General features: G+C 43.9%; 1 protein-coding gene across 3 annotated transcripts; it reads right to left on the bottom strand.

The window, feature by feature from the left end:
* Positions 1-80,061: 80,061 nt before the first annotated feature.
* Positions 80,062-131,597, bottom strand: rmnd5b (required for meiotic nuclear division 5 homolog B). 3 transcript variants are annotated; one of them, XM_070545776.1, is made up of 10 exons: positions 131,577-131,597; positions 122,019-122,165; positions 121,784-121,926; positions 107,125-107,262; positions 100,835-100,935; positions 100,575-100,741; positions 100,065-100,230; positions 99,869-99,971; positions 99,640-99,794; positions 80,062-80,557 (listed from the first exon to the last, which is right to left on the bottom strand). In XM_070545776.1, exons 2-10 carry the CDS (start codon positions 122,155-122,157, stop codon positions 80,494-80,496), a joined length of 1,176 nt encoding a protein of 391 aa, XP_070401877.1. In that variant the 5' UTR covers positions 122,158-122,165; positions 131,577-131,597; the 3' UTR covers positions 80,062-80,493. The 3 variants fall into 3 exon arrangements, with proteins under 3 accessions (XP_070401877.1, XP_070401876.1, XP_070401879.1); XM_070545775.1 differs by lacking the exon at positions 131,577-131,597 and adding an exon at positions 131,452-131,542; XM_070545778.1 differs by lacking the exons at positions 107,125-107,262; positions 131,577-131,597 and adding an exon at positions 131,452-131,542.
* Positions 131,598-144,179: the final 12,582 nt, after the last annotated feature.

Raw genomic sequence — 144,179 nt, 5'->3', positions numbered from 1 at the left:
AAATTAAAGGTGGGACAGCAAATTGGAATAGAATTTTAACAGCTGATAAGGTTCTGAGTAATCCAGCCTGCTGACTCGGTAGAGCAGAGACGGGGATTTAAGATAACAGTTGAAGAAAAAGCGCTGAAGTTGTGACAAGAGATAAGCTTTGCCTGTAGTTCGGTTATTCCCCGGGGATTGGTAAATTTCATGAGAGTTGTTGGCAAAGGCATGTGAGGCCTGATGATGACGTCATAGTTTGCAGCAAAGAGGATGTGAAAACAAAGCTCCGGAGCTCGGGAGCTGTGTGTTGCTGGAGAAGTTTTGTGTTGCTGTAGAAGTTGTGTGTTGCTGTGTGTGCGCTGAGACCAGCGTGTGTGTGTGTATGAGGCGCCGATGGTAGAAGGAGGAGGAAGTTGGAAAAAAACTAGGAAAAGCCTTAAACGGTGTAAAACAGATCAACAATATTCACTGCAGTGCTAAATTTGATGTTTAAGGTTATACAAATTTCAAAGTCTGTGATCCTGTTCTGATTAGTCTTTAAACAGAAAATCAGAAGTTAAAAAATAATAATAATAATAAGTTTTTAAAGTGACATATATATAAATAAAAATATATACTGAAGTGCACACCCAGAGGAAAATTTTACTGCTCAGTGTTATCTTTTCTTAAGCTCAGGAGACAAAGATTTGACTCTCACTCTAGTCTCATTTCAGTTTTGTTATTTTCTCATCTATTTCTCCTAAAATTCACTAGGAGAAATAGAGTGAGACATAAAGTAAGGTATAGGAGTCATATTTGAGACTTTATAGAGACATCTTAGAGAACTTCTTTTGAACCTTGTTATGTCTCCTTAATTACATCCCCTGAGGCCAAGGAGCAAAAATAGAGCTTCAGAGGAGATCTACATATACGTCTCCTTTGAGACCCCATCCATCCATCCATCCATCCATTTGTTTGAAAAGCAAAGAATAAAACAAAATTCCAAACTACAAACTTATTTATTAGAAATGCCAGATGCTTAACTGCAGTTTTCAAAAAACATCCCAGAGGTGAGCTCTCAAAAAGCAAAATACTGCAAAGGCAGCCTAACAAAACTGACAGTCAAATTATATTTTTCAAATAATTGTTGTGTTACATAACATTTCTATAAGCTCTAAAAATGGCTTGAATATATTCCTGTGCGTAGAACATTTACAGAACCTGAACATGCCTGGTGTAAGTGCAACTTTAACAACAATCATTGAACAGCTCTCGGCACAGCTGCATGAGAATGAAAAACAGAACAACTCACAGATTTTCAGCCCTCATGAGTTCAATTTCCTATTTTGCCATGTCTAGGTATTTTTGGCTCTCGTGCGACATTTGTTTATCAGTGCCTTTTTAACCTTAGTTTTCTCAACCGGTGTCCATCCAGCCAGAGTCCCACATCGCATGACGTAAGCTACAAGAAAAAAGTAAAGCATAAATAATAAATCCACTTACCACACATACAATTAAAGATTTGTGTTTATTATTTGAAATTAGTTGCCCTGAGTATATGAGAATAAGCATAGTTTTTTGAATGACACATTTTAACTACCTAAAATATCATATTTTAATGACTATTGATTCCATTCATTTGTTCTTATCATTACACATCTGAGTATGGGAATTTGATAACAAAACGCCACAAATCTAAACTTTAGAAAGTTCAATCAGTACTCACTTAGAATCCCATTGACTCTGGACTTGTCCAGGACCCTCTTCCCTTTCGGCACTTTTCCATGTTTTCCAAATGCCACTGCATTTTGGCAATCTTCTGGACTGAAGAACTCATCAAAAAGAAGATGGAACAAGTGGAGGCAGTCCTTCCTTGCCTCAGAGTGGATTGCAACCAGACGTGTTGAAGAAAGAAAAAGGCCACTTTCTGGATACAATTCTTGCTTCCCAAATGCCTTCTTTGTAGTTCCAGATCCACCATGTGGCAGCACCTGCTCCGCTCTATCCAGAAAGCTCCTCAATGACTCCATCTGTTCGCCACCTATAACACAAAAAAATAAAATATTACTTATTTGAAAAGCCTCTTCTTCATCCATCTATCATCTATACTCGCTTTGTTTAATGGGGGCTGATGCCTAGCTCCTGCAGCCAGGGTAAAGTTGGACAGGTCACTAGTCCATTGCAGGGCAACATAGACACACAGGACAAACAACCATGCACACACACTCACATCTAAGAATAATTTAGAGACATCAAATAACTTGACCGTAATATTTTGACTGTGGAAGGAAGCTGGAATACCTAGAAGGAACCCATAAATGGGGAAAACATGCAAGTTTCGTGCAGAAAAAACCCAGATTTGGGATTTGGACCTTCTTGCATCAAGGCAACATTGCAGCAGCAGCTTATCCATAGAAGCTTGGGCTCCACCATCCATGATATGAAGAGGAAAAGATGTCAAAAATATATATACATAATGTAAATCCATATATTTACTATTAGTGTGAGTGCTTAAATTCAATCTAAATTATTTACATATAATTTCCACCAGCTGTCACATTAAACAGTGAATTTCCCCCAACAGACTCACTAATTTCACTCCTCAGACACTGAAAAATGCACTCCTGAACTGCAGCTAAACAGCCAATCATGTTTTATTGCTAGGTAAAACTGGAACAATTCTGGCCAATAAACATCACCGAATTTATTGTCTCTGAGGCATAGCGCCCCAGCTACATGAAATTGTATGCTGAATAGTGTTGGGCATCGAGCATGGATTGGAACCGGTTCCAATTGTTCATTTTTCCCGGAATCGCTCAACGTTTTTATTTCAATTCCTAGTTTCCATTCCTAGTATGCTGACGGAAGAGGAATCCGCGGCCGATCTCCATGAAAAATAAACGTCATCTGCAAATTGTGAACAACGCTTTTCAGAGCGGATCACACCAGCTGTCTGTGTGCAGCACCAAGTCTCCCCCTCCCCTCACCCGGATATAAACAAATGTGTCTGGTTGTGCTGCAAGTCTTTTTCTTTTTTCTCCAAAACATGTTTTTGTCTAAATCAGGGGTGTCAAACATGCGGCCCGCAAGCGGGTTAAATCCGGCCCGCGAGATGGTTGTGAAAACTTTATTTTCATACTTTACAATGTAGAGTGAAAATAAACTTATCTTTGTGAGCAAGTTTTCTCTGTAACCAGTATTAATAAAACAAAGCTGCGCTCAAGGCTCATACAAGAACTTGAATCCCATCCTGAAGTTGGCTGCCACTCAGGATGTGACTTCTGATATTGATGTGCTGGTGAAAGCTAAAAGATGTAAAGTAAAATGAGTCAAATATACTTTAAGTGCTGCATGGAACTGATCTTGCCATGTGATCTGTAAGCTCTTTGAATCACTAAGGAATTTTTTATTATGTATTGATTTTTTATTTTTTTCAAATGTTCAAGTACACTTCAGGTGTACACTGTCCTCAGGCTCCAGCCTTGTTTTATATTGATTGTATTAAAACAAAGAAAACAATCTGAAGTTTTTTTTTTTTTTTTTTTTTTTTTTTTTTTATTTACCGGTCCGGCCCACTTGGGACTAGATTTCCTTCAATGTGGCCCCTGAGCTAAAATGAGTTTGACACCCCTGGTCTAAATGAAGGTGATGTTGTTGTTCATATAATTAAAATTCATGCTGAAGTAAAAATTATTTCATCAAGTAGGACCTGTGGTTAGCTGGCTCATGTAAAACATGTCATGTCTTCAAAGAATCGGAATCGGTAGGAACCAGAATCGAAACGAGGAATTGGAATCGGAATTGTTCAAAATCAAACAATGCCCAACCGTAATGCTGAAAGGCACTGGATTGGATAGCTTTTCCCCTCTCTTTCTCTCTCACTCTCTCTCTCTCTCTCTCACACACACACACACACACACACACACACACACACACACACACACACACACACACACACACACACACACACACAGACACACACACACAAAATAATCTGGGCTGCACTTAAATGTGTGGAACACAGAAAAATGTTTTTGAATAGTTATTTCTGATTCTAACGGGTCACTCTGAGTTCTTCATGCAGGCTGAACATGAAAATAGTCTCCTACACCTTTCACCCGCAGTAGCTTCTGATAGAAAACAGACAGTGAAACTCTAGGATTAGAAAATCCTGACATATCTACGTCACACTGTCACTAACATTCATGGACTCACCCATCTGGACTCATGAGTAGGGATGAGTACCGAATTCGGTACTTTTTAAGGTACCGACCGAATTCCATAGTACCGACCGAACACCGATTCACGTCATTTCAAACGGTGCCTCGTTTCGGTACTGCCAAGACAGTTGCGCATGCGCAAGAGCGTTATGTCGCCGGTCCCTGCGAGCCCGTTGTAAACAGAGCAAGCATGGTAGAAAGAACGCACGCTAAAGCTTGGGTCCACTTCACTAAATGTGATGGGTAACTGGGTGATGAAACTAGCGACAGACAACGATCTAAGTGAGACATCCTCATCTTAATCTGCTCCAGTAGGTAAATAAAATGTTTAAGATAACGTTACCTTGATTTGTTAGCTTCCGTTTCGCTAATGGTGCGTTCGCTTTCTCCTCGGAACTCCGAATTTCTGACTAGAAGAACATGAACGCGCTCTAAAGTTTGGCTTTACTTTACTAAATGTGACAGGTGACTGGGTGAAGGTAAAACCAGTGACAACGATCTAAGTTTGAGGCATCATCGTTTTAATCTGCTCCAGCAGCTAAATAAACCGTTAAAGATAACGTTAGCTTGATATGTTAGCTTCCATTGCCACCGTTGTTATCAGCTAATGGTGCGTTCGCTTTCTCCTCGGAAATTCTAACTTCCCAGTAGGAAAAATCAAATGAAAAAGGACGGCAAAAGGAATGAAGATACACAGTAAATTTAGTTCACAGTAAAGATGTTTGCTTCAGTTTAATTATCAGCTTATAAAACTACAAGGACGATGTTAAAATACAAACTTGTATGTTATTTATTGTGATATTTACCAAATATTGTTATATATTGAGAAAAAATATATATTTAATTATAAAAGAGAATTAAAATAATAAACACTCAAAAGTATCGAAAATTGGTACCGTTAAGTACCGGTATCGACTCGTAGGTACCGGGAATTAGTACCGGATCGATTCAAATGTCAAAGGTACCCATCCCTACTCATGAGGAAGGTTGTTGTTTTTTAGCGTCCAGGCTAGTAGAAGCTAACTGTTTGCATTAGCAACAACACCACAGAGCAGAACTCCTGCAGGCTTGAGTTATTTGTGGAGATAAAATATTAATGTTGCAGAACAAACGGAGGCAGTGGTAAAATCACAATATTTGTAGCCAATCAGAAGTGAGATGTCCAAATATCGGGAAATAAGACTCCAAATCTTGTCATCTGAAGCTACTTTCCCGCCAGCTTACTTGTACTTCCTGAAACATGCACATCTGAAAATTTTCCCCTCAGAGTATGACATACAATAGGGCTGGACGACAAATCAATAGGGCTGTGCAGTGGTTAGAGCTGTTGCCTTGCAGCAAGAAGGTCCTCGCTTCCCGGTCTGGGATCTTTCTGCATGGAGTTTGCATGTTCTCCCTGTGCATGTGTGGGTTCTATCCAGGTACTCCGGCTTCCTCCCACTGTCCAAAACATGACTGTTAGGTTGATTGGTCTGTCTAAATTGTCCTTGGGTGTGAGTGTGTGTGTGCACGGTTGTTTGTCCTGTGTGTCTCTGTGTTGCCCTGCGATGGACTGGCTCTCTGTCCTGGGTGTACCCCGCCTGATTGCCCATTGACCGCTGGAGATAGGCAACAGCCGCCCCGCGACCCTACATGGACAAGCGGGTTCAGACGATGGATGGATAATTCATTATTTTTTTTGTTTTATCATGTGTATTGTAATAAAACAAATTTGCCATTTTTCTTACCTAAATTTAAAAAAGTGTTTCTTTCACCTGAGACGCCTTGCAAAAATCAAGCATATGCTGTCGAGAGCCCACCTGGAGCGGGTACTGCATGCCTTTGTTATTTCTAGGCTTGATTACTGCAACTCTCTATATGCAGGGTTGTGTCAGTCATCACTGCGTCACCTACAGGTTGTGCAGAACAGCGCAGCCAGGTTCCTGACTGGGACCAGGAAACGGGACCACATCAGTCCGGTTCTGGCCTCCCTGCACTGGCTTCCAGTTTGCTATCGTGCACAATTCAAAATCCTCATCTTTGTTTATCATTTCTTCCGATGATGGTGTGTGGTGAGGCAATTGCATTCCCACTAATGTTGTACAGCCTGTTGATGTCATCTGCTACCTCCTTAATAAACTACTTGGACTACATCACTGTGGAGTGCCAATCCTTCTGACCGAGGACAACTCAGTTGAAGCGTGATCGGCAATCAGTGCAAACATTCAGTACAGTTGGTGTTGGTTAAGAATCTGGCAGCAGCATTTTGAACCTTCTTAAAATGAAAATAAAGAAGCTATTTTGGAAATGAAGAGAGATGCACTGACACATAATGCCCTTTTTTTCCGAAGGGTGGGGAGGTGGGGGTGAGGGCACCACAAAGCATTTGTGCTTAGGTCACTCAAATGGCTAGGACCAGCCCTGCATTTAATAATCGATCATCAGGGTTGCTGTACAGTTGAAACTCCAGTCCACATCCAGACAGAATCATCTTCTCTTTTGTCTCATGATTTCTGCCTACAACGTTTTCCTTTTGTTTCTAACAACATTCTCACTTTCAAGTGAAGCACATTCCTCTTCTTGTTTTGACATTTTGTTTCTTGTACTCTTGATCTACATTTCTGGTTGGATGCAATCTCTCCTCCTCAGCCATGGACCTGTTGGCACATTTAACCACTGGTTGGTCAGGTGCTGCATGCTGGTATCTTTTTTTTCTCTCGCCTGCTGATGGTAACGCTTTGTGTGTGGCACATCACAGCAGTGGAGTGTGTCTGTGGCGTATTTGTACAAAAAGAAACTTTTCTTGGAATGCGTCTTCTGCTGTTAGGAAAGGCGGCGTTCGAGGGGACTATGGATGACTGGTGTTTACTAGAAGACGGACATATAATTCTTTTCAGAAATCTCGGGATTTCAACTAATACATGAGCAAAAAAATGGTACTCTCCATACCCTAGAAAATAAGTCCCAGTTTGCTAAGAGAAAAAAAATTTGAAGAGGCGGTACTGCGTATCAGTGAGTACCGGCCCACTTATAGCCTTACACATTAGCATTGGAACGGCCTCTTCTGGTACAGAGCAGCACCGGAATTTGGTTTCACACACAGGTCAGATTAGCATTTTCGGTTATGAGGAGATTTTTTTTACAGACCACCTTCCCAGCAGTCAGACTGGGACTAAATAGACACTATAGACTGGTTGGCCAGCCGAAGTTACACGCGTATCTCTTAGCAAAGCTTGTGATTGGCCTGGCGGCAGCAATGAAGTGATAGCACCCAAAACAATAAGCTTTTGCGTTCTTTGCCCTTCATGAAGCACGCAAGATGTCTAATCTCAAATCAGATCAGCCATGGAGTAACAGAAATTATAATTATAATTCTCTTTCTTTGCTTGCTGAAGATAGGATCCAGCTAGAAATAGATGGAGCAGTGAGGAACGAGAAAGTGTTTCAGGAGCTTTCACAAGCCATTGCTGCACAAGGATTCAGCCAAACTTCAAAACAAAACAAATAAAATAAAATAAAATTAAATGCAAGTACAGGACAATCAAGGACCACAATGATCAGAGTGGATCAGACAGGTGACAGTGGAAATGGTTTCAAGAAATGGACGCCATTTATGGACAAAGACCCACGAGCAATGCTCTTATCTTTTTAGGTATCGATAGGATGTAATGCATAAAAGGCCTGCACTAGTCTCCATCATGTGTGGTTGTGCCTGTCCAGACAAAAGTCTAGCTCCTAGCTAGGACCTAGCAGCTAGCTTGGACATAGCTTAGTAGCTAGCCATAATACATGTCACAGATTGTGTGTGAGTGCCACAGAAAATATGGGGATTAATATAATCTTTTTTCATGAAAGGAGATATTGCTATGGATTTGTTCTGGATTGAGACAGAGGAGAAGTCCTCCGACACCGAGGGCACGGCAGCTGTAGCCGAGCCTAGCTGCAGCCGCGGCCCGTCTCAGTCTCTGGCAGGGCAAGGTGAGTGTAATCATGTTATGTGAATAGAAAACTAATTTTCCGTATACTAAAAGTGGTTTCTTCATCGACTTTTATTCAGCTAAAAGGAGGAGGACAATGTCTGTTCACATACATAGGTAGATACAAAGAGGACTAGAATACTCTGAGCATGACTCCTCAGGTGTGGAAAGTTATCTTCTTTTAGAGAGGAATAAAAATCCAGCAGGGACACAGACCTGAAGAACTCTGCGTGTCAGGCTGCAGATCCATGAGTTCCATCTGAACATCACCTGGAGCATTATCCACACTGCAGTTGAAGGGAGAAGAAACTATGTCCATTTGTTTTTCAAGAGCTTTAAAATCTTAAAATCACTTTGAACACTCTGCAGGCAGTGCATCTAACATGGCTGAGTACTTGCGGAGGTGATTGACTGATCGCGTGGCCTCCTTTAGTGGGTCAGATGATTGTCCTTCACTTGGTTTGAGATAAGCTGCAACTTCCTCAAGAAAGCCTTTACCGCACTGTACCTCTCATGCACAAAAAGTCCCCTGCACTGCAGTTTGATATGTACTTGGTTCATTAGTGCAGTCACATCCACTGCAGATCCCAGGTCTGCCACCCAGTCTTCAACTGAAAACTCTGGGACATCATGTCCTGTCTTCGCACAGAAAACCTGAATCTGATCTCTCAGATCCCAGACGCTTTTCAGTACCTAAGCCACCTGACAGACCAGTGGTAGCTGATGTCACCATGTTCCATCCCATTTTCCTCCAAAAGAGCAACAAATTGTCTGTGATTTAATGCTCTTGCTCTGATGAAGTTAACTGTTTTAGTGTCATACGGGCAAAGTGTGTGTTTATTGTGGTTTTCCTTCCAGTGTGGTGTGTTTTTAGTGTGTATTTTTTTTTTTTACTTAGTTTAGTGCATGGGATGCTTTTATTTTGGGAACCCAGGAAACTGGGAGGGTGTGTGATTTTATTTTGACAAGCTTGGACAGATGACATCCGGACCGGAGCAATTATCTGCACCGGTGGCAGATTAGGAGCGCCTTTTCTTTTGGTGGAGACGGTGGCAGGAAGTGGAGAGTCGCCGGGTGAAAGGACATCGATTGTCTGTGACGAGGCTTCATGGAGATGTGGGCAGGGCATTCCTCTGCCCTGGTGTGTGAGTAGCGGCCTGTGACAAGGTGTGACCCGCGGTGTGCGATCGAGCAGTGACTGCCGTTAAATTGCACTGACAGGTGGACACGCGATGGAGGAGGACGAAGGCGTGGCGCGGTGACGCGAACGAGCCAGTGACTGATCTGCAGAAGGAAGCGGCCGATCGAGGGAAACGGCGGTGCGGCAGACACGCGTCTTGAAGGAGGAGGCAAGCTATCGAGGGAAGAGGAAACCGGCTGCGTGGCGGGCAAGCGTCCCGAAGGAGGAGGAATCTGCCCCGCAGCGTCCAGATAAGGCTGCAGACTCACCGGGCCCAGTTCCGGCAACCGTTTATAGTGGCCTAAGGCTTTTTTTTAATGATGTTTTAATTAGTATTTTCAATAAACCCCGGTGCGGTGGTTAACGGCTGATTCCTTTCATCTCTGGCAGTCGCTCTCAACTTACCTGGTGTAACCCTTGGGTGGGATTTTGTATCTTGTAGATATATAGTATAGCCCACCCACCCGGTAGGAAGGTGCCACATTAGTAACAACATCAACAAAGTGCTCCATCTTTAAAACTGTCTTACACAACACTTCCTGATGTATATAATACAATGCAAAAATGACTATTTCTGCACAGGATTCATTTCTGTCACTTTGCCCTACATTCTCTTTAGAAGCCCTACATGTTTCCCTGTCAGATTTGGACAACCACCTGTTCTTACACCTGCCAGATTGTCCGATTTCAGTCCGAATTTGTCCAAACATGCAGTTACCTCTGTGAATAAGTCACTAACAGTGGTTGTCCCTTTCATTGACTGCATGGCTGCCAGCTCCTCCGTCACTTGAAAGCCTGCAGTCATTCCACCTAAGAAGATGAGAAGCTGGGCAGTATCACGCACATCGCAACTCTCATCCAAAGTCAGGGAAAATTTGTCAAAGTTTGCTGATCTGTTCTTCAACTGAAGCTCCAAGTTCCCAGCGATGTCCTCAACCCGCCTCGTCACAGTACGTCGGGAGAGTGGGACGTTCTCAAAAGCGTTCTTTTTCTCCGAGCATATCAGTGCAACTGTCTCCAATAAGCACTCCTTAATAAACTCTCCGTCAGAAAATGCTTTAATTATCCTGGTGATTTGGTGAGAAATGACATGACTTGTCCGAACGGCTGCTTCTCTGGTGGTGTGAAGTTTAGTAAAAAGTCCTTGTTGGATTTGCAGTTATGACAGCAACGCATCAGACATCCTTGCACACTCATTTTCTGACAGGTTTCTGTATTTAGCCTCATGTTTGGTCGCAGAGTGGCGATTCAAATTGTAATATTTTAACACAGCGACCTGTGTTCCACAGATCACCCTTACCAAAAAGAAGTACACTGAAGTATACTTGAAGTATACTAAAAATGAATACAGTATACTTCCAAGTTTACTTTCAATGTACTTATTAGAAGTATAGTTATCCGAGTACATTTTTTAAATACTACTAAGTATACTTTAATACATACTTACATTAAAGTTTACTTACATTTAGACTATACTTGTACTTGACTCTATCAGAAGTATATTTCACCAAGTAATGTATAAGTATACTTAATATATATATATAATATATATATATATACTTATATATATAAATATACTTATATATATATACTTATATATATATATACTTATATATATATATATATATATATATATATATATATATATATATATATATATATATATACAGTGTGGGCAATGTCTGTTATTCTTAAAGAAAAGAGTCGGAGAGAGTTTTTTCAGTCGAGACAGCGTGGTCTTTTATTTGTCTTCTCACATCTCAGGACAGCCGAAAGACCCCGACAAAAGAGTGGTTCCCCTTTTTATAGCTCACAGCCTTTGAACATTCATTAGTCAACCGGCGAGAACCAGACCATATTTGGTAAACTGTGGGTGGAGACTTCTGTCTGGGACACAGCAACACATCAAGTATTTTTAGCAAGTCAGATAAGCTTTAAGCAATTTTACTGGAAGCAAGCAGAGACCAAAACAGGAAATTCCTTCGGAGCTGATGTTGGAACAGCACACGAACTCTAGCCAGAAAACACTTTCAACCTAAGAACTCAGCTTTAACTCAATACATTTTGTAGATGACCTCTTGACCTTTTTGGGCGCCAACAGTCCTCCCTTTGGTGGACTTGTCCACCACACATTACTATAATAAACAAATTAGCAAATTAGCAATGAATGCTTAACTAAGTAACAGAACAAATGAGCAACAAATAATGATAATGTAACAATATGACCGAGGATAGAGACAAAAGGGCATAACATATGACCTTGAATCAAAAAATGCATAAAGGAGAACCCATGCCAAAACACGAGATGATGTTCCAGACTAACACAGCAACGTTAACACGTATATGTAATGAACAATGATTAAGACACTGAAAAACAACCGATGGGTTCACAGCTGAGACAATGAAAAACTATGAAACAATACATGAAACATGACTTTAGCATTAACTGAACCCATTACTTCACGAATGTATTGCATGCGCGCTCCATATGGAGGCGAAAAACCCTGTCCGCTGTACTTTAACAGGGAAAATTCCTCCATGTCCTCCCCGACCCCAGGGACGAACACCTGAAGCACAGAGCATGCATGCGAGGACACTGGTGACACATATCCTCGTCAGTGATCAAAAGAAAAAAACACACACAAATCAACAAAAGCACATGAAGATAAACAGGTGACAAATATGATGAATAATGAACAATTAGCTTTAGCGAAGACATAATGAAACAGTAATAAGTCCGGTTGAAAACTTCATTCAAAAGAATAAAACGGAAAATACAAGTTCAGCATCCATGTCGGCGTTGGAGGCCTTCTGCTGCAGGAGGGCTTCATGTGGACAAGTGTCCTTTATTTGTCAGGAAAGCAAAGGCATAAGTCCTTGGCTCAGTCCTCCCTTTGTCCATCTTCGTGCAGCGTGGTGGTGCCGACTCCATCCTCCCCACAGCGAGCAAAACACAACATGTCAACAAGAAAAACTTGAATTAGCACGCCAATTGCCCATAAACCTATTACCACAAAAACTTCCTAAATATTAGACCCTAAGACAAAGCATCCATCCCCACATTCACTCCCCCTTTCTATACTACTCACTATCCTAAATTAAAGAGCTAGTTTGCCAGCACGGCATGCAATGATTCACTCAACCAGCACCCACCAGAAGATCTGTCGCACCTGAAATGGAGTACCAACAGTCATGGTTATGTTATCACATTAAGTTAAAGAACTCAGACACAAACGGGAACAAAAATGATGTGAAACCTAAGAATATATGGTAAACTCATATGTTGGGTCGCCTATCATCAGTAGTTCTGAATCCCCAGCATACGAGGAATTAATCCGCAGCATTATGATCTATAACATTGGCATTAATGTGCTCTAAGCACTTATCCAGAAACATGTCAGTTCTGGGCTCATTATTGGTAGTTTACCAGGAATACACACATGCTATATTCTGTTAGGATTTATCTCTTTATTACCTCAGATCTGCCTGGCCCCTCCGGCCCATGCAAAAGCTTTACGTACATCTTAAACCTATAACCTCCCCTCGGACAAATAAAACAATCAAAGTTGTAAAACTGGAACAAAAGTAATTAGACATCAGCTAAGTTACGCCGTCATTGTATGGTTAGTGAGACTAGTCAAGTGCTTGCATCCACAGATGTGATTATAATGACGTGAATGCAGGTATGGAAACCAGTCTAGGGTGTAGAGTAGTTGCATTTTACTCATCTGTCATTGTGAACAATTCGTCTATTGGTGTCGCGGTCGTCGGATGGCCTATAAAACGATGATACATTGTGGTGATGTCTTTGTCCTCTTGTTATGCTTGTCCACTGGTTATCCTCTTCACCTCCTCCAGCAGAAACCCCATTGTAATTAATCAGGGATGGGTCCTTTAGCCTTCATCTCAGGTATCGACGTGAGTCCATGAGAGTCCAATCTTCATCTTTTTCCATCCTCACCCTTGGTCACCGTGCAACACCAGGAAGCCTTGCACTCCGTACGGACCAGACGTCCCCCGAGCCGATCGCCTAGGGATTAATGGTTATGCACAAAAATGTCCTATCTCTTACTGACCCTAGCCTCTGATACCTACAACATCAGACACATACAGCTACAAACAGCAAGCGCAATTAAAGGTACAGTAACATCATAACATGGACACACACGGACACACAAACACATACACATGCACATACACACACACAGAGAGAGATAGAGAGAGAGCAAGAATGTGTGTGTGGAAGAAAAATAAGTGGGATCCACTTTGCCACCAGCATCTCCACCTGTGTCACAGAGAAAAAATTGCAAAGAAATTAAAACATAAAGCAAACAATAATTCAATGAGTATAAATGATTCAACTAAAATATACAACCATGCATGTTTTTTATTTATTTTTTTTAAACAGTTCCAGTAGCACTGACGATGCCTTGTGCAATGGATTGTTAAGATGGTCTTCATCAATTAGAGATTATAACCGAATTGTTTCAGGTTCCTGAATTTGAATTTGAATTGGTTAATTTACTCAGAATAGTCCAATGGCTTTGTTGATGTTTCTCAAGGCTCGGCCACGCCCATATAAATAAAGGAACAAACAAACAAAACAAGCACAGTCAAGCACACGGTCCATACACGTCTCTGTACCCTCACACACCAAGCAAATGTCAGACTGAAGCGAAAGTGTGAAATTCCTCAGTTAAGTAGGCATGCATGTTAGCAGTTTCATCCAGAGCTTCCTTCCACTTCTTAAACATCTGGATTATTTCTGGAAAAATTTCAGTTTAGCCAATTTCGGCTGTAGCCAAATCCAAATGTTCTCGCAACGCCATTCCCGCAAAAGGCCAATTAAAAATGTTATGTTAAAGATTACACAAGATGAGAAAATGTGAACATAATTATTATCGAATGAGAGGTACAATTATTCACTATTTTGTAACATTATTTTCTACGTTAGAACTTACAGCTGATAGAAAAATATAGGATCAGGTTTCTAATCCTATTTTTTAAGGATAACTTCCTCAGTTAACTATGTTCTGCAGTAGTTTAGTAAATTTTTCCCAATTCTGACATTTCACCAAGCCAGCTGATTGTTGCCCAATAAGCTTTTTCCATTACCTAACTGCAGCAAGCACTCCTTCACTGGGTGTAACCATAGGAGACGGTCTCTTTTGAGCCTCTCTTTGTAAGTCCAGGATGACCACCGTTATTGATTAAAGTTCACATGTTAGCACACATGCTCCTCCCCTTTGTCCTTTATTTCATATGCAGCAGGGCAAGCAAGCGTCCGCCTCATTGTGTCCATTTTACGGCGCCTCCCCCATCTCGACGCAGACACACAGCTTGTGGTGGGGACTTCCTGCTCCATTTGTGTAGAGCCAGATCCGGGAAACTGTCATTTGCAGTCGGTTTCCGTCTCTGTGACAGGCCAACCCAGTAAAGTTCATGCCGCCACAGTTCACAGCAAACGTCTTCCTTAAATATGTTGATTGGGTTGAAATGACAGAACTTTCTCTTTTAAAAATCAACGATGGCTTCTAATGATTAGTCGACTTTACTGACTCAAAGGTAAATCTAGACTACTTCCTGGGCACAATTGTTCCTTAATCATCAAATCAGTTCTACACAGGTTTTAATCATTAGGTGCAATCTAACCCAAAATGCAAGATCCCTCTTTTCATTTTTTATTTTTATCCATCTTATTTTGGGAGAATAACTACCAGTTTTTTAATCCGAAGCAGCCTGGTACAGTTTCTAGCCAGGTTACAGGAAATAATAGTTAGTTTATCAGTTTTTTTTTTCCATTATTCAGCGTCTCAAAATCCAGCCACTAATGTTAATGGTTCTTAAAGTTGAGGCAAGACAATTATTGGGTTTTGTTTTACAGCAAGATTTACAGCAATAGTTTTACAAAACCTATACTAAATATTTATAAATGGGTGTAACTGAACGTTCTGGAGCAAATACTTTATTTCCTGACTGATTGTTAATTTTAAGATTGGATCCTATGATTCTAAGAGGTATGAGAGCTGCAGAATGCAGCACCCTGTGCTATTTATAGACTACGGGATTCTTGTGTGTAAATGTGGGTGGAGTCAGGCCCTCAGGCAGAACTTTCAGTCTCATTCTTCCCTGACCGTTTAGGAGAAAATATCTCACGGAGGCCACCCATGGACTAAGAATTAAGACTGGACTAAGAAGGTACGCCCAAAACACCAAAAATATCTTTTCTAAAGTCACAAATTGCTTAAAACTGCATGTTACAGAAAGCAAGCAAGCCTTGTTTCCACCATGTGTGTGTGTGAGCAGACAGTAGAAAAAGAGGAAGAGAGAGACTCCAGTTACAACACGGCCCAAAAGCTGATAAAATACTTCCTTTGTATAAACACGACCATGCAACTTTTATATTTTAAACGATTTCCTTGTCATCGCACTAACTACCAGTTCTTTTTCTATTGTTTTTCAGTCGGGCAAAGCTGGACTACGCCCTGTTTGATCCAGCAGCTCTCTCTATTAAACACTGCGTCATTCAACAGAGGATCCAGCCAGAAGCAGCATTCACTTCTCATGCAAGAAACACTCACATCCAGTCACACAACGGCACAGACAACATTTTTCCTCTTTGTCACAGTCTTTTAAACAAAAGTAAGTCAGTCCGTCACTTATTTATTCCCTGTATATATATATGTACATACACACACACACATACATACATACATATATATATATATATATATATATATATATATATATATATATATATATATATATATATATATATATACACATATACACACACATACACATACAAACATTTGTTTTACCTTATCTTTTCTTAATCTCTTTGTTCCAGTTGGACTATTATTATTGTGTTTCTCCTAATTTAAATTTAACTGACCCAAATTGGCACTTACTTTTCCTACTTTACACCAAATTGACAGGACTTCCTTTAACGGCTGGTAATTTTCAGAACTTAATGCCTGCTTTTAAGCAAGTCTTATTCAACCATTAGAGCAAGTCAAATTGCAATTTTTGAGAGCGCTCTGAGAAACAGTCCACATATTTATTTTCTACAGATCTGTTTCAATCTTACTGTTTAGCAGCTGCCTGACCTTCAATAAATGTATATCTAAATATTCTAAAATAAAGCTGTCATTTACAACTTTCCTTGTGTTCCTTGATTTTTTTCCCTTTTAATCTCCAGGCCACTACATATATATATATATATATATATATATATATATATATATATATATATATATATATATATGTTACTTTAAAACCTTTTATTTATTAACTTATGGTACTCTGTTCAGACTGATCAGAACAGGATTGCAGAATTTGAATTTTGCGTAACTTCAAACATTAAATTTAGCACTGCAGTGAACTTTACATATGCGAGTTGCAACTTTTAGAGCTCTTATTTATCTTATTTATTTTCCTGGTACCGCATCAGGCCCTCACACTGTGGTTCTTTCTATTCAACCCCCACCTCCCCCCGATTCCGAGAAATGATGGGGCGCTACTTCCACCTCCTAATATGGTCAAAAGTAGTTGAGACTTACATAAGCTGGAGAGATCAACATGTTTTGGATCACGTAATCAGCAGCTGGGCTGCCTGATAAGCAAGGAGTTGCACCGCACGTGTGCGGCTGGAATTGATAAGCAACATGTCAACATGCACGTACCACCCACACACGGAGCTCCCAAACCTCGGCTCTGCTTTTTGCACTCTCCAAGTGCTCAAACTGAGAGCCATACGCAGCCTCTCGCTGCAAACTCAAGACGTCTTCTCACAGGCCTCACTACTGCTTTGCAAACACTCTTAAATTTGTTACTCCTCGTGGACGAACCGAACTCAGCAAAGACTTCAACTTCTTATACAGGCCTCTTTTTCTCTTTTTACTTTGCCACAAACTCTTATTAAATTTACCAAACCCCAGGGGAAAGACCGAATTACAGGCAAAGCTCATCTCTCACAACTTCAGCGCTTTTTCTTCAGGATCCCCATCTGCTCTTACCGAGTCAGGAGACTGGATTTCTCAAAACCTTGTCAGCTTTTCAGATTCTATTCCAATCTGCTGTCCCACCTTTCAATTTGACACTTAAAATTTGTCCGTCATCAAAATGACACAGCTGACTTCACACGGTGTGAATATTTTACCACTGTCAGACATGAATCCTCTCTCCAACTGATATTTATAGTATTATCAGAACAGGAGAACACCCCTGCCCAGTGACAGAGGCCACAAAAATGAACAAAAACATGCTCACCTGGGCCCTTAGTTCGGACCTCAGCCACTGGACAGGAGCCAAGGGACGCCACGGAAAGTCCTCGCTGTTCACCCATCTGAGGTGCCAAAATGTGGGCAATTTCTGTTATTCTTAAAGAAAAGAGTCGGAGAGAGTTTTTTCAGTCGAGACAGCGTGGTCTTTTATTTGTCTTCTCACATCTCAGGACAGCCGAAAGACCCCGACAAAAGAGTGGTTCCCCTTTTTATAGCTCACAGCCTTTGAACATTCATTAGTCAACCGGCGAGAACCAGACCATATTTGGTAAACTGTGGGTGGAGACTTCTGTCTGGGACACAGCAACACATCAAGTATTTTTAGCAAGTCAGATAAGCTTTAAGCAATTTTACTGGAAGCAAGCAGAGACCAAAACAGGAAATTCCTTCGGAGCTGATGTTGGAACAGCACACGAACTCTAGCCAGAAAACACTTTCAACCTAAGAACTCAGCTTTAACTCAATACATTTTGTAGATGACCTCTTGACCTTTTTTGGTGCCAACAACAGTATACTTATATATTATATATAAGTATATATATATATATATATTTGGAACTTTTTATTTTTGAATTAGAACAACAACATTTACATGGAGATGCATTTGAGTTTCTTCTTCCCTTCTCCAGGGCAGTGTTTCCCTGAACAAAGTTCGAATTTCCTTGTGTTCATAAGATCTATCCAACTTAACCAAATCACCAATCAGTACATATAGTTCTGACAAGCTTTCTCTGTATTCATCTTATCTGCTCTCTACTACATTCTACATTTTACTTTGATCTAGCTAAATAACTCACCCAAAAGACAAAAATACATTAAAAAAATAAATAAAAATTAATAATAATAATTTTCACATGAGAGTACTATCTTTCTAACATTTGTTTTATTGGTTCCCAAATTTTTTCAAATGTCCCTAGTCCCAGTCATAGTCTTGCATTAATTTGTTCCATTTTGTAGACCTGTCTAACTCTGTCTCTCCACTGTGCCACCCTTGGGGGTTCTGTGTCCAGCCATAAAACTGTAATACACTTCTTGGCAGTCATAAGCAGAATTCTGATTACGTATGTCTCCATTATGTGTGTATGATTTTTGGTACAGCATTTCCAGTACAAACCATTTTAACTTAAATTGTAATTTCACCTTCAAGGTTCTTTCAATTTCTCCCTAACACCTTCCCAGAATGGTATGAATTTAGGGCAGTCCAAAAGTATATGTGAAAAGTCTCCCACTAGCCCGCATTTTCTCCAACATAAATTTGAAACATTACTATTTAGATATGATAAGTGGAGTTTTAAAGCATGCATCTTCACCTTCCATTCAAATTCCCTCCAAGATGGACTATTAGTTAGGTTATGGCCTGCTTCAAGTGTTTCCTCCCATTCCTCATCTGTTATCATTATGTTCACTTCCAGTTCCCATTTTTCTTTAATATCTATATTCTTAACAATCAAATCCTGTTGTAAAGCTTTATATATTTTGAAATCAGTCCTTTTTGACATGTCCTTTCTGTTTAACATAATCACTTCCTCCATATTAAGTTTATCCTTGCTTGAAACTTTGCCTTATTTTGAAATAACTACTCTGTCTGTCTGTCCTAAATAACATATTAAGCATGAAATTACGAATTATTGTGAAATTACACTAACAGGAAGTGCTTTTATTTTGTAGCATTTGCTCAGTCAGCTCTCGAAGCTTCTCAGCAGACGGAGAAGAGCAAGGGTTGGAGGTCACCTCCAGGAGGTGCATTAACCGTTGGCGGTCGCGCTTTAGTTCTGCATCTGCACTTGACAGTCACTGGTTCTGCACCACTGAGCTAAATGTAAGTAGCCACCATAAAAGTTGCTTAAATGTTTTAAATGTTTTTAAGACGGACATGGTGAGTAATGTTGGCCACGTAGCAAGCTAATATGCTAAGTCATTGCATGAGTTAGCTGTGTTATTAACGTTGTGTGCGACTAAAGTCTGTTTATTAAATGAAATGAGCAGCGCTATCTCATTATTAAAGGTTAGCATTACTTTAGATACTTTTTTATTAGACTTCTAGAGACTTATTCCCTCCATTTGTGTCCCCTCCATCGTAATTTTTTAAACGTGACGTTCTGAGAAAAAAATAAAAGCGGGAGCTCAGCGCCACCAAGTCAAACTTAAACGTCCACTTATTAAAAGTAAATGAGCAGTGGTCTCTTGTACAGCGATGAAAAAATCAGTCTGTGTTGTAAACTATTTCCCCGGAGCACCAGTGCAATAGGTTTGCAAGCAGCCTGCTTTTTTTAACCGTAGAAGAGGATTGTGACCGCAAGAGATGAAGCGATGCTATGTTCCCTCCTTCCCTCCATTTTTGTCCCCTCCATAGTTTTTTTTAAATAGTGCTCGGTTGCACATATCTTGAACCGCAGAACGCTGTTTCTATTAATTTCACAGTATTTTAGTGTTGTAATTTTGTCCTTACTGTACACTGTTACTCCAGATTCTTAAATGTTATGTTTTTAGCTTTGTGTGGATAAGTCAAATTACACTTGAATCTCCTCACACACACACACACACACACACACACACACACACACACACACACACACACACACACACACACACACACACACACACACACACATAATTTAGATGATTAATGATTTAGCTTCATATATAGTGGAGGACTGCCTAAATTTTGCAGACTAACACAGATCTACCTTGTGATTCACAATGTTTTCTCTACTGATTATGCTTCCTGGTGTAGATGTGTAAATGTAGAGCATCTGCGTTCCTATGAGCTGTCAGCCACACCGGGAAGCCTGTCTATGAATCTAAAGTCAGACTTCAATGATCCAACCCCACTCTCTGCACACAAGATTGATGGCATGCTGCTGTTGACCCCCAAGAGGTTCATACAAGTGAGACCACTGGTGAGTAATTCTCACAATCTGCATTTTTGATGGCACATCCTAAATAACATGACTATATATGTATGTATGTATGTATATATGTATACAGATTTGTCTTTTAAAACTGGTGAATATACAATTTACAGGTAATGCCTTTATGCTATGAGTATTAGAGCCACTGATGGAAAAAAAATATAGAATTCTGAGAAAATAAGTCATAAATCTGAGTTTAATCTCAGAGTTCTGACTGGTACCTAAAACAAAAAAAAAGGGAAATTGGGGAAGATTATGAGGGGGGATCAGAATTCTGACTTAAATCTTAAAATTCAGGCTTTTTTGTTTGTTTGTTTGTTTTGATTTTTTTTAACAAAAAAAATTCCTAAATAGTTTTTTGTTTGTTTGGTTTTAGGTTCATGAAAAAAGTCAGAATTCTGACTTAAATCCCAGAATTTTGAAATTATCAGATTTTTTTTTCTCAATTCTTTTCTTTTTCTTCAGTGACTCTAATACGCTTAGGCAATAAGGCAGTATTAGGGCCACTGAAGGAAACAATTGAATACTGAGATAAATGTCAGAATTCTGACTTTATTTGATTTATTTTCAGAATTTTTTCTTCTTCAGTGGCCCTAATACCCCTCCGTATTATGTAATGTTAAACACCTCAAATTAACTTTTGAATTCACCAGTTTATCATTGGATTTAGATGCAGATATCACTGTCTTGGAAAATTGGTCAGAGCAATTTGGCATTAAGTTTGATTAGTAAACTTGACAGTATTTACACTCTTAATAATCTTCTTAGGAATTACATGATGTCCACACAAGGCGTACCACTGTTCTCCATGCCCTTCCTGTCTATCTACGTGAGGAAACCTCTGGGTTTTTGAGGACATGTGTGGTAAGTCCCAGTATTGTAAATTTGAACAAATCATTCTATTTATTTATGCATAAGACAACACAAGGACAACGCACATGAACATTTTGGAAAATGTGCCATTGTTTCAACTACAAACTTTTGGCAAGATGTTTAAGCCTGCCACACAGGAGAGCAATCAGCTGAGCAAACGGCCTCAAATGACTGTTTGCTCAGCAGATTGCTCGCCATGTGCGCCTGATTTTCACTGAGTTTTCCACCTCATGAGACGCTGAGGTGAATATCTGACCAGTTAGATATTTTGCGCCTCACAGGGGTAAAAACTCGCTGTGTGTGCACTACTGAGCTGCTGGCTGAGCTGAAATATTCTAGTGGCCAATCAAAGCACTTTCTCCGCTCACATGACCCCAAGATGTATTCAGATGCAGCCCCTTGCCTTGTCTGCGTGTCTGAAAAATAAACAAAATGGTACCTTGCGAATCGATGGGCCCACTGTTTCCATTACCCTTTCGGAAGGATTCTGGGTCTTCCAGGTGCATCTCTTGGAGTAAATTGGCATAAACTCCTTGCCTGGTCCATCTTTCCAGCTACTGTACCCATGTTTTCCTAAACTTGAAATGCCGGTGGCGGCGACGTTTCATCAACAAAAAAGGATAGGCATTTCCTCCGTTTCCAGCTCTGTCTCTGTGTTGTTTCTTTTCTGACATGCAGACAGGGGGCTGCCATCTTGGGGTCATGTGAGCGGAGAACGTGCTTTGGTTGGCCACTAGAATATTTCAGCTCAACCAGCAGCTCGGTAATGCGCACACGGCGAGTTTTTACCCCTGTGAGGCGGAAAATATCTTAACTGGTCAGATATTCACCTCAGCGTCTCGTGAGGCGGAAAACTCTTGTGAAAATCAGGCGCACATGGCGAGGTATCTGCTGAGCAAGCGGTCATTCGAGGCCGTTTACTCAGCAGATGACCCTCATGTGTGGCAGGCTTTAAGGCACTGAGAAAAATCAACAATCACTGCAAAGAATTCAAGTAGCTTTCATTAGCATAACGCTGGCACACACTGAAGCCATCTCACTTTATTCATAAATGAGAGCACAAAGCAACAGAATGAACAGGAGTAGGGCTGGGTGATATGGCCTAAAATCAATATCACCATATATTGAAGATCTCACCTCGATAACGATAAGTAGACGATAACTAAAGGAATGCGCAGCAACAATATTTGTCCACTAGATGGGGCTGTCTCATGTATTACATTGACTAAAAGTTTACATGACTCAAGGTGCTACAGCTTCTTAAAGGGACATAAATGTGGCCAACTTACACATCTTTTCATTTTTTTATTATCAAATTTATTGACATGGGAAAAATGATCTGGATGAGAGACAAGAACTTGGATAACGATAAATCTTTGACATGTTGCCCAGCCCTAAACAGGAGTCTACCAGACTGCATTTATTGTTATTTACATGACAATCTACTGAAATAAAAATGGCCACAGTCAGAGTTTCAGTTCAAATGTGATTAGTGTATGATCTCCCTTTCATTTTTGTAAGGATGATACCAATGAGCCGGACCTCAGGGATGCAGCAGTTGTCCTCCTGACAACCATCACCGATGATGCCGAGAGTCCAGTTACGTATGACCCAGTGAGAATCTCTGTTATCCCAGAGGGTGATGTGATTGTCAACCTCTCCAGCCTTCCTGATGCCTTCCTGGTAATGTTCGGCCTCATCTATGCCTTACATCTAGATTATCCGAAGGGACTGACCAACACATTTGAGTTCACACAGAAAATCTTACTTGGTCTTGATGAGTCTAAACTGTCACCCAAGCTGCAGAGTCAAAAATGACCTGATGTTACATGTGTAACTCAAAATCTGAAAGAGTGGTGGATTCAGATGGCTCACTCTGTTAGAGCATTGTCCACATCCACAATGTAATTTACTATTTGTCTGCTCTTTAATTGTTGATGTTAAAGTAACACACCACCATTTGGGCAAATATGTTCATTTTCCACTTCTCCTTGAGTTAACCCTCCCACTGTCCTAATGGGTAGGACCCCGCGAGGAAAGTTGACCATTGAGCAGGGTTGATGGTTCATCCCTTGGGTCCATGTGACAGGGGTGAGGAGTGAGCACCACCTCACCCCTGCCACATGGACCTCAAGAGATACTCAATGGTCAACTTTCCTCGCGGGGTCACCCATAAAGACAGTGGGAGGAACAGTTGAGTTTTACCTTTTCTCTGTTTGTCCAGCCGTTCTGAGTCTGGCAACTCCATTCGTGGCTTTAGTTTAGCATGAATAATTGAATCGGATTAGCCCATTAGCATCTAATGCTAATAGGCTAATCCGATTCAATACTCAACTGGTTTTATGCCAAATGGCAAAAAGTACTCACTGACTTACTTGATAGTGGTTAATGTAATTCATATTTTGTTAATGTTGAATTGATGTGCATCCTGATGTTGCTTTAAACCACCTACTCAAAGAAAGACTACACACTGCTGTTGTCCAGTTTTGAAAAGTGTGCGTTTGTAATTGTTTCTTTCAAATTTTGTTTTATTTTCTGTTTGAGTTGGCTTAATCGGTAACTTTAATTTGATCATAATTTGAAAATATATTTAACATAAACTCCAAATATTTAAGTTTATTTATGTTCTGATATACTCAAATATCTGAGTTTATAAACTCAGAAAATATGAGGCAACTGACTGCCTTACATTTTTTGAGTTCTGCCTACTTATTCGGGTTTACAGTGTACGAACTGTAAAGATTTTGTGGTGTCAGAGTTCACCTAACAGTTCAAGTGTTCATTTTTTTGCTTTGTGTGTTCACAGGGCATGCTCAGTTGAAGTTTCCATCTCTGCGCGTTCAAGATGTAAGAAAAATAACACGAAAGAAATGCAACAATGAAAACTTCAAAAAGGCATCAACAACCAAGCAAGTGGATCCATAAAATGGACTGATTTTTGTAAAGGCATTTTTAAAAAGTCTTTCAAAATGGACAGAACTAACGCGTCATGTTCAGAACAGTTTGTGTTCTCATCTTTGATTAATCCTGGTAAACAGGTCTGTTTTTGTTCTGTTCTAATTCTCTCTGTTTAATAAATTTAAACAAAATGACTTAGCTATTTTATTTAATTTTTTTTTCTCTGCATAAAGACGAAGTATCAGTAAATAGTGGAAAGTAAATGTATTGGTAGTAAGCATATAGCAGATGTTAAATGTTACTTGCAGTATGTGTTTATAGAAAAAATAGAGATACTTAAATGTACTAAAAGAATATTACGTCAAGTTTACTGTAAAGTGTACTTTCAAAACTGTAAGTATACTCAATTATATAAGAAGTACACTACAAGTAAACATATATTATTACTTTAAGTATAATTTTAAGTATACATTCAAAGAGAAAAGTATACTCTATTATTTCAGAAGTACACTACAAGTAAACCTATAATGTTAATTAAAGTTTATTTTTAAGTATACTTTCAAAGGCAAAAGTTTACTCAATTTTATTAGAAGTAAACTTATACTGTTACTTTTAAGTATACTTTCAATGAGAAAAGTATACTCAACTATATCAGGAGTACACTACAAGTAAACTTATATTGTTACTTTTAAGTATACTTCCAAGGAGAAAAGTATACTCAATTATATCAGATGTACACTACAAGTAAACTTATAAGTATACTTTCAAGGAGAAAAGTATACTCAATTATATCTGAAGTACTCTATAAGTAAACTTATATTGTTACTTAAAGTATATTTTAAGTATACATTCAAGAAGAAAAGTATACTCAATTGTATGAAAAGTAAACTTATATTGTTACTTTAAGTATACTTTCAAGGACAAAAGTATACTTAATTATATCAGAAGTACACTCCAAGTACACTTGTGATGTTACTTTAAGTATACTTTCAAAGAGAAAAGTATACTCAATTATATCTGAAGTACACTACAAATAAACTTAAATTATTACTTTGAAGTATACTTGTAGTATACTTCAAGTATACTTTTAGCAGCCCAATTTAGTCCCAAGGAGTATACTTCTAAGTAAACTTCAAGAACAAGTATGCAAATAAACTTCTGTATACTTAAGTATACTTGAAATTAGATACTTAAAGTATACTTCTTTTTCGTAAGGGCAAGCACACTGCTTTACCTTTTATTTCTGTGAAGCAATACTTGGCGGTCCACGTCTTGTTAAAAACACGACATTCGTTATCAACTTTCCTTTTCTTAGAGTGTGCTGGCATCTTGAGGGTAAAGTCAATTTCTTCTTCTCCGTCAGTGTTGTTATGAAGGCACGCAGCGTCGGCGCAAGGGCTCTCTCTGACACGCTTGCGGAGTCTGACGGAGACATGCCCCCTCCCCCTAAATGTCCGTCGAGAATGTGGGAGAGCGCATGCCTGTAATTGATCGGCACACTGTTTCCTTTCACGTACGCCACATTTGTTGCTATTCACCGACCCCTTCACTCAATGCTCACACGCGGGCCAGAAGGAGATGCACCAAGGGCATCACTTGGTGCAGTTCCACTAAAAGAGTATTTACCTGCAAAACAGCCTGTTAGCTCAGCTTTCTGCTGCTTCCTCTGTAGCAAGTTAGCAGTACACAGGTTAGCTGCAAAGTCTCTGATGTTCCACAGGTTCCTGAAAAATTAGCAAACTTATTAACATAAACTGCAATAATTTATTCCATGAAACCAGTAATGAATATGTTAAGATGAGTTTTTAATACGTCTCTCTGGAACAGTAGACCATTGTCCTGAGGCTAGCACTATGGCTTGCTTAGCAGCTAGCTAGTGAACTAACGTCTGGTTAAAACCAACTTAAAAAGTGGTTTAACTTACAGATTAACTAAGAAAAGATAAAATATATTATCAATACTCACTTTAGATCCTCAGTAGACACCACAGACAGCAGAAATAACGTGTTTGGGGCTCAAAATTCATGTTGTTGACCAGGTGGAAAAAAAAAGTTTTGGAGGCTACATCACTTCCAGGTCACTGAACTGTCACTCAAGAGAAACCACTGTCCTATGGGAGAGGACTTCTCAGAAGTCCCGCCCACCCGAAAGGGTTGTGTCAGAATTGCAACCAAAAACTCAGGGATTGCAAAGGAGAAAGCCAGACAGTGTAAGTGCAAATCTGGTAGTGAGAGCAAAGCTCTGAGCAGCGAGAACAAAACTAAGGAAATTGATAACAAAAATACATAGAGGCAAACAGTAAAAGGAAACATACTTTGTTACTCATTTTAAGAAGTTGATTCAGATAGTAAGTTTTACTTTTGAAACATGTTTTTTTCCTTTAGTCAATATTTTTGTTCTGTCAATTTTTTAATGTTTGTTTGACCGTCAAAGTGTTTTTCTTGATCATTTTAAGAATCTGATTCAGATTGTAAGTTTTTCTTTTGAAACCAATGTTTTTTTCTCTCAATGTCTTAAAATTTGTTTGCTCCCCAAAGTGTTTTTCTTGATCCTATTGGCACAAATCTAATCCCATATATGTGTTTCAAATAGAATTAGAAAAAAGGGTTGTCTTTGTGCGTCTGAATAGATTTTGCTCGTTTCGGAGGATATTGACTCTGAAGACGGTCTGTGTGTGTGCTGCGTGCAGAGCATGTGCCTGTGAGTTGGCTCTGTGTGTAAGGTGTCTATTTTGACTTCAACTTTACTGAGGTTTTGTTGTGTCTGAATGTGAATGTAAGCATGAATGTCGATATGATGTAATAATGATGATGCCGGTGTCCGATCCCTGCATCGGGACAGGGGTGTAAACCATTGAAAGTCAAATAGGGTCATTTAGAAAAGAGATAGAGGGGAAAAAGAGATTCTCTCCAGGGGCTGTCAGGCTCCATTTAAAGCTGTTATAGCAAATCCACATTTGAACAGCTTCATTTGGCCTGAAATTAATGTCTTGTGCTATTTAAATTTTCTAAAGAAGTACATGCTATGGATAAGCATTAATATGGTAAGGACAGTAAAGAAAATGGCCAGTAACCGTAAAAAATGACTGTGAAATTTACATAAAAATGGTGTCAATACACAACAGAAATGTACTGTAAACTACATAACACACATTTTCTGTTGCAATCACAGTAAATGTTTGGAAAAAATAAATAAATCAAATACATATAAAACAATATATTTATGTATATCTACATTAACATCATGTGGAAAATAACCCATTTATTTATTTAATCAACAAACAGTGGTAATCAATACAGAAAAACACTGTAATACTTATAACTAGGGATGAGCAAGTACACTACTATCTGTATCTGTATCTGTTTAACCAACTAAATTATCTGTATCTGTATCTGTACTCGGAATGGGCGTGACATAACCCGGAAGTGGGCGTGGTATAACCGGAAGTGGGTGTGGTTTACATCAATATATTATTTTAAGTCTGAAATTGATATGGATTGATCAGAAGTTGCTATGTGTATTATTTATTTGAAAACTATTTACAGAGCAGCCTCAGAATTGAGATTAAATATTTTTGATCACAATAGTAAAGGAACTATTACAGAACAAGTTTTTCAATAAAATCAGAACATTAATATTTAAGTGCAAGGATTAATACTAGGGATGAGCCGGATACTCGTTTCAGACGAGTATCCGGTACGGATAAAGCATTTTTGACGAATACGAGCATGAAACGAGTAAAACGAGTCAATATCTGTAATCGTGCTGAAGGAAAATCCTCATTGGGCAACTGACTGTCTTCACGCTCTGTGATTGGCCAGTCACATAGAGTGCCCGCCCCCTCCCTACACACAAAACTGCAGCCGGCCGGGAGCGCAGTCCGTCCGTCCGGCTCATCCACGCACACACACAGACAGTAACGGATCTCGCTGTGATTGCTTCACTGTTTCTCACGTTTCTTCAGTTTTCTCTAGGTTTTCTTCAGCTCGCCTCTTTTTCAGTTGAATTTTTAAAGTTACTTTTTTCGTAACTGACATGGTGCATTTGACCACAGTGTGTGTGTGTAGATGAGCCGGACGGACTGCGCTCCCAGCCGGCTAGAGAGTTTTGTGTGTAGGGAGGGGCGGGCGCTCTATGTGACTGGCCAATCACAGAGCGTGAAGACAGTGAGTTACCCAATGAGGATTTTCCTTCAGCACGATTACAGATATTTACGCGGTTTACTCGTTTCATGCTCGTATTCGTCAAAAATGCTTTATCCGTACCGGATACTCGTCTGAAACGAGTATCTGGCTCATCCCTACTTATAACAGAACAAATTTTGACAAGATTACATCAAAATATTGTAAAAACTACATTTTATGCCAGTTCTTTTGAGAATACAGAGATCTGTAAGTCACTTTACAGGTTTAAGCTGTACGTTTAACACTATTGATTAAATTATGCCAATTTTGATTACAGAAATATTTTCAGTTAAAAAATATTATTTATAATTGCATCATGAAACTGAGAAGTTATGTGCTGCTGGGATCATGAGGGAGTCAAGACAAATATCAAATGGCTACTCAACAAGTGACTAATGGATAGCTCAACTGGTAAAGCACCTGACCCAAGTTTAAATCCAAGCTTGGACAAATCCCAACAACCAATCTTAGTCATTAGTAAGACCCTTGCTGCTACTTACTACCTCATACCATCATACTACTGGCTGCAATATCACCTAACTAAATAAGTTTTGATTCAAGAAAGGGTTTATTTATAAACAACATTGCTATGAAAAATTAAGTATGGCTATAAATCATGACTTAAGGATAGTTTGATAGCTGATTAAAAGACTTATAAATTAATAAATAGATAAATTACATTATTTAAAACAGCGAGGACTATGGTAATACGTTTTAATGGGGTTAAAAATTAATGCAAAGACATTAAAAGTGTTGTAAAAACGGCAGATTCTAATAAAAACCGATGAATAAAGATGCCTGAGAAATTAACTGAAGCTGAGATTGAGCTCAATTGTCAAAGTAGCTGAATTATTGGCAGAAATTTCCACTATTACACAAAGAGCTTAAAATAGATGCAATGTGTCTCCATATCACCATGAGAGTGGAAACGGAGCTGGCCCAAGATACAGTAATGTTTTTTCATGCTGGTCTGGTTCCTCTTTCCACTGAATGGTTTTGCACTGATAAAAAAATCATTTGTGTCATGCGGCGTTGTTTTACCCACCACCAGCATAACAATGTTCCAGGCACAAGCCACTCCTCACATCTCCTTGTCTAAACCTACAGATATCACGTGGCAGGAAGTTGGTGTGCAGACTAAAATAGCCCACCAAGCCACAGACTACACCCAAGTTGATAAAACATGGTTTTATAGTCAAAGCAGCCTTTCAACTTTTGGGACGCTTTGTGCTGCATGACATCGACTGGCCTAGAAAAACACATATTATCTGATAAGGACCTAAAAGATCTAGAAAACATACCTGAAACATTATGGTCAAAGGGTCTCACTGATGTTGGTCTGATAACATCCATACCACCAGAGCAGATAAAACCTAAATCTGACTGGAGGCCATGAGTTTCTCGATATCCTCTAAAACCAGAAGCTGTGAAAGGGATTCGGCCTCTAATAGATAATTTGTAAAAATGTGTTAAAAATATGAAGTAAAATTAAAGTTAAATAGTCAAACATTTATGAAAAGCTGAGTTGAAATGCCCAGAATAATTAAATCAGTATTAATCAGTTAACCTCCAACTGTGTAAGTTCTCCCACTTAAAACATGGAGAGAGAGAAACAAAAAGAAGCTCCGAAGAACAGAAGTTAACTCGTTGATAAACAAAGGTGCACAGCTCAGTCCTGAAACACAATCATATGACATCATTACAAGCCCATCCTACCAAAATCACTTTTTAACACTGCTGCAATTTTGACACATGGCCTACTAATGTGTCAACAGGGGGGATGGAAAAGCTAATAAACAAGCATTTTCAAACATACCATTTAACAACCTTCTTACATTTTTTTGTGTGAAATTATCAGTAATTTTGTTTCAGAAAACTTGAGGGAAAACAATTTAGCAATATCAGAGTCACAATCCTCATCAGCCTCCAATTTAGACCAGAATCACTAACATTTCAACTCAAATTCAATGTGCAACGCATTCATCTTAAAGACTATTCCACAAATCCTTCTGGTTGATGGGGCTTGAAGCTTGATCTCCTTCTGAAGTGGAAAACACTGCAGAAACGTAATAGGGAAGAATAGCTTAAACGTTTACATATAAGCAGATATTATCCTATTTAATCCAGAGAACAAAACAGGCTCTTGAGTGTCACAAGACATCAGCCATCATCAAACCACTCCCAAGTACGGTGATTAACTTTTTGTTATTGATCACATATTTATTTATCACCATAATTTGCTATCAGATCCTTAAAGAGTACACAGAGCGACCACTTGGATTATCTATTCCTAACTTTATCATATTTTAAAATGAAAATTACCAGCTTCAAAATTTAGATGGGCTTAACAAATAAGCCTTTCCGTTTTAACCATAAGGTCGAAGGTCCATGGTTTCTATCGTTCAAGATGATTATTTTAGCTCTCATTCATTTTAAGAACTCTATATTTGAACTTGTGTTTAGTTCTTTTGCTATTTTTAATTGTCTTATTTAATGTTGAATCATTTACCTAATTCATCCTTCTTAAAAAATATGCAAAACCATTATTCCTAATCATGGAATCCCAGAAACCACCCACAGTGACAATGGCAGCCATTTTGTAAATGATGTAATAAGTAAAAAGTGTTTAGACTTAGTGAAAATGTGCATGGGAATCACGCCTACTCTGACAGGCCTGACCCCATATGAAATCATTTCAGATTGCCAGTTTTCTCACCAGACTTAGAGAAGAAGAGCAAACATTAGCAGACTACATGAGGAAACTACTAAAAACAAATGAAATGCACCAACAACTTTCACTGCCTGCAGATTCTTTGTCTCCACAGGAACAAGAACCAGTGAAACCTGGGGACTGGGTGTTCATTAAAGTCATCAAAAGAAAAACATGGTCCAGTCCAAAGTGGGAGGGACCATTTAAGTACTCCTGACCACCCCCGCCACAGTGAAGATAGCTGAGAGATCAACATGGATCCACCTCAGTCACAGTAAGCTGCAGAGTGTCCTGGGAAACTAACACATAGGTGAGGGGTGAAGAATCCGGAGGCATCTGTAAAGAATGAGTAGTTTACATCTTACTTTATGAACCATAAAATGTGAGATTCCATAGAAATATGAAATATCAATCTGACGGACCTTTGACTATTTTAACCAGAAGATTGGATCTTTTTATTGCAGGGATTAAGCAACACTTCGTATTAACTCCAAGGAGAGAGAGTCAGGTTTAAAATAGTTAAGAAATTTATTTCTACACAATTTAAACAAGACTAACTTTAACACTCTGTGTACTGATGGACTAAGGTGGAGTGAGACATGATGAATGATGGTGTGTGTGTGGAATGTTATTATCAGAACCAGCAGATCTGGAGAAGCAGTTAGTTGTGAGTGGGAGTGAATGTTTCGCTCTAAACTTTAGTCGGAGATTTATAACACACGAGACACCATCTGTTGGTCTACGTACCCAGGGGAAGCCTCCGTTAGATCCAGAATGTCGAGGTCCTCTTGGACCCTCCTTGGTACCGAAGCCGGTAGAAAAGCAGCGAGGCCGACCAAACTAGTCTTGGAATGCTTCCAGGTCACGACAGGTTATCACTGGCGTCTCCGAGACCCTGAAGGGGTCGTGAGGTTCAGCTTTTATTCTGAAGGAGCCGTTGCTGTCAGGTGTAACTTGCAACAGATTTTATCCAGCTTGTCGAGGTTCTATATGGCTGAAGAGGAAGTCCGGATGGCCGGTCCGAGACTTCTCTAGAACGCTTTGAACTAAAGAAAAGGTGGCGTGGGATAGTTTTTATAATTGTCATATTTTGGTTTACTGGCGAATCAGAATTTGACGTGCAAAAGAGGGTTTATACAAACACCACAGATAACCACGCCTAGCCAGAAACGAAGGTTCTGATTGGATCAGACAAAAGGAAATGTGTCGTGTGACTTTAGCATTATGTGTCATTAGTGTCTAGTGCAAATGTCCAAGATTATAATTACTTGTAAAATACTACTGATCACATGATTATAACATCAAGTAATAACATTGTCATTTCACAGATTGATTGAACATTGGGCTCACATTATTATTGGTAATAACAAAGTTGTTGATTATGTATTTATCGAGAGAGTTCTTCGTCTTTGTCTTGAGCTGTAACAGAGGTGAAGCAGTTCAGATGAGCAGAGTGCATGAAAGACCTTGGCCACAATCTCATGTAGATTAAGCTGTCAGAGACTTTATGTCTCTGCTCGAGCAGACGCAGCAGATCATGACCTTTAGGTCATAAACAGGACATTCATGACGCTACACCTCTCACCTAACTTAAGGTTAGTGTCCCTAGGAGCTCTGTCAGCCTAGCCGCAAGGATGGAGCCATACCAGAAGTGTTGGCTCGCTAGCGGCATGGTGATGCTGGTAGGAATAATGATAATGAAACTTTGTTGCTTGTCTACAAGAAAGAGGTTAATGGTGTTCATAACCTCACATGACCTCTCCTGCAGAACACGATGGGTCCCCCACGAGTTTCCCACCAACTCCTAGTGGAAGTTCATGAACTTCACCACTCACGACAACAATAGGACCAACTGTTATGCCTGCTCACACATGCCTAAGTCCTTTCAGAACTACGGGCTGTGGCCCTACAACCTCACAGGGTTAAAAAGCCATATGGCTGTTTGGACTGTCAATACAGCCAGGGGGACAGACCTGGAGTAGAGCCAATTTCTCCATCCTCCTCAACATCACCTCCCTGGGAAGCCCTCTGAGTGATTCCCCCTGCGAGGGACAGCGGATGGGCCCAACTTCCAAGATCACTCCCAAGCCTGGTAATGACCAGCCACCTCCCAGACAAATTTTTCCCTGTCTGTGGTAGCCAACGGATCTAGATGGGTGGGAAAACTCCCCCTGCACCTCTGCAACCTCCTTTTTCAGGACTGCTCACAAAATGTGACTCTTAGGAACCAAAGCTGCACCTACGAGGCCCACCACCGGCTGGTCCTGAACAAAAGCACCACCAACTGCTCTCAACTAACCCCGCCTCCCCAGGGCACCAGAGTTTTGAGCGACTTCTACTGGCTTTGTGACAACAAAGCCTGGATCTCCCTACCGCACAACTAGTGTCAGAGTCTTTACAGCAATCCTCATTCTAAACAAGCATATAGCGACAGTGGAGAGGAAAACTCCCTTTTAACAGGAAGAAACCTCCAGAGAATCCTGGCTCAGTATAAGCAGCCATCCTCCACGACTCACTGGGGAACGAGAAGACAGAGCAGGCACACACACACACACACACACACACACACACACACACACACACACACACACACACACACACACACACACACACACATATACCAAGTAATATTTCTATGGTTACATTATGATTTCTTAGTAAATATTCTATTTGGTGAGAGATAAACTTTATTGTATTTATCCTAGTGGATCTATAATTAAACGGGTAAACTAGTAGTAGCACATTCAACGTCAAAGAGAGTAAAAAGTTATTATCAGGAGAGGGAGAAAGTTTAAATGGTTAGCAGCAGTGTGCTAGATCAGGGATTCCCAAAGTGTGGGGTGCGTGAGCTGCCGCTAGGGGGTGCGCGAGGTGAAAAGTGTAATGGCTGCGGAGCTCAGAGAAGTCTGTCAGATGTCACCATTAGCGTAGAAACTCATTTGTGGGTGGGCCAAAGAAAAAGTAAGTGGACACAATAAATGTAATTGAAAACAAGTATATTTTTGCGTGCGCGTGTGTGTCCTCCACATGTGTTCTAGCTTCATAATAACAATGCGCCGAGCTTCAGCACTCTGGCCTGCGCACGCCGATATGTTCCGTATTTGATCATTTTTAACGGTTTTGGAGAAATCTGAAGGTGGCGAGTCATTCTGGCAGATTGTAATTAACACCTTGTCTCATGCAGGTGTTCTGACATTGTAAACCTCACACACAGAACATTGTGGATGTAAATAAATAACAAGAAATGATTCCCATTCAGGCTATTAACAGCGTGCCGGAGATCTGAAGTTCAGAGTGCGTCTGTCAGAGGTCAGACGCGTGCCAGCGGAACCACGGCTCACGGGTGCACAAGTGAGCACGTCTGGGCTGGGCAGAAGTCATTTTACAACATTGGTTTAAATAGCGCTAATAACGAGATGCGGTGACTGGAGCGGCTCATGGAGCTGTGCCGTGCGCGCGCGCACACACACACACACACACACACACACACACACACAGATTCAATAAGAGCGCACGCTGCGCAAACTCCGGCGCCCCAGAAATGAGTGCTGCGTCCTCTGTGATAAAAACTTTAAAGAGGTTTTGTAACATTTTTCATTCCAGGTCAAATTAAGATATTAGCTTCTATTTTGGGATGACGTATTAAAGTCGGGTCTGCTCCAGCAGTGACTGACTACAACCCCTGTTGCAGCATTTGTTGTTCCAGTCCGCGTGGCAGCGGATTGCAGATTCAGCCACCATAAAACAGCAATTAGTCGGTCTGAGGCAAAAGTGAACCTCATGGCTTTTCCATCTTTTCCCCTATAGACATTTGATTACGCACAAGTAGGTGACCAGTTCAGGTTTACGCAGAACAGAAGGAAGGAGAGCGCTCTGGCCGCACAGGTTAAACGTTCCTACTTTAAGAAAACCATTAAATTGCATTGTTTATGTTCTACCTGGGCACTCTAAATATTTATTTAAAATTAAATCAAAGGAAATTGTAATGGTATCGAATGTTTATTAATTACTATTTAAAAAATGAAAGCTATGGGGAACAAGGTCGATCATATTTTTTTAACCGTGTCTGTTTAGCTTGACGTCTGATATATATATATATATATATATATATATATATATATATATATATATATATATATATACACACACACACCGTAAATCCTCCAATACAGGCCGGTATTCAATTAAAGGCCGGGTCTCCAATTCTGGCCGGTGTCTGAGTCAGTGGAGGTAAATAATGGCTGGTCTCTTATTGTGGCCGGATGGAATGTGGTAACAAGCAAGTACGAGCGTCCCAGCGGCAAGGTTATAGTCCCCAAATCAACCAGCAGGAGGTAGTAGAAGTTCACGCAGACCTTTTTTAGGCCTTTTCTTCAACGCTTTGTAACGCTACAGACACGACCCTCTATCACGCTCCTACCACACAGAGTCACGGTGTCAGTTAACCATGCTAATTCAACCCGCTCCACAGAACACACATCACCTTCCCTGTGGCTTACATAACACTCACACAACACGCAAATCAGCACATAGGAACTAGCAGAACGATAGGAAACACATATAACACAATACCCAGAATGCACCTGGCTTACAACCCCAGCCAGGTCATTACACTATCAAGTTCAAAGAGAACGTGCTGATTATGCTGCAGAACACTCTGGAGAGCAGCAGTAGCCAGTAGGGGGTGTATGAACTACAGCAATCCCTCCGCGGTAGATGCGTTCCAGACCTGGCCGCTATAGGTGAAAATCCGCAAAGTAGGGACTCCCAGCATGCCCCTCGCGGGGATTCCCTTCACGTCGCACCTACGTCACAAACCGCGGCTATAAACGGAAGTCGCCTTTCCAGCTCACCACTCAGTCATCGTTTCTTCAGTTTCACGATCAGAGTTTCCAACCTACCGATCAATCCAACGAACTATCAGCTCATAGTAAGTTATCTTACTTACTTCTGGAAAGCCCGGCATTTCCGTGTCACTTCGTTGACGCTCGAACGCTCGGGGGTTTCCTAGAGCACCGACGCTATCACTTCCGCGTCTGTGAAACCACGCTCCCTATTGAATTATCGTATGATCACATTCTCTTTTTGGGGGTAAAACTCAAGTGCCAGACCGTAGGTACTGACACGTGATCGTTCATGTCGGTTCATTTCCTTTAATGTTTTCTGTCTTTTATTTGCGCCAGATGTGTATCGCTGCTGTGGAGCGGGGCGCATCAACTTGTCCTCCGACTCACAGATCACAGCAGGGAGCGCTCAGCTGTTTTCGCGGTCGGTAGATCTGCCTCCTGAGCACGGCCACAGTAACAATCAGGTGTCGCCACCTCAAAAACTAATTTAACACGCGATCGTTCATGTCAGTTCATTTCCTTTAATGTTTTCTGTCTTTTATTTGCACCTGATGTGTTTCGCTGCATGCTGTGGAGCGGGACGCTGCGCGCATCACCTTGTCCTCGGACGTACTGATCACTGATACAGCCGCCAAACAGCAAGCGCTCCGCTGTTTTTGCGGTCAGTAGATCTTTTAGAACTGCAGTTCAAAGGTAACTCATGAGGAGAATATGAACCCAGGTAGCAGTTTTTCTTTAGGATTGAGAGGAGATGCAGGAAGATAATAAACAGACAGGACAGAAAAATAGTCAAATAAAAACAAGTTAGTTTTTGTACCTGCTGTTGCAACAAACAGACACCATTGAAGGTAATCAGAAGTGAGGAACAGAAAATGAAATAATTATTTTAATGTTTAGAGCAGCAGGAACTCCAAGAGGCTGCAGGCGCATCAGTGAGTTTGCGGCCGCTGCGCAGGGGGAGGGGGGAGAGGGCTGAAGCAGGAACTACCGTTGTTAAAAGAAATGTGTTTAACTTTGAAAATGTGGGCGCAATTTTAATTGTCAAAAACTCCAGCGAACCATCAGTTCATTTTGCTCAAATAGAAATAGAGGCCTGCCTCTAATACTGGCCCTCCTTCCAATAAAGGCCTGGAGCTTGATGAGCTTGAGTCAAATACAGGCCCGGGCCTGTATTAGAGGATTTACGGTATATATATACATATATATATATATATATATATAGCCATGCCCTGATGTGGGGGCTGGGGGGTGCGTCGACATGGTCGGGACATAGAAGGGGGTGCGCGGCTAAATAAGTTTGGGAACCACTGTGCTAGATGATGGCCCCCTCCATGAGGCCACCACGGCTCAGCAGAACATCATTGTAGCTTCTTCTGGGGAGAAAAACACTTAGAGAGAAAATAAAGTTAACAGCTGAAATAGCAGAAAATAATACAGTTAAAGAGCAGATTGTAGAAGAAAGCAGTAGAGTGTGGAAAGTGGTCAGTGTATCCTCCAGCAGTCTAAGCCTATAGCAGCATAACTACAGAGATAACTCTGGATAACCTAGCCTTTTAGATGGAGGCATGTTGGAGGCAGGGCAAGGGAGAGCCATCTTTACCGACTGTACACTCCACCTCCCTCTACTTGTCCAGATTTAGGCCAGTGGCGGCGCCAGGGGGGCGCTATAGCTACCCCTGGATTAGTCATAGCACCCCCAAGTAAATATTAAATTTTTTTTTTACAATTTTAATTTAACGTGTGGATGTGATAATATTTAACATACAAAACAAAAATGATCAGTAAATTATCATATAGATAGTAAAAACTTAAACCAAAACAGGAAATTGATGTTAACCTTTGACCTCATTTTCCACCTAGAGTCAGAGGTAAGATGGATCGGTTTTTGTTGCCCACATTTCCACAGGTTCAGTCAGAAACGAATGAATCTTTGGAAGTGATCTCAGACCCACAAAAACCTACGGATCTGGATGAAGAGAGTCAACCCTAAACTGCCCCAGCAGTCAAGGGTTTTGCCGCTGGAAATGCTAACGCTAACGTTAGCTAAACTTGCAACACTATAGGTGTGTCCGAATTCATGGGAAGGATGCTTGTAAGAGTGCATTTTGAGGTTGATGATGTCACAGCGCAGCGACGAGTACTGTCCAAATTCCAAGAATACTCATTCTCGCGTCCTCAAATGCGTCCTCGCTCCTCCCACATTTCGAGGACGGGTCTGTTGTCTCCTCACAGAACAAGGCTATCCCAGCATGCTTTGCGTGCCGGCTGTGGATTTTCAGCAGGAAGAGAAAATGGGGAGAGCTACGAAGTTTTAAACGTAAGTTTGTTAAAAACTAGCCGTAGAAACCTAAAAAGCTTAAAGCGGTTCAGTTTATGGACATTTTTCATTTGTATATTTGTTTTTTAAATTACATTTTAAGCAGAAATCAGCCAGAACGAGTTTATTTAGCGGGTCCCAGTTATTCCCGTGTGTGTGTGTGTAGCGAATTAAACTTGTCATTTGTTTTAAGGACAACAGAGCAAAGAAGCATTTTTATTAAGCTTAGAGGTGAAGAGTGAAGCTGTTTACACACAACCACAGAAGTTCTGCTGCTCGCCGGGTCGAGTGCTTCAAACAAATACTAACTGATAACTCTTTCTGGTCATTGATTTTATCACCAGTTTTATTATTACAGATGTTTTTGAACATGTGGGCGACGGTGGCACAGGAGTTAAGTGCTCGCCCTGTAATCGGCAGGTTGCAGGTTCGAGCCCTGCTCAGTCTGTCGCTGTCGTTGTGTCCTTGGGAAAGACACTTAACCCACGTTGTCTGCTGGTGGTGGTCGGAGGGACCGGTGGCACTAGTGCTCGGCAGCCTCCCCTCTGTCAGTGCGCCCCAGGGCAGCTGTGGCTACATCGTAGCTCATCACCATCAGTGTGTGAATGTGTGTGACTGGGTGAATGACTGGTTGTGTTGTAAAGCGCCTTGGGGGGTTCCAGGACTCTAGAAGGCACTATATCAAATACAGGCCATTTACCATTTACCATGTTACATGAACAGAAAATGAAAAGATGGAGTAGGAGAAGGAGTAGGGCTGCACGATATTAGGAAAACCTGCGATATTCGATAACGGTGCTTAATATTGCAATATCAATATTACTCACGATAAATGAACAAATACTAAAGTATGCAGTGTTGATGTCGTCTGGCGTGTGACGTCTGCTCTGGGTTCAAAGTAAACAAAAACTAATGCATGAATTCCATTACAACATAACATTTTTATTGCAAAAATATGCAGGTGCACCTGCTACTCTATTAGCAGCTGCACCTGCTACTGTATTAGCAGCTGCACCTGCTACTGTATTAGCAGCTGCACCTGCTACTGTATTAGCAGCAAAACAACAAACTGCATGCATGCAGTTTCTCAGTGACTTTAAAACATCACCTCCACCATAAAACTTTTACTGATGCTCCAAATACAGAAAAACATCCCTTATCAGGGTTTTTAGATAAATAAAAAATATCAGAAAATAAGTTTAAATATTAAATAATAGTTAACATCACTTACATGCAACAGCAAATTCTTTCATTGCTACTGAGCATTTTCTCCACTTATGTGGTTATGATATAAGGCTGTTGCTGTAATTGGGAAGTGAACTGTGCTGGGCCAAACTAGGATAATATTAAGATTTTCTGAGGGAAAGAGAAAAACAATTGTCTACCTTTCAGAAGAGGAACTGGCAAAAAACTACATGGAAAATATATGAAAACGTTTGTTTTTAACACCAAATTGAACAAGTTTACCTAGATCTTAAAAAGCAACTCAGATGATGAAACTGCAACTATGATTCTGATAACAAGCTAACAAATTGAACTAGCTCCTCTAAGATAACCGGCTATCAGAGCTTCTGACTGACAGTTTATGTGCAGCAGCAAATCAACTATCCTGATTAACAAGGTTATAAAAGCTCATAAATGAAAAATCACTTTGATGTGTGGGGGAACTTTTCCAGGCCCTCTTTAGCAGGGTGGGACTGGGAGGAGAGTGCTGTAGCCTTTTAGCTGGAAGCTAACCGGAGCCACCACCCGGTTGAACACTAGCGACATGAAGGTGGGTTGGTTCACCGGCACGTGTCGGAGTCAGCCCGGTTATTATCAGCTGCTTAACGACACAGAGCGAACTCACGTTCACGTTTGAAAGCAGCGCGAATTCCAGAAACATCAGCACAAAGTACGTTTGTTGCTCTGAGCTAGCATGGCGAACAAGGGAACAGCGCCGCTAACTCAGTTCGGGTGTTGCTTTCCATCCTAAGGTTCTATTTCATCTAGTCTTAGCCCTTAAGCGAGCTGCTATTGGAAGGATGATCTCCGCATCAGCCAATCATGAAGAGCTTCAATGTACGCCCACTAATAGTGGGCCCCCTTGTGGGTATATAAGTGGAACGACTCCACTGTTCGCCTCCTTTTTCTCTTCATGCCAAGCCTGAGAGCTTTTCTAAAGAGCAATTATCGAGAAGATTCGACTCACCAGCATGTCCAGCAACACCAGAACCTGCCCGGCCTGCCAGACGGGCTCCATGTCCAGCGGGGACCTGCACGCCAAATGCGAGGTCTGTCTCAGGGCTCATCACGCTGGCCTGGCCTTGACCCCCCAGGCCTCGTGCCCGTTCTGTGCCGCTCTGCCTGTGGCTGAGAAGACCCGCCGGGTCGAGTGCTTCACTCCCGCCGCCGCCGAGGAATTCCCGGTGGCTGAGGCGTATTCGCTGGACAAGGCTTTGGACTTCTTCAACGCCGGTCAGGAGCCGGCTGGCTTCAACCAGCTGGATGACATCACCGAGAGCGAGGACTACGACGGGGCTAGCCGCCTTAGCCATTCCTCCCTTCTAGACAACACGGAGGTCGACGAGCCTGGCTCAGCGGGTCTTCCTGCCCTAGTGGCTTCTCGCTCCTCCCTACCAGCAGTAAGAGCACTGCTCCAGGAGCTGCCCGCCATCATCTCCGCGGCTGCGGTCCGAGAGGGGCTAGCCGTTCCAGAACCGCCCCCGCCCAAAGCGGATGACTTGGCGGGAATTTTCGGGACAACTCAGACGCGCTGTCCAGACCCTATCTGGCTGCTTCCCCGCTGCTATGGGTTGCTGGTCCGCCACCTTCACCGAGCCTGCAAAGCTCAAGGCGCCAGTTTCCACCTACACGCCCATCACCAAGGTCGTGGGCTTCTCCGACCAGGGCTGGCCGTCCGTTCCTCCACTCGAGCCGGACTTGGCCTCGCTGTTTGGCACCAAGAACCACCTCACTGGCCCACAAGCAGTTCCCGCTTCGAAACATGACCAGCTGCTGACACGGCTCACCGACCGCGCACACCAGTGTGCCTTTCAGACCGGCGCTGCAGGGAATAACATCGCCCTTCTCACCTTCTGCGTTTCGAAGATGATGGAGGAGCTGGACGCTCCCGACGAGTCGAAGACCGCCATCATTAAAACTACTGATGCTATCCTCAATCTATGCGCTGCTGTGCTCACCGGTTCTGCTCGCATTGCTGCCTGGCAGACCCTCATCCAGCGGGCCCTGTGGCTCAAGGCCATGCCCTCCATTCCTGATCACCTGCACAGAGAGATGCTGGAAGGCCCCATCACCTTGTGGTTCTTTTGCCTTATCAAAACACAAGAGACAGACAGCTTGTCCAAAACGCAGCGTGGGGCATTTATTTACACAGCTCATCCATACATTACCAACAGCTTTATGGGACAGCCTGCAGCCTGGTGCTTAATGCCTCGGCTGGAACCTTCTGCAAAAAAACCCCTCTCCCTCAACACGCAGCCTTGGTTATACTCGTGTTTGCTGGCGCTCACTCCCACATTCCTTTGATTCTGGGAAATGATGGGATGCTATTTTCATTTCCTAATATGGTCAAAGAAGTTAAGACTTACTGAAAGTTACATAAGTTGGGCTGAACAACAGGATGTCAGATTGCACGTACGCAACAGCTGGGCTGATAAACAGGATGTCAGTTTGCACGTACACACAGAACACTGATTTTAGCTCCTACAGATCCCCCCCATGGGGGTGTCCACCCCCATAAACAAGCTGGCTACATAACATATAACATAACACATAAATGAATGTTAACATAAACCAGTAAATGGGTGTTAAATGACAAAATGACAAATACACTACAAACGTCAACCAAACTATATAGGTATATACAGGTGCTGGCCAGTAAATTAGAATATCATCAAAAGGTTGAAAATATTTCAGTAATTCCATTCAAAACGTGAAACTTGTACATTATATTCATGCAATGCACACAGACCAATGTATTTCCGATGTCTATTACGTTTAATTTTGATATTTATAGGTGACAACCAATGAAAACATCAAATCTGGTATCTCAGAAAATTAGAATATTCTAAAGGCCAATGAAAAAATGTTTGTTTCTCTAATGTTGGCCAACTGAAAAGAATGAACATGAAAAGAATGTGCATGTATAGCACTCAATACTTAGTCGGGGCTCCTTTTGCCTCAATAACTGCAGTAATGCGGCATGGCATGGACTCGATCAGTCTGTGGCACTGCTCAGGTGTTATGAGAGCCCAGGTTGCTCTGATAGTCGTCTTCAGCTCCTCTGCATTGTTGGGTCTAGCGTATTGCATCCTCCGCTTCACAATACCCCATAGATTTTCTATGGGGTTAAGGTCAGGTGAGTTTGCTGGCCAATCAAGGACAGGGATACCATGGTCCTTGAACCAGGTGCTGGTGGTTTTGGCACTGTGTGCAGGTGCCAAGTCCTGTTGAAAGGTGAAGTCTGCATCCCCATAAAGTTGGTCAGCAGCAGGAAGCATGAAGTGCTCTAAAACTTCCTGGTAGACGGCTGCATTGACCCTGGACCTCAGGAAACAGAGTGGGCCAACACCGGCAGATGACATGGCACCCCACACCATCACTGACGGTGGAAACTTTACACTGGACCTCATGCAACGTGGATTCTGTGCTTCTCCGCTCTTCCTCCAGACTCTGGGTCCTTGATTTCCAAAGGAAATGCAGAACTTGCTTTCATCAGAAAACATAACTTTGGACCACTCAGCATCAGTCCAGTCCTTTTTGTCCTTGGCCCAGGCGAGACGCTTCTTGCGCTGTTTCTTGTTCAAGAGTGGCTTGACACACGGAATGCGACACCTGAATCCCATGTCTTTCATGAGTCTCCTCGTGGTGGTTCTTGAAGCGCTGACTCCAGCTGCAGTCCACTCTTTGTGGATCTCCCCCACATTTTTGAATGGGTTTGTCGTCACAATTCTCTGCAGGGTGCGGTTATCCCTAGAGCTTGTACACTTTTTTCTACCACATTTTTTCCATCCCTTCGCCTGTCTGTTAATGTGCTTGGACACAGAGCTCTGCGAACAGCCAGCTTCTTTAGCAATCACCTTTTGTGTCTTGCCCTCCTTGTGCAAGGTGTCAATGATTGTCTTTTGGACAGCTGTTAAGTCAGAAGTCTTCCCCATGATTGTGGTGCCTTCAAAACAAGACTGAGGGACCTTTTAAAGGCCTTTGCAGGTGTTTTGAGTAAATCAGCTGATTAGAGTGGCAGCAGATGTCTTCTATATTCAGCCTTTTCAGAATATTCTAATTTTTTGAGATACCAAATTTGGAGTTTTCATTAGTTGTCACTTATGAATATCAAATTTAAATGTAATGAACATTGGAAATACATTGGTCTGTGTGCATTGCATGAATATAATGTACAAGTTTCACGTTTTGAATGGAATTACTGAAATATTTTCAACCTTTTGATGATATTCTAATTTACTGGCCAGCACCTGTATGTAACGACGAAGTAACTGCAAACCAACCCTTGGATGAGTACATAGACACGAAGTAAGTATCAGCTGCAAAACACAACATGGAATGTGACGTCTTTAACCAACTCAGTAACACATCAAAACGCATGCACACCCTGTAAGAGGGCGAAAACCTGTCCGCTGTTCTTAACAGGAAAAATTCCCCCTTGACCTCCTGGCCCAAACAGGACGATCACAAAAAGCACAGAGTGAGCATACAAGTCTAGCCTAAGTATATGGCAGACATTAGGTTACATTGAATTAACAAAAGAACACACATAAGAGAAAATGAACTGATGAAACCTTTCAACAGAGAACAAAAATCATAAGTATGATCGAGCATTAATTACCCTTAGCAATATTGCTCCTCCTTGAACCGTCACCTTATCGTGGTGGAGGAGTTTGAGTGCCCTAATGATCCTAGGAGCTATGTTGTCTGGGGCACTTAGTTACCCTGGTAGGGCCTCCCATGACAAATTGGTCTTAGGTGAAGGGTGAGACAAAGAACGGTTCGAAGGTTCGAAGGATCTTTCATGGCGGTTAAAACGAAGAGTCGGAGTACCCGGCCCGGAGGGTTACCGGGGTCCCACCCTGGAGCCAGGCCTGGGGTTGGGGCCCGTGAGCGAGCGCCTGGTGGCCGGGCTTTCGCCCATGGGGCCCGGCCGGGCCCAGCCCGAACCGGATACATGGGCTCGTCCAACTGTGGACCCACCACCCGCAGGAGGAACATGAAGGGTCCGGTGCAATGTGAATCGGGTGGCAGACCAAGGCGGGAGCCTTGGCGGTCCAATCCCCGGACAAGAAAACTAGTTTTTGGGACATGGAACGTCACCTCGCTGGCGGGGAAGGAGCCGGAGCTTGTGGCAGAGGTTGAGCGGTACCGGCTAGATATAGTCGGACTCACCTCGACACATTGCATTGGCTCTGGAACCCGAGACCTGGAGAGGGGTTGGACACTCTACTTTGCTGGAGTTGCTCCGGGTGAGAGGCGGAGGGCTGGGGTTGGCTTTTTGTTAGCCCCGAGACTCTCTGCCTGTGTGTTGGGGTTTACCCCGGGGGACAAGAGGGTAGCTTCCTTGCGCCTTCGGGTCGGGGAACGGGTCCTGACTGTTGTTTGTGCTTATGGGCCAAATATCAGTTCAGAGTACCCACCCTTTTTGGAGTCCCTGGGACGAGTGCTAGATAGTGCTCCATCAGGGGACTCCATTGTCCTGCTGGGGGACTTCAATGCTCACGTGGGAAATGACAGCTTGACCTGGAGGGGTGTGATTGGGAGGAACGGCCCACCTAATCTGAACTCGAGCGGTGTTTTGTTATTGGACTTCTGTGCAAGCCGCAGTTTGGCCATAACGAACACCATGTTCGAACATAAGGATGCCCACCGGTACACTTGGTACCAGGGCAGCCTAGGTCACAGGTCGATGATAGATTTTGTAGTCGTATCATCTGACCTGCGACCGTATGTTTTGGACACCCGAGTGAAGAGAGGGGCGGAGCTGTCAACTGATCACCACCTGGTGGTGAGTTGGATCAGATGGCAAGGGAACATGCCGCGTAGACCTGGCAGACCCAAACGCATAGTGAGGGTCTGCTGGGAACGCCTGGCAGAAGAACCTGTCAAGACGGTCTTCAACTCCCACCTCCGGCAGAGCTTTGACCACGTTCCGAGAGCAGTGGGGGACATTGAGTCCGAGTGGGCCTTGTTCCACTCTGCGATTGTCGAGGCGGCTGTTGCTAGCTGTGGTCGTAAGGTGGCCGGTGCCAGTCGTGGTGGCAACCCCCGTACCCGCTGGTGGACACCAGAGGTTCGGGGAGCCGTCAGGCTGAAGAAGGAGGCCTACAGGGCGTGGCTGGTCTGTGGGTCTCCGGAGGCAGCAGACAGGTACCGGATAGCCAAGCGGGGTGCAGCAGTGGCAGTTGCCGAGGCAAAATCTCGGGCGTGGGAGGAGTTTGGTGAGGCCATGGAGAAAGACTATCGATCGGCTCCAAAGAGGTTCTGGCAAACTGTCCGGCGCCTCAGGAGAGGAAGGCAGCAACTCGCTCACACTGTTTACAGTGGGGATGGGGAGCTGCTGACGTCAACTGAGGCTATAGTCGGACGGTGGAAGGAATACTTTGAGGAGCTCCTCAATCCCACCAATGCGCATTCCGAGGAGGAACCAGAGCTGGGAGGCCTGGGGATGGACTGTCCGATCTCGGTGGCAGAAGTTGCTGAGGTAGTCAAACAACTACACAGCGGCGGAGCCCCGGGGGCGGATGAGGTTCGTCCTGGGTATCTCAAGGCTATGGATGTTGTAGGGCTGTCATGGTTGACACGTCTCTACAACATTGCGTGGTCATCGGGGGCAGTTCCTAGGGAGTGGCAGACCGGGGTGGTGGTCCCCATCTTTAAGAAGGGTGACCTGAGGGTGTGTTCCAACTATAGGGGGATCACACTCCTCAGCCTCCCTGGAAAGGTCTACGCCAAGGTACTGGAGAGGAGGGTCCGATCGATAGTTGAATCTCAGATTGAGGAGGAGCAATGTGGTTTTTGTCCTGGCCGTGGAACTGTGGACCAGCTCTATACCCTTGCAAGGGTGATGGAGGGGGCATGGGAGTTTGCCCAACCAATCCACATGTGCTTTGTGGATTTGGAGAAGGCTTATGACCGTGTCCCCAGGGGCACCCTGTGGGGGACGCTCCAGGAGTATGGGGTGGGTGGCTTTCTGTTAAGGGCCATTCAGTCCCTTTACCAGAGGAGCGTGAGTTTGGTCCGCATAGCCGGTAGTAAGTCGGACCTGTTCCCAGTGAGGGTTGGACTCCGCCAGGGCTGCCCTTTGTCACTGGTTCTGTTCATCACTTTTATGGACAGAATTTCTAGACGCAGCCGTGGTGTGGAGTGTGTCGATTTTGGTGGCAGGAGAATCTCGTCTCTGCTTTTTGCGGATGATGTGGTCCTCCTAGCTTCATCCAGCTCTGACCTTCAGCTCTTGCTGGGTAGGTTCGCGGCCGAATGTGAAGCGGCTGGGATGAGGATCAGCACCTCCAAATCTGAGACCATGGTTCTCGACCGGAAAAGGGTGGCTTGCCACCTCCGGGTCGGGGGAGAGGTCCTACCTCAAGTGGAGGAGTTTAAGTATCTCGGGGTCTTGTTCACGAGTGAGGGTAGGAGGGATCGGGAGATCGACAGGCGGATTGGTTCGGCGTCTGCAGTCATGCGGACGCTGAGCCGATCTGTCGTGGGGAAGAGGGAGCTGAGCCAGAAAGCCAGGCTCTCAATTTACCGGTCGATCTACGTCCCAATCCTTACCTATGGTCATGAGCTTTGGGTAATGACCGAAAGAACGAGATCGCGGATACAAGCGGCCGAAATGAGTTTCCTCCGTAGGGTGGCCGGGCTCAGCCTTAGAGATAGGGTGAGGAGCTCGGAAATTCGGGAGGGACTCGGAGTAGAACCGCTGCTCCTCCGGATCGAAAGGAGCCAGTTGAGGTGGTTTGGGCATCTGGTCAGGATGCCTCCTGGACGCCTCCCCGGGGAGGTGTTTCGGGCATGTCCTGCCGGCAGAAGGCCCCCGGGTCGACCCAGGACACGTTGGAGAGGTTACATCTCCAATCTGGTCCGGGAACGCCTTGGGGTCCTGCCGGAGGAGCTGGTGGACAAGGCCGGGGAGAGGACGGCCTGGAGCTCCCTAATTGGGATGCTGCCCCCGCGACCCGGACCCGGATAAGCGGAGGAAGACGAAGACGAAGACGAATATTGCAACCAGTAACTGTACGTGAATATGCAATCAAAAATACAAACTTATGTGTGAAATAAATGATTGACGTGTGTAACGTGAGGAAGTGTGGGTTTTCTGTCACAAAGCTGGTGTTTGACCCGGCTGGGTCGCTCATAACTTTAACACACAGATTGGGACCTTTGCAGACATGAAGTCTGCGAGAGTCTGGAAGAAGCCATAACATCAGCCACCTGCAGCGTCCAGAAGACGTGTTTCCATGAGTTGTACCCAGAACAAGTCAAAACATAAAGTTTAAACTTCCTTTTCTTGTTTTGAATGTTAAAAGTTTAATCATCAATTTGCTCATTATAAATGTGTTTTAATCAAATGAATGATTATTATGCTTTGGGTAATTATAAGAGATTTAATTAATCCATTCTTAATTAAATGTTAATGTTGAGAATGTTTGGTAACGACCTTCACACTCCTGCTTCTTCACACACCCAAACACGCCCACGCACATCTGCTCACAGTAAACTCCAAAACACATTTGCTGACGTACACGTTTTGCTTTGAGAGGAGAAAGGCTTTTGGTAAGTTTTAGTCTAATGCTTGCAGTTCGTGCTTGACAACGAAAGAGAGAGGACCTGAAGAAACCAAAGGGGGGAGCCGGTTGGCTCGTTTCTCCCCCCCCCTCACGCTGTTCCTGTTAGCCAGACAGGACAGCTGAATCGCAACTTCTAACGCAGACTCATACAGAGTCTTTGATTTCTGAGTGAATTAACTTAAGAAAGCGCATCGACAAAATGCTTTACCATCAACGTGTACCGAGGGCAACTCTGGACCGGTTCGCGGCGCATCTTTGTCTTCTTTGCCAGCCAAGGTGCCCTGGATGAAACATCATCCTAAGGTGACGTCCCGGGTCCAACAGAGGGTCCGATTTTCGGTGAGGCAGAACACGACAGATAGCGTTTTGATGCATCTTTTCCAACTAAACCTAAGTTTATTCAAACCATCACTTTTCACTCAGACACCTGTTTCTTCCTGAAGCAAAATCAGATGCACACACGCATTCATCTCACCTCATGTTCAATTCTCACTACACTTTGCACACACACGCATCCATAACCACATCATATTACTCTCAATCTTCATTCACCAACAGAAGGTCTATTTGAGCAAGAACAGCATATCAACTGTTAAAGATTGTCCCACAAAGTTGCCGATGTTGATTTTTATTTCCTGTTTGTCAATTTCAAAATCATTAGTTTAATTTGAAGAATTAAAACTTTTAATTGTCAAACTGGTTTCCTCATTGAACTGAAACACAGACACACAGATATTATCGTCAGTTTATCGATGAAAACAACCTTTGAGTCTTCTTAACAATATAAAATTTGGTTATTGATTGATTAAAATTAATATTCCGAATTAATACGTAGCATGGTTCCTCTTTCATAAAAGAGCCTAAAACCACAACGCTACAATATGGCGAGCGTATCCAGACTTCTATATCTGCGATATATCTGATTTCAAACATCTAAAAGCTAATTTTTCACAAATTACGCCTTTTCTCTGTGTTTCACTTTGATGTCTTATTGTGAAAAAAAAAATGGAAATTATTCCGCTGAAGTCACTCTTCCGGGAGACGTCCTGGTGGAAACTTGACGGTGGAAGATCTCCGATCTCAAATTGTCCGCAAATTACAGACAGTACTTTGATTTATCCCATCTTCGCCTTCGGAGCGAACGTGTGAATTGTGCTTTTGACTAAATTCTGCCCATTTTGACGCGACGCCGCGCCTCTAATCTCTTCAGGTCGGAAAGCTACATTTCCGCTCTGAAGCTGGCTGGGTGAGCTACCGTGAGCAGCTTATCCTCAATCCTAAAATTAAGGCTAAATTCTCCGAATTCTCGGACACCCTTCGTCTCAGTGTGTTGACACTGTGGGCGAGCTATTGTGGAAGATATTTCCGTTACATAGGCGACTGATCAACGCCGAATCTGTCCCGGACGACTCGTTAGCATCTACCGTTAGCTTCACTTGCTAGGTAACCGCTGTGATTCGGGTTATATATGCCGGAGGCGTTACTGCATCCAGATTGCGTACGCTTTAAAGTCCGTTTTAGCCGCGGAGCGAGATGCCTGCTTGGTTAATCGGGCAAATTTAAGTCTGGTCGCTACAGACGAAAAGCTAGACCTAGCCGGAGAGCTAAGCTAGCGAGCCACAGTTAGACAAAACGGGAACGCGTCCCATTAAATTGTCAAACCATTTCTGACACAGTCAGTCTGTGTCCTCCCGAAACCCGCATTGGCGGTGGTTCTTGTAAATCACTACGGTGTGTAGAATCAACATTTTACGAAGTGGCCTTCCGTCGGAGTAAAACAGAAGTTTGTCCGTGGAATACCATCACGTCCGCGTAGGTTTTTTTTTTAATTTTTCTTTTGGGGCCGGTGAACGGGTCGGCATTCACAGCCTCCGTTGCTCGGTTCCATGCCATTTTCTTCTATCTTGTGGTGAAGTTGTGTACATTCCTTTCTCAATCATCACCTCCTTGTTTTACCCTGTGTCATAAAGTTAAGTTGTGCTACGGGCGGTCCTTGATTGTGAGATGAATTAAGGATCTGTACCGGACTCATACGTCGACTCAGGAGGTAAAAACGCGAGTTGCTCTGTTTTAATGAGAGATGGACGAGACACAACAAAATCTTTCTTGTACTGTTACACATGGTGTAAGGTTCTCTGACGTTCTGCTTCCAGAACATGCCAAGACGCAGGAGACTGTTTACCGGCCGGGCCACGCTGGTCCCACCGCCCGCCCGAACGGGCCCGCATTAGTCGGGTGCCGCCGGTCGGGCGCGGTGGGGACTAGTGGCAGCGGTTCGGTGCCAGCTGCTCTGGGTCGGAGGTGGTTCTGGTTTGCACTTCATGACGTGAATTCAAGCAACATGCTGTTTACAGTCATAACGCTTTTTCTTTACCTTTATTTCTTCCAGGGGGTCATAAACCCACCATCGATATCAAGGTTTGAAATAAACAACACTTTCTATGCTACTTTTAAGCTGAATAAATCTCTTGAGCCTATGGTTAACCTCTCTGACAAACAGGTGGTGCTTAACCCTTTGGTTCCTGATGTATTTTCTCTTTCCACTATGTTAGGGGCTGACCATCTCTCCAGCATGGGTGTGAATTTCTCAGGCTGTGACCCACCGCTTCAGTCAGAGGTCTGCTTTAACCGTCAGTCCACATCATGCACAAACCAGCTTGTTTCTCGGGGCGCTATGAAGACATCAGCCGCCGTGAAGCATTCGTGGCCTCCAAACGTGGCCGTCTTACCATTTGCAGGGTTTGTGCCCGGACATCTTGACCTTTCTGTAAATGACCTTGTCATTTCTCGGTTTGTGACCTCTGCTAATACGGTGGCCAATTCTTTTCTCCTTTCACAGGGGTGTGACTTTGTCTCTGGCCTCTGTGCTCTCTTTCCTGTGATTTCTCTTTCAGGTGACCACGACGGCGCAGTAAAACCTGCGGTTTCCAGTAGTCAAGTGGTCAGTGGCGATATTGAGGGAGCTCCGGTGGTTGCTGTGGGCATCTCTCTCACAGGCCCGGGGGCGCCACCCGGCCCGGGAGCAGTAGGTGCGTGCAGTGATGCCCTGCTCGGGGCCCCGCCTGACAAAGGGGGGGTGCCGAGTGGCACTGAGTTTTCCGTTGCGGACTTCAGGTTGTTCGGGGGAAACCCTCCTCCGAGCGGGTGGGTCATTGCAGGATTCGACACTGACCTTCAGTCGATTCAGCTGACAACTTTGACCTCCGACCCGGAGATAGGTGGTACACCTTCTAATGGGCGGAATTCTAGTCAGTCTGTAAATACTCTGGTTAAACCGGGTTTTTCTGATTCTGTGTGGGAACCTCCATCATTCTTGGGAATAAAGTATTCTTGGCTTCAGTTTTCAGGGCAGAACATGTTCCTTTCGATAGTGTCATGTCTGTATCTGATTCTAAACATGGCTAGGTTTGCTTTGACACCTGTGACACAACCATCCTTGGATCACTCCTTTTCAGAACCTCCAAGTCCAACACCTCCGGGTCTTTGGACATCTGAACACCTACTCTTTCAGCACGATTCAGGTGACGCTGTGCATCTTCTTGGTAATAGGGCTTTTAAGAGCTTAAGAACTGTTCTTTGTTATGCTTCTCCTGTCTCACAGACACGGCATAAGTTTGAGAAACAAAAGGGGGGTGGGGAGCCTCCTCGTGCTTTGCGAGCATCATTTTCGCATTTCCAGTTCACTACTATTTCTGATCACAACAAAGTCGCCTCTGTAAAGCTGCCACCCAACTTTGAGCAGGTAAAATCAGGTTCTGATCTAACAATTATACCATCAGCTTCACTCGAGTTCCGGACGGGACCCTCAGGTAAATTCAAACAAGTTTCCCTGTGGGTTCGTAACACAAGATACAAACAGTTTGATAACCAAATCGCTTATGAGATCGCTCCCACAGATACGTCCAAACTCGTGTCTCTGTGGATCCGCAATACCAGATTCAAAACGCTTACTGAACAACTCTATTCTGACCAACACTATTCTGACCAACTCTATTCTGACCGGATTCTTTTCCACTAACTGTTGGACCGTTACAAATTCTCTCGTTTGTGGGATGAATTTTTAACAAATGTGATATCCTTTGAATTTTTTTTTCAGGTTGCCTGCCTCCAGCCAGGACACCTGTTCCTAACTCACATTTTTAGGGATTACTAACCTGCTGATTTACATTTTAGAATTGATTTACATCTCTATCTTTTTATTAGTGCTTTGTGTAGCATGATTATATTTGATTACAAATTTAATTTTATTTTGTTACTATTTCCCTTAAAGGGCCACAAGCCAATTTGCCCTTCATTTTCATGATTATTTCTTTTATATATATGCCTTTAATTAGTGCAGCCTGCTGAGTTTCACATATCAGTTAGGATTTATTTTCTTTTATTTGTGTTTTCTCTGCATCACGTTTTTTACATGACATGTAGAACAGGGTGCAGAACATTTCTTCTTTAGATAATTCACAAAAGGCATCCACATTTTCCCAGAGGCACCCATAGATAGGTTTTGATTGATTTCTTTGATTTGCATCAAATGCTATCTATCGTGTGGGCTGTCTCACTTTGTCTCCTTCTCCGAGCTCGTATGGACTACATCCAGCACTGGACTGACCATAGGGCATAGCGGGCAACTGCCCGCTGGGCCGACCCTTTCATCTTTTATGGGCCGGTGTCTGTTTTTTTTTTTTTTTCCTGGCCTCTAGTTGTTGCGGATAACTTGCCCGCGCCGCCCCACGCGACGCCTCGTAAAAGTTGGTGGATTGGCCAATTGGTAATAATACACTCTGGGCTGGACCAATAGCCAGAGGTCTGATGCACCCGCCAGTTGTTTGTGAATCTCAGTAAACAGACAGACGAGCTTTACAAAATGGAGAACAAAAAACGGAAAGGAGGAGCGGAGAAAATTCGACTAAAAAAGAAACTGGCCCTTCAGGCTGATGCTGGCACATGTGTTAAAATCTCACAGTTGTTTGGTAGTGAAGGTTCAAGTAAAATCAATTTAGGAAGTGATGGAGCCTCAGCCCAGCGACAGGTTGGAGAAGAAAAGAGGGAGGAGGAGGAGAAACCCGAGCCGGTGTTGTGCCATAAATTGACTCGCTGCCAAAAAATGATTAGCCACCGCGGGATCGCGCACGGTTAGGTAATTGCATTTCTAGACAAAATTCCCCAGGATTTCGCCCTAAAACTCGGCATATCTAGCAATATGGACATTCAGAAAGCAAAGATAACCTCTTCCGGTACTTAAACAGATGTTTATCGCGGATATTAGTGTGGCAGTGTTTGTGGCACCCTGCGCGGGAGCACGAAGACGTGCTTGTGGAAAGAGGGAGGAAGATGTGGCTGTGTGAGCGTCCTGTCACAATGTCCCGATTGATCATGCGCCCTGGCTACTGGGCTAAGGAGATGTCTCTTTGGCTGACTGGTTAGAGCGTATGACTCTCACCCGGAAGTCTGGGGATCAAATCCCGCCCGGGCACTCCTTTCTGCACCTTGCCACATTAGTTTTTCCAGTTCGGAAGTTGTTTTAAGTGTTGCTATTTGTCTTAAACGTTCACAATGAGGATATATTAATCCTTTTTGCAATATTTGCGATTGAAAGATGGTTTGTGCCACAAACTTTGTGGTAAGAACTGGCTTTCTTTATGTTACAGCCTTGATACTAAAAAAATAAATAAACAATGTAAAATGGCACCCTGTATTGAATGTAAACGTTGTATAAATGGAAATAAACAATTCTCCAGCGATTTAATTTTTCCCCCTTCCTTTCTTTAGTCCACTTGACATGGAGCCACAGTTAACTAGTTTGGGGCACATTTTTACTTGAAAAAAAGTATTTAAAATGATCAAGCTTTGGCTTTAATGACACTGTGTAGGTTGCTATCTATACATTACGTTGCTCTATTTAAAAGTAACAAGATAAAAGCACTTCAGCACATAAAATTAAGATTGTCACTTGCCAAATAGACTACACCCTCCCGTTTACCTATAAGAAATGCCTCAAAATATCTTTAAATTCTTTATTGATGATTTAATTGTAGACAACTAAAATGGCATTTTACTTGCCAAAAAGTGATTGAATCGCTAAGATTTTCATGGAGGCTAAAATTGACCAAATAAGGGTTTTTTGTATTATCTGTTGATGTTACTGTACTCATACTGCCTACTGTATCATCAAAAACACCCCAAAAATGGCAAAAAAGAAAAAAGAAAAAAAAGAAGATAATTTCCCTTGCCTAAAATTGATTACAGTGTCCTGGTCACGTGTAAAGGGTTAAATTGACCTAAATATTACCTTATTTATTATCTCTTGATGTTATTAGTGCCATCACAGGATGCTGGGTGTCTTCCACATTCATAAACACCTCAAAAATGGCAACAAATGATAATTTCCCTTGCCAAAAATTTATCAGAGTCCTGGTCACCCATAAAGGCTTAAATTGGCATAAATATTACTTCATTTATTATGATGCTGGGTGTGTTCCACAATCATATTCGAATAAACATGAAAATATTCCGTCTGAATATCTGTTTCTTGTTATAAATATAACAGCTAGAAGGATTTACAGTTAAAATAGGAGAAACACATGACTCCCCAGGAAGGGTCGTAACCCCACTTGCCTCATGCACATGAGTGAACAAATCAAAGCAGCATGGAGACACTCCGTCTCCAACCACCTCTCAGGCAGCAGCCTGCACTCCCAAGTTCTACACATCACCAGAACATAAACAACTGCAACACAATAAAAGCAGTGTTATACAAAATGGAAGGCCTGTAGTGTTTATTCTCTTATAGTAACAACTTATCAATTTTTTGAAGGAATTTATTTGAGAATTTTTTAGTTTTTATTAATTGTGCAATAGAAAAGTAATCACTAGATTAATCATCTAAATAGTCATTAGAATAGTCGACTATTCGATAAAATAATCGTCAGAATAATCATTTTAAAAATAATCAGTTACCCCCAACCCTACTTTTTAGAATACCAGGATAGGAACTACCAATAAGAAAGTGTACGTTGGTGTGTGTCAGAAACAGCGTAAGGCTTAATGTCTTTTCCAAAAAAAACAGGTGATGGGCCGGTCTCCAGTCAAAATGCCCGGGCTGAATTTTTGTCCCAGTCCAGCCCTGACTACATCCCATCAGAGGGATCGTCTTCACCATCCTTCAACTGGTTTCCTGTCGCATGGGGCTTCGGTCGTGGTTCGAGATGGGTCGAGGTCTGCGCTGGACTTCACTTGGATTACGCCTGAGGAATACATCAGCTGCCCAGCTCCGTGTGACACACGAGCTGCTTATCCTTTGAATACCTTTGCATTATTGCTGATGAAATTAACTGCTATTGGCATAGCTCTGCTTTCAAGATTTCCTGAGTGGATTACTTTACAATGATTGCAACAGTTTTGGCCTTAATCATCTGATCAGGATATACTCCCTTCTACACGAGACCTGTGGAGACGCTTCATCATTCCTGCCTTCATCTGGGATGTCTATCTTCACGAGTACATCACGTTATTGAGGTTGTGACGTCAGGTGGCCTCTGTTTGACCACCATGTCGTCACAAAAGGGGGGAATGTAACGTGAGGAAGTGTGGGTTTTCTGTCACAAAGCTGGTGTTTGACCCGACTGGGTCGCTCAGAACTTTAACACACAGATTGGGACCTTTGCAGACATGAAGTCTGCGAGAGTCTGGAAGAAGCCATAACATCAGCCACCTGCAGCGTCCAGAAGACGTGTTTCCATGAGTTGTACCCAGAACAAGTCAAAACATAAAGTTTAAACTTCCTTTTCTTGTTTTGAATGTTAAAAGTTTAATCATCAATTTGCTCATTATAAATGTGTTTTAATCAAATGAATGATTGTTATGCTTTGGGTAATTATAAGAGATTTAATTAATCCATTCTTAATTAAATGTTAATGTTGAGAATGTTTGGTAACGACCTTCACACTCCTGCTTCTTCACACACCCAAACACGCCCACGCACATCTGCTCACAGTAAACTCCAAAACACATTTGCTGACGTACACGTTTTGCTTTGAGAGGAGAAAGGCTTTTGGTAAGTTTCAGTCTAATGCTTGCAGTTCGTGCTTGACAACGAAAGAGAGAGGACCTGAAGAAACCAAAGGGGGGAGCCGGTTGGCTCGTTTCTTCCCCCCCCTCTCACGCTGTTCCTGTCAGCCAGACAGGACAGCTGAATCACAACTTCTAACGCAGACTCATACAGAGTCTTTGATTTCTGAGTGAATTAACTTAAGAAAGCGCATCGACAAAACGCTTTACCATCAACGTGTACCGAGGGCAACTCTGGACCGGTTCGCGGCGCATCTTTGTCTTCTTTGCCAGCCAAGGTGCCCTGGATGAAACATCATCCTAAGGTGACGTCCCGGGTCCAACAGGGGGTCCGATTTTCGGTGAGGCAGAACACGACAGATAGCGTTTTGATGCATCTTTTCCAACTAAACCTAAGTTTATTCAAACCATCACTTTTCACTCAGACACCTGTTTCTTCCTGAAGCAAAATCAGATGCACACACGCATTCATCTCACCTCATATTCAATTCTCACTACACTTTGCACACACACACATCCATAACCACATCATATTACTCTCAATCTTCATTCACCAACAGAAGGTCTATTTGTGCAAGATATCAACTGTTAAAGATTGTCCCACAAAGTTGTCAATGTTGATTTTTATTTCCTGTTTGTCAATCATTAGTTTAATTTGAAGAATTAAAACTTTTAATTGTCAAACTGGTTTCCTCATTGAACTGAAACACAGACACACAGATATTATCGTCAGTTTATCGATGAAAACAACCTTTGAGTCTTCTTAACAATATAAAATTTGGTTATTGATTTATTAAAATTAATATTCCGAATTAATACGTTGCATGGTTCCTCTTTCATAAAAGAGCCTAAAACCGCAACGCTACACATGGATACAAATGAACGACTAGGTGATGTCGATGTGACTAAACCTATAAAAAGTTAAACACAACAGTAAGTGTAATGAATATACTTGATGTAACAACACAACTGCTCAACCGAAATAGAGAACGGAGTCAGAGTCCCAGTTGCAGAGCTGGAAAAAAATGGAGTGAAGAAAACACAAGAGTCAAGTTCAGTTTTATTGATGACTGCTGCAGGGGTCTTGTCGCTGGAAGAGGACTTCGAGGCCGATTCCTTAGTCGAGTACATGTAACCACAACAACAACATCTCTGATGAAACGCAAAGATTACTCCACCGCCGTCCCATCAGCCGTCCCATTCTTCAGGGTCATTGGGTGTCGTGCTGAGTCCATTGCGGCCATTTCCATTTGCACATATTGAGACGACCCAGCAAGGTTCATTTGGGCAGCCAGAGTTCGCTCCCACAGTCTCCTCACAACAGGTAGGATGCAACATGCCAATAGAGAAATCAGAATTAGTACTACTATTGCACTAATTCCTGCTTTTACCAAAATAGCTCCCCACTGACCCAATTTGAGGGCTAAGGAGTCTAAGGACCAGCTTTCCCTGCCTGCATTCTCCTTCAGCTCTATCTTTAAATCCTTCAATTTCCTCATTCCTTCAGTAAACGCACCATCAGGGGCCGTATTACTTGGAATGTAGGTGCAACATTCTTGCCCACTGGAGTTCAGAAACTTACAGAGCCCACCTTTCTCGGCCAGCAACCAGTCCAAAGCCTGGTCGTGCTGCAAAGTCATTTTGACTGTGGCATGAAGTTGTTCACCCAAGAGGCCAAGGTTATTTACTGTGTAATTTAAGATTCTTTACTGATTAAAATAAACATAGTTGATCCATTTCACATTCTTATTTATTGTTATCTAAGGAAGAATTGACTCTAAACCAGCTATTACCTCATCTCTTGCTTGAAATTCTATGGGAATTCCTGTTGGCAGTCCTATGGCGTTTAAATGCACTTTATGATCAAACACATCATACCTCTTTGTCCTACGTCTATTGGTAGTCTCCAACTGAAGTAATTCACTCACACCTTCATGCAAGATAGTCACTGGAACTTTCATACGTACTAGCGTGCACAACCCAACCCAAAACTTGGCAAAACATTCATTAGAACATCACCACCACACATCCAGTAGCTGTCGGCCACTGGAATGTCTTGCTCACCTATGAGATCCAGAGTGGGAATCGTCATCGATATGTCATCACAATCCTGACTAAGAGTTACAGGGTTTTCATACCAAACAGGGTTGTCAATGAGAAGTGGCGTCATATTTGCATGCGGGAACCAGGATAATACCCAAGTGACGTTACAGTTGACAGATGTATTACCTACGTCCACTCCTCCATCGTCAGTGAAACCTCCACTTGCAAAACATTCATAATCAGCACTATAATCAATTTTGTAGTCCGTTGGAGGACCATTTTGGTCTGTTTGGATTGCAAATTCAGCACATTCCTCTAGGATGTTATATTCTGCATATTTTTTAACATATTTGTACTTATCTCGTGTACCATGGAGCAATCTGCATTGGAATCCACACAATGGCATCTTAAGAAGAGGTGGAATCTTTTTAATTATCTCTATTTCCTTTCTAGTCTTACATGTGCATCGTGTAATGGCGCATTCACTAGAAGTATACTTTTCTGGAACAACCTCAGGTAACATTCCGGGTGCTTGAGCGCACACTATGCAGTCATTAGGAGTCATTTCTCTCGTCGTATACAAAGCCCATTTATACCAACTATTTTGCATGGCGGCATCCCAAAGCCTATCCTCTATAGGCAATGGTCTGCTCGCTCTAGGGGAGATAGGTCCTGTGTTGCTTCCGGACCTAGGTCTAATTGGCCCAAATAGTGGCTTAGGTACAGCTTTGCGATTGGTCGCTTCTTGTTCATTTTGTCCTTTTTGAGTTAGATTACGAACATGGTTGCTACCAGAGGTTGCTGTGGGAAACCCAGATTTCACAGCTACACCTCCTGTGGGAGTTGTAGTACTGACAGGCGGCTTAGTGGTTACGCTTCTCAGCTTGCTGATTGGCGTTGTTTTAGATCTTGAAATCAGTGGAGTCACTAGCTGTAAAAGAGAGGAAGAGCTCCAGTCGGCCCTCACCTCTTCAACAGGGGCTGTGGTAGTCAAAACATCAGGGATTACAGTAGTAGTAGCGCTAGTAGTTAAAACATTATTTGGAACTGTGGTCACACTGTCAGGGATTTTATTTGTCTTAGTTGTGGTCAAAACATTGTTTTGAATCGTGGTTGTAACACCAGTTTTAACAATTGCTACGTCAAATGCAGGCAAGGATGCCGACCTATGTTGCATCCGGCCTGCTGAATTGTATTTAACTTGATCACGGTGTGCTGCCTCGTCGTTGACCAAGTCGTCTGGCGTATGCTCTTGTGATGGGTCGACGAGTTGCTCCTCGGCCATCGTCTCCATCTTCACCTCCTCCAGCACCACCATCAGACCCCCTAGTGTTATCCAAAACAGAACTGTTATCAGGCTTAGCACGCCCTTCTTTTCTCCGGCCATCATGCCGGTTTGTTAAGTCAGACACGATACTGCCCTGAGTTTTGTCTTTGACTTTCGCGCAGTGTGTCAGATGATGCCACGTCGATCCTCCTTCGACCTGGACTGCTGTTGGCGTTGCTCGAATCACTTTGTAGGGACCCTCTCGCCGCGGTTCGTGCCACTTCCTCCTGAAAACTTTGATGTACACCTGGTCTCCAGGAACTACTGGCCCGTCTGCGCCTGCGCTAGAGACGAGCTCCTTTCTCTTTTCCTGCAAATAGATGGCTTTATGGATGCTGGTTAGTTGCTTGATATAGCTTTTGAATTCAAGCTCTAGCTGCTCCAACGAAGGTCCCTTGTGGGGTCCTCTGAGCTGAGGAGCTGGCATTGGCCTGCCTGTTAGGACCTCATGAGGTGAAAGATGCGTGCTTCTGTTAGTTTGCATGCGATACCTCATTAAGGCAAGCAGCAATACATCAATCCAGTTAAGGTTAGTACAAGCACAGATTTTGCAGATTTTAGACTTCAATGTCAAATTCGCTCGCTCGACCATTCCTTGGCTCTGGGGGTGATAAACTGATCCTAATCGTTGCTTTATCCTTAGTTGTTGTAACACACCTTTAAGGACTTTTTCAACAAAAGCAGGACCATTGTCCGAGCTTATTTCCGACGGGATACCAAAGCGAGGAATCACTTCTCTGACTAGAAACTTTACCGCTGTTTCTGAACCTAGATCTTTAGAGGGAACGGCTTCGATCCACCGACTGAATCTGTCAGTGATCACCAGCATGTACCGCTTCCCATGCACAGGCTTAATCATGTCAACATAGTCAATGACCAAATGTTTGAAAGGACCTTCGGGCACTGGAATGTGTCCCGCTGGGACTGTGATGCCCTTTTTTACATTGTTCTCAGCACAAATGTCACACTGATCTATTACTTCCTCAATCATGGCTTTTAGGTATGGTGACCAGTAACCTTGTTTGTTAAGTCTTTTCAGAACCTCTGCACGACCACAATGATCAGGACCGTGGCTTTCCGAGATTAGCATCGTCAGCAAGGAGACAGGTGCAACGATCAAGCCCTCATGAGACCTCCACAAGCCGCTTGAGTCCATCGTTGCACCCCTTTTTCTCCAACACTGCTGCTCGCTTTTCTCTGCCTTTTCCTGAATCAAAATGATGTCTTCTGGTGTTATTACAGGCTCTAATGATATTACAGGTGTCAAAATGGCTTCTTCACACCTGGAGGCAGATTTTGCCACCTCATCTGCTGCATTGTTGCCTGTGATGACATCGCAGTTACCCTTGCGGTGCGCAGGGCACTTTACAATGGCCAGTTTCGACGGAAGCATCATTGCTGAGATCAGCTCGTTGATCTGCTTTCCATGAAGGATGGGTGTACTGTCCGTCTTCTTAAAACCTCTTTGTCTCCACACACTTCCAAACAGGTGACAAACACCATGTGCGTATGCAGAGTCAGTGTAGATAGTTGCTACCTGGCCACTTGCCAACTTGCAAGCTTCGGTCAGGGCTTTGAGTTCCGCTAGCTGTGCAGAACAGGGTTGGTTACACTTTTCAGCTTTTACTGTTTCAAATCTGTCATCTACTTTTTCCACAACAGCAAACGCTGCATGGTTTCCTAAGTAGTCTCTAAAACATGAACCATCAACAAAATAGGTGACATCAGATTGATCGAAAGGAGTAGATTCCAAATCAGGCCTTAGCTTAGTGTATCTTGATACCTCAGCTATGCAGCAATGTGGTTCTCCTTCAAACTCAAAGGGAACACTGTTAGCAGGGTTTGTTGTGGTACACCTCTTTATGACAACGTCAGGATATGTCAGTAGTGGCATATACTGCAGGCATCTTGCTTGGTTCAACACAAACTTTCCTCGGTTGATTAGTTCAGATATTTTGTGATGTGTGTAGATGGTGACAGGATATCCCATTGTTATCACTGAGGCTTTCTCATAAGCATAATGCAAAGCAGCCAATCCTTGATAACAAGGGGGCCATCCCTGTGCCACATTGTCAAGTTTTGCACTGTAGTACGCAATAGGTTGTTTCCGATGTCCACTGCATGTGTCCTGCATTAACACTGCAGAGGCATACATGTCATGTCTGTTTGCGACGTACAGCAAAAATGGTTCTGTGTAGTCAGGTGTTGCTAAACTTGGCGCAGTTTGCATGTCTTGTTCGATGGTTTCAAAAGCTATCTTAGCTTCATTTGTCCATTTTAGAGTCGATTTTAAAGACTCACTTCCAGCATCTTTAATCAGTGCCCTGAGTGGTGCGGTTTTTTCAGCATAGTTTTCAATCCACTCGGAGTTGAAACCAGTCATTCCCAGAAATGTCATCATTTGTCCAACAGTTTGTGGTTGTGGAGCTTTGCTCACACCTTCCACGTGTTCTGGTGAGATGGCGACAGTCCCATGGGAGATTACTCTCCCTAGGTACTCTACCTGTGGTTGGCAGTACTGAAGCTTTGTCAGAGAGGCTTTGTGTCCTCCCCGAGCTAACTTCTGGAGGACTTTAATGGAGTCACGATGACAATCATCGATTGTTCGTGCGCAGATCAGTAGGTCATCAACATACTGAATCACAGTGCTGTTCACCTCGATGCCTTCGAGGCTCTGTTTCAAAATTTGATTAAAGATGTGTGGACTGTGTTTTAGCCCTTGTGGTAGCCTTCTGTAAGTGAGCTGTCTCCCACGAAACGTGAAAGCAAAAAGATATTGTGATTCTTTGGCCAATGGGATGCTAAAAAATGCTGAACACAGATCAACTACTGTGAAGTATTTAGCTTCCCCATCAATGTTACTCAGTAATGTGCTTGGATTTGGCACGTCAGTGATCACGTCATTTACAGCTCTTAAATCATGTACCAGTCTGTACTTGAGCTTGTCTGCTTATAGCACTGGCAAAATTGGAGTGTTACATGTGCTATAGGTTTCTTTTAGTACTTCTGCTTGAATTAGACCTTCAATAGTTGCATTTATACCCTCTTCTGCTTCTGGTTTGAGTGGGTATTGGGGTCGATAAGGCAGTCTTGCATTTGGCTTCAATTCCACTTGAACTGGAGTTGCCGATGTTACCAGTCCAACATCCGTGTCATGTTTGGACCATAGCTGGTCTGGAACCTGTTTTAGCATGTCGGCTTTCAACTCGTTTTGAACTGTTTCTGATTCTGCTACACCTTGCATGTGCTTTTTGTTTGCGACTGTTACAACCTGTGGTTTTGACATCATGGTGGTGCCACAGAGAATTTTAATCATTTCTGCATTTTTTGTAATGTAGATTAGCGGGTTATCTGTTTTCTGCCACTCTGTTTTAGTTGCTGTTAACATCATTGGTCCAAGATCTTTTGACTCAAAGCCTTTGTTTACCATTAAGGTAATGTGTGGTGCTGATTCTGGCACAGTGTGCCATTTTTCAATAAATGGGTTTTCTTCCACATTCACAGCTGCACCTTGCTGTCCTATCACGATGTATTGTGACACTAGCCTAACGTGCAAGTCCTTTGTTTCCTTCTCCCATTTTTCTTCAAAGATTCTACTGCATGATGGATCATAAGTCATTGTGCAGTGATAGTCACTGAATGGTACAGTAGCTTCTGGAATTTGAGCTTCAATACATTTTTCCCATTGTTGAAACATCTCGGAGACTGGCTTGTTAATGTCACCAAGCCAGTAGACCTTAGCGTGTTCTTTCTGAACAGTCATTTGAAAGTTTATTCCAGAGCTATCTACATAAATTCCTTCTGGTGTGCACCAGATTTTTGTTTTTAGTTTACACAATGCATCTCTTCCTAGTAGATTAACTGGAGTTTGGTCTGAAATCAGAATTGGGATTACGATTTCACTGTCATCAACTGCTAGTCTTACTGGAGCTGTTAAGGGGTTTATTTGTTTTGTTCCCGAGAACCCTGTTGTCTTTACGTTTTCTCAGACATGGGGAGATGAGTTGCATAATTTGATTTTATGCATGAGTAGGTTGCTCCTGTATCAACTAACATTGGGACCAATTTGCCTTCTATTTTAACATTGATCACTGGTTCTTTATCGGCGTTAGCTGTTAAAATTGGTAGTTGCTCCTCCCCCCCAGGGCCCTCCGGGCATCCCTAGAATCCTTGTTGTGCTGCCCATGGATTAACTGGACCTCCTCTTCCCCGGTTTGGTCGTGTTCCACGACCACTCCCAGACCATTCAGGGTTTGGAATTGGATTCGGACAGCCTCGATACAGGTGACCCATCTGGCCACACCCCCAACATGGACCTGTAGGTGGGGGTCGATTCTGCTGCACCCAGCCTTGTTGGGGTGGGTAGCGATTAGCGAAACGATTTGGAAATCGTCTCTGTGGTCCAGGCTGCTGTCTACCATACTGGTTTGGGTAGACATTGATAACCGGTTGAGATGGAGTTTGAGGCGGGGCCACAGCTGTCTGCAATGCTTGGGTTTGACTGTCACTTTTGCTGTCACTTTTCACCACTGCTGCCTGGGTTTTGGCCTTGTGCTGGAGATAATTTACATGCAACTGCGTGAGTTTTCTCTGAGCACACTTTTCTTGCTCAATCATTATGTTATTGTCTTTCCGATAGCGGTCCACTGCGTGGACTACAAGGTCTCTGAACTGTGCATGTGGCATTGAGTCCAGTCCCACAACATCCTCCAGTTTGTCTCGCACAGGAGTCGGGAGAGCGGAAATCAGGGATGTTCGGAACAGAGAAGTCATTATTGGCGTCCCCTCAAGACCCTCCTCTGTCTCCAGCTTCCACCGTCTGAGCTGCCTGTCAACGAATGACGCAGGACTCTCAGTCTCTGAAAGTGGCTCACCTTTCAAGGCTTTGGGGTCAATCCTGTTGGGATATGCTGCTCTTAGTATGTTCCAGAGTGCATTTCTGTGTGTGTTAAACTCCGTGCCGTCAGCCATTGGGTCCAGCATCCATTGAACTCCATTGGATGCGAGCAATGTTCCCATAGCTGATGTCCCAACAACTCGAGCCAAAATAGCTTTGAGATCTCCAAGGGCAAGCATTAGCCCAGTTGTCTCCTGTTCGAAAGCCCTAATCCACTTTCCAGCGCCTTCCTGTTTCTCGGGTAGCCGCGAAACCAAACCAGTGAGGTCGAGGCTCTGCCAGGGAATATAATTAGCTCTTGTGCCCTTAATTAAAATTGGGTACTGACCATCATTAGTGTATCGAATAGGTGGTTTTAAGTCATGTCTGGGTCTCAGATCACGGTTTTCACTGCTAGGACCTGGTTTTTCCTTCTCTTGAGTCCGACCTGTATTTGGAGCAACACGTTCTGGTGAGTGAATGCCTGGTTTGTAAAAAGGCTTGAAACTTTTCTCCTTGCTTGTGCTAGTGGTGTTCTCACTAACCTCATCTGAATGTGTGCCTGTGATGTGATTTAAGGATTTCCGCAGACCCTGAGATATTTCCTGTATAATTTGGTCAACATCGTTTAGCTCATCCTGTACATTTACATCCTTATTCTCAAAGTCAATCCAGTATGAGTTAGCCTTCGGTTGCCTTTTCAAAAAATCCTTATGTTCTGCAAAACAATCAATCTCCCTTCGTCCTTCTTCATTTACCGCACGGCGTTCTGTACTGCAATATTTTGGATGCGTTCCACGGGGTGGAGTTGTTTGTTCGAATTCTCTTTCCTCACTTCCTTTTGCATGCTTTTCTTTGCCAGGTGCTTCATCTGATTGATGTGATGTTGTTAATTTTAAAATTGCATTGTCAACATCTAAGCCCTTAGGACCTTTGTCGAATGTGTCGCGCAAATCAAAATCTCCCGTAATTGTAACGGTTCCCAAGAGGGGATACAGGCCCTCTTCTGCTGGGGCCTTCACTTCCTTCTGGGGTTTGTCCACTTTGTCTTTCATTTTAAGGATGGCATGTTTAAAGTTCTGTCTGTAAATCTTTCCTTCATTCCTGAATAAGTCCAGGATCTGAATTTCCTTTTCTCTTTTCTGCTGTCTTTTCTTGGACCCATCTGCTTTATGATCCTGAATTCTCAATTCCAAATTGTCGCAAGCTGCGACATCAAAAGTGCCATCAGATGGCCACGGATTGCATAGTTTTCTCGTGCGTTTCGACCACTTTTCTGACATGTGCTTTATTTCTTTTGCTAAAGCAGGATTCTTTGCTGCCAAAATTCCTGCTGGCGTGACTGACATTTTGAAGTTTCAGTAACACTTATTATTCCTCTGATTAGTAAACTAGTTTGTTTGTTTATAATCTCCTGAAAATAAAACAAGAATTGAAAGTTGAAACAGATACTGGTGACATATGATGCTGTGGTCTTGAGTAATCTGTTGTTGTTCTGTTTACACAAATGTTGAACAATTTATCTTCTTATTATAAATGCCTTAAAATCAAATCTCTTCTGATTTAACACTAAAGTAAAGTTAGTTCAAAAAGCTTTAGTTATTGTTGAAAGAAAAACTTAATGCCTGAAAGTTTTTAATAGGTGAACCTTTTAAATCTGGATTGAATATGTATTTATTTCCCCCAGCAGTTCAGCTGCAAACCATGACTTTGACCCAAGTCTTCTGTGCTGCCGAGTCAGGTTGGTGTGGCAGGCTAAAAATAGCTGTATCCTTGGTCCCGAGCTGTGTGTGAGCAATGCTCAGCCCACAGGGTAGGGTTTCTCTACGCCCTATGGCTCACCAACCAAGGGCGTAGGAACCGGGGGGGACGGGTGGGACGTGTCCCCTCCAATATTTGACAAACGCGCATTTGTCCCCCCCCCCCCCCCCCCCCCCCAATAACATGGAGAAGAAAAAGATTGATTTTGAAATATTTGACTCGCAAGCTTTTATTTTGAAAGAAACCGCGGACTTCTCTCCGACACAGCCCCTCCCCTCAGGGAGTTACAGGCTGGCTGAGTGAAGCAGGAGTCAGAGCCGGGGCAGACACAGGTGTCAGACAGACGGCAGCAGCTCAGCGAGTTCTTCTCATGGGCAAAAAAAGAAAGAAAGGAATTGTGAGTTGGTAATAATTTAGTCCAAGAGTATAATTGTATTTCTGGTCAAACGCTAAAATGGCTGACTAGCGTAAACATCTTGCTAGTTAGCATTAAACATTAAACAACACTAATAGTCAACAAAAAATGGCGAATTTGACAGTAACAGACAAAAACCATTTGGCACGAAATAAATAAAAAAGTAGAATCTCCACATAAAAATGGAGTTTGTAAGTGTGATTGTTGCTTGTTTGTGACATTCTCATCACATTTCATTTGTAAACCTTATTCATGTCACTTTTTTCATATAAGAGACCAGAGGAAGTTCAGCAGGAAAATGATGAAGAAGGTGAGACAGGCAGCGCCAGACCTGCTGAGGGTGAGACAGGGAGCACCAGACCTGCTGAGGTGCAGGTAGGTGCTACAGTGGAGTGAGATTTTAGATGGTTGATGATGAGAGGAAGATTTGAGCATGATAACAAGTGAGCACGACTAAATAATACTATAACAACCATGATTTTAATGTTGCACTAGTCGTCCAACAGTATTTTTACTCCTTATTCATGTCCACTGTTTTTATATTAGAGATCAGAGGAAGTTCAGCAGGAACCAGTTGAGGGTGAAACAGGGAGAGCCAGACCTGCTGAGAGTGAGACAGGGAGAGCCAGACCTGCTGAGGGTGAGGCAGGGAGCACCAGACCTGCTGAGGGTGAGACAGGCAGCGCCAGACCTGCCGAGAGTGAGACAGGGAGAGCCAGACCTGCTGAGAGTGAGACAGGGAGCACCAGACCTGCTGAGGGTGAGACAGGCAGTGCCAGACCTGCTGAGAGTGAGACAGGGAGCACCAGACCTGCTGAGGTGCAGGTAGGTGCTACAGTGAAGAATGAGATGGTTTTAGGTTGCTGATGAGAGGAAGATTTGAATGTAATAATAAGTGAACACAGTTAAATATATGTAATCCCATTAAAAGTTGGGCTGGGCAGTACGGTTTGAGAATAAATTACATTCTGTACACGCTTCCTTAGAAATATTAGAAAAATAAGTGTTAAACTCTGCTTTCTGGTGCATTTAGACTGCAATTTTGGCCACTGTTTGTTTCTTTTGTCCATCTGAAAATTAACGTAGTTCCAGCTGTTGTTGTAAGTGAATTATTTCTTTTTTCATTCTGTCAGAAACATTTTTCTGATTGTTGGTCAGCATTGTTGGCTGATGTAGTTTAAAATATTCTGACGAAAGTCAGATCAGTTCAGACTGAATATTCACAGCTTTAATCTTGTATTAAATCTGTTTACACGTCTCTACCCATATGAATAAGATAATATATCCTACATTCATATTATTAAAATATATCCTACATTCATATTATTAAAATATATCCTACATTCATATTATTAAATAAAAATAAAACCCTACTGACACATAAACAGCTTTTTATAATTAAAACGTCCACGTTGGCCGGTAATCACCTGGATCCGGCTAATGGGGAGTAAATAATTAAGTAAAAGTAAGTAAGTAAGTAAGTAAAAGTTTATTTATATAGCACCTTTCTCAGATATAAATCAAAAAGCGCTGTACAACATGATAAAGATCAGGGCAAATACCTCTAACCAATAAAAACATCAGAAAAACAGTAGCAGTGATAAAGTAGAAAATTAAATCATGAGTATAAACAAAGTGAAGGTGTGAACCCGAACAAAGCCATCTTTTTGAAACATTTAGGGAGGGAACGCCTGGATGAAAAGGTGAGTTTTTAGATGATTTTTAAAGACCTCTACAGTGTTAGAGAGACGGAGATTTGAAGGTAGACTGTTCCAAAGTATGGGTGCAATAGTCTGAAAGGCTCTGTCCCCTTTGGTTTTCAGTCTGGTTCGAGGAACAGCCAGGAGGTTTTCAGATGTGGATCTAAGGTTCCGAGAGGCGGTGTGTGGGGATAAAAGCTCAGATAGGTAGCTTGGAGCCTGGTTGTTAAGAGCTCTATAGGTCAGGACTAAAACTTTAAACTGTATTCTAAATTCTACCGGGAGCCAGTGTAGGGACTGTAAAACTGGAGTGATGTGAGCTTGTCTGCTGGATTTGGTTAGGAGTCTGGCTGCTGCATTTTGGATGGCTTGAAGGCGTGAGAGGGAGGTTTTGCTGAGACCAGTAAAAAGAGCGTTACAGTAGTCTAAGCGTGATGACACAAAGGCATGGATGATTTTTTCCAGATCTGCAGTAGAAACCAGTTTACGGACTTTTGAAATGTTTCTCAGTTGAAAGAAACAAGAGTGGGAGATGGTTTTGATGTGTGAGTCTAAGCTTAAAGCTGGATCAAAAATAACTCCCAGGTTTCCAATGTTGGCCTTGGCTGATGGGCAAAAAGAGACAATTTCTTGCTCGATTTTTGACTGAAATTCCGGGGGTGCAGAGATCAGGGTCTCTGTCTTGTTAGCATTGAGGACAAGAAGTTGCTGGACAGCCAGTTACTGATCTGGGTCAGGCAGAGTACAAGTGTGGCCAGCCTGTCCAACTGGTGTGGCATAAAGGACATATAGAGCTGAATATCATCAGCGTGGATGTGGTAGGAGATGTTTGGGAAAGACTGAATGATGCCAGCTAGGGGAAGAATATAGAATGCGAATAGTAGAGGCCCTAGAACTGAACCTTGTGGGACCCCGCATGTTAGAGAGGCAGTATCTGAAGAGAAGGTTTCGCACTTCACTGTGAATGTTCTGTTGGTGAGATAAGAAGAGAGCCAGTCTAGAGCAGAACCTGAAATCCCAGCCAGGGCCTTTAACAAGTTTAGTAGAACGTTGTGGCCTACAGTGTCAAAAAGAGCCAAAGTCTCCTCCCCTTCTGGCTGGCTCATGGTTCCCCGATCAAAAAAAAAAACAGAATGTTAGTGAACTGGGCAATAAAAGTTATTTTCTTGTCTTTCTGGGCTTTGCCTTACACCCTGAGTCACATCTGTCAGACTTTTCTAATCCTAGAGTTTCACCGTCTATCAGATTTTCTGTCAGAAGCTAATGCAGGAGATAGCAGCAGGAGACTATGTTCATGTTCAGCCTGCATTAAACACTCAGTGACACGTTAGAATCAGAAATAATCATTAAATGTATTTTTTTCAGTGAAGTTGACCCACGGTATATATTGACCTACAACAGATTTGTTAGATTTCCAAAATGTGCCCCCCCCAATATTAAACTCGTTCCTACGCCCTTGTCACCAACCAATCCACACACAGAGGTGGAGTCAGAGGCGAGATCGCCTCTGTACTTCTGTGTCTGTGTGTGTGTATGGAAAGGAGCGCACACACAGCTGGTAGGTGGAGCTTACACTTCTGCTCTGGTTTTTCTGTCCAGTCTAAGCTGAGTCTGACAGCTGAGGTTGTCTGTACGGAGAAACGAACAGGTCCGGTGACACAAGCGCATTCAGTCTTCAAAATTTAACAACTCTCAAACAGCTTTATAACATTACAACACAGGAAAAAGTCAACCACAATAGAGACCGAATCAGCAGAAGAAAAATCAGTTTCTCTCTAATTTATCCAAGCAATAGTTTAAACAAAATCAGAGTATTTGAGCTTTCACCAAACCTTTTTCTTATCTAACCTAACACAAACCATCCATATTTTGTCAAACACTTCCACAAGTAAAACAACCACACACACAGCAGAGCTTTCACACTTGCATAAAGATGAGAAAAACACACTTCAGAGCAATTTGACACCGAAGCAACATTTCATGCCAAACACTCAACACGCATAAACATTATTATTTATTTATTAATCATAATCTATATTTCTCAAATTTCACATTACCCAGCTGGTAAAAATAGTTATCAAGCTTGTGCACTTCAGCATATATTTTTATTTATATATATGTCACTCTAAAAACTTATTATTATTATTTTAACTTCTGGTTTTCTGTTCAAAGGCTAATCAGAACAAGATCACAGACTTTGAAATTTGTATAACATTAAACATCAAATTTAGCACTGCAGTGACTATTGTTCATCTGTTTTACACCGTTTTTTAAGGCTTCTCCTAGTTTTTTCTCCTTTTTTCCTTTTTCCTCCTTCTGACCTCTGGCGCCTCACACACACACACACAGACACACACTGGTCTCAGCATACACACGCTTGTCTCACACACACACACACACACGCTTGTTTCACCACACGCACACACAAAAAACCAAAAAACAACAGACAGACAGGTACACTGAGCTCACGGGCCTGTTTTTTCCCTACAGCCACTTTGCTGCAACAATGACGTCAACCTCACATGCCTTTGCCAACAACTCATAAAATTTACCAATCCCCGGGGAAATTGACCGAATTACTGGCAAGCTTATCTCTGTCACAACTTCAGCGCTTTTTCTTCAACTGTTATCTTTAAATCCCCCGTCTCTGCTCGTCCAAAACGCAGCGTGGGGCATTTATTTATACAGCTCATCCATACATTACCAACAGCTTTATGGGACAGCCTGCAGCCTAGTGCTAAATGCCTCGGCTGGAACCTTCTGCAAAACCCCCCCTCTCCCTCAACACGCAGCCTCGGTTATACTCGTGTTTGCTGGCGCCCACTCCCACATTCCTTTGATTCTGGGAAATGATGGGATGCTATTTTCATTTCCTAATATGGTTTAAGAAGTTAAGACTTACTGAAAGTTACATAAGTTGGGCTGAACAACAGGATGTCAGATTGCACGTACGCAGCAGCTGGGCTGATAAACAGGATGTCAGTTTGCACGTACACACAGAACACTGATTTTAGCTCCTACAACCTCTGACGTTTTGTTCGGTCCCCATCTTAGGGTTGCATCGAGAGGGCTCAGAAGACAGCTGAACTATCAGCTATGGTGCGAGACTTGGTCCACCCTCGGTCAGCCTCGCACTCCGGCCATTCCGCCAGAGGATGGGACGAACGGCATGGGAACTTCAGGTGCCCAGCTGCGCCGCCCGCTCCACGGAGCCAGCCCCCCGCTTCGGCTCCACCTCAGCGAGACCAGCGAGTTGGCGGCCAACGGGTTCGACGGAGCCAGCAGACGCCGTCGTGGCAGTTGCAGGCGCAGGAGCCTCGCCGTAAGCAGCCACGGAAATGACTCCTTGGGGGGAATGTGTGTGTTCATGAGTGTAATGCTGTTGATGCTGCTGTTGATGTTGGTTTTGAAATAAAACCCCAAAAACATCACTTAAAGAGCTCAATCCTACAGTCCTCTGCAGAGTCCTCTGCCGGCTCTTCACACACGTTCCCCACATCAAGCACTGAGGCACATATACGTATTCCCGCAGTCAGTCATGTCTCACGGCCGGCTGTAAAGGTGCGCTCCATTCGCGCACCGGCCACGGCCTCCGGCCAGGCCCAGCCCGTCCCGTTTTCCCCACAACGCTGGGTGGGACAGGACGTCATGACGCGGCCGCGGTCACGCGCTGCAGCACAGTCCGCGGGCACTTTGCTGTCCCCGTGTATGGTCCCGGCTCCCACACGCCCTGCTCCTTTGGTCTCCACACCCAGCGGTGAGGATCAGCCTCTTCCAGCTGGTTCACACTCGCCCTTTCGAGTACAGCCCTCCATGGGTCGCCCCCACTCTTCTGGGGCGAGCGACGGCGGTAAGGGCGCATACTCAGTCTTCAGACATTACTCACGTGACCGCGAACACGCGTCCGCTGTCGGAACGCGCGAGCGAATGGCGCCGCCTTTGGGCCATGAGCAAATGGATGTCAGAGACCATTCATTACGGTCACGCGCTCCATTTTCAGGCCGCTCCTCCTCCCTTCAACGGGATTGTGGAGACGACGTTCACATCACAAGTTCAGACTCAGACCCTGGAGCTGGAGCTGCGGGAACTTCTGTCCAAGGACGCTATTTCCCGAGTCCCTCGCGGACAAGAACTCTCGGGTTTCTACTCCCGCTACTTCGTAGTACCGAAGAAGTCGGGAGAAATGAGACCAATTCTAGATCTTTCCCTGTTCAACTGCTCCATAGCAGTGATGCATTTCCGCATGTTGACAATGAGGCAAGTCCTGGAATACATGCGTTCCGGAGACTGGTTCATGTCAATAGACCTGAAAGACGCATACTTCCACATCCCGGTAATTCCCAGGCACCGGAAGTTCCTGCGCTTCTCATTCAAGGGAGTAAAATACCAATTCAATCTCCTCCCTTTCGGCTACTCGCTAGCCCCGCGCACTTTCTCCAAATGTCTGGAGACCGCGCTGCAGCCGCTACGCGCGGCGGGAATGAGAGTTTTATTCTGCCTGGACGACCTGCTCCTGTGCGTTCGGTCCGAGGACGAGACGTCAGAACAGACCAGGAAGTTAACGGAGCATCTGTCAATCCTGGGGTTTTCTATAAACTGGGAGAAGAGCTCCATCCTTCCGTCCCAGTCGATTTTGTTTCTCGGGGTGGAGCTGAACGCCTCCCTGATGACAGCACGTTTGTCGCCGGTGAGAGCGGCAGATCTCATCGCGGTGATCTCCCGCGTGCAACCCCGCAGGATCGTGAGGGCCCTGTTAATCATGAAACGTCTGGGCATGATGGCTGCAGCCCACGCTGTGGTGTCGCTAGGGTTGCTGCACACGAGGCGCCTGCAACGTTGGTTTATCCGCCTTCGGGTGCACCCAATACGTCAGAAGGCACGTATGTTGAGGGTTCCCCCCTCAGTGGGCAGGGACCTCGCTCACTGGGGGAACCCCTGCACCCTTTCACACGGAGTTCCCATCGGATGCCCTGCGTCACACGTGGCTGTGTTTACGGATGCGTCGCTGTTGGGGTGGGGGGGCACGTGCTTGTCCCATACGGTGGCAGATCGCTGGCCCTCCCACACGCACGAACACATAAATGTGTTGGAGCTGATGACAGTGAGGAAGGTGGTCAGACACTTCGCTGCCCTTCTCGAGGGCCGTCATGTCGAAGTTCACACAGACAACCAGGTGACGGCAGCCTACATAAATCGCCAAGGGGGAGTTCGGTCTCTTCCTCTGCTGCGTGTAGCCACAGATTTACTGTGTTGGGCACATGTACACCTGCTGTCCATCAAGGCCACCTACATCCCGGGGGTCCTGAATGTAGCAGCGGACATCCTGTCGAGAGGGGGACCCCACGACTCCGACTGGCGTCTGCATCCTGCGCTGGTGTCGCTGTTCTGGATCAGGTTTGGGGTACCTTCTGTGGATCTGTTCGCGGCTCGAGAAAACGCTCAGTGTCGCCTGTGGTTTTCAATGATTCCCCGGGACCGACCCCCACTCGGGGCGGACGCCTTCTCACACCAGCCCTGCCCTCGAACGCTCCTCTATGCGTTTCCACCAGTCCCTCTGATTCCCCGTCTCCTGGACCGAGTTCGGTCAGAACAGCTTTCGGTGATTCTGGTGGCTCCCAGACGCCTGTCCGCATCATGGTTTCCGGACCTACAAGCATTAGTGTCCGGCTCCCCATGGAGGCTGCCATGGAGGGAGGATGCCCTTCTCCAGGCAGATGGAATAATCAGACATCCTCCCGAAATAGGCCAGAGGCCTTGGGTCTGGCCGCTGAGCGGTCACGCTTAGAGGCTTCTGGGCTGCCGCATGATGTGGTGGCCACGATTCATGAGCGTCCTCTACCGTGGCATCTTACGCTGCTAAATGGGCAGCTTTCCAGAACTGGTGCACAGAACGGAATGTTCAAGTGCACTCCTGCCAGCTGGCGGATGTCCTATCGTTTCTACAGGTACTGATGGACAGAGGCCTCGCATTCAGCACTATTAAGACATATGCTGCAGCTATCTCATCCTGTCATCAGGGCTTTGGAGATAGATCTGTTTTCAGTCATCCCCTCACGAAACGCTTTCTAAAAGGCGTCAGGAGGAACAGACCTGTGTCCCGGCCGCTGTTCCCCCAGTGTGACCTCACGGTGGTTCTACACGGCTTATCTAAAGCCCCATTTGAGCCCTTGGACCAGGGCGTACTCAAGTTCCTGTCACTCAAAACGGCCTTGCTGCTGGCTCTGGCATCAGTCAAGAGAGTGAGCGACCTGACCGCCCTCTCAGTGGCTCCCGCATGCCTCAGGATCTGGGAGGATGGCGGGTCTGCTGTTTTATGCCCCAACCCAGCCTTTGTGCCCAAAAGGATTACAGCTTCCTTCAAATCCAGGTCAATTTCATTGGCTGGTCTTTTTCCTCCTCCCCATAATTCTGATGAGGAGGCGGCTTCCCATCTTCTCTCCCGGTGCGCGCGCTCGCACGATATGTGTCATGCACTTCGGGGATTCGCCGCTCACAAAGCCTGTTTGTGCACTACAGGGAGTCTTCCCTTGGGCAGGCGCTGTCGACTCAGCGTCTTTCGCACTGGCTATGTGACGCCATTTCACTCGCTTACACATCATCAGGGCGGGATCCCCCTGAGACACTCAGGGCTCAGTCAGCCAGAGGGATTTCCTCTTCTATGGCGCTCCTCAGTGGTGTGTCAATGGAAGACATTCGTCAGGCTGCTTCATGGGCATCACCCTGTTCCTTTACTCGTTATTTACGAGATGTGTCTTCAGGTTCTGTCACTCGTTCGGTGCTTGGACCTCAGCAGGCTGAATGAAGGCTTTATGGCATCCCATCAGCCCCGCTTGAATGATTTTCATCCTTTTATGGATTTTATTTTTAGTGGGGCTCCACTCTTATTTTTTTGCTGCCTCAGCCTTCGAGCCTGGGCTGAGGCTGAGCGCCCCTCCCTAAAAAAGGCGTGTTGGGTGTGTTCATTGGTTGAGCTAACCAGTGTGGCGTAAACCCATCGAGCTTCGCATTATTCCAATAGCAGCTCGCTTAAGGGCTAAGACTAGACGAAATAGAATGTTGGTTACGTATTGTAACCCCAGATTCTATGAGTCTAGTCGCAGCCCTTAAGCCACTGGCCCCACTGGTTCTGTTAGGACTAAGAGCCATCGGAGGCGAACAGTGGAGTCGCTCCACTTATATACCCACAAGGGGGCCCACTATTAGTGGGCGTACATTGAAGCTCTTCATGATTGGCTGATGCGAAGATCATCCTTCCAATAGCAGCTCGCTTAAGGGCTGCGACTAGCCTAGTGAACTAGACCAAATTCTTGCTTTGCAAAGAATGGTCTAGGCATGCTCCATTGGAACCTCAGCAGCTCCTACCAGGACTCTGGCTAGCCAGTCACAGATCTCTAGAGGGGTTTCAAACACATAAAGAGCTGTGATTGGTCCATATTGGTGGGCCAATCATAGTGCTCTATCTGCTTATTGAACAAATCACAGAGCTTTATCCGCTTTGTGGGCCAATCAGGGCACTCTATACTCCTGGTGGGTGGGATGATGCAACAGAGTGAAATAAGAGTATGTCACATTCATTGTCCAGTGGAATGCGGAGATCATTTGAAAGACAACGGTAGAACCCGCCCCACAACCGAGAGCCGTCAATGGAGCATGGCCAGACTAAATAATACATTTATTTAGTCTGGCTTGCCAGGCTAGGCTGCGACTATACTCATAGAATCTGGGGTTACAATACGTAACCAACTGTCTACGTAGGGGGCGGGCGTATTACGTGAACGGACCCATCTGATTGGCCGCATATCAGAAGAGCTACATTTGATTGGTCAAATAATACTTCCGCGTAAAAAACAGAGCTGGTTTACAAAAAGTTGATGTATGACATGGATGGAAATGTTTGAACCAAACATTTATCGCCATTTTTGACGTGATTTGCGATGGGCCTATCGCACGTCCTGTTATCCCAATGACGATAATTTTTCAATATATTGTGCAGCCCTAGTAAGGAGACAAGATTATTTATAATAGGTTACACTTATTTACAGATCAAAACCAGTATGGACCAGTTACGTACGGTTAAAGCAGGATTGAAAGTCTCAGGACCCTCGCATTATGAATGCTCTCCGGAAGCCCAGGAAATACATTCCAGAACAGCCTCCTCCCATCAACCACAGCCTGCAAGATGAGTGAATGCCATCTTTTGCAGTTGAAATAGTGTGTGGAATTGTCTAGGTGCAATGACAGGGATTTGAGAGCCATCAATAGCACCCACACATTGTGGCAGCCCCTACCTGATTTAAAAGTAGGAAGCTATTTCCCTAAAACTATCAGCATCAGGTAATTGAATTCGTTCAGGCACCAATAATGTCACTGCTGCTGCATAAAACTCCTTGACACACATGCACACAGTTGAGACACCAAACATGGCACTGATGGTTCACAAAGCACAGGAAGTTGGTTTCTTCATTCTGAAGTGCTCCAACCACTGTGCTTCCATGAGACGAGGAACATCTCTCTCCCAACACTGAGAGGATCTCGTGTGACCAGATTTCACGCTTGCAGATGGAATAGCACTCCAAGAGTCACCTAAAACAAAATGACACTTATTTTAAAAATGTAAAAACAAGAAGCTAGATATACACCAATATTTATTAACAAGCACTTACTGTGATGCACTATCTGCATCTCCATCGCTGCTGAAATATCTGCTGTAATACTTGCTCCTGTTTCTGAATGGCTCTCTGTATTATTCCTTGATAGACCATATACCTATTCTGAAGGGTAGGCAATGCCCTTCGATGCCCTCTGGCTTGTTGTGCATGCCTCTCATGGAGTTGGTTTCCCAAAACTAGCCACAAACGAATTACCAAAACTATGATCGCAATGAGGGTCTCCATTGTTGTGATCAAGACCTTAAGGGTGGCACACCTGTATGAAATCACATCTTCTCTGCGCCAAGTTTTAGCACCAAAAGTGGTGGACATCCCTAATTATAACTGCTCATCTTCACAGAGGCCAAATGGTTTTTCTGAAGTTGGACGAGGGGAAAAAAGAAAAGAAAAAACTTTTCTCACATGCTCTCTCTCTATGGGAGTGTTGCTATGAATTCATCCAGTGCTGTTTATCTGCAGAATTTAGTGTTGGTTGATAATTATGAATTAAAATGGTCCCATCTGAGATTTCTGACTGTTGAATTCTAAGGGCAGAGGCCAGCAAGTTGTTACAAAAGAGCCACAAAAATGCCAGGAAGAGCTTTCAAAAAATAACAAGTTTATATATTCTTTTTTAATATCAGATGCAAGTCGATGAAACATGTTTGAGGATATTTTTATACAGTTAAGGTTGTGTATCACACAAAAATCAGGAAACGCTCACACTCAAAGTTAAAAAGAGGACAGGGGTATGAAGCGATTGCAGTCTGGTGGGAAAAATTAAAAGTCGGTAAGTGACCGTCAAACCAAATGGGGGGGGGGGGGGGGGGGGGGGGGGCTCAATATAAAAGCAAGATCAAATGTTTCTCTTTAAACTCCAGAAGATGTCAGAGCAAGCCATGCTGGTGCAGTGGGGTTGATGAAACATTTACAAGATACTGGGAAATTTCACATTCGGCTGCCTTCACACCCTGGTCACACAAAGGCTGCAACATGAAACAATCAAAAAGTATATACAAACTCCAGTAAATTCCCACTATTAACCTCAGTTATACATGTAATCTTTGTTGAAGCCTCTCTATGGAAACTTACAGTTTTAATAATAACTGCTAAGTGTTCAATGAAGTGTTTACCTGAGGAAATGAGAGGAACTTTCCTGACTTGAGCTCAAATTAAGCTAAAGCAGCAGTGGCATGTGAGTAAATATGAAGAAAAAAAAAACCAGCCACACTGTAAAGAGGACTTCATCCATTCACAAGTAAAATGTAGTAACAAGCCCACAGTAAATGCAGGTCACACTATAACCCCGGCTTTCCACGGGAGCCGTCAGCAGCACGTTACTGCAGCAGCACGTCATAGCTGCTGATAGGAACCGCTGTGGTCAACAGAACCTTTTCCACTGGAGCCGTCGGCAGCCGTCAGCAGCGCGAGTCGGCCGCGTCTCAGGAGCAGCATGTCGCGGCCTTTACGCGCCGGTTCTATTTTCTACGCGCGACGCCTCTGAAACGGGTCAAGTTCGACATTTCTGGGGAAGGAAAGACAGGAAATCGGACGCGGAAATGGAGAGAAGCTACAGAGATTTTCAGAATAAAGAACGTGCTGCCTTCCGGTTGCTTTACTTTTAAAAAAGGTTACTAACTGTGCGTCCCCGTGAGAAGTTATCACCTAGCTAGCGGTCTCCTTTGTTTTTCAGGTCCGTATTGGCGATTATAAAACGGACAGAACATAAAACACAAACCATGTTGTAAGCTTGTTATTGTGTTTACTGACGAAGTCACTCGTGTGACTTCGTGCTCGGTCGGTGACAGCTGCTCCCCTGCTGCTTCGCATCTCGTGGGAAGGGCCAAGCAGCAGCTTACGCGAGCAAGACGTGCTGCTGCAGTAACGTGCTGCTGACGGCTCCCGTGGAAACCCGGGGTAACCCCGGCTTTCCACAGCAGCCGTCAGCAGCACGTTACTGCAGCAGCACGTCATAGCTGCTGATAGGAACGGCTGTGGTCAACAGAACCTTTTCCACAGGAGCCGTCAGCAGCGCGAGTCGGCCGCGTCTCAGGAGCAGCATGTCGCGGCCTTTACGCGCCGGTTCTATTTCCTACGCGCGACGCCTCTGAAACGGGTCAAGTTCGACATTTTTGGGGAAGGAAAGACAGGAAATCGGACGCGGAAATGGAGAGAAGCTCCCGAGATTTTCAGAATAAAGAACGTACTGCCTTCCGGTCGCTTTACTTTAAAAAAGGTTACTAACTGTGCGGCCCCGTGAGAAGTTATCACCTAGCTAGCGGTCTCCTTTGTTTTTCAGGTCCGTATTGGCGATTATAAAACGGACAGAATATAAAAACACAAACATTTTGGAGCCATGTTGTAGTTTTCTCCTGCTTGTTGTTGTGTTTACTGACGAAGTCACTCATGTGACTTCGTGCCCTGTCGGTGACAGCTGCTCCTCTGCTGCGTCGCGTCTCGTGGGAAGGGCCAAGCAGCAGCTAGACGTGCTGCTGCAGTAACGTGCTGCTGACGGCTCCCGTGGAAACCCGGGGTAAGGCTACCATCACAGATTTAAATCTCTGAATCACAAGGCGTGCTAGCTTATTATACACAAATTGAAGCCATGGCACGATTGGGAGAAACGTCTAACTGTTAAAGTTAAGGGAGTGTTAATTATGGTTTCTGTGTAAGAAGCTGTTTTGATGAAAAACAGTAACAGAACACATTTTACAGTATTAAACTGCATATTTTGTCTTTGCCATTTTTTTTTTTAATTATACACACAGACTGAGACAAATGGCTTTAATAATGCGGAAAACTCTTGCTGGTGCATTCAGTCAGGAAAAAAAGAGAGAAAGAAAGAGAAAATTGCTCCATTGCTAATGAATCTCTGCTGATAACAGTTGCATCAGCCTTTGAACTACGTGAGGACTTTAGTACAATAGGGAGAAGTAATGATCACAGAGCTCAGTTCAGGATTGACCTCCGCACTTTGACTTCCCTTCACCAGAAAATAATAAGCTTCCAATAGCTACTCAACTACTCTGGGTTATGATAAACACAAGAGTATTACTATCCTGAAAGAAGAATTTATCTAACCCATTTACTCAGACACTAAATCCATTTTTATTTATTCAACTGTTTGTCAAAAAATATATAAACATAAAAGAAATAAAGTAGTCATCCAACTCAATCAACAAAGCCCAACAAAAACATACTTTAAAAGGATAAACCTATATCGCTGCAGGCATCTACAAATACATTTCAGTGATTTTGATTCTCACAGGAGCTCATTTGTGAGGATAATCTGACTCCTCATTCTTCTACAGGTCCAATCAACCCCGTTGGACTTGAAGTCAAGCTGGAGGGTCGGGGTTGGATTTCAGGATGGCTAGGGCTGTCCTAGAGGAGCATTGGGGTGAAACCTTAATGTTTATTATAAACAGGCCAAAGGGCCAAGGATACAGAACAAAGGTTCCTGGAAATCCAGAGAGCTCCTGGGAACTTCATCCATGGTGAAGAATGAATGCGATATCAAAAGTAGATCTGCTTGGCATGTGACGGGTTCTGCTCCATGGGGCAATAGGGGCATTTCAACCTGAGGAGGAGGAGATCAAAAAGTCACTACAAAGAGACTGCATTCTGATCGGTTACTACCTAAAACAAAGCAGCAGAATGATGGTTACGTATAAACCAGACTCTGAGTACGGGCTTCGTCCTTTACGACCTTGTAATCGGTCTTTGTCAGACACGTGACCTGCATGTCCTTGCCTTGCCAGGGACAGCCACAGCTCAAGTTTAGGAAGCACAAGAGTCAAAAGGATGGATAAAAACAAGAACCAATGCATCCCTTACAGGGATAAACTTGTAAAGGAGGATATGGATTGGTATTTTCAGAAATTTTCTACAATTGACGTTGTATAGCACTTTCACATATGGGCCAGCACAGACCAGACTGGGTAGCTTTTAAAGTGTTCATATTGTAACGTCCAGGTCAGTTTTCACCTACATGTTGACCTACACGCCACCGATCACCTACAGACCTAATTCCATCCTCTAAGGTGGATTTTACATTCCATCTCCCAACAAGCCAGAAGGATACTGCAGTGCTTGATGACATTTCAGGGGGAACAAGATGTCAGCCTGTGTTCCCAAACAAAGCTTTCTTTTAATAAGACCACAGGATTGCTCACTCCCATGAAAGGGGAACTTTTACAACCCATAAGTTAAATAATAATAATATGGTTGAATGAACAAATGTTATATGAATACTAATGCAATGTTTTGATTAATCTGTGCTTAAATTACTGTGGTTGAAATGAATTTTATTATTACAATGAAACATTTTGATGTTATGATCAGTAATGTTTAATTTATATCTTATGAACATTGTGTATGAGTGTAGATAGAAGTTAACGTCACTGCACATAGATATTTTTCTTACCCACAAATCAGAGCATCCTGTATCTGAAAGAAGGCGTGATGTTCTGAGGTTTGTTAACACCCCTTAACATGGCACATCCCAGTTGGCAGAGATCATAATATGAGAATATTAAAACAGAATCACTTACAGAGTGATTCAGCATTCTGTTAGTTTGAGCAGAACTCTGAACTGGCCACCGGAGGAAACTCTCTAACCACCGCCTCTCTTGACAAGCTTTCGACAAGCTAAAAGCTGCCTACAGCTGACACAGCAAAACGGTTCCTTCAGTTATTCAGAAACAGCCGCTCTAGATGCAAACTAGTTCCAACCTGTTTTGCCTGGCAACGTCTCTGGACTAGAGCGTCGGTGCTGCGGTTAACCTACTGAACCTCGGTGCCCAGAGGTCACCCGACCTTCCTGACCTCTGGATCTGTGAACAGGGTCTCCAAAGATAGGGTGAGGTAGACAGCATGATTGCGTCTGATGCCATTTTGATAAGAACCAACTTCATAGTTTAATGCAAACCAAATTCTTTTCACACCCAAAACTCAGTTATTCTAGATACAAGGTTCTGGTAAACACACACACCATTCAATCACCATACATCACATCCCTTTCCACTTAGATTCATCCATCACAGTCGTCTTAGTTAACTTGTCTTGTTTTTATTTGTTTCAAAAATAAATTTTACCTTTTATAAACCTGACTTTGTCTGAATTGATATGAAGTGTTTGATCACTGAAAAAGCAAAGAATCCTAGAATCTTCTGATTAAACACTCAAAGATCAAGCAGGTTGATATTCTATATTTATATAGAATATCACAGCTTATTGTCATAAGGTAATAAAGCTCAAAAGCAACTATATTTAACCCTACAATATCTAGTTAGCCTTTAATTTTTCCGCGCTCAACCAGCTGGTTTTTCGGCCCACATACCAAGGAGGTTTGCTTCAGGCTGAACAGATCCAACACACCCTCTATCAACTGATTGGCTGGCTCAAATACATACCTACCGTTAGAGGGAGCCTCCGATTGAATCAAGCAGTGGAAGCTTCCCAGATACGCAATTCATCATCATTCCAGATACTGAGAAGTCAACGTCACCTCTGACTGAAGCTGTGTCTCTTCTCACTGCAGTGAGGAGCGCGCGCACACACACACACACACATAGAAACAGACTGAAGCAGCAGCCCTTTCTTCTCACTTCCATGAGGAGCACACACACACACACACACACACACACACAAACACATGGCTGCACAGTCGTTTAAGGGAGACGCCACAGACTTTTCCGCGTGTCTTTGGCCCCGCCCATATGCTTGGAGATTTCCCAGTTCCTGAGAAGTGTATGAACAAAACCTACCGGTGCAGGACCTGGACCTATGCCACCCAGTCTGGTCCATGCTAGCCCAGATGTGAAGGCGCTAGTAGATCCTTATGAACTCAAAGGAAACAAATGGAGCTCAGCCATTTCAGTACTTCCAAAAATATATCACTAGATTAAGAGTAGTACTACTTCAACATATTTATAATTAAGTTAAAGTAAAAAGTAGCCGCCCACAAACATTACTCAACACAGGTGCTGTGCCAGGTTCTAATTTTTGGATGGGTCTTAATTGTTTGAATGCTGTTAAGAATTCAAACAATTGTTTTCCTGTTTATCTTTATTCTTCTTCTTATTCTGCTTCCGAACACATAGTGAACCTTTTCAACTCCTTCAAATTTTTAACAATTTCAACAATTTTATATCAAAACGTTCAGCTCGTTAAGCTCTTTCCAGCTATTACTTTTGGCATTGATATCTTTAAAATTTTTTGAATTATTAAGCTTTTTCTGCGAAAAGTTTCCCATTAAAATGAATGGGATTGGTAAATTAATTTTAGCAAATTCCTATCACTTTTTTTTTACCTAAAACTATTGGGTTCCCTTTAACTCAGAGACTTCATTCAAAGTTCAACAAACTCACAAGACTTTCCTGTTTAACATATTAAAGAGGCTTTTTGATATCTTTTACGGTTTTTCTAAAATCGCAGGTAGAAGTTGAGGTACGACTTGAAATTTTCAGAAAAATTTACAAAAGTTATAATGGGGAAAGATAGGAGCAGTGACCCTCCCTTGCTTCATTTCCGGCATTGTCCCGAGAGAACCGTGTGGTTCGATTGAAATGAGACACATGCTGGCTTACAGCTAACAAATATACCTTCGTTTTAAGCTATAATTCATGACTGTACTCCAAACATTGTGGTCGTACGGTTCATTTGTTTGAGAAAATTCAAATTTAAAAAAATGTTACCCACCACTCTAAACTGAAAATTCCACACTCTAACTTTTGAACTTCACATCTTCTGTGAACAACTCTTTACGACCAGGCGCGTTGCAAGATTTTCAAAAGTGTGGGGGATGTTGTCTGAGCCTAAAATAATTTCATGTTATTAATCTTGTTAGTTTAATTTCCATAATAGCGGAGCAGGTGCGAATTTTAGACGTTTCACGCACGTCTCCGTTTTAAACATGTTTAAACTGTTCAGAATACAAATCCAGGCTCTGTCTCGTTAAATTGGTGTAACTAAAGTTTGTACTGAATGAAATTTTACATTAAACCATGTTGAAAAGAAAAGGATCCGATTAAATCGTTTCCCCCTCATTTACAGTCAGGAAGTACAGCGCAGTGTACATGGCTCTGGAGTTAATCAGGTTTAGTTGTTTCTCTTTGCAACAATCTTCACAAGAAGGCAAAACAGTTAAATGGCAGCTTACAGATATTTACATTTGACTGTTTATTTTGACGGATAAACTCAAGGATGCTGGTTGTTTTGGAAGAATTACCCCGACGCACACTGATGTGCACACAGATGAGCTGACATTTTAATCGTTACGCACATCGCAGAGGTAACTAAATCAATCAAGAAATGATTCCCATCAGAACATCAGAGCTTTTATACTGGACACTGTGCTCAGCGCGGCTCGGAGCGCCCACGGTGGACAGTGGGCTGAAGATCTGTAGAGGGGTTCGCAGCGCAGCGCAGAACCACGGCGATGCGGGAAGATTTCCTCCCACTGAAGCAGTCTGGAAACCCGGTCTCTCTGAGGGATGTGTCACTTGGAAAAATGTTCGCTGATTATGAAACTTTGGCTGAATAGCGCTTGTTCCCGTCTGTAATATGGAGACGCATGACGCATCCAGTCTGAGGCAGAATAGCCTCTTCAGCTCAGAAAGCACCTGTAGAAACATTTGATCATGCACAAAGTTTATGTGGAGCAGAAGCGGTCGGGCCACGGCAGGTGAAATGTTTCTAGCCTACATGAAGTGAAACTGCTTAATTGTAACATTAATATGTTACTGGACACGCTGGTCTGGTTGGTTAGACCAGTGTTGCAAGTGGAAAACACACACACACACACACACACACACACACACACACACACACACCAATTAAAATAATGCTGACAGCGTGGACTAGAAGACAGGTGATAGTTTATGTATTTAAATGATGATCAGGCTGCTGTAAAATGTAATCTCCATCCACATCCAGACAAAATTATCCTCTATTCTGTCTCTATTTGCTCTGCTCTTGTCTGGGCTGACATAGCTGACAGGTGCGCGCGGCGCGTCTAGCGGCTGTGGTACACATTTTACGCATTTGGAGTGGTGGGCTGGATGCTTTGCTTTTACTGGTAGATGGATTTTTCCCCCAAAAAATGTCGGAGATTTTGCCCCATGAATAATATAAAAACTACTGGTGTGCACGTACCCTTATGAAAGAGTGCTACGTTGAGAGGTAAATATTAGAAGTGCAGGTAATGCTCTCTGGTGCCAATAAATGAAAAAATGAATGAAAACTAAATTGAGAGTTTTTACTTCATATTTTAGAAATAAAAATGACGGGGGACAACATTTATGACGTCTTTTTAAACTGAATTTTCTATCGTGACCTGCCTACTTCACTTAAGTCACTGTTTATTTAAGTCTGTCCAAATGAAAACCTGGCGCTGCGCCATAAACCTCTGCAAATTGTTGTTCTTCACTTTATCAAACTCAAGAGTATGTACAGCTAATGTTAATATGTAAAATTATTAATTCAGTCGAGCTCTTCCCTCCCTCCCCTGTTTCTCCTTGAAACCCGACAGCCGATGCCGGGTTTCAAGGAGAAACAGGAGAGGGAGGGGAGGAAGGAGATGAGGCAAACAGAGTAAGTGTTTAACATTTCAAAATTCAAGTTTTTAATCAATGTTCAAAGATTAAAGTTTTCTGCTGTTTAGCATTTTTTTATCCATTCTTCACCTATATTGTGAGCTTTATTACACTTGTTGGTGATTTTTGCTTCTAAATCTTTAAATACATTCAGCTCATTTTGACAGTTTAGCTTAGTTTCAGCTTACTTCAGCTATTCAGCAACTTCAGCAATCCGTTACCAAATTTAGCACAAACTGCTAACTTCACAGTTCAGCTAAATGTAAAAATTAAACTGTTAAACTTGTCCAACTGAAATAACAGGTGTTTAGTCATTTCAGCTGTCCAGATTTTTACACTATGTTCACAGATTTAAGTTTTTTGCTATTTAGGATTATTTTTCTCCATTCTTCCCATACTTTTTGTGCTTTATTTGCTTGTTGGTGCTTTTTGCTTCTACATCTTTCAAGACAGCCAGCTCATTTTGACAGTTTTGCTTTGTTTCAGCTTCAGTTCAGCTGTTCAGCAGCTTCAACTTAGTTTCAGCTATCCAGCACTCAAACAGCATTTGTGCAATAAATACAAATTTTTCTAGTTAAACAAGTTATCAATTTGAGTTACAAGCAGATACAGAAACAATACCTACATTCAGAGACATGTTTGTTTTCATTTGGAGCGACAGTTTAAAAAATGGTCATGATCGTTTCCTCTAGTCACTTACAATTCTAAAATAATAGTGAATAAAAATGCACTATTTATTTTAATTAGTTTTTCATTAATGTTTAGTCTAAACAAGCTGACCAGCGTGTCCAGCAACATATTAATGTTACAATTAAACAGTTTCACTTAAAAGACGAACATTTTACCTGCCGGTTTCTGGTTCTGCTGCTGGGCTGTGACTCACAGACACGCTCTGAGTTGCTCTCCACAGCTCCTCAGCGTGCTGAACTGAGCATGGTGTCCAAGTCTGAGGTAATGCTCAGATGTTCTGATGGGAATCTTTTTTTGATTGATTGTGTTACCTCCGCGATGTTCTCTGTGTGTAATGTTTAAAATGTCTGCACACCTGTATTCGTCGGGGTAATTCCAGTCTGTCAGAATGACCAACAGCCTTGAGATTTTTTGTCACAATAAATGGTCAAATAAGGAAAAATCAAGTTAACACGACACCTGCCTACATTTCACTTTTTTGTCTTCTTGTGAAGATAACATGGCAGTCCTTCGCACAACAGTAGTGTACCAGTTTCTGCAGGTTTATAAGCTCACAATGCAACCAACACTTCCTTTGTTTAGAAACCTACCAGTCCCATCATGCAACGCGGTACAGAACCCAATACGTCATCTGTCTTTTTAAATTTCTCTTTGAATTAGCTATTTACTAAAGGAATTTTAATGTACACCCACCTATGAGGTGGGACCCGATCTGGTATAAAGGAGATATAAACCCACAAAACCTCTTCCAAAGGTTCCTAATCCAATCAGAAACAGAGGCCTGCTGCCTTGGGCTATGCCTAAACTCATAGAATTTGGGGTTACAATAGGTAACCATCGTTCTATTATGTATACGCTTTGCCCTTTAAGGCTTTGCTATTGGGTTGCCAGATGAGGTCTGTGCCTCACTGGTTAAGACTGAACCATCAGAGACAAATCCATAGCCAAAACCCAAACAAATCTCTCCCCTTATGCAGGACTGCTGCGTTGGTTTAAGAAGGAAAAAGGACCAGCAGAAGTGAGGGTCATGAGAGAGAAATGGGCACAATGTGACACAGCAGCTGGCGAAAAAAGCCTAGATTTTCCCCAATAACAGCCCATTATAGGAATCAGTGGCCTAAAGCCGGGCGAACACCGCGACTTTTTCCACTCGTAACGTTCAGCTTCAGCTCAAACAATACAACTTCCCCGCAGAGCAAATCAGGAGTCATGTGCTCACTGTCTGACCATGTTCTTAGATGCAACCTGACTTCTCACACTGCACGTCTGGTAGCACCAGGCCCATGTCGGGCCTAAAAATATGCTAAAATAGCAGTTTTTTCACAACACGATAGGGCTGCTCAATTTATCGAATTTTAATCACAATTACAATCTGAGTTTTGAACGATTATAAAAACGAAACAAGCCGATTATTTGCTCCTCCCACTTGCGCTGCCCCGAGTTGCAAATGAAGCGCTCCTCCCACAGTGTCGCCAACTTAGCGACTTTGATGCTATTTCCAACAGCTTTTCAGACCCCCTTCTTGACTTTTTAAATCTTAAAAGTACCTAGCGAACACCTCAGAAACATCTCTGGTAACCCTTAGCTACTTTCTGGATAACTGTCGTTGACATTTCCTGCAGGTTAGCTAAACACTCCGCCTGCACTCCGGACCGTTCTTCAGGACATTAGGAAAGGGAATGATGCAGTGATGTGTCAGTCGCTAAAGAAACGGCTCTCAGAGCCGGCTCCCTGTTGGATTAACCAGAGTGAGTGACACACACCGCACCTGCGGACTCCTGAGCCGCTAAAACGGCTAAATGTGTGCGTGTGGCATGCTAAACACACGTGCAGGTTGCTCCTGATTACTGTGAAACCGGGTTGGGGGTGGGGGGTGCAGCTGTGGTTGGGACAATTATTACATTAACTGATGGACGACTTGTAAATAAATAGTTAATAAATAAGGTAGAAATAAGTTCCTCACACTGATAACTAATAACCAATCTCTCTGAGGACACGGTGCTAGCGCACCCTCCTACAGCACCTTGACACGACTCAATAAATGTTATGCAACATTTTGTGAACATCAATTTAGTTGCATGTGTTTGTTATAAATGCCACTGTGTAATTATTGCTGTCAGTATTTGCAAGATATTGGTATTTGGGTCTGTACTGGTTACTTACAGGAGTTAAACCAAGGTCTATAGCCCTTGGGTCATAAACTATGAGCTATAAGTATATTGGTCTTTTTATACTGGGAATCAGGAGTTATTTTAGCGATCATCTTGTTAGGCCCGAGCAGCGAAAGCGCTGCGAAGGCCTCTTGTTTTTGCTCCGTTTATTCTTTCTTTTTATTTATTATTCCGGTGCCGCTTTGAATGGCTTTTTGGGGACCTTAACATACCCCAAAACTCACAATATTTTGCTCACTCGTCAGGTCTGGTGAAAAATTTGATATTTTAAAGGTCCCAAAAAAATCGCAAAGAAAATGGCTAAACAGCGCCCCCTAGAAAGTGAAAAAAAAAACCTCTCCATAAAACTTAGTTTATCATACAGTTATGAAATTTGGTAGACTTGTAGTACTCAACAGTCCGCACAGAAAAGTCTCTTGCAAGCATGGTCAATATCAAACAGGAAGTCGGCCATTTTGGGTTGAAATGGCGATTTTTGGCCGTTTTTGCCGTTTTTAGGGTCCGTTTCTGATTGGATTGCTCGATTATTTTTTGCACGATCGTCTCAAACGTGGTGTAAAATTACTCAGAAGGGATGGGCGAACAAAATGAGATAAGGATTCTGAGTTTTCGTATATGTTGAAAGGGCGGAGCCAGGCCTCGAAGTTTGACTACTCGCCGAAAAAATTTAAATTGCTATAACTTCATAACTGAATGGAATAGAGTTACCAAACGTTCTGTGGTCATTCGTCATCCACCCACAAAGTAAATTGAATGGTCTGATGAGGACATCACACAAGCCCCGCCCCCTCAGGACCAAAAAGGTAAAGTTTTACTGTGAAAGGTCCCAAATTGCCCCATTACACTTAATCACCACAAATTTGTAGCTGGTAACTCAAGACAAATGGGGGTTGCTTGGCATCACTTTATGGGAGTTTTCAGCAGAGGGCGGGGCTGTGGCGGAGCGGCGAAGTCTGGCGTACCGCCGAGGCCTTACGTTTGCCTCCCATTTCGTCATTTCTAAAGATATCGTCACGAAACTTCTTGTGAGTGATCCTAGTCTGGCCCCCAAAAAGATCTGATGTGAACATCCGGTGGGCGTGGCCTATTTTCTGAAATAGCGCCCCCTAGGACCATTAAAACTTTCAGCCCCAAGCCATGCTTTGACTGAGGATTACGAAATTTGGTACACTAATGTGGTGTCTCAGGACCTACAAAAAAGTCTCTTGGAGCCAAGTGCAAATTCGAACAGGAAGTCGGCCATTTTGGTCCAAGTACTCGATTTAGGGGTTTTCGCACACGTTGTTTGGAGAGTGATGCTCCGTCGCCCTTTTCACCAATCGCCTTCAAACTTCTGCTATATACTCTTAAGACGTAGGGGAAAAAATTCAACTGTTGGATTTTTCAAAAGTTGAAAGGTGTGGGCGTGGCTAAGCCTCAAACTTTGACCTGTCGCCACACCACTCTTGTTTTCACAGCTCCCAACTGGACTCCTTTTACCTAATCATTAGGAATCTCTGGTAAATAGCAGTAGACAACTTGAGGTCACTTGGTCTCCAGTACTGGCAGGTTTAAGAAAAAGGCGGGGCTTTGGGAGCATGGCGAAAATCGCTATCACGCCATGGAAATACGTTTGCCTCTCATTTCTTCAGTTATCGTGATATCGCTACGGAACTTCTGGTGAGTGATCCTAGTTTGACCCCCAAGAGACATAGACAGCTGAATAATGTGGGCGTGGCCTAATTTTTGAAATAGCGCCCCCTTGGACAATTTAAACTAATAGCCCCAAGCCATGCTTTCACTGAGGATTACGAAATTTGGTACACTAATGTGGTGTCTCAGGACCTACAAAAAAGTCTCTTGGAGCAAGGCGTAAAGTCGCACAGGAAGTCGGCCATTTTGGTCCAAATACGCAATTTAGTGGTTTTCGTACACGTTGTTTGGAGAGTGATGCTCCGTCGCCCTTTTCACCAATCACCTTCAAACTTCTGCTTTATACTCTTAAGACGTAGGGGAAAAATTCAACCGTCGGATTTTTCAAAAGTTGAAAGGTGTGGGCGTGGCTAAGCCTCAAACTTTGACCTTTCGCCACATCACTCTTATTTTCACAGCTCCCTATTGGACTCCTTTTACCCAATAACCAGGAATCTCTGGCAAATAGCAGTAGACAACTTGAGATCACTTGGTATCCAGTACTGGTAGGTTTTGAAAAAAGGCGGGGCTTTGGGAGCATGGAGAAAATCGCCATCACGCCATGGAAATACGTTTGCCTCTCATTTCTTCAGTTATCTTGATATTGCTACTAAACGTCTGGTGAGTGATACTAGTCTGATCCCCAAGAGAAATAGATAGCTGAAATTTGTGGGCGTGGCCTATTTTCTTCAATAGCGCCCCCTAGAGCCATTCAAACTGTCAGCCCCAAGCTATGCTTTAACTGAGGATTACGAAATTTGGTACACTAATGTGGTGTCTCAGGACGTACAAAAAAGTCTCTTGGAGCCAAGCGCAAAGTTGCACAGGAAGTCGGCCATTTTGGTCCAAGTACTCGATTTAGTGGTTTTCGCACACGTTGTTTGGACAGTGATGCTCCATCGTCCTTTTCACCAATCTCCTTCAAACTTCTGCTATATACTCTTAAGACACAGTGGAAAAAATTCAACCGTCGGATTTTTCAAAAGTTGAAAGGTGTGGGCGTGGCTAAGCCTCAAACTTTAACCTTTCGCCATTAGATTACTTGGCTTAATAACTCCAAAGTGCATGATCAGATCTATTTCAAACTTTGTCTGTGTGATCACTGACCACATCTCAAGACAACGACAATGTGGACAGCTGACATCACCTAAGCCCCGCCCCTGACAACAGGAAGTCTATTGTTTTATGGTGAAATGCCCATATTTGTCCCCTCTAATTTAGTGAACATGACACTAAGGTCATACACTGTCTTCATGATGTTGTAATGACCATTCAGACTTGATAGCTTTCCAGAAAGGGAGGGGTTTTGATGCCATGGTGAATGCTGGTGTGATGCCATGACCTTACATTTGACTGTAACTTCCACAAACGGCCTCCGATTTGCCCGAAACTGAACATGGCAATGAACAATCATGCCCTTTAGCCAATGAGGCACAAATGGTTGGTGATTGTTGTATAATGTCACCAAAGCTGACCTCAATGGGACATTTTCTGTAGTTGGTCACAGGGCCCCCTAGATAACGTTATCCTTCGATAACTTTAAAAAACATGGTCAGAATAGCAATAAAGTTGGTCACTGTCATTACACCACCAGTGTGGTAAAGTTAGAAGATTCCCTAGTGGTGAGACATAAAATATAATGGTGGGCTCAAAGGGGATGCTGAGACAGGGTGAGGTGTGGACGAGGTGACCGTTAGCAGTTTCTGGTGTCGGGGTGGTCGACGTTTCTGTTTCGCAGACGTAGCCTGGTGCCCCGGGCTGCCGGCCAGGCCGGAGCGGCGCAAAGCTGCGAGGGCCGAACGACGCTGCTTGCAGCTTTAATTTCTCATTTCTTTTTGTCCTGATTGTGCCCTGAGCAATTTTTTGACTGAATTAAAACAAATAAAATCAACATTAATTGAAAAATCATCTTAAATAATCGAGATCTCAATTTCAGTTACAATAATCGTGATTATTATTTTTGCCATAATCGAGCAGCCCTACAACACGCCAGACTTCTTTTGTGCTGTTATTGATGTCTGTTGTCCTTCGGGAGTGCTGTAGGAGGACGCACAGATTCATGGTGGTTGGCTAAGCAAGACGAAAGAAAAGTAAATCAATATTTTATCTCTCTCCCCCTAAGCCTGAGATCGGTGGACTCAGTGGTCTCCTTCAAAAAACAGCTGAAAACTCACCTGTTCAAGATGGCTTTTGCGTGACCTTTGTCATTACCCTTTCCTTACTCTGCTCTTATTGCACCTTTCCCAAGATCCACTGATTTCCCTCCTTCCTATTCATTTAAATTTTACCTTTCCTTACCTTTTTTAGTCACAATTGTTATTATTTTTTATTTTAAACATAATTGTTTTAATATATTTTATTAGGCCCGAGCAGCAAAAGCGCTGCGAAGGCCTCTTGTTTTTGCTCTGTTTATTCTTTTTTATTTATTATTCTTAGCCCGCTTTGAATGGCCTTTTGGGGACCTTATCATACCCCAAAACTCACAATATTTTGCAGACTTGTCAGCCCTGGTGAAAAATTTGATATTTTAAAGGTCCCAAAAAAATCGCAAAGAAAATGACTGAACATCGCCCCCTACAAAGTGAAAAAAAAACCTTTCCATAAAGCTTAGTTTATCGTACAGTTATGAAATTTGGTACACTTGTAGTACTCAACAGGCCGCACAGAAAAGTCTCTTGCAAGCATGGTCAATATCAAACAGGAAGTCGGCCATTTTGGGTTGAAATGGCGATTTTTGGCCGTTTTTGCCGTTTTTAGGGTCCGTTTCTGATTGGATTGCTCGATCATTTTTCGCACGATCATCTCAAAAATAGTGTAAAATTGCTCAGAAGGGATGGGCGAACAAAATGAGACAAGGATTCTGACTTTTCGTATATGTTGAAGGGGCGGGGCCAGGCCTCGACGTTTGACTACTCGCCAAAAAAATATAAATTGCTATAACTTCATAACTGAATGTAACAGAGTTACAAAAATTGCTGTGGTCATTTGACATCCCCCCACAAAGTAAACTGAAGCGTCGGTTGGTGACATCACACAAGCCCCGCCCCCTCAGGACTTAAAAGGTCAAGTTTTACTGTGAAAGGTCCCAAATTGCCCCATTTCACTTAATCACCACAACTTTGTAGCTGGTAACTCAAGACAAGTGGGGGTTGCTTGGGGTCACTTTATGGGAGTTTTCGGCAGAGGGCGGGGCTGTGGCGGCGCGGCGAAGTCAGGCGTACCGCCGTGGCCTTACGTTTGCCTCCCATTTCGTCATTTCTAAAGTTATCATCACGAAACTTCTTGTGAGTGATCCTAGACCAGCCCTGCAAAAAATCTGATGTGAAAATCCGGTGGGCGTGGCCTAGTTTCTGAAATAGCGCTCCCTAGGACCATTAAAACTGTCAGCCCCAAGCCATACTTTGACTGAGGAGTAAGAAATTTGGTAGACTAATGTGGTGTCTCAGGACCTACAAAAAAGTCTCTTGGAGCCAAGTGCAAAGTCGCACAGGAAGTCGGCCATTTTGGTCCAAGTACTCGATTTAGTGGTTTTCGCACACGTTGTTTGGAGAGTGATGCTCCGTCACCCTTTTCACCAATCTCCTTCAAACTTCTGCTCTATACTCTTAAGTCATAGGGGAAAAAATTCAACCGTCGGATTTTTCAAAAGTTGAAAGGTGTGGGCGTGGCTAAGCCTCAAACTTTGACCTGTCGCCACACCACTCTTTTTTTCACAGCTCCCTACTGGACTCCTTTTACCCAATCACCAGGATTCTGTGGCAAACAGCAGTAGACAACATGAGGTTACTTGGTCTCCAGTACTGGCAGGTTTCGAAAAAAGGCGGGGCTTTGGGAGCATGGCGAAAATCGCCATCACGCCATGGAAATACGTTTGCCTCTCATTTCTTCAGTTATCGTGATATCGCTACGAAACTTCTGGTGAGTGATCCTAGTCTGACCCCCAAGAGAAATAGACAGCTGAAGTTTGTGGGCGTGGCCTATTCTCTTAAATAGCGCCCCCTAGGCCCATTTAAACTAATAGCCCCAAGCCATGCTTTGACTGAGGATTACGAAATTTGGTACACTAATGTGGTGTCTCAGGACCTACAAAAAAAGTCTCTTGGAGCCAAGTGCAAAGTTGCACAGGAAGTCGGCCATTTTCGTCCAAGTACGCGATTTAGTGGTTTTTGCACACGTTGTTTGGAGAGTGATGCTCCGTCGCCCTTTTCACCGATCGCCTTCAAACTCCAGCTATTTACTCTTAAGACACAGGGGAAAAAATTCAACCGTCGGATTTTTCAAAAGTTGAAAGGTGTGGGCGTGGCTAAGCCTCAAACTTTGACCTTTCGCCACGCCACTCTTATTTTCACAGCTCCCTATTGGACTCCCTTTACCCAATAACCAGGAATCTCTGGCAAATAGCAGTAGACAACTTGAGATCACTTGGTATCCAGTACTGGCAGGTTTCGAAAAAAGGCGGGGCTTTGGGGTTATGGCGAAAATCGCCATCACACCATGGAAATACGTTTGCCTCTCATTTCTTCAGTTATCGTGATATTGCTACTAAACTTCTGGTGAGTGATCGAAGTCTGACCCCCAAGAGAAATAGACAGCTGAAATTTGTGGGCGTGGCCTATTTTCTTAAATAGCGCCCCCTAGAGCCATTTGAACTGTCAGCCCCAAGCCATGCTTTGACTGAGGATTACGAAATTTGGTACACTAATGTGGTGTCTCAGGATCTACAAAAAAGTCTCTTGGAGCCAAGCGCAAAGTCGCACAGGAAGTCGGCCATTTTGGTCCAAGTACTCGATTTAGTGGTTTACGCACACGTTGTTTGGAGAGTGATGCTCCATCGTCCTTTTCACCAATCTCCTTCAAACTTCTGCTATATACTCTTAAGACATAGAGGAACAAATTCAACCGTCGGATTTTTCAAAAGTTGAAAGGTGTGGGCGTGGCTAAGCCTCAAACTTTAACCTGTCACCATTACATTACTTGACTTAATAACTCCCAAGTGCATGATCAGATCTATTTCAAACTTTGTCTGTGTGATCACTGACCACATCTCAAGACAACGACAATGTGGACAGCTGACATCACCTAAGCCCTGCCCCCTGACAACAGGAAGTCTGTTGTTTTATGGTGAAATGCCCATATTTGTCCCCTCTAATTTAGTGAACATGACACTAAGGTCATACACTGTCTTCATGATGTTGTAATGACCATTCAGATCTGATAGCTTTCCAGAAAGGGAGGGGCTTTGATGCTATGGTGAATGCTGGCGTGACGCCATGACCTTACATTTGACTGTAACTTCCACAAACGGCCTCCGATTTCCCCGAAATTGAACATGGCGATGAACAATCATGCCCTTTAGCCAATGAGGCACAAACGGTTGGTGAATGTTGTATAATGTCACCAACGCTGACCTCAATGGGACTTTTCTGTAGTTGGTCACAGCGCCCCCATGATAACGTTATCCTTCGATAACTTTAAAAAACATGGTCAGAATAGCATTAAAGTTGGTCACTGTCATCACACCACCAGTGTGGTAAAGATAGAGGATTCCCTAGTGGTGAGACATAAAATATAATGGTGAGCTCATAGGGGATGCTGAGTCAGGGTGAGGTGCGGACGAGGTGACCGTTAGCAGTTTCTGGTGTCAGGGTGGTCGACGTTTCTGTTTCGCAGACGTAGCCTGGTGCCCCGGGCTGCCGGCCAGGCCGGAGCGGCGCGGAGCTGCGAGGGCCGAACGACGCTGCTTGCAGCTTCAATTATCTATTATTTTTTGTTCTTGTGAAGCGCCTTGTGATTTTTTTCTTGAGGCGCTATAAAAAATATCATATTTTTTTTATTTGACATAAACAAGCCTTCTTGACAATCCTTGTCATTGTGTGCCAAAGAAAAGTGTATAAATAAAAACAACCACCGTGTGTTAACAGAGAAATAGCTGATGAGCAGTGTTGATGCATGTTGACGCATGGGTCATGAGCGGTTCTGATTTCTTGTGGATTACAGCTGCTCTCAGGACCACTTCGTCAGTGCCATACCCTCACGATAGCCTGGCCTGGTGTGTGATGTCCATGATGCTGTAGTTTTTTTTTTAGCTGTAGTCAAAAATGGCGTCTAGCAATGGCACAACCATCTTTCTTTAGAAGAAAGGCATTTATCACTTCAACTTTTTGTGGTTTTAAAGACATGTTCAAGGGGGGTGAGAGTGAGTGGTGCTCAGGGGGAGTTGGGAGATGCTGTTGAACGTTGTGAAATTTGGAGGTGGGGGGAGATTGGCTGGCTGAGTGGAGGTAGTAGGGGGATGGTAGAATAGGTGGTACCTGTTGCAGCTGTGTTAAAAAGCAGGTTAAGCTTGTTTGCCTAGTTCTGGTCCCCTTCAGCATACTCACTGGCACCACTCCTCCCACTGTGACCTGTGATTCCTGAGGCCTCTCCATGCACCACAAGCATTGTTCTGCCCCAGCTGTTTCTCCAGCTTCTTTCAGTAACACAGTGAGTCAGGCTGTCACATCATCACTATGAGTGCTGCAGAGTGTCTCCCAGTCAGTGGTTTGGAAACAGTCCCTCAACATTTCTGTTGCTCCCTCAGACAACACTTTCACTATTTTTTCTGAGGAGGCTAAAATGTTGATCCTTAAGCCACCAAAAAGAATTTCCTCCCCACCTTGGCTGCACTTAGAAATACTGTCCATAAAGGTTAAGAAAACAATCGGTCACAATGGGAAGCCTTGGCAGAGTCCGACTCTCACTGGAATCAAGCCCGACTTACTGCCAGCAATGCGGACCCAGCTCTGATACCAGTTTTACAACGACCAAACAGCCGGAATCAAGCAGTCTGGTACCCTTTACTCCCAGAGTACCCCCCTATAGGGCCCCCGAGCGACACGGTCGAAAGCCTTCTTGAAATCCCCAAAACACATGTAGACTGGTTGGGCAAACTCCCACGCACCCTCCAGGACTCCCCTAAGGGTATAGAGGTTGTCCAGTCTTGATGATTGGACGATACTTAACTGTCAGTGTCCACCAAGCCCCCACAATGCGGGTCAAAAATTGAAGCAAACACGGAAATTACATAAGTTGCAGTTCCACCCTCATCCACTGGGGGCTGGTGTCAGAAGCGAGCAAATCCACATTGACTCCCATGTTAAAAATACCTATTTCACAGCAGAAATAAACATGTTTACAGCCTGGTACCAAAACATGTTTTTGGTTTAAATGATCTAGTTTACACTCATGACAACTCTGAGGGGGGTGAATTTTTTTCTCACTCTTCTGTTTAAGTGTATTAAAAGCCTAAAATTCTGTATAATTAATGAGCATCAGACCCACGTGACCGCAGAGCTAGCTCCGTGGAAAGGCCTCAGTAGAGCCTCGGTCTGGCCTGGAAACTGTTCCAGGATTTTGAGTCTGTGTTTGTGTATTCTTTGTTGGATATTTTTTGTGCAATTGTTGGACAAAATGACTTGCTGTGGCATTAATTGCACTAATAGAGCGTCCAAGGAGTCTCCACATCATTTTTTTCGGTAAGTAAAATAATATTTATGTACTTTAGGTCACTGCCGAGCTGAGCTTAGATTTTAACATGTACTGTTTAACCATGAAATTTAAATGTAATAGGGTAAAACCCAGTGCATTTAACATAATGCTGCACTTTAGAAAATGGGTTGAAATATAACATGTTGGTGGAGCTGGGTTCCCACTATCGGCTTGTGGAGCTCTCGGGAGACCGATGTTTTCCACCCAGTTCTCCCCTCCCCGCAGCTCGGCGCATCTCTGTCTGATCGCGGCTTCTGTTTGCTGTGTGACTGCCGGCTTGTGGAGCTCTCAGAGACCTCTGTGTTCCACCCGGTTTTACCCAGCGGTCAGCCCGGCGTATCCCTGACTCAGAAGCTCTGGTGTTGTGCACAGTTAACTCCGGTTGTAGCTAGGTTGCTACCTCTGTTAGCTTAGCTCCCACCTCCGCGTTAGCTTTGGGTTAGCTTCAGGTCAGCTTGTAGCTAGTTCGACCGGGTGTCTTCAGTTGATCCCAGCCTTACAGCCCCACCCTCAGCTCCACCTCTCTTCCCTTTTGTGGAATTGTCTGGGCTTGACGGAACCTATGACACGGTCAAAAAGGCGGTGGTGGCCACCTCCCATTTTAGTACAAAAACTTATTATTGGAGTCTATGGAAACCCATTGTCCAATATTTATATGTCGATGGTGTCCACCAGCAGGTTAAGGGGTTGCCGCCAAGACAGGCACCGACCATCAAGAAAAGGGATCATCCAATTCACGTTAATGTAATAATTGTGCCAGGCATTTTGCAAGCTCCACCCCCTCCCTGCTTTTACGGTGATGGAAGGTCCATGCGTATAGCGCTGCAATGTCAAGAGTGGAGGCACGTGTGTGCTTGTTAAATTTTGCCATTTGGATCATCATTGTATTTTTCAGGGAAGCCAAAATTCTCCCATACACGCGACTTAAAGCATGTGGGTTTTTTTGGCTGTTGGTACTTGATTTTCTGTGTGAATTAAGACATGTTGACTCCTGAGGAAATGTCTAATCATGTTCATGTGAGAAGACGGTGTTCCCTCACCGTGCAGGATAAGGATGCGTCCATAAGCACAGGAAAGAGTGACGTCGGACGACCGAGGGGAATCCCTTCCAACAGGGTTTCCTGAGCCTTGAGTTTGGCAGGCCCAGCCAAGGCTTTGGCTCAATACTCCATGGCTGCTGGGAACTGCAGCCAGGTGGGGTCAGGACAGCAGACCTGTGTGGCGCCAAAGCGTCTTGCCAAGTCATCCAACTGAGGAGGGGCCAGCTAAACGTTTGCGTTCAGCTGCAGCTGAGATGATGGCAGGCATCTCCTGGAGCAGCACTTTGATGGCTAGGAGAGGAGTAGAGGAGAAACGCGGGACACTTGGAGTGGAGGCCCAAGTTGAAGGTGGCCAATTGTCAACCTCCAGACTGTCCAGGAAGGATGCATCAGCAGGGCTAAGGCTGCCAGCCTCATAATCATCGTTGTCAGCAAGGTCTGAGTCATCCGATTCCTGCCAAGTACCAAAAGACTGGAGTGCATTGTGCAGCGGGTACGTCTCAGCTATAGAGAATATGCCTTCAGAGGCAAACACGAACAATTCCACATGGTGGAGCTCCTCGGCTGAGAGCAGAGCTGCACAGAAGGGACAGGATGCCTGCGGCGTCAGGGTGAGACCTGCTTGATGTGCCCCAAGGCAGACATTGCACTTAGCGTGGAGGTCTCCATTCATGATATAGCTGGTTTGATAGGAAGGACAAAGAGGGTGTCGCTGAAAATGGTGAGTAAAAACATTTTTAGGATCATTTGATCCTGCTAGTGTGTAGCATGAAGAGAAAATGGGAGAGATTTTGTGGGTTTACACCCCTTTTATACCAGATTGGGATGGGTGTATAATAAAAGCTCTTAAGTTAATGGCTGATTCAAAGAGAACTTACCCAATAGTAAGGCCTTAAGGGGTAAAGTCTATATGAAATAGAACTAAACAGGCATTCAGAAGTAGCCTCAGACTTTGGGCTGACATACTTCCCAGCATTAGTGAGTTTGTTGAGTGCATCTCTGGAGATGACATGGCCACAGATCAGCTTCATGGGAGGATTGCTCTCCGAAGTCTGCTGTCGGAGAATCGGGCAGGCGAACACAGAGTGGTACCAGCACTTCTTCCCCAGGTCAATTTCAATCTAAATATGCAGACAACCTGAATCAGCTCAAGACGCTGCAGGAGAAGTGACATAAACACTGAACCAGGACTTACAGGCAGCTCATCTTTATGTGTCCACACTCCACTGCATTGTCTCTGCTCTATCACCTGTTTGATGTTCATCAGCACCGGCAAGGCCATGCATCCTGATGCAAAACTGGAACAATCACCAAAACGACAGTTACCAACGTTACAACAAATAAAGTGGGAGTAGATTTAAAAAACTACATTCAGAGAACGTTTGTCCCACCTAACACTTAGTGGAGACTCCACAGAGAGACCCAGCAAAGCGCAGGCATCTCTGGTGAAAATGTTACAGATCTCCGCCCACTGGCTTGTCTCCAACAGGCTACGGTAGGGAGAGTTCTCAATTCCATGGCGAAGGTACACCAGGCTGCCCATCAGGATCTGAATATCTGCAGTTAGGGAGAGAGACGGCTCAGATTAGTTGCACAAAATGGGGTGAAAGGACCAATATTCACAGAACGTGTTCCATCGCACCTCCTTTGGCCTCTTTCTAGCCTCTATTCTTTGTTTAATGGACTTGATTTTAAAAGATTTTCTTTCTTATGTTTTTGACAAACCCCAGCTAGGTCAGACTGCCGTTTCCAGCGTTTGGCTTGATTCTAATGCATTTTCCTTCTTCTAATGCTTTGACAGTTCGGTTGTCTTTACTACCTGACAATTATCTGTGATGTTCTTTTTCCCCTATAAAAAATGAAGTGATTTTATAGCTTCTACCAGGTGTTGTACTACAGACCTCTCTGGTGCTGAGAGGCAAAGGGTTGGAAGTGCCTGGAGTACTGCAGAGCCTCCACCTGGTTCCCGATTCCACCGCTGAGCAGGCTGATGAAGTACATGCGGTGCAGCTTGAACTCTAAACTGCTGTTAAGCTCCAGAAGGCGCTGACGATTTGTAACAGCCCACCTACCAAGGTGCAGACACAGGTATAGTATGGTATGGAAACACCACAAGATCTCCTGTGCTAATTGAACACAGACTATAATAAATACAACATACTCTAAAGCCGGCCTTAGATCCTGCATCCTCAGAGCTTCGAGAATCCTGTTTAGTTCGAGGAAAGGCTGCTTCATATTCATGTCAATAACTACACCCGACTCCTGGAACAAAAAACAAACATAAAAACATCAGAAATAGTGTCAACCCCCAACTTGACAGCCTGAAGTCAGTAGTTCCTAAACAACGAACTTTTACATGACTCTGTCTTAACTTAAGATAGAACTCATTTCAGCCAATTGGTTATTAAGCATGAGTTGAGAACCATCTTTCTCTAAACATCAAATAACAAAATAACTGTTAAAGAATGGCAATTCTGCAAAACAAGCTAGCTTACATCATTTGTTCATGCCTCTTAAATTTCGTTCTGACATAGTATAGCTTTGAATACATCGTGGTATTTAAAGATCAGGTTTACTCAGTTTTAATGTATTTGCAGTGTTTTCTTGTAAGAAAGCCATTCTCTGGCAAAAAGCAGCTTCAGTTCGTCTGTTTGAGAACATTAAAGTCAGCTGGAGGAGAAAGTAGCATCAGACAGTCTTATTTCCTGATATTTGTACATCTCACCTCTAGCCAACACCAATGTAACTCTAGCACCAACTCTAAACCAGGGGTATTCAATTCAGGGCCTGGAGCTCTGGTATCCAGCCCGTTTTAGTGGTTTCTCTGATTCAGTACACTTTACTCACCAGTGCAGCCGCTCATCATGCTCTGTAGAACTATGTTAACTACCTACTGATTGTGTAGTGTACCCAAAGGTCAAGTATTTTCATCAAAATGAACAGAAATTAACTTTTTAATTTGCAGACACAAACACACCATCTGTCTGGCCTCCAGACAAGACAAGCACTGCACAAGGTTTTGTCACCAGATAAAGGAGACATAATAAAACTAGTTACCTTATCTTGGCTGGAACAAATGCACTTTTATGCACTTTCACTCTGAATAAAGTTCTTCTTCCTTCAATCATAAATGACTTTTTTTAAAACTTAATTACGTACGTTAAATCCTGAAGTGTTTGAATAATATGTGCACATTGATCAATGATGTGTTCAAATGAATATTTTTCCTGCAGTGAATCATTTCAGATCTTAAACTACACCAGATCAGTATTTGTTGAGTTAACAAGTTTATCTATCAGTCTATATCATAAGATTGATATTAAGGTTTTTACATTCACTTCACACTAAGAGTTAACCTCTCGGAGTAGCTGAGTGAAGGTGTGACTTTTGGAGATCTTTGTTAATGTCCTCTTAAACGTGTCAAACTCTGATTTGTCTGAGTTTATAAACAAAGTTAATAAAAGCTAGAACACTTCATGATCTAGCTGGACTTCGCCGTTCCCTTGATAAGGCCAATCGGGCGAACAAGCATTTTTGAGACTATCCTATCTTTTGAACTCAAGGTCAAAGCCTCTCTGCAACACTTGCGACTGATTTCAGACACAACAGCTCTTTTAAGAGCCACCAAACAGCCTTAGAAACTCCAGCTTCCTGCCGTCACCTAAAGATAACCCGGACTAGAAGGTTTGTACTCTGAGCTGGCTACGAGCTCCGGTATCAGAGGTCAACACCATTTGCAGTGTTCATTTCGACCTCCTTGACCCCCTGAAGATCTTCACACAGGGGTGCGTAAACTGGCACAAATTGCGTTGGACGGTTTTATGAACAAATCTCTAGCTTATCAAACCACACAGCAAAATTAATTTTAGCACCCAGACTCCACAATCTCTCTCTGATACTTATAAGGTATTGCTAAAACATAATGCTCTCATTCCACTCATCATCTGTTATCTGTACAACCATCATTTCATTCATACTTGTCATGTAAAATGTACATACATGTACAATAATTTAAATGAGGAAAATAGGATTAAAGTCATTTTTACAACTATATTCTTAACTGTCTGAATTAGTGTGTTCCCTGAATAAGTCAAATAAACTAAAGTCTTCTGATTAAACATTCAAAGACCAATCTGATTGATATGTCATATTTATATAGAACACCATATCTTATTTATTAAATGATCAATAAGTAGCTAATGATTAACGCTACATTTTCTGGTGAGCCAATCCAGTCTTTTCAAATCATAACACTTCATGTTAGTTGATACTTTCTAAAGTTAAAATCTCTTTTGCTGGGTTTTGTTCTGCTGAAACAATTCAGAGCCTCCCGTCTTTCTTATCAGCTAAGAGCTCTGACTCATCTCACACACAACCAAGTCCGTAACGTGCTGACTCATCTCACACACAACCAAGTCCGTAACACGCTGACTCATCTCAAACACAACCAAGTCCGTAACACGCTGACTCATCTCACACACAACCAAGTCCGTAACGTGCTGACTCATCTCACACACAACCAAGTCCGTAACACGCTGACTCATCTCACACACAACCAAGTCCGTAACATGCTGACTCATCTCACACACAACCAAGTCCGTAACGTGCTGACTCATCTCACACACAACCAAGTCCGTAGCACACTGACTCATCTCACACACAACCAAGTCCGTAACGCGCTGACTCATCTCACACACAACCAAGTCCGTAACACACTGACTCATCTCACACACAACCAAGTCCGTAACACGCTGACTCATCTCACACACAACCAAGTCTGTAACGTGCTGACTCATCTCACACACAACCAAGTCCATAAAACGCTGACTCATCTCTCACACAACCAAGTCCGTAACGTGCTGACTCATCTCACACACAACCAAGTCCGTAACGCGCTGACTCATCTCACACACAACCAAGTCCGTAACACGCTGACTCATCTCACACACAACCAAGTCTGTAACATGCTGACTCATCTCACACACAACCAAGTCCGTAACGTGCTGACTCATCTCACACACAACCAAGTCCATAAAACGCTGACTCATCTCTCACACAACCAAGTCCGTAACACGCTGACTCATCTCACACACAACCAAGTCCGTGACGTGCTGACTCATCTCACACACAACCAAGTCCGTAACGCGCTGACTCATCTCACACACAACCAAGTCCGTAACACGCTGACTCATCTCACACACAACCAAGTCCGTAACATGCTGACTCATCTCACACACAACCAAGTCCGTAACGTGCTGACTCATCTCACACACAAACAAGTCCATAAAACGCTGACTCATCTCTCACACAACCAAGTCCGTAACACGCTGACTCATCTCACACACAACCAAGTCCGTGACGTGCTGACTCATCTCACACACAACCAAGTCCGTAACGTGCTGACTCATCTCACACACAACCAAGTCCATAAAACGCTGACTCATCTCTCACACAACCAAGTCCGTAACACGCTGACTCATCTCACACGCAACCAAGTCCGTAACGTGCTGACTCATCTCACACGCAACCAAGTCCGTAACACGCTGACTCATCTCACATACAACCAAGTCCGTAACGTGCTGACTCATCTCACACACAACCAAGTCCGTAACGTGCTGACTCATCTCACACACAACCAAGTCTGTAACACACTGACTCATCTCACACACAACCAAGTCCGTAACGTGCTGACTCATCTCACACAAAACCAAGTCCGTAACGTGCTGACTCATCTCACACACAACCAAGTCCGTAACGTGCTGACTCATCTCACACACAACCAAGTCTGTAACACACTGACTCCTCACACACAACCAAGTCCGTAACGTGCTGACTCATCTCACACACAACCAAGTCCGTAACACGCTGACTCATCTCACACACAACCAAGTCCGTAACGTGCTGACTCATCTCACACACAACCAAGTCTGTAACACGCTGACTCATCTCACACACAACCAAGTCCGTAAAGTGCTGACTCATCTCACACACAACCAAGTCTGTAACACGCTGACTCATCTCACACACAACCAAGTCCGTAACGTGCTGACTCATCTCACACACAACCAAGTCCGTAACGTGCTGACTCATCTCACACACAACCAAGTCTGTAACACACTGACTCATCTCACACACAACCAAGTCCGTAACGTGCTGACTCATCTCACACAAAACCAAGTCCGTAACGTGCTGACTCATCTCACACACAACTAAGTCCGTAACGTGCTGACTCATCTCACACACAACCAAGTCTGTAACACACTGACTCATCTCACACACAACCAAGTCCGTAACGTGCTGACTCATCTCACACACAACCAAGTCCGTAACGTGCTGACTCATCTCACACACAACCAAGTCCGTAACGTGCTGACTCATCTCACACACAACCAAGTCCGTAACGTGCTGACTCATCTCACACACAACCAAGTCCGTAACACGCTGACTCATCTCACACACAACCAAGTCCGTAACGTGCTGACTCATCTCACACACAACCAAGTCTGTAACACGCTGACTCATCTCACACACAACCAAGTCCGTAAAGTGCTGACTCATCTCACACACAACCAAGTCTGTAACACGCTGACTCATCTCACACACAACCAAGTCCGTAACACGCTGACTCATCTCACACACAACCAAGTCCGTAACACGCTGACTCATCTCACACACAACCAAGTCCGTGACGTGCTGACTCATCTCACACACAACCAAGTCCGTAACGTGCTGACTCATCTCACACACAACCAAGTCCGTAACGTGCTGACTCATCTCACACACAACCAAGTCCGTAACGTGCTGACTCATCTCACACACAACCAAGTCTGTAACACACTGACTCATCTCACACACAACCAAGTCCGTAACACACGGACTCATCTCACACACAACCAAGTCCGTAACACGCTGACTCATCTCACACACAACCAAGTCCGTAACGTGCTGACTCATCTCACACACAACCAAGTCCGTAACGTGCTGACTCATCTCACACACAACCAAGTCCGTAAAGTGCTGACTCATCTCACACACAACCAAGTCCGTAACGTGCTGACTCATCTCACACACAACCAAGTCGTAACACGCTGACTCATCTCACACACAACCAAGTCCGTAACGTGCTGACTCATCTCACACACAACCAAGTCCGTGACGTGCTGACTCATCTCACACACAACCAAGTCCGTAACGTGCTGACTCATCTCACACACAACCAAGTCCGTAACACACTGACTCATCTCACACACAACCAAGTCCGTAACACACTGACTCATCTCACACACAACCAAGTCCGTAACACACTGACTCATCTCACACACAACCAAGTCAGTAACTACTCTAAGCTTTTGCTTACAAGATTGTTTACCTTCGAAGGGGAGTGAATGTGTTTGTGTGTCTTCTGATTAAACATTCAAAGACCAATCAGATTGATATTTCATATTGATCATTTAATAAATAGGTAGCTAATCATTAACGCTATAACCTGCTGATTAGAGCCAGGTGTGTTGAAATAGTTCAAACTAAAACGTGCTGGATACTGGACCTGCAGGTCTGGAATTAAATATCCCTGCTCTTAACTAACAACAGCCCTCCCCGTCGTGAGCCGACATGGCCATGTCCATGAATGTTAATTGACATTGTGATGTAGATTTGTCAGACTTTTCTGAACTGTGCGGTTTCCCATATATTTTCTATCAGACGCTAATGCAAAAATAGTAATTAAAAGATGGTTTTTCAGTTTAAAAAAATGAAGTGGTTCATTTGCATTTGGCTAAAAACATCAGCCAATAACACATAAGCTCGAAACCAAATTCGGTTGTCAGTCTCCCAAACCACCTCACTTCCCGCTCGACTCATTGCGTACTCGCCCAGTATGCAACAGAACTCCACTGCTGTGAGAGACTTTCAGCTCAATAATGTCAGATAAAGAAACAGCCGGGTGCTACCACTTCAACCTTACGACAAACTACCAGAGAACCAAAAAGAAAAACACCATTTTAAGTGACGGAAAAAAGATGCTTGAAAACTGCAACTAGTGTTTAGTGTGTGTATATCAGGGGGGCATGGCCTAGGGATGGTAGCCAATGGGAGGGGTGACTGTTTTTAAAAGCTAGCTTGTTTTGCAGATTTGCTATTGCAGCTTTAAAAACTCAACTGCTTTTACGTCACACCCACTTGCACAGCCAGTACATTGTAGAAAAAGATAAAAAACACTGGTATTGATGAACAGCTCTGAGAATGTCTTGATTTACTTTAAACACTTATAATGTGAACCAAGCACAAAGGTGCTCGTTTACTCAGTCACCCACAAACTTGCGAACTGACAGAAAGTTAAGAAAAATATACAAATATGATCACGACTTAGTGCACGTCTTCTTCCATTTGATAAGTTTTACATTTAGACATTTTATTATATAAATCACTGCTTTGAAGCATGCAGTCACTAACCTGACAGAGGTCCTCTGCCACACTCAGCATTCCTTGCCTGTACAAGTGCTCCACTATAGATTCACTCAGGTGTTTCTGTCTCTCGGGGGTGTCCCACACAGTCTCTGCCACCACAGCGCTGATTTCAGCATCAAAGTTCTACAGAAAGATATCCCCAAGGTGATGCACATGTATGTCACATTTTAAAGGTTAGAAATACATTGTTCCTACGCTTTTCCCACCGTCAAATTTAAGTTCTTTTCAAGCATTATCAAGGTCAATTTTAAAGTCTGCAAGCACCACACTAAGATAAAACAATATAATAGAACTCGAGGACCGTTTCATCAGAGGCAGAGGGGAAAACGTTATCTCTGGCCTGCTCCAAAACAATAAAAGTTCTCTCAATCCGACTCCGTTTGGCCTTGGCTTATGAAAACTACGTTTCCTGTGGAATTAATACAGAAACTCGCTCTCACCCTACTCCTGATGTGGAACTGTTGGATTTGGATGGAAGGTCAGGGAACCATGAAAGACTCACTGCTTGTTATCCCTTGACTCCAAAGTTTTCATGTAATTAAGGTGTTTGTCCAGAAGCACTACTCAGCCTGAAACAGCTCTGTACATCAGAAGGAGGGCAGCAGTTGCGTGGGGGTTACTCAAGACAAAATTTCACTCGTGAAAAATTGCATATGGTAATCAGTAAACAGTGTAAGGTAACCTGTATGCTCCAAAGAAACACAACTCGGGTGAAAAATGTTGGCGTTGATGGACATTTTGCTCAGTTTTATGGCTTTTTGTCAAACTCTGAACCAAGAAATGGCTGCAGGCAGTGAAACACAAGGCAAAAAACTCGGAGCAACCAGTGACTCCACCCCCTAGCCAATCAGTGGCCAGAATCACAATGCTGCCCGACTCAGCCTTGCCAGGTACCTCAATGGCGCAGGGACTAAATATAGGGAAGAAAGTATAGGGAAAACACTGAACCGTGCCCTCGAGTTCAGTGGTCGGGCTCCTGGAAAAACACTTTCAGTAAGTCCTGGCTGGCCACTTTTCTTTTAGTTTTCTAGTTGCAGTCAGCATTAGTCTTACTTTGTCACCTCACACCTGTAGCTTAATAATAATAATTATTATTATAGTAATTTGTCACCTTACGCATTTAGCTTAATAAATGTTTTCACATACTTAGTAATTCCTGGCTGGCTAATTCACTGGCTTACTTCAATACTCAATGCTTATTTGATATCCTGTTAGTCTTCCAGTTTTAGTCCAATGCTGATTTTTGGTGTGTCGTAGGCGTGGTTCAGGAATTTCAGCCGTGGCTAATTAGTCCTTTGTGGTGCACTACATTTGGGACTTGAAAAATCATTTGTCTTTGTCCCGAATAGTGCTTGTAATAACTGTTGACCGCATAGAATTTCAGCATTTTAATGCCCAGTCACCAAAGTAAATAGCACCGCAGGCTACTCCCAGACTGCCATCTGCATTTGGTGACATCGATCAATCAATCAGTTTATTCATGAAGCTCATTTCCACCCACAATCAAGGTAGTCTGGCCTGCCAGACTCGTCCTCTGTTTAAGTCTGCTAACTCACAGGCAGAGAGGCACATGAGGGGCGGGACAGCACAGCTCAAAAATGACCAATCAGAAAAAAGACAGAAATCCCGACTGTACCGCACAACGCAGTAGTTTTCTAGTTGTAGTAAAAAAAATGGTGTATGGCAATGGCGCAGACATCTTTTTTCTTTTTTAGAAGAAATACTTTTAGCGCTCCTACTTGTGGTTTTAAAGACATTTGAGTCATTTAGAACAGAGGAAAGAGCCGCAGCAAACTCCACCACTGTCTTCGTTGTTTATGAGAAACTGAGCGTCCACGACGCTGTAGTTTTTTAGCTGTAGTAAAAATGGCATCTGGCAACAGTGCAAACATCTTTCTTTAGAAGAAAGGCTTTTAGCGCTTCTACTTGTTGTTTTAAAGACGTGTCCAAGTCATTTAGAACAGAGGAAAGAGCCACAGCGAACTCCGCTTCAGTCACAATGTTTATGACAAACTCGGCTCAGTTAGAATTATCAGGGGGCGGGGTTATTTGAATAGGAGAGTTCCCAGAGCCTTTCTCTGTGCAGAAATAAACAGAGGAGGAGTCTGGCAGGCTACAATCAAGGGGGCCCAAGGTGCTGAACATAGTGCAAAGAAGCAGCACAATAAAACAGCTCTATAATAAAATACAGAGATAAAAACATTTAAAAACAAAAATAAGCTAAAAACAATGCAAATAGTGATTAAAAACATTAAAATGTTAATAAAAACAATTAAGAAACAGATCTAAAATACAGCTTAAGCCTTGCTTTAAAAGTGGGCAGCGATGTGGACTGCTTGATTTCTTGTGGGAGTTGGTTCCAAAGCCGAGGACCCTGAGATGTAACGTCATGTGAAGCCCAGCAATACCTTATAATTGGAGCCTATGGAAATGTAATGCCTAGTATATATGTCGACGGGTGAGACGTCATCAGATGCCTAGTGTTTAAACCAGAAACTATCTTGTATTTTTGCAGCGCTATTTAAAAACTAGGGCTGCAAAAACGAATCGATAAATTCGATGAAAATCGATTACTAAAAGCGTTGGCAACGAATTGCGTCATCGATTCGTTGTGTTGCACAACTCTTCCAAAAGCCCCCTCCCCTCCCGCCCGCCGTTGCGCGCAGACCGGTGGAGAGCTGGCAGGTGTTTGTAAAAGAGGAACATGGCAGAAGCAGCGAGACCCCAAAAAAAGTAAAAACTTCTAAAGTTTGGGAGCATTTTCAGTTAAATCAGGCGAAGACATGCAACGTTTGTAGGTCAGACTTAGCATGGCACGGGGATACTACGGTGATGATGCAGCGTCTTAAACGCAAGCATGTCAGAATCATCAGCGAGGAAGGAGAGAGCTCTGCATCCGGGTAAGTTAAAAACTTTTCAAAAGTGATTTACCCAAGCCCCGGATTATTACACAGGCTAGACATGCCCTAAGCTCGTTAAAAAAAGTCTATAAAATTGTAAGCGCGACGCTATTAGATAGGCGGGGGGGTGGGGGTGGGGGGTGGACTCGCGCCGCTGCGAACCGGTTCCGCCGTCACATTCCCGCAGAAACTGGTTGATCACACCGGGGCCAGACTACTAGCATGTGGCTTTACAACCACAATGTCCTCAGAAGCGAAAACGCTTTTAAAAGGGAGGGAGGAGTCCTAACTGTTGCTGCAGGCGTGTTGTGTGAGAGTGCAGTTATATACTGGTTAATATATTTTTGGGTTCAGTTGCTTTCATGTGGCCTAATGTGAGTCTATTTGGGATCATTGGAATGATCAGCAGCATTTCTTGATGTGACTTTATGGCAGTTGCCCAGGGCATCATCGCAAGGAGGATGGCATTCATTTACTTTTGTTTTATTTGGTATTTTTCAGTCATTTGTGGAAATAGTGATCAATTTTGATTAATTCACAGCCTATGTTTAATTACATTTAAAAATTAGTTGTTTGACATCCCCAATTATAATAAATGTCTACAGATGAGATCAAACAAAACAGATGAGAATTGCCCTTAAAGAGCAAGTCACCCCCAAATAAACTTTTTTTGCTGATAAACTAAATAAACGAGTGTCTAATCGTGCTGCAGACACGTGTCGTCAATAATTTGGCACTTCAGTGCATCTTAGTTAAAATTTAAATATTCTGCCTAAAACTGGCAGTGTTGTGCCGTTGTCAGGTAAAAACTCTGCACTGTATTTTAATTTAAATCTGCCACCGCTATTGGCTAAGAAGTATGCTATGATGTAAACTGGTACATTATGATGTCACAATGCTGTCGTGAGCCTGAGTCTGTGTGTATTTGTTAGCGGCTCCGCCCTCTCGGTCTGCCAGGCAACAGCATGTGTTGCATTTTTCAAACATGAAGCGCGAGTAGAGTTAGACTCTGGTAGGGGTTGACTTGCTCTTTAAGCTGTTTAATTGGACCAAGCATTTTAGGTCACAGATAGGTGTAGCTTAGGGTGTCTGTCTATACACCTTATAAGACAATTTAGGTGATGGCATGTTGTTTTTCTGCTATTGAACTGTTTTCTAATAATGTTGTGTTTAATAAAGTGAAGGAAGGAGAAAAATAACATTTCCCTAGCAGTTTTTAAAAATGTCCCCATGTAATCCGATTAATCGATTAATCGTGTCGAGACCCCATCCGATTAATCGATTATCCAAATAATCGTTTGTTGCAGCCCTATTAAAAACATCAGAATGTCTTAAAAATCTAGCTGTGAAAATGTAAAATCCTTTTTCAGCTGATGTTATAACTAGGGATGTCCCGATCCGATCACATGATCAGAAATCGGCCCGATCACGTGGTTTCAGACTGATCGGGACTCGGGCTTTATTTCCCGATCCGGACTGGATACTGGGTTCAAATTACAGGAGAGCAACTTGGTTCTCCTTAAAGGTTGTCGGGCTCCCCTGGTGCCCTTAACTTACACACCCAGAAGGAGCACAGAGATCCAGTTTCTACCTTTATTATATTATTTATATAGACTCAGCGTAGCGGGTTCTTTAGAGCAGAGCGGCAGGCAGACCGCTGATTATTCATGAACTCCAGCTGCGTTCTGCACACGGCCACAGCAACATGTTCTAAGTTTCTAAGTGGCGTCACCAAAATTATATAATTAACACAGTCATTCGTGTCGGTTCATTTTCTCTCTGGTAGGTTCTGTCTGTGTTTGAGCGTGACGTGTGGACGTGCTTGCGCTGCCCCCGCTGCAGCGCTCGTCACTGGTGCAGCCGGGCAGCGTACACTCCGCTTTTTTTTGCGGTCAATAAATCAATTTAATCTGCTGATTAAAAAGTTACCTGTGAGGTGAAAAAGAAGGAAGCAGGCAGGAGTTCTTCTGGAGGACTGGGAGATGCAGGAAGATCAGAGACAGACAAGACAGGAAGACCAGAGACAGACGGGACAGGACAGGAAGGTTAGAGACAGACAGGACAGGAAGGTTAGAGACAGAAAGGACAGGAAGATCAGAGACAGACAGGACAGGAAGATCAGAGACAGGCAGGACAGGAAGATCAGAGACAGACGGGACAGGAAGATCAGAGACAGACAGGACAGGACAGGAAGATCAGAGACAGACAGGACAGGACAGGAAGATCAGAGACAGACGGGACAGGAAGATCAGAGACAGACAGGACAGGAAGATCAGAGACAGATGGGACAGGACAGGAAGGTTAGAGACAGATGGGACAGGACAGGAAGATCAGAGACAGACATCACAGGAAGATCAGAGACAGACAGGACAGGAAGATCAGAGACAGACAGGACAGGAAGATCAGAGACAGACGGGACAGGAAGATCAGAGACAGACGGGACAGGAAGATCAGAGACAGACGGGACAGGAAGATCAGAGACAGACGGGACAGGAAGATCAGAGACAGACAGGACAGGAAGATCAGAGACAGACGGGACAGGAAGGTTAGAGACAGAGAGGACAGGAAGATCAGAGACAGACAGGACAGGACAGGAAGATCAGAGACAGACAGGACAGGACAGGAAGATCAGAGACAGACAGGACAGGACAGGACAGGAAGATCAGAGACAGACAGGACAGGACAGGACAGGAAGATCAGAGACAGACAGGACAGGAAGATCAGAGACAGACGGGACAGGAAGATCAGAGACAGACAGGACAGTCTGTCAGGAAGATCAGAGACAGACGGGACAGGAAGATCAGAGACAGACGGGACAGGAAGATCACAGACAGACGGGACAGGAAGATCAGAGACAGACGGGACAGGAAGATCAGAGACAGACGGGACAAGAAGATCAGAGACAGATGGGACAGGAAGATCAGAGACAGACGGGACAGGAAGATCAGAGACAGACGGGACAAGAAGATCAGAGACAGACGGGACAGGAAGGTCAGAGACAGATGGGACAGGAAGATCAGAGACAGACGGGACAGGAAGTTCAGAGACAGACAGGACAGGAAGATCAGAGACAGACGGGACAGGAAGATTAGAGACAGACGGGACAGGAAGATCAGAGACAGACGGGACAGGAAGATCAGAGACAGACGGGACAGGAAGATCAGAGACAGACGGGACAGGAAGATCACAGACAGACGGGACAGGAAGATCAGAGACAGACGGGACAGGAAGATCAGAGACAGACGGGACAGGAAGATCAGAGACGGACAGGACAGGAAGATCAGAGACGGACGGGACAGGAAGATCAGAGACAGACGGGACAGGAAGATCAGAGACACAGGACAGGAAGATCAGAGACAGACAGGACAGGAAGATCAGAGACAGACAGGACAGGAAGATCAGAGACAGACGGGACAGGAAGATCAGAGACAGACGGGACAGGAAGATCAGAGACAGACGGGACAGGAAGATCACAGACAGACGGGACAGGAAGATCACAGACAGACGGGACAGGAAGATCAGAGACAGACGGGACAGGAAGATCAGAGACAGACGGGACAGGAAGATCAGAGACAGACGGGACAGGAAGATCAGAGACAGATGGGACAGGAAGATCAGAGACAGACGGGACAGGAAGATCAGAGACAGACGGGACAAGAAGATCAGAGACAGACGGGACAGGAAGGTCAGAGACAGACGGGACAGGAAGATCAGAGACAGACGGGACAGGAAGATCAGAGACAGACGGGACAGGACAGGAAGGTTAGAGACAGACAGGACAGGAAGATCAGAGACAGACATGACAGGAAGATCAGAGACAGACAGGACAGGAAGATCAGAGACAGACGGGACAGGAAGATCAGAGCCAGACGGGACAGGAAGATCAGAGACAGACGGGACAGGAAGATCAGAGACAGACGGGACAGGAAGGTTAGAGACAGAGAGGACAGGAAGATCAGAGACAGACAGGACAGGACAGGAAGATCAGAGACAGACAGGACAGGACAGGAAGATCAGAGACAGACGGGACAGGAAGATCAGAGAGACAGGACAGGAAGGTTAGAGACAGACAGGACAGGAAGATCAGAGACAGACGGGACAGGAAGATCAGAGACAGACAGGACAGGAAGATCAGAGAAACAGGACAGGAAGATCAGAGAAACAGGACAGGAAGGTTAGAGACAGACAGGACAGGAAGATCAGAGACAGAGAGGACAGGAAGATCAGAGACAGACAGGACAGGTCAGGAAGATCAGAGACAGACAGGACAGGACAGGAAGATCAGAGACAGACAGGACAGGACAGGAAGATCAGAGACAGACAGGACAGGACAGGAAGATCAAAGACAGACGGGACAGGAAGATCAGAGACAGACAGGACAGGACAGGAAGATCAGAGACAGACGGGAAAGGAAGTTCAGAGACAGACAGGACAGGAAGATCAGAGACAGACAGGACAGGAAGATCAGAGACAGACAGGACAGGAAGATCAGAGACAGACGGGACAGGAAGATTAGAGACGGGACAGGAAGATCAGAGACAGACGGGACAGGACAGGAAGGTTAGAGACAGACAGGACAGGAAGATCAGAGACAGACATGACAGGAAGATCAGAGACAGACAGGACAGGAAGATCAGAGACAGACGGGACAGGAAGATCAGAGACAGACGGGACAGGAAGATCAGAGACAGACGGGACAGGAAGATCAGAGACAGACGGGACAGGAAGGTTAGAGACAGAGAGGACAGGAAGATCAGAGACAGACAGGACAGGACAGGAAGATCAGAGACAGACAGGACAGGACAGGAAGATCAGAGACAGACGGGACAGGAAGATCAGAGACAGACGGGACAGGAAGATCAGAGAGACAGGACAGGAAGGTTAGAGACAGACAGGACAGGAAGATCAGAGACAGACGGGACAGGAAGATCAGAGACAGACGGGACAGGAAGATCAGAGAAACAGGACAGGAAGATCAGAGAAACAGGACAGGAAGGTTAGAGACAGACAGGACAGGAAGATCAGAGACAGAGAGGACAGGAAGATCAGAGACAGACAGGACAGGTCAGGAAGATCAGAGACAGACAGGACAGGACAGGACAGGAAGATCAGAGACAGACAGGACAGGGAGATCAGAGACAGACAGGACAGGAAGATCAGAGACAGACAGGACAGGAAGATCAGAGACAGACGGGACAGGAAGATCAGAGACAGACAGGACAGGACAGGAAGATCAGAGACAGATGGGAAAGGAAGTTCAGAGACAGACAGGACAGGAAGATCAGAGACAGACAGGACAGGAAGATCAGAGACAGACGGGACAGGAAGATCAGAGACAGACGGGACAGGAAGATTAGAGACGGGACAGGAAGATCAGAGACAGACGGGACAGGAAGATCAGAGACAGACAGGACAGGAAGATCAGAGACAGACAGGACAGGAAGATCAGAGACAGAAAGGACAGGAAGATCAGAGACAGACAGGACAGGACAGGAAGATCAGAGACAGACAGGACAGGAAGATCAGAGACAGACAGCACAGGAAGGTCAGAGACAGACAGGACAGGAAGATCAGAGACAGACGGGACAGGAAGATCAGAGACAGACGGGACAGGAAGATCAGAGACGGACAGGACAGGAAGATCAGAGACGGACAGGACAGGAAGATCAGAGACGGACGGGACAGGAAGATCAGAGACAGACAGGACAGGAAGATCAGAGACAGACAGGACAGGAAGATCAGAGACAGACGGGACAGGAAGATCAGAGACAGATGGGACAGGAAGATCAGAGACAGACGGGACAGGAAGATCAGAGACAGATGGGACAGGAAGATCAGAGAGACAGGACAGGAAGGTTAGAGACAGACAGGACAGGAAGATCAGAGAGAGACGGGACAGGAAGATCAGAGAGACAGGACAGGAAGGTTAGAGACAGACAGGACAGGAAGATCAGAGACAGACGGGACAGGAAGATCAGAGACAGACGGGACAGGAAGATCAGAGACAGATGGGACAGGAGGATCAGAGACAGACGGGACAGGAAGATCAGAGACAGACAGCACAGGAAGGTCAGAGACAGGCAGGACAGGAAGATCAGAGACAGACGGGACAGGAAGATCAGAGGCATACGGGACAGGAAGATCAGAGACAGACGGGACAGGAAGATCAGAGACAGACGGGACAGGAAGATCAGAGACAGAGAGGACAGGAAGATCAGAGACAGACGGGACAGGAAGATCAGAGACAGACGGGACAGGAAGATCAGAGACAGACGGGACAGGAAGATCAGAGAGACAGGACAGGAAGGTTAGAGACAGACAGGACAGGAAGATCAGAGACAGACGGGACAGGAAGATCAGAGAGACAGGACAGGAAGGTTAGAGACAGACGGGACAGGAAGATCAGAGACAGACAGGACAGGAAGATCAGAGACAGATGGGACAGGAAGATCAGAGACAGATGGGACAGGAAGATCAGAGACAGACAGGACAGGACAGGACGATCAGAGACAGACGGGACAGGAAGATCAGAGACAGACAGGACAGGACAGGAAGATCAGAGACAGACGGGACAGGAAGATCAGAGACAGACGGGACAGGAAGATCAGAGACAGACAGGACAGGAAGATCAGAGACAGACGGGACAGGAAGATCAGAGAGACAGGACAGGAAGGTTAGAGACAGACAGGACAGGAAGATCAGAGACAGACGGGACAGGAAGATCAGAGAGACAGGACAGGAAGGTTAGAGACAGACAGGACAGGAAGATCAGAGACAGACGGGACAGGAAGATCAGAGACAGACAGGACAGGAAGATCAGAGACAGATGGGACAGGAAGATCAGAGACAGACAGGACAGGACAGGACGATCAGAGACAGACAGGACAGGAAGATCAGAGACAGACGGGACAGGAAGATCAGAGACAGACGGGACAGGAAGATCAGAGACAGACGGGACAGGAAGATCAGAGAGACAGGACAGGAAGGTTAGAGACAGACAGGACAGGAAGATCAGAGACAGACGGGACAGGAAGATCAGAGAGACAGGACAGGAAGGTTAGAGACAGACAGGACAGGAAGATCAGAGACAGACGGGACAGGAAGATCAGAGACAGACAGGACAGGAAGATCAGAGACAGATGGGACAGGAAGATCAGAGACAGACAGGACAGGACGATCAGAGACAGACAGGACAGGACAGGACGATCAGAGACAGACGGGACAGGAAGATCAGAGACAGACAGGACAGGACAGGAAGATCAGAGACAGACGGGACAGGAAGATCAGAGACAGACAGGACAGGAAGATCAGAGACAGACAGGACAGGAAGATCAGAGAGACAGGACAGGAAGATCAGAGACAGACGGGACAGGAAGATCAGAGACAGACAGGACAGGACAGGACGATCAGAGACAGACGGGACAGGAAGATCAGAGACAGACAGGACAGGACAGGAAGATCAGAGACAGACGGGACAGGAAGATCAGAGACAGACGGGACAGGAAGATCAGAGACAGACAGGACAGGACAGGACGATCAGAGACAGACGGGACAGGAAGATCAGAGACAGACAGGACAGGACAGGAAGATCAGAGACAGACAGGACAGGAAGATCAGAGACAGACGGGACAGGAAGATCAGAGAGACAGGACAGGAAGGTTAGAGACAGACAGGACAGGAAGATCAGAGACAGACGGGACAGGAAGATCAGAGAGACAGGACAGGAAGGTTAGAGACAGACAGGACAGGAAGATCAGAGACAGACGGGACAGGAAGATCAGAGACAGACGGGACAGGAAGATCAGAGACAGATGGGACAGGAGGATCAGAGACAGACGGGACAGGAAGATCAGAGACAGACAGCACAGGAAGGTCAGAGACAGACGGGACAGGAAGATCAGAGACAGACGGGACAGGAAGATCAGAGACAGACGGGACAGGAAGATCAGAGAGACAGGACAGGAAGGTTAGAGACAGACAGGACAGGAAGATCAGAGACAGACGGGACAGGAAGATCAGAGAGACAGGACAGGAAGGTTAGAGACAGACAGGACAGGAAGATCAGAGACAGACGGGACAGGAAGATCAGAGACAGACAGGACAGGAAGATCAGAGACAGATGGGACAGGAAGATCAGAGACAGATGGGACAGGAAGATCAGAGACAGACAGGACAGGACAGGACGATCAGAGACAGACGGGACAGGAAGATCAGAGACAGACAGGACAGGACAGGAAGATCAGAGACAGACGGGACAGGAAGATCAGAGACAGACGGGACAGGAAGATCAGAGACAGACAGGACAGGAAGATCAGAGACAGACGGGACAGGAAGATCAGAGAGACAGGACAGGAAGGTTAGAGACAGACAGGACAGGAAGATCAGAGACAGACGGGACAGGAAGATCAGAGAGACAGGACAGGAAGGTTAGAGACAGACAGGACAGGAAGATCAGAGACAGACGGGACAGGAAGATCAGAGACAGACAGGACAGGAAGATCAGAGACAGATGGGACAGGAAGATCAGAGACAGACAGGACAGGACAGGACGATCAGAGACAGACAGGACAGGAAGATCAGAGACAGACGGGACAGGAAGATCAGAGACAGACGGGACAGGAAGATCAGAGACAGACGGGACAGGAAGATCAGAGAGACAGGACAGGAAGGTTAGAGACAGACAGGACAGGAAGATCAGAGACAGACGGGACAGGAAGATCAGAGAGACAGGACAGGAAGGTTAGAGACAGACAGGACAGGAAGATCAGAGACAGACGGGACAGGAAGATCAGAGACAGACAGGACAGGAAGATCAGAGACAGATGGGACAGGAAGATCAGAGACAGACAGGACAGGACAGGACGATCAGAGACAGACAGGACAGGACAGGACGATCAGAGACAGACGGGACAGGAAGATCAGAGACAGACAGGACAGGACAGGAAGATCAGAGACAGACGGGACAGGAAGATCAGAGACAGACAGGACAGGAAGATCAGAGACAGACAGGACAGGAAGATCAGAGACAGACAGGACAGGAAGATCAGAGAGACAGGACAGGAAGATCAGAGACAGACGGGACAGGAAGATCAGAGACAGACAGGACAGGACAGGACGATCAGAGACAGACGGGACAGGAAGATCAGAGACAGACAGGACAGGACAGGAAGATCAGAGACAGACGGGACAGGAAGATCAGAGACAGACGGGACAGGAAGATCAGAGACAGACAGGACAGGACAGGACGATCAGAGACAGACGGGACAGGAAGATCAGAGACAGACAGGACAGGACAGGAAGATCAGAGACAGACAGGACAGGAAGATCAGAGACAGACGGGACAGGAAGATCAGAGAGACAGGACAGGAAGATCAGAGACAGACGGGACAGGAAGATCAGAGAGACAGGACAGGAAGATTAGAGACAGACAGGACAGGAAGATCAGAGACAGAGGGGACAGGAAGATCAGAGACAGACAGGACAGGAAGATCAGAGACAGATGGGACAGGAAGATCAGAGACAGACAGGACAGGACAGGACGATCAGAGACAGACGGGACAGGAAGATCAGAGACAGACAGGACAGGACAGGAAGATCAGAGACAGACGGGACAGGAAGATCAGAGACAGACGGGACAGGAAGATCAGAGACAGACAGGACAGGAAGATCAGAGACAGACAGGACAGGAAGATCAGAGACAGATGGGACAGGAAGATCAGAGACAGACAGGACAGGAAGATCAGAGACAGACAGGACAGGACAGGACGATCAGAGACAGACAGGACAGGAAGATCAGAGACAGACAGGACAGGACAGGACGATCAGAGACAGACGGGACAGGAAGATCAGAGACAGACAGGACAGGACAGGAAGATCAGAGACAGACAGGACAGGAAGATCAGAGACAGACGGGACAGGAAGATCAGAGAGACAGGACAGGAAGATCAGAGACAGACGGGACAGGAAGATCAGAGAGACAGGACAGGAAGATTAGAGACAGACAGGACAGGAAGATCAGAGACAGAGGGGACAGGAAGATCAGAGACAGACAGGACAGGAAGATCAGAGACAGATGGGACAGGAAGATCAGAGACAGACAGGACAGGACAGGACGATCAGAGACAGACGGGACAGAAAGATCAGAGACAGACAGGACAGGACAGGAAGATCAGAGACAGATGGGACAGGAAGATCAGAGACAGACAGGACAGGAAGATCAGAGACAGACAGGACAGGACAGGACGATCAGAGACAGACAGGACAGGAAGATCAGAGACAGACAGGACAGGACGACAGGAAAATAAAAACCAAGAAAACAAAACTTAAGTTCTTAAAACAATTAAATGTAGGTAGATTGATCCCACTACACGTGTGTACCTGTGTAAAGCAATACTTTATCAGCATGTAGTATTTATATAGTTGATACAATTCAGATCATCTTCAAAACTGCGCCCCATGCCCAGGGACGTATCTAAGTATTTTGGGGGCTGAGGCAAGTAGACCCCTGCCAGGTGTTTTAAGTTTAAGTGCCGACTGTTTTTATATTAGACTTTTTATATTTGCAATTAAGTCCAAAAGTGAAGAATTTGTTATTTATTACCTGGTTGTTCAAGCTACCTCACAGAAGTGATCTGTTGTTAAAAATTAAAATAAAAAGGTGATTACATTCTGGAACTGTTTCTTGCTTTTCTTAATCTTTTTTATGTATCAAAAGTATCGGACCGGGACTCGGTAACGGCAGATTCTCAAAATCAAATGACTCGGACTCGAGGGTAAAAAAAAACTGATTGGGACATCTCTAGTTATAACACTTTCTAACATTCCATTCAAAGGAACTTTGCTTCTGGCCGATAGCTTTAAAGGCTAATTGACTGCTCTCCGGTTTTTGATGTCAACAACAATAACAAATTTAGTTTACTCATCAAACTATCTTGGTTGATCTTAAACACAACAGCTTAAAGAGTGAGTAAGTCCTAAATTAACTTGTTTTGCTGATAACCTGTACAGATGAGTGTCTAATGGTGCTGTACACATGTGTAATCACTAGTGTGGGACTTTAGTACAACTTACTTTAAAAGTAATATTTCAGCCCAAAACCATAATTCTATCTCCATCTTCAGGTTAAAACTCTGTTCTACATTCATGTAGAACCTGCTGTGGCTGATGGCTACGCTGGAAAACGTGACATCAGCAAATTACTGCACTGCACTGGTATCCAGGTGAGGCAGCCGTACCTCCACCTGGCTCAGCCACTCACCTGCTCATATGACACGTTGGCTCTCCGAGCCGCTTGCCTCCTTGAAAAGAAACACCCTCCTCCCGTTTTCATCTAATGATCGTGGTTAACAGGAAATCCTCCTGAATGCTGCAGAATCTGTGTCTGCTTTTCTCCTGAGCAGTAAGTGTACTTTGAGTGTGTGCTTGTGTGCACTTGTTCATTAAATTGTTTTTAGACTGAGAAGCTACAACAGTGCACGCGGGCGGGGGGTGGGGGGGTATTGAGGTCTATCACGGCCCCAGCGCCACTGTCTCGGTCCGCCAGGCGACACCTCTTTCAGAAGCGCTTTCCTAACAGGAAGTGTGGATGAAAGAAGTCTCCACCCATGTCTTGATTCCCACTTTAATACAAAAATCAAGCACTTCCCACACCTTGAAAACACATTTTTGAAATTCAACCATTTTCAAGGATTTCAAAGCCTTCTTACAAACCCTGTCAATAAAACAGCATTCTCCTTTGTCCTCACCCTGTCAATAGCTTTGCCCACTTTTGACACACTGCCGTGGATGTCCTTGTGCCGAGAAGCCAACATCTGCACGGTTTCTTTGATATTCTTACAACACTGAGCCATAGTCTGAGACAGGACTGATAAGTCTGCATCTTGTACTCCTGGTAGAAAGAGAAAGAATCACCATGATGAGAAAGCACCAGTCAGAGGGTTTCCTCGTCATTTAAATGACAGGACTTTAGAATGGTCTTACCAAAGGCAACAAGCTGCCCACGTATGTCACAGACGCTTCGCAGAAGCTCGTCTAGCCTCTCCTCTGACTGGTGGCCGTACATCACAAAGCGATGGAGGACTTTCTCCAGCTCTCGCTCCACACATGCACACTGTTCCATAGTTCCGACTGGAATACACAAACACATTAGAGTTAAACAGATCTCTTCATGTCTGCAGGCTGTCAGAACCCTAAGTTCCTGTCTGCAACACATTTCTTTTATTGTGCAATTTGCTTGTTTATATTTCTTGTAGGAACGTAACGCTTCACGGGGGGTTGAATTGTTTCAGTTTGGTCCACTTGTGTACCGTTGGGTTCATTTTTTCCGTTAAATATCGAATTTTTATTTTCATGTGTGGAGCCTGAACGGAGCATGTCACCTCTCCCTCCCTTCACTCACACTGCAGGCATTGTAAATGTAAACAAACATGTGTTCTGAACGTATCCCCTGTGATGTAAAGTTTTCATCCTACAACGAAAACTACGGTGCAGAGGACGCTTGCTATTTAATACAGGTTTTAAGGAAGAAACTCTGGGCGGTGTGAGGTGTTTGTAAGGCTGGCTGCAGAAATAAAAACAGAGCATCAAACATTAGTCTGTATGAGCGTGACATTCACAGCTGTGCGAATAACCTGTGAAATCATTTAAGATATCATGCTACATCAGCAGCCGGTCATGACACCTGGCTCTGCTCACTACAGGAGTCTCTTTAAATTAAATAAATATAATAATATAAAATTTCCTTCTACTTTTACAAAGTTGAATTTTACAATTTGGACATGGGGACAGGTGATATGGCTAAAATATATTTACTTTCTTTCATAAACAGTCAGGATTAGAGTAGGACACATCTAAATGATGTGTCAAACCGGTCCTTAAACGTGATCTGCTCCCAGTTTATTACCCTACTGCACACTGGAAGCATGGGTGGTGCGGAACGGCAGCGGAACATCACTGCTTCAAATACAACCCATTAGAGAGAGTTTACTGGGTGATTCAAACAAGCCATGACACAGCAAATTTTAGATGTGTCCCAGAAGCAGCACACATCACTGCTAAAGACCGGATCGGGCAGGGGTGGGTGATATGGAAGAAATAATAATTTCACGACTTTGTTTTTGCAAAATCACAATTTTATCACGATTTTTTTCTATTTTGACATTTCAGACATTTCGGATGTTATTACCCATTTAAATAAATGTATTTGAAATCATACCTCTTCACAGAAAATAGGATAAAAGATTTCAGAATCCTAAAAAAATCTTAAAATTCCATTTTCTCCATCTCTCCTTCTATCTCTAGTTCTCTTTCTTCTTTTCCAACCTTTCTTGGAAAAGGTTGTGGCTAAACAACTCACAGCTGCTCTTGATGAACATAACATCTATGATAGCTTCCAGTCAGGTTTTCGTAGAGCTCATTCTACTGAAACAGCTCTTCTTAGGGTCTCTAATGACCTTCTGACTCACAGTGATGCAGGGGACTGTTCTGGTCCTGCTGGACCTGACTGCAGCCTTTGACACTGTTGACCATCACGTGCTACTGGAGAGGCTGAGAGACGGGGTAGGCATTTGAAGATCTGCAGTCTGACTCCCCCCAAACAAGGTGCTCGCGTGCTGCAAATGTGCATCTATTCTAAAGTGGGTTTTGTAGTGACCTCTGACATTTATATACTTTTATTTTACTAAGAATAATTAAAAAAAAATATTTCATGTGATTTTTTTTTGCAAAATGCAAACAATTTTCTATTAGTCATGCTGTTCAAGAGAGCTAAATAGAATAAACTGGCAGAACTAATCAGATAATGATTAGGGATCATCATATAATAATGAACTATTATCATGACACTAATTCACAGAACACCAAACATAAAAACATCTGAAAATATTTGAAATTACTGTAATTCTTAGGTAGGATGGCCAGGGGTCTCATTTATAAATCATTGCGTAGAATCCCAACTAAAACTGTACTTAAGCAAAACATATGTACTTACACCAAGTAGGTTTGTGACCTATAAAACATGGAGTACGCACAGCTTCACACAATCTCTGCTTTATAAATCACACTCTACCTAGAAATGTGCTCATGTGTTTCTGGATCACATGCTGCCCACTTCAATCAATCAATCAATACTTTATTAATCCTAGAGGGAAATTAAAGTTTCAGTACACACAAGTCAGAGATCAGACATACATGGGCAAGACACATGACAAGAATTGGTGACTGTGGTCATTCGCAACCCGAGTCGCGCTACCTTAATAAGAGATAAGAGGGTTACATGAGGATTGGTTCAGGTGGAGGGAAAAAAGGCACTTCACAGTTACCTTCCCACCAGGAGGGGGGGTAGGCATCTGTCTGCATTCCTTCGTGGGGGTTTGTTGCTTGCCGCTGAAGGCTACCAGGGCTTCGGATTCAGGTTACAAAAATTTGTTTGGGTCAGGCTGAGATCATTTTCCTCTCTGCCTTCAGCCTTTAAACTGATCATTCCAGTCCTTCAGTGAAGCCAATTTTGGGTTTTAAACTTGTCCATACCATCCGGTGACCCTCTCCGAGATGACATCTATTTTGCGCACTAATACCGGTATCGCAGCTAGAACATTGTCCAGCTTACGATTCACCTCGAGTAACGTCCCAGTCTGAGAAGTCTCCACAGGGACAGTGCTTTCCGTGGGTGCGGGTCGCCCTCCAATCGCTCCCGTCTTCCCAAATTTCCAGAAAACCAGATATCCTCCCACTCCAATCAGGAGAAATCCAGTGATTATCAGGCTGAATATCCACACATCTTTGATATCCTCAATGGACAGCTGGCTGAGGCATATGATCTTCCACTCCTTCCAGGAATCCAGTATATATCCCACCGGGTGTGTGTCCCTGTGGACATGCGGGAGCCCCCTGCTCCGTTCTCATTGTTGAAAAAATCTTATCATTCGGATTGAAATACCATACCATCAAATCCATGGTTAGTAAAAATAGGGTTTTTCAGAAGAAATGCAGAGAAGTGCTCTGTGGGCAGACAGGACAAAGATTGTTGGGGAAAAAAGATAAGGGAGCGAAAGAGAGAAGCGTCTGTACTCCGCGAGTGCCTTGAAGAAAAAACTTACTGCCATAAATAGTCAATGCAAAGTGCCTTGTGGATCTCATGCACATACATTAGCCGGCTCGTTGCAGCGCTCCTCCATTAACGATGGTGACCGTAGATCAAGGCAGATCAAGGAAGCGCAATTTCACAGAAGCAGAAGTTGAGGTACTTGTGGGCAAGGTGGAGAAATGAAAGGAAGTGCTTTTGCAAAACAAATAAGAGAAAATCCACGGAGTGGCACAGCGTTGAAGCTGTCATTGTTGTGAAATCTTCACATAGATCTGTGGTGGATATAAAAAAATGGTCTGATCTGAAGGTGGAAGCAAAAAAATAAAAATAATAAGATGTTTTGCAACCGCCAGAATGTGTCTGCCACTGGAGGAGGCCCTGGCACTTCTGATCCCCCACCACTCGCCGTTAAGATCTCAGCAGTACTCGGACCGGCAAGCGTGCGTGGCACCGTGCCGGAAAAGACACTGACCATGCAGAGGAGACTGGTAACGTTTAAGGCTTTTATTAATGCAGATCAAATGTGTCCGTCATTAAAATATAAAACAAAACCAAATCTCGTTTCCCCCCAGTGACTCTGGACGAAGCGTCCAACGAGGCATCCTGGGCGGCAACCGAAGATGTGGCTGCAGGGTCGGCCTGTCTCACCAGTGTGCGTCGGGCGCGTGGCCCTCCTGGAAGTGGCCGGGTGCTAACTGACACTGTCCTGCAGGCACAGAGGGACATGAATAGTGCAGTGAACTGCACAGAATATGTGATGTCCTGACTGAAATTTCAGGAACACTTAAAAGAACTGGCAAGAAAATAAAAGATGAAAATCATGCTTCTGTGTTTGTTCTATAAATAACATGTGGATAGGTGGAGAGACGAGGGCCCGGGTGGGATCCGATCTCAGGTCTCCCAGGTGAGTGTCACATGTGCTGTCAGCCAAGGGGACATCCCCTTAGGCCATGTAGCCAGGACGCATGATCAATCGGGTCACAGTGACAGGACGCTCACACCATTACAGACGCATGACATTCTGTCTCATGACTTATTCTGCACTTCAGGCTGTGTGTGTGTGTGTGTGTGTGTGTGTGTGTGTGTGTGTGTGTGTGTGTGTGTGTGTGTGTGTGTGTGTGTGTGTGTGTGTGTGTGAGCGCGTGCGTGCATGCAAAGCGGTACAAGTGATAATGCGGCTGGATTTCATAATTTTATCCTTCTCAGCAGCAGCACTGCAGGTGCTCTCCATGTCCAACATGTGTGTAAGCCAGGTCCTTAGTCATCTTAAAGTAGCGCATATTTTTCTGCTAAGTTTTCTTTCATAAATCCCAAAGTTTGCATGGAAAGTAGCTCACGCAGTTTTCCGACCCCGTTTTGTGCGTAAGCAAGCTTGATAAACGAGGCCCCAGATCTCTCACCAAATGTAGGACAGACTACTCACTGTGGGATGTGAAACTTCAATGCAACAATATAGTTAAAATGTTTTTTTTATTTTATCTGTTCTGCCTTTTATCTGTAACATCACTGTTACATTTCCATGAAATTATTACATAACTGATTTCCAGTATATTCTATTTCAATTCAACTGGAACAAGCAGTTTCTCAGCTCCTCTCCAGTTCCCACAGCTTAACTCAGACTGGACCTTCTACAGTGGCTCTAAGTAACGTTAGCTACAGTTATTTTAAACCATCAACTCAGTTTATAAATATAGAAAGGCCCACTATAAAACAATGAAGTTTTAATCAACTGTTTAACGTTTTCACTGAATATTTGTGTTGACTTTCCACAACAGAATGATAGTAAAAGTACCAGTAACATCTTTAGATCTATTGTTTATTTTCCACTGATATCAACATCTCACTGAAAACATATCCATACGGTTGAGCGAGTTTTTCTTCCTAATTCCAAATCTCTTATATAACATATGTAGGGAAGATGTGCCTAAAAGGGTTAATCTTGTATCTGAAACAACAACCGCAGCAGCTCCTCTGTGTCAGAATCTTCTTTGGGTTTTAGGATGAACCTGTCTAATTCCAGGGGAACTTGTGTTTGACACAACACTTGAACTCGTGGCCTCTTTGGTAGACTGTCATTACTTTATAATCCTTAACGATGTTATATCATCAGACGGCCCTAGGATCGGGTTCTATTTTTGCTGCATCTGGGACACGACAATTTCCGCAGTTAACATAGAACTAGACAGGAAATCCCACACTAGGGCTGCACGATATTAGGAAAACCTGCGATATTCGATAACAGTGCTTAATATTGCGATATCGATATTACTCAAGATAAACGAACAAATATTAAAATATGCAGTGTTGATGTCGTCTGGCGTGTGACGTCTGCTCTGGGTTCAAAGCAAACAAAAACTAATGCATGAATTCCATTACAATATAACATTTTTATTGCAAAAATAAGCAGCTGCACCTGCTACTGTATAAGCAGCTGCAGCTGCTACTGTATTAGCTGCTGCACCTGCTACTGTATAAGCAGCTGCACCTGCTACCGTATTAGCAGCTGCACCTGCTACTGTATAAGCAGCTGCACCTGCTACCGTATTAGCAGCTGCACCTGCTACCGTATTAGCAGCAAAACAACAAACTGCATGCACGCAGTTTCTCAGTGACTTTAAAACATCACCTCCACCATAAAACTTTTTCTGATGCTCCAAATACAGAAAAACATCCCTTACCAGGGTTTTTAGAATAAAAAAAATCAGAAAATAAGTTTAAATGTTAAATAATAGTTAACATCACTTACATGCAACAGCAAATTCTCTCATTGCTACTGAGCATTTTCTCCACTTATGTGGTTATGATATAAGCCTGTTGCTGCTATTGGGAAGTGAACTGTGCTGGGCCAAACTAGGAGAATATTAAGATTTTTTGAGGGAAAGAGAAAAACAATTGTCTACCTTTCAGAAGAGGAACTGGCAAAAAACTACATGGAAAATACGTGAAAACGTTTGTTTTTAACCCCAAATTGAACAAGTTTACCTAGATCTTAAAAAGCAGCTCAGATGATGAAACTGCAACTATGATTCTGATAACAAGCTAACAAATTGAACTAGCTCCTCTAAGATAACCTGCTAGCAGAGCTTCTGACTGACAGTTTATGTGCAGCAGCAAATCAACTATCCTGATTAACAAGGTTATAAAAGCTCATAAATGAAAAATCACTTTGATGTGTGGGGGAACTTTTCCAGGCCCTCTTTAGCAGGGTGGGACTGGGAGGAGAGTGCTGTAGCCTTTTAGCTGAAAGCTAACCGGAGCCTGGGGCTAACGGTGGGTTGGTTCACTGGCATGTGTTGGAGTCAGTCCGGTGTCGGTACAAGATCTGCTCGGGTGCAAGATCGGCTCGGGGTCCGTCGACTGCCGATGACGTCTAAGTAGTTGATTGGCTGAACATGAATCTTATGGAATTACGTAATCATGTTACGTTGTTATCGCGTTACGTTGGTCCAGGCAAATCTTTCTGTTGGAAAGATGGACAACTTTTACAAAGAAATCCATCATTACCTCTTTGAAAATACACTTTTAGCATAGAGCTGCATGTATATTAGGGCTGAACGATTAACTGCATGTGCAATTAAATTGCGATGTGACAAAAGGAGATTTTCTAATCACAAAGGCTGCAATTTGGCAGCGAGTGGTTAGCGCAATGCTAATATACATGGAAAAACCCATAGGAATGCTAATGCTAATATCACCGATTACATTATTACAAATTATGAATTAGAAACATGCCAAATGATTACATTTGGAGTGTAATAGAAAGTAAAACTACCATCAATCAAATAAGTACAGACAGGTATTTTAGTAAAGCCAGAAAACTTTTAACTCAAGAGTTTTGGCTAGCAGCTATGAGCGTAGCTGAACTACGCATGGACAAGACGTCAAAAACTAAACACAAAATACTTCAATAAACGGGACACACTTCTTTCCTGCAAATACAATTTCACAGGTGTTGCTAATACCTATGATTCTTCAAGGGATGTGCTCAAAGAGGAGTTCAACATTATGAATAAAATATAGTGTTTTATTTTACAAATACCATTATAAACACAAACTTACGTCTTAAGAAACATTATTTTAATAACGAAACTGCTAAATTCTTTCCAACAGTATAGATGTGTAGTGTGTTTTGTCCGAGTGGGTTTGCTGTACTTTGACGTCATCAGCAGTCGAAGGACCCCGAGCCGATCTTGCACCCGAGCAGATCCTGTACCGACACCGGTTATTATCAGCTGCTTAACGACACCGAGCAGGTTCACGTTCACGTTTGAAAGCAGCGCTGATTCCAGAAACCTCAGCACAAAGTGCGTTCGTTAATCTGAGCCAGCATGACGAACAAGGGAAGCGAGCGGCAGCGGAAAGTGGGGGCTGAGCGGAGATAGTGGAATTTTGGGGTAAGGGTGTACGTAGGGGGCGGGCGTATTTCGTGAACGGACCCATCTGATTGGCCACATATCAGAAGGGCTACATTTGATTGGTCAAATAATACTTCCGCGTAAAAAACAGAGCTGGTTTACAAAAAGTTGATGTATGACACGGATGGAAATGTTTGAGCCAAACATTTATCGCCGTTTTTGACGTGTTTTGCGATGGGCCTATCGCACGTCCTGTTATCGCGATGACGATAATTTTTCGATATATTGTGCAGCCCTATCCCACACTGTTTCCATCAAGGCTGCTCAACTAATCGAATTTTAATCACAATTACGATTTGTGTTTTCAACTATTATAAAAACTAAACGAGCCGATTATTTGCTCCTCCCTTTTGTGCTGCTCCGAGTTGAAAATCAAGCGCTCCTCCCACAGTGTTGCCAATTTAGCCAATTTGTCACTATTTCTAACAGCTTTTCAGACCCCCTTTTTGACTTTTTCAATCCTAAAAGTACCTAGCGAACAACATAGAAACATTTCTGGTAACCCTTAGCTACATTATGGATAACTGTGGTCCTCCAGGTTAGCAAAACACTCAGCCTGCATTCCAGACCATCCTTCCAGAAAGGGAATGACATTGTGATGTGTCGTCGCAAACGAATTAACGAATTAAAAACAATAGAGTGGGGTTGCATTCTTTTTAATGTGTTGAATCATTTCAAATTGCACTATGAATTGTACCAAATTCCTACAGTCTATCACTCAAGCTGCGTTTATATCCCTTCCGGCCGGCACTCGGTGCACAGTATACGTCATTAACGCGACCACCCTCTTTTGCAGGGGGCCTCCCACAGTCGCTCCAAAGGGAGTAGCGGGGCTGAAACGAATTTAGCCGTCAGAGGAGTGGGGCTCACGCGGCAATATTACTACGAGGCTAAGCGCATCAGAATCGAGTTTTATCACCTGTCCCCTTTGCTCCTTGTCGCGTTTACGAGACCGACAAATTCTGATTTATCACTCTGCAATGACACGATGGTCTGTCTTATAAAAGAGGCTAGAGTGATGAATCCGAATTTGTAGGTCTCGTAAATGCGGAAAGGAGAAAAGGGGACAGGTGCTAAAGCTTGACACCCCCCCCCCCCCCCCCCCGGCAAAAGAGGGTGGTCGCGTTTGTGACGTATACTGCGGAAGGGATATAACCTAGGGCTGTCAAAATAAACACGTTTTTAATGCATGCCGACCTCCCTTTATCCCGTCTTGGTTTGAGAGGTGCCTGATGGCTTCAGCTTTGCTGCTATAAATGCCAAAATCCTCCCCAGGGTGCAGCAAACGCTACGGTCCTGTAGAAACAGCTTCTGTAATGACGCGATGGCCTGTCTTAAACTTCTGATACTAGCGGAGCGATCTTGTGTTGATCAACAAATCATCCACACACAGACGGGACTGAATCACCAGGTGAAAATAAAAAAACGACTAAATGACTTAGTGTGTGAACTTCTTGTTTGCCTGTCATTTTATTTTCTAACTGGAAACGCTTCGAAACCGCCGATAGGTGCTTTTTAGTTCAACTCATTGCTGGTTTGACCGAATACAGAGAATGTCCACCTACCCGTAAAGTGCTAACCAACAATGAACCTCAAACAGATTTTTACTTATGCACAAACGTGCCACCATTTATTAGTTAAGAGTATTTAATAATTAAAGATATTCGATTCAACAACAGGCAGTACAATAATTTATGTTAATTAATAAATCTGTGACCGCTGAGTTAACATAACAAACGGTATCAAGTTGGTCTTGGCTACAAAAGGTTAGCCTGCAGCTGACTGACAAGGCCCGGAGTATCTGGGAGGGGAGAGACAATCCCTTAGTCCGGCTCGTTTTGCTCTCCACTTTCTGCTAAAACACAGATAGCCGATCAACGAAACATGGAGAATATATCTGGAATAATGAGCTTACCTCTTCTGCTAATTAGTTAGCAAACATTACCGTTAGCCACGTTACTGCAACGCCATACGCAGTAGTAATGCGGAACTTCCGGTGTCGCATTTTGAGCTAAGGGGGCTTTTCAAAATAAACCTCACCGTTCACCGAAAGACTGCAGATTCAGGCCGACTGCAGTTTCAGGAGGATTGCCGTCAAGCCAGCCCTCCGTTCAGAAACGAATGTCAAGCCAGCATTGCTTCGATTTTTACGGTCGCAATTACAAGAGAAATTACGGTGCCCTCGTTCGAGAGTGTCTTTCAAAATAAAAGCGCACTTCTAGGGTGTGTGTCTGAACATGCTGATGAACACTTTTCAAAGTTTGTTTAAAGTTGTGTCTAAAATAAAACTGTGTTTTTGATTATTTGATCTATTTTAGAAAATAAATTTTCATTAAAAGAGTGAACACGATTTTAACGTTTTTTGTGTAAGATTGTGTGCAAGATAAAACCATGTTTATTATTATTTCATCTATTTAAAAATATTTTTAATTAAAAGAATAAACACATTTGTCTACTTTGCAATTCTTATCCCTCCCATCCCTTTCATCCTGATCTGATGTGGCATTTCTAAATAAAGTGAAAACTATTGACAATTATCACTATATTCAATTATTTCTTTCTCAAAACCTGTCTGATTCCGCAACATCATTCCACCTCAGTCTTAGAGTACACATCGACTACTACATTCTCTCCGACTTTCATAAGGATCTGATGTGGCATTTCAGAATAAAGTGCCATCAAAGTCGACAATAAAGACAGTTTTCAGTATATTCACTGGTTAATTTCTCAAGAACTGTTTGATTCCGCAGTATCATTCCATGTCAGCCTTAAAGTACACATTGAGTACTAAATTCTCCGCAAATTTCATAAAGATCTGATGTGGCATTTCAAAATAAAGCACAGTCAAATTTGACTAGAAAGACAAGCCCCGCTCTGTTTGACGCTGTCATTTGTGACCTTGGGCAAGACAATTAACCCCCCTTGCCTACTGGTGGTGGTCGGAGGGACTGGTGGCGCCAGTACTTGACAGCCTCGCCTCTGTCAGTGTAGCCCCAGGGCAGCTGTGGCTACATTGTAGCTCATCCCTACCAGGGTGTGAATGGGTGAATTGTGTTGTAAAGTGCCTTAGGGGGTTCCAGGACTCTAGAAGGTGCTATATCAAATACAGGTCATTTACCATAGCATTAATATGTTGTTGGACACGCTGGTCATCTTGTTTAGACTAAATATGAATGAAAATTCCATTGTGAATTTTTATTTATTATTATTTGAGAAATGAACATGACGAGAGGAAACGATCATGACCGTTTTTTAAACTCTGTCGGTCAAAATGAAAACAAACATGTCTAGCGTGACGTCTGACGTATTTGTTTCTGTACCTGCTTGTAACTTTTATTAATAATAACTTGTTTAGTTATGGTTCATCCAGAAAATAAAACCTGGCGCAGTAGAGTAATGTTTCTTATGGCCACCTTTTATGTTTACTTGATTCTAAATATGTTGAAGTAGTGCTTCGCCTACTCAAGTGATATATTTTCAGCAGTGATTAAATGTCTGAGCTCTGTTTCCTTTGAAGTCCTAGGGATATACAATGTCGACTGTAGACAATTTCTGAAAATACCGATCTCTAACCTCCTTCAGAAGTTTATTCATGTAAGGGATGTGCTCATCCTTGTTCTTTTTATCCATCCGTTTGACTCTTGTTCTGCTTCAGCTTCAGCTGTGGCTTCCCCTAGCAACGCGAGTCATCATACACCTAAAATGGTGCTAGGGTGGTGTGGTTTGCCAGCAGGTCACGTGTCTGACAAGGACAGATTATTATTATCTGACATTTGTTTAATTTTGCCCTCTGCTGACGCTGGCTCGATTCTAGGCGGTGTCTGCAGTAATTAATTTAGCCAGCTGAAACATATTTCATTTATTTATATTTTAGTTTTTTGAAAAATTTCTGCAAAATATTTTGTCTCTAAAGATCTTTGAATTTGGTCATTTCTAAGCAGCATTTTAGTTGATACTCTGCTCATACATTGACTCACACTGGGTAAATAAACAAAATAGTAAAGAGGAAACAAATTAGTCCGCATATTTTGAAGCGGTTTACCAATAAAGGGTTGAATACATAAAATTGGCAGGTGTTACTAAAAAATAAAAAAAATTAAAAAGTCCATGCCGTGACCGGGAGGTGAACCTACATAACACTACAGACCTTTCTGACACTGAACCCCCTACGCCACTGAATCTGACTGAACAAACATGGTGCCTAGAACACACATCATCTGCATATCTAGCTGCACCTCCACTATCTCTGCGCTCCTGACTTGACCCTGAAACCGTTCAGCGGCACAGCTGGGTTCAAGGTGTTTGCTGTCTAAATATAACATGTTCCCCTAACAGGAGCGTGGCTATGACTGAACTGGCATCCCTAAAAATTGTATGTAAATGTATTTTATTTTGGAGGGATGTTCTCTGTGGGCTGTAAGGTCCGTGTATGACCGGTGTCAGAGCTTGGTCCGCATTGCCGGCAGTAAGTCGGGCTCTTTCCCAGTGAGACTTGGACACCGCCAAGGCTGCCCTTTGTCACCGATTCTGTTCATAACCTTTATGGACAGGATTTCTAGACGCGGCCAAGGTGTGGAGGGCATCTGTTTTGGTGGCCTGAGGATCAGGTCTCTGCTTTTTGCAGATGATGTGGTCCTGTTGGAGAATGTGATCTTCAGCTTTTGCAGCTGAGTGTGAAGCAGCTGGGATGAGAATCAGCTCCTCTAAATCTGAGACCATGGTCTTGATTCGGAAAAGGGTAGAATGCCTTCTCCGTGTCAGGGATGAGGTCCTGCCCCAAGTGGAGGAGTTTAAGTATCTCGGGGTCTTGTTCACGAGTGAGGGAAAACTGGAGCGTGAGATCGATAGGTGGATTGGTGCTGCATCTGCAGTGATGCGGGCGTTGTACCGGTCTGTCGTGGTGAAGAGAGAGCTGAGTCAGAAGGTGAAGCTCTCAATTTACCGGTCGATCTACGTTCCTACCCTCACCTATGGTCATGAGCTTTGGGTAGTGACCGAGATCACGGATACAAGCGGCCGAAATGAGTTTTCTCCGTAGAGTAGCTGGGCTCTCCCTTAGAGATAGGGTGAGAAGCTCGGTCATTCGGGAGGGGCTCGGAGTAGACCCGCTGCTCCTCCACATCGAGAGGAGTCAGTTGAGGTGGCTTGGGCATCTGGTCAGGATGCCTCCTGGACGCCTCCCTGGTGAGGTTTTCTGGGCACGTCCAACCGGGAGGAGACCTGGCCAGGGAACGCCTTGGGATTCCCCCAGAGGAGCTGGCCCAAGTGGCTGGGGAGAGGAAATTCTGGGACTCTCGCCTTAGGCTACTGCCCCCACGACCCAACTCCGGATAAGCGGATGAAAATGGATGGATGGGATGTTCTGTGTGTGAGGTTTATAATGTCTGCACACCTTGTAACGATCTGAAATTGTCATGACAATATAGAGCTAAGCACTCCACCGCTCCTCTCACCTTTTTTTGCTTGATTATAAATCCGCTGCACCTGTGCGCAGCTGGCTGCCGCACCCTAAACAGGAAAAAAATAGAAAGTGCCTTCAAGCTCCACGGACTCTCTCTCTTCACTTGTGAACAGAGTGGCGTGAACACAGGTGCACAGTGATTTCTACCGAGTAAACGGGCTGTTTTTTTAATCAAAGAGGCGTTAATCCCTCAAGGATTGAGACAGATCTGGAAGACGGAAGAAACGCTCAACAACCAAGTTTCTAAGTTCGCTATTTGATGATGTCATCATCTGGACGCACCATATTCACTGCAACTTGACAACTGATGTAAGTTCCTAGTGAGAAAAAAAAAGGAAAATGAAGCCAAAACTCATCTGAAAATTCTTTTAAAAGGGGATTGCTTAACGTCATCGGATTGCCCATTGAAGAGATTCTTACGTCAAGCAAACGATCTACTAAAACGTGAGTTAAAAAGAAAACTAAACTCAGAATTTGGGTTTGCTCAATGACAGGATGAAAATGGAATCGATTATTAAAAGAAAATTATTTCCTTTGTAGTGAGAACGTGTTTTTCAAACTGCTCATCACTCTGATTTGTTAAACGACCCCGTCAAGTGAGTTTATTTGAATATTTTGTGTATATGTAAATATTAGAAAAATGATATTATAAGTGCAATTTCTTTGTTTGTTTATAACTTTTTCTATGCGAGAGTAAAATTCTGCACTCACCTGAAAGCACCGCTTCTCCTTTATGGACAAAGTCAGCTAAATAAACTGCATCTGTGAAATTGCCCGAACCTGATTTTCTTCTGGACTATTACCTCTATTCATTTCATTATTTGGTCAGACAACTTAATGTAAGGGTGTATGTCTAGTAACATATTTCCTTGTGTAACGGGAGATTTTATTTTCTTATTTTCATTCACCATTGCAACTTGTATGCCTGTTTTTTTGTTATTTTGTCCCATGTGTCAGGAGGGAGACCTGACTGGCGCCTAACGTCCATGTTCTTCTATTTAGTCAATAAAGCAAAACCTGAAAACCGTTACAACCTACATGAGATGGGGTGTTAATTACAATCTGTGGAGAGGATTGACCGCCTTCAGATGTCCATCATCACTAAAAAAACGATCAAATATGGAGAATAGCTTGCTATTGACAATGTGCGCAGGCCAGCTCGGAGCACATTGTGGTTTGCGGGACAATGGAAACATGTTATGATGAAGAATACACATGTGGAAGAGACACACATAAGAATACATTTATTAGTCCCTCAGTGGGGAAATTGCAGTATTGCAACAACTCCGAAGTGGCCAATTCGGAAACAGCCTCCTTTAGACACCTCTCTCTTTTGACACACAATCAAACCTGTTGGCACACTGCCAGCTGACAGCCATGCGGCTCCTTAAGAGCACATCCGTGTTAGACGCAACAAACCTTCCTGCCTGTTGTGACCTGGAGACTTCTCTAGACCGGACTGGTCGTACTGCGGTTATTCTACGAACTTCGGTGCCTTGAGGTCCACTCGACTTCCTGACATTCTGGATCTGACCTGGGGAATCCGATCAGGGTTTGTAAACACAACAGATTGCGTCTGATGTTGTTTTATTAAAGGGGCATTATGGAAGTTTGACAGCCAAAACATTTATAGAAATAATAAATGTCTTCTTCATACATTCTCCTGCAATCCCCTGGACCTGTAGAATGAGCCCTGGCATTTTTACTGTGATTGCCTGTTTTTCTGTAATATCACAGAAAAAGAGAGCTGCTCAGGTTGAGCAGGCTGCTTCATGCGCGTTCACGCTCAGGCATAGCCCTCCAAAACGTTCTTTGAACGTTGTTTCAGCTGTCATCAAGAAAATAAATGTTACAGATACAGTATACATCACTGGTGGTTTAGCTCGCCTAGTAAGATGTTGGGCTTTTGTGCAAGAGTGTGCAGGAGACCCGGGCTCGATTCTGGATGTGAACATAGTTTATTTAGAGTTTATTTTTTACATTAATGGTATATTTTTTTACAGTAAGATGCCCAAATTTTTATTGAGACTCGCCGAACGGCATTGAATTCACAGGTAAAAAAAAGATGTGGGTTCAACTTTCATTTTGGAACAATTTTTCAAGCAATGGAAGGGAATGATCTGAGCATGCAGGAGGACTGACCCATCATAAACCTTTGTCGGCTGTGCTGAAGAGAAAGGTACAGAACCAAATTATTTAATTAGCTGCGCGTTCTCCTGTCCTCTGTCCTCCAGGCCACACACACACACACACACACACACACACACACACACACACACACACACACACACACACACAGGACTGTCTCAGCTGTTATTTTCGTTAAGGAGTGTGCACGTACAGCATGCGCACCTCGTGCACGAGCCTCCTATTGAAGCTGCCGTTACGCTTTTGGCCTGGGGGGGCAATCGCGAGCATCAAAATTCAAAACTCCATAAAGTCCCTTTAATAATCAACTCTCTAGTTTATAGCAGACAAGAAATTCTTTTACACCTAGAATTCACAATCTCTTTCAGATGCAAAGGTTCTGATACACATCTACTTTACACCACCTACACATCACATTCCATCACCGCATATACACTCCATCACATGTCATTATTCATAGCTTGTAACGTATTATAATTAGTTTAGTAAAGAATAAAATTCCTTTTAACTATATACTTGACACTGCCTGAAATAATACGAAGTGTGTTTATGGTCCCTGAACAAGCAAAGAATCCTGAACTCTTATGGTTAAACATTCAAAGATCAATCAGGTTGATATTTCATGATTATATGGAATCATCACATCTTATTGGTCATAATTAAATATGCAGTCTTAAGCTATAAAATGTGGCTACATATATATATATATATGCACACACATATATTTATATGTGTGTGTGTGTGTATATTTGTATGTATATGTATATACATACCTCTCAAATCTATCCTCCGCAATCTTGTATTTTAGGTGATATTAGTTGTGGTGTATTTTTCCCCCTGTACGTTCTGCTGTTGGTACGGTCCTCTGCCCGCTAGTTGGCGCTGTATGTTTTTCCAGAACGAGAAATAAAACACGCTCTGTTAAGACTGTCTCCATTTCACTATTTAAATGAAGACACTACAACTGGCGACGAGGATATTTTTTGGATGTAACGCAGACTTTTGTAAACATTGCCCAGTTTGGCAAGTTGGACGAGTTTCTCCCGGAAAATGAGCCGTGGACGGCGTATATTGAACGTCTGGAGTGGTACATGGAAGCGAATTATGTCGACGATGGTAAATGCGTCACAGTTTTGCTCAGCGTGGTGGGGGCAACCACGTATGGGCTCTTGAGGAACCATGTACAGCCGGCCAAGCCAAAAGAAAAAACGTTTGATGAGACTGTGGACATTTTAAAGGGACATTATGAGCCCAAACCAATATTGGTGGCTGAACGTTTTCGTTTTAATAAGTGCAGCAAGAAGACAAATCAAACTGTCACAGATTACATAGCTGAACTTAAACAACAGGCAGCAAACTGTGATTTTGGCATGACGTTGGATTCAGCTCTATGGGACAGGTTCGTGAGTGGGATCAGAAAGGAAGCATGTCAGAGAAGACTATTGACAGAGGACAGGCTAACGTTTAAACGAGCTTTTGAAATAGCGCTGAACATGGAAACAGCGGATAGATAATAATAATTAGGGATAAGCATTTTTGACGAGTATGAGCATGAAACAAGTAAAACTCGTAAATATCTGTAATCGTGCTGAAGGAAAATCCTCATTGGGTAACTGACCTGCTTCACACTCTGTGATTGGCCAGTCAAATAGAGCGCCCGCCCCTCCCTACACACAAAACTCTGCAGCCGTGAGCTCGCAGCTCAATCCGCGTCCGGTCCATCCACACACACACACACACAGTAACGGATCTCTCTGTGCTTGCTTCACTGTTCACGTTTCTTCAGAACTCCCTATGTTTTCTTCAGTTTGCTTCTTTTTAAAGTTACTTTAAAGTTACTTTTTTTCATAACGTATGTGGTGCATTTGACAAAACAGAGCTGAAAACGGCTCGTGCTGCGTCAGTCACTCACTGCCTCCACTCCGGTCGTTTTTTTTTTTTACAGTGTTCTGTCTGGTTGTAAAGCGAATTGACGTCTGAATGCTGGTAACAAGCCTTACAGATTTACTCTTAGGTGGAGCATCAAAGCGTCTGCTTTTAATGTCACGCCTGATTCTTAAAACTTTATTGTTATTGTTTTTGAATGCTTTGTAATTCCGACCAGACACGGAGACAGAGGTGAAAGAGAAAGGAAAAGACAAAAGGTGGGGAGGGAGGGGGGGGGGTGTCCACAAAAACAAACAATAATGAACAAGAGTCTGCTTCTAGACCTGCAGAAAGACAAAAAAAGCAAAAGGACAAAAAAATGGGACACAACAACAATACAACAAGATCAAGCTATCACTGCATCAACTTGATGAAGAAATATATCACGATAACAAATCACAGTGCATTAAGTGCCCACCATAGTCTTAAGACCTGTGTTTAAAGTGCCCAAGCCCATACTTTTGAGAGCACCATTTGAGCACCTGTGTGTGTACACGCGCTTGTTTATGTAAGGTTTCTCTATAGGAGCGTCCAACAGAGAGTGTGAGGGACCACAGATCTGCCCCCCAAAGATGCGTAGGAGACGGGGGAGCTCCAAGTCCCAGAGATCCAGGCGCTGCCCCAGAACACAGGAACCCCAAGGAGACTGCAACCAGATAGCCCCCCCCCCCCCCCCCCCCCCCCCCCCCCCGAGAGGCACAGAGGATCGCCCCGGGGGACCACAACCAGCAGCCGGCAGAGTCCCGGAAGATATCAGCGGCAAGCCCACAGGCCCACCCGCAGCTTCCCACCCCCTGGCCGGCCGAGCCCGGGACCCAGCGACCCGGGACCCAGGGGCGACCACCCCCGCTGGGGTCCCAGCAGAGCCCAGGGACCCAGACCCCACCAGGCAGCCACCGGGATTGTTCAGGCAGATGCCAAAAATCTAAAACCCCCTGACCCGGTTGCCACGAACACTCAGGCAGACCAAGGCACCACACCCACACACCAGGTGTGGCAGGGGGAGGGGGATGAAGATCTATATCATCAAAAGAAGTTCCAGGAGATGGGAGGAGTCAAAGGCCCCACCTGACATATACAGTCATACACAAACACAGTCACACACTCCCTCCCTCATGCTCACACATGCACATACAATCCAAGACTTACAAAAATGCATGCCGGACACCCACTCATGCTCCCCATACACACCCTCTTCACTCTGGTCCCGGTACTGCTGCACATGGGGTACAACCATCACCGGTAACCAGAGTTTGGCCCTTTCTGCTGGGGTGCTGATGAGCAGGCTCCCCCGCACAATGCTGAGCACAGCAACCCACCACCCCATACCCCAACCAGACGGCCAGATCTCCCTCCTAGCCTCCAGCCCCAGCCAAGCAACAACAGAGGTGTGCTAAGACCCCTAGTCTCCCTCCGCCTGCTCCAATATAGTGTTATGTGTTCATGAGGTGTACTCCATGGCTGTGGTGAGCGGGCAGTGCGGGCATCATCCGGCCTATGCCAGCTAATGCCACCGCACCACCTCACTTACACCCTCAGCCCTCGGTGTCTAAGTGTGGTTTAAAATTGGAAGTGGGCACCGGCACCCGGGAGGAGGCTGAAAAATCCCCCTGCCAAATGCCGTTGAATGCAAGTGGTGCTCGCTGCAGAACCACAAAGGCGGAGCTGCACCAGAAGGTGGAGCTGCACCAGAGTCAGCCCCGCCCATTCCAGAATCAGCCCTGCCCATTCCATCAGAGTCAGTCCAATTCCTTCCAGTTGTCAGACTTGATAGCATTCTGGAACCAAAGAGGGTGTTATAGCTAAAAAATGCAAGATTGAGGATGGAGTTGAGAAGTTAATTGAACAGTTTTTGTAAAGGTTCCATATAATTGAAAATCTAACTTTTGGAACTTTTAATCATGTTATATTGTCATTTCCTCATAAGAAACATGCCAAAGCAATTTTTAGCCTCATTCATGCATTTTCCTCCCATCTCAGCTTCAATTTGGTCTCCTCCCCCGAAGCGGGTCTGGTCTTGGTTCTCAAATCTGGATATTCTGTGAATTTTCTGACAAATTATTTCTGAAATGACTTCTACTGAGACACCGCAGAAAAACCATACAACCCATCTCAGAGACACACTGGGCAGCACAATTAAATGTAACGCCGCATGAGTTATAACAGATGTGGTGGTGTAGTGGTTATGGAGTCAGGCTAACATTTAGTTTTGCGCAGGTTCGCCTCCCATTACTGTAAGTTTTAGGTAGTGTACAACCTCTTTTCTTCATTTCTAGCTACACTTGCCAGTACTATGTTTACAAAAATTTACTGGTATACAGTTTAACATATAATGACTAATGTGTTTTTTTTATTTATTTATTCGTTTATTTAGCCAGTGTGAGTCCATTTGTGAGCAGAGTTTCAACTAAAATGCTGTTTAGGAACGACCAAATTCAAAGAACTTTTACAGACATAAATATTTTGCTGAAAATAAACATTACAACTAAAATATAAACAAATTAAATGTTTCAGCTGGCTAAATAGATTGCTGACGACCCCACCAAGAATCGAACCAGCATCAGCTGAGGGGAAAGCAAATCTTAACTCACACAATCTCACCACTAGACTACCAAGGCCTGTTCAAAGTTTGAAATACTGTTATACACCATTTCTGTTAGACCGGCTGTGGGCAGATATTCGCTGAGAAAAGCCTTTTCATTTCGAGATATATTCAGTCTTTGTCATGTAGCAAGTTATATTTATCTTGTTTAATTGGAGAATAGAACATAGCATTAACGACTGTAAACTAGTAACAGCCGTAATTCATGTGGGTCAGGTCAGTTTGCGATAAAGTTGAAAACAAAAACGGAAGTCAGTGGGCTAGGCTGAGTTTGCGTGAATGGGCGGGGCTGACTCTGGTGCAGCTCCACCTTATGATGCAGCTCCGCCTTATGATGCAGCTCCGCCTTTGTGGTTCTGCAGCGAGCACCCTCTCGTTGAATGTGCTCACTCCCAAGGCTCTGTGTGTTTGTGTGGAATGTCGTCAGTGGAAGTGTATGAGGTGCAAATAAAATTGGGGGGCAGGTTGCCACAGGAATGTGGAAATGGGGTCCATACCCGCACTCCCTGACTTGCCCGCTCCCCAAGGTCCTATGTGTATGTTTGTGTGATGATGTGAGGGAGCAGAAGGAGAGAAAATATGCGGGGATGGGGAGGAATGGCTGGTTGGGCTTAGCCCTCCAGGGAGCCAGCTCCCCTACTGGCCCCAATAGGCACCTCTGTTGTCAAACCGCCACCCAGGGCATGGAGACCCCAGCCCATCTTGCCAGGGCCCAAAGCAGCAGCATCACAGAGCCCCACGGAGTCCGAGGGCATCAACCCAGCCCAGCAGAATATCTTTGCCCATCCCTGCATTTGCACAACTTCCAGAATATATAAGACATGGGACATCCAGGTAAGGTTGGGTCCTCCCCATCCTGGACCTCCCCCTCCCCTGTGATGGAACGGCAGAGGAGCCAAGGTCTACCTGAGGCCCCCAAACCCTGGCCAGGCACTGCTGCATGTTCCTGCCTTCTTCCCGGCAGCATACATGTCAGGACCCGACCCCCAAGGCCCCGCCCAGATCCCCACACGGGGCCGGCCACCCCCAAACCCTGAGTCCCCAGGCCCCCACCCAGACCCGCCCAGGGGCAATGCAGCTGCCAGGCAGTGACCCATGGTTGCCGCCAAGATCCCCAAGGGGCCCCACTCACAACCGCCAGCAGTCCACCCCCCGAGGCAACCCAAGCACCTCCAGAGGGGGGCAACAGCCCTCCAGTCCCAGACACCCCCAGTGAACCCACCTCCAGGGAACATCCGGATACTCCAAACTCAGACCCCCCACCCACACCATCCCGCAGGACAACTGTAACGGATCTCTCTGTGCTTGCTTCACTGTTCACGTTTCTTCAGTGCTCCCTAGGTTTTCTTCAGTTAGCCTCTTTTTAAAGTTACTTTAAAGTTATTTAAAGTTACTTTTTTCGTAACGTGCGTGGTGCATTTGACAAGACAGAGCTGAAAACGGCTCGTGCTGCGTCAGTCACTGCCTCCGCTCCGGTCGGGGTTTTTTATTCCTCTCTCTCTCCTCTTCCTCAGGATCCACTCCCTCTTTCCTATTCACTCTCTCTCTTTCTTTAAATTTTTTAATCACAATTTTCTATTTTTTGCTCATTTTAAATATATTTTAATCATTTTCTAAATTCTTTTTTCTATTTTACCTGTTTTGTTTTTGTGAAGCGCCCCGTAATTTTTATCTTGAGAGGCGCTATAGAAAAGATCTTTTCTTCTCTCTCTCTTAATACATGCACTTAAATATTAATGTTCTGATTTTATTGAAAAACTTGTTCTGTAATAGTTCCTTTACTATTGTGACCAAAACATTTAATCTCAACTCTGAGGCTGTTCTGTAATTAGTTTTCAAATAAACAATACACATAGCAACTTCTGATCAGACTTAAAATAACGTATTGATGTAAACCACACCCACTTCCGGGTTAGGCCACGCCCACTCCGAGTACAGATACAGATAATTTAGATGGTTGAACAGATAGAGATACAGATAGTGGTGTACTTGCTCATCCCTAGTAATAATAATAATAATAATAATAATAATAATAATAATAATAATAATAATAATACATTTTATTCATAATGCGCTTTACATTACAGAAGGATAGAGACACCTGACAGTTGAGAGGTGGGACTAGCGAGTCTATGGAAGCTGCAGCTGTTCACTAGGTGAGACCAGCACCAGCAACGACCAAAATGTGTTACCGTTGTAAAGAAAAGAACCACATTGCAAATGACTGTTACTTTAAAGAGACAGTATGTAATAAGTGTGGAAAAGTCGGATACATAAAGAAAGCGTGCCGTGCTATGATGCAAAAAGGCCAGGGAAAAAGTGTGCTAAAGAAAAGGAGTAAAGACACTAAGTATGTGACAGCCGAAAGTAATTCTGAAGATGGGTTTGCTATTCTGAGTGTAAATGCTGAAGATGAGGAGCTTTATAAGGCTACATTTGTGGTTGATAAAGTTGATTTAGTGATACAGGAGCTGCAAAAAGTGTCATCTCTCAAGCCACATATGAG

Source organism: Nothobranchius furzeri, chromosome 2 (assembly GCF_043380555.1).
Source record: "Nothobranchius furzeri strain GRZ-AD chromosome 2, NfurGRZ-RIMD1, whole genome shotgun sequence".
Taxonomy (NCBI): domain Eukaryota; kingdom Metazoa; phylum Chordata; class Actinopteri; order Cyprinodontiformes; family Nothobranchiidae; genus Nothobranchius; species Nothobranchius furzeri.
This window is presented reverse-complemented; position numbering and strand designations above follow the sequence as displayed.

What these genes read in the sequence shown, in the direction of transcription:
- rmnd5b (XM_070545776.1), bottom strand. Translation starts at nt 122,157, where the DNA reads ATGGAACAGTGTGCATGTGTGGAGCGAGAGCTGGAGAAAGTCCTCCAT. An exon ending in TGGCAGAGGACCTCTGTCAG is followed by an intron (nt 100,936 to 107,124) that starts GTTAGTGACTGC and finishes TTTTTGTTCCAG; the next exon opens with GAGTCGGGTGTAGTTATTGA. An exon ending in GATCTAAGGCCGGCTTTAGA is followed by an intron (nt 100,742 to 100,834) that starts GTATGTTGTATT and finishes GCACCTTGGTAG; the next exon opens with GTGGGCTGTTACAAATCGTC.